This window comes from Oryza glaberrima, chromosome 4 (assembly GCF_000147395.1).
Source record: "Oryza glaberrima chromosome 4, OglaRS2, whole genome shotgun sequence".
Classification (NCBI taxonomy): domain Eukaryota; kingdom Viridiplantae; phylum Streptophyta; class Magnoliopsida; order Poales; family Poaceae; genus Oryza; species Oryza glaberrima.
Window position 1 is genome coordinate 1,021,415 of NC_068329.1, and position 141,593 is coordinate 1,163,007.

At 44.4% G+C, this 141,593-nt stretch overlaps 12 protein-coding genes, 3 non-coding genes and 3 pseudogenes across 18 annotated transcripts; 9 read left to right on the forward strand and 9 right to left on the reverse strand.

Moving 5' to 3' along the window:
- Nucleotides 1-7,432: 7,432 nt before the first annotated feature.
- LOC127770126 (uncharacterized) lies at nucleotides 7,433-8,524 on the reverse strand. Its single transcript, XM_052295800.1, has one exon. It carries the CDS (start codon nucleotides 8,522-8,524, stop codon nucleotides 7,433-7,435), a length of 1,092 nt encoding a protein of 363 aa, XP_052151760.1.
- A 5,586-nt stretch (nucleotides 8,525-14,110) lies between these two features.
- On the forward strand, nucleotides 14,111-16,568 carry LOC127771555 (very-long-chain 3-oxoacyl-CoA reductase 1-like). Its single transcript, XM_052297480.1, has 2 exons — nucleotides 14,111-14,772; nucleotides 15,369-16,568. Exons 1-2 carry the CDS (start codon nucleotides 14,138-14,140, stop codon nucleotides 15,691-15,693), a joined length of 960 nt encoding a protein of 319 aa, XP_052153440.1. The 5' UTR covers nucleotides 14,111-14,137; the 3' UTR covers nucleotides 15,694-16,568.
- An 8,582-nt stretch (nucleotides 16,569-25,150) lies between these two features.
- Nucleotides 25,151-27,070, forward strand: LOC127771376 (3-ketoacyl-CoA synthase 6-like). Its single transcript, XM_052297277.1, has one exon. It carries the CDS (start codon nucleotides 25,258-25,260, stop codon nucleotides 26,719-26,721), a length of 1,464 nt encoding a protein of 487 aa, XP_052153237.1. The 5' UTR covers nucleotides 25,151-25,257; the 3' UTR covers nucleotides 26,722-27,070.
- A 5,874-nt stretch (nucleotides 27,071-32,944) lies between these two features.
- On the reverse strand, nucleotides 32,945-36,473 carry LOC127769991 (WEB family protein At1g75720-like). The gene is made up of 2 exons (XM_052295655.1): nucleotides 35,829-36,473; nucleotides 32,945-33,946 (listed from the first exon to the last, which is right to left on the reverse strand). Exons 1-2 carry the CDS (start codon nucleotides 36,000-36,002, stop codon nucleotides 33,236-33,238), a joined length of 885 nt encoding a protein of 294 aa, XP_052151615.1. The 5' UTR covers nucleotides 36,003-36,473; the 3' UTR covers nucleotides 32,945-33,235.
- A 3,631-nt stretch (nucleotides 36,474-40,104) lies between these two features.
- LOC127771437 (uncharacterized) lies at nucleotides 40,105-44,462 on the forward strand. 3 transcript variants are annotated; one of them, XM_052297351.1, is made up of 6 exons: nucleotides 40,145-40,442; nucleotides 40,973-41,495; nucleotides 41,577-41,802; nucleotides 42,412-42,767; nucleotides 43,057-43,696; nucleotides 44,111-44,462. In XM_052297351.1, the coding sequence occupies exons 3-6, from the start codon at nucleotides 41,700-41,702 to the stop codon at nucleotides 44,128-44,130; spliced, it is 1,119 nt and encodes a 372-aa protein (XP_052153311.1). In that variant the 5' UTR covers nucleotides 40,145-40,442; nucleotides 40,973-41,495; nucleotides 41,577-41,699; the 3' UTR covers nucleotides 44,131-44,462. The 3 variants fall into 3 exon arrangements, with proteins under 3 accessions (XP_052153313.1, XP_052153311.1, XP_052153312.1); XM_052297352.1 differs by lacking the exon at nucleotides 41,577-41,802 and having other exon boundaries at nucleotides 40,146-40,442; XM_052297353.1 differs by lacking the exons at nucleotides 40,973-41,495; nucleotides 41,577-41,802 and having other exon boundaries at nucleotides 40,105-40,442.
- Nucleotides 44,463-46,787: 2,325 nt separating this feature from the next.
- On the reverse strand, nucleotides 46,788-47,512 carry LOC127770127 (uncharacterized; annotated as a pseudogene).
- A 2,002-nt stretch (nucleotides 47,513-49,514) lies between these two features.
- LOC127772173 (nuclear matrix constituent protein 1b-like) lies at nucleotides 49,515-53,748 on the reverse strand. Of its 2 annotated transcripts, XR_008017303.1 has the most exons (6): nucleotides 53,475-53,748; nucleotides 53,286-53,388; nucleotides 52,481-52,554; nucleotides 51,643-52,347; nucleotides 49,982-50,155; nucleotides 49,515-49,904 (listed from the first exon to the last, which is right to left on the reverse strand). XR_008017303.1 is itself a non-coding variant. In XM_052298166.1 (5 exons), the coding sequence occupies exons 1-5, from the start codon at nucleotides 53,724-53,726 to the stop codon at nucleotides 50,036-50,038; spliced, it is 1,254 nt and encodes a 417-aa protein (XP_052154126.1). In that variant the 5' UTR covers nucleotides 53,727-53,747; the 3' UTR covers nucleotides 49,515-50,035. The 2 variants fall into 2 exon arrangements, 1 of the variants encoding a protein (XP_052154126.1); XM_052298166.1 differs by having other exon boundaries at nucleotides 49,515-50,155; nucleotides 53,475-53,747.
- On the reverse strand, nucleotides 50,789-50,896 carry LOC127772374 (small nucleolar RNA snoR103). The gene has a single exon (XR_008017365.1). It is a non-coding gene; the product is annotated as a small nucleolar RNA snoR103 (small nucleolar RNA).
- On the reverse strand, nucleotides 51,064-51,170 carry LOC127772372 (small nucleolar RNA snoR103). Its single transcript, XR_008017363.1, has one exon. It is a non-coding gene; the product is annotated as a small nucleolar RNA snoR103 (small nucleolar RNA).
- On the reverse strand, nucleotides 51,282-51,388 carry LOC127772373 (small nucleolar RNA snoR103). The gene has a single exon (XR_008017364.1). It is a non-coding gene; the product is annotated as a small nucleolar RNA snoR103 (small nucleolar RNA).
- A 1,542-nt stretch (nucleotides 53,749-55,290) lies between the features above and the next one.
- Nucleotides 55,291-60,158, reverse strand: LOC127770089 (ARF guanine-nucleotide exchange factor GNL2). The gene is made up of 3 exons (XM_052295763.1): nucleotides 59,074-60,158; nucleotides 58,115-59,003; nucleotides 55,291-57,918 (listed from the first exon to the last, which is right to left on the reverse strand). Exons 1-3 carry the CDS (start codon nucleotides 60,156-60,158, stop codon nucleotides 55,663-55,665), a joined length of 4,230 nt encoding a protein of 1,409 aa, XP_052151723.1. The 3' UTR covers nucleotides 55,291-55,662.
- A 2,711-nt stretch (nucleotides 60,159-62,869) lies between these two features.
- LOC127770129 (potassium channel KAT4-like) lies at nucleotides 62,870-65,611 on the forward strand (annotated as a pseudogene).
- A 1,580-nt stretch (nucleotides 65,612-67,191) lies between these two features.
- On the forward strand, nucleotides 67,192-74,592 carry LOC127769577 (tRNA-dihydrouridine(47) synthase [NAD(P)(+)]-like). The gene is made up of 10 exons (XM_052295173.1): nucleotides 67,192-67,459; nucleotides 68,113-68,229; nucleotides 68,304-68,534; nucleotides 71,766-72,021; nucleotides 72,117-72,373; nucleotides 72,545-72,817; nucleotides 73,184-73,465; nucleotides 73,612-73,732; nucleotides 73,917-74,086; nucleotides 74,179-74,592. The coding sequence occupies exons 1-10, from the start codon at nucleotides 67,208-67,210 to the stop codon at nucleotides 74,275-74,277; spliced, it is 2,058 nt and encodes a 685-aa protein (XP_052151133.1). The 5' UTR covers nucleotides 67,192-67,207; the 3' UTR covers nucleotides 74,278-74,592.
- On the forward strand, nucleotides 68,547-71,757 carry LOC127769582 (uncharacterized; annotated as a pseudogene).
- A 702-nt stretch (nucleotides 74,593-75,294) lies between the features above and the next one.
- LOC127769579 (amidase 1-like) lies at nucleotides 75,295-78,542 on the forward strand. Its single transcript, XM_052295175.1, has 8 exons — nucleotides 75,295-75,447; nucleotides 75,533-75,685; nucleotides 75,757-76,007; nucleotides 76,457-76,639; nucleotides 76,737-76,884; nucleotides 77,361-77,532; nucleotides 77,988-78,128; nucleotides 78,240-78,542. Exons 1-8 carry the CDS (start codon nucleotides 75,338-75,340, stop codon nucleotides 78,384-78,386), a joined length of 1,305 nt encoding a protein of 434 aa, XP_052151135.1. The 5' UTR covers nucleotides 75,295-75,337; the 3' UTR covers nucleotides 78,387-78,542.
- A 2,397-nt stretch (nucleotides 78,543-80,939) lies between these two features.
- Nucleotides 80,940-84,123, forward strand: LOC127769578 (amidase 1). The gene is made up of 8 exons (XM_052295174.1): nucleotides 80,940-81,105; nucleotides 81,180-81,332; nucleotides 81,917-82,167; nucleotides 82,398-82,580; nucleotides 82,687-82,834; nucleotides 83,122-83,293; nucleotides 83,416-83,550; nucleotides 83,655-84,123. Exons 1-8 carry the CDS (start codon nucleotides 80,990-80,992, stop codon nucleotides 83,799-83,801), a joined length of 1,305 nt encoding a protein of 434 aa, XP_052151134.1. The 5' UTR covers nucleotides 80,940-80,989; the 3' UTR covers nucleotides 83,802-84,123.
- Nucleotides 84,124-86,242: 2,119 nt separating this feature from the next.
- On the forward strand, nucleotides 86,243-90,539 carry LOC127769576 (elongation factor 2-like). Its single transcript, XM_052295172.1, has 3 exons — nucleotides 86,243-86,314; nucleotides 86,855-86,981; nucleotides 87,839-90,539. The coding sequence occupies exons 2-3, from the start codon at nucleotides 86,891-86,893 to the stop codon at nucleotides 90,277-90,279; spliced, it is 2,532 nt and encodes an 843-aa protein (XP_052151132.1). The 5' UTR covers nucleotides 86,243-86,314; nucleotides 86,855-86,890; the 3' UTR covers nucleotides 90,280-90,539.
- A 1,640-nt stretch (nucleotides 90,540-92,179) lies between these two features.
- Nucleotides 92,180-94,182, reverse strand: LOC127769583 (peptidyl-prolyl cis-trans isomerase Pin1-like). Its single transcript, XM_052295176.1, has 2 exons — nucleotides 93,853-94,182; nucleotides 92,180-92,498 (listed from the first exon to the last, which is right to left on the reverse strand). Exons 1-2 carry the CDS (start codon nucleotides 94,097-94,099, stop codon nucleotides 92,374-92,376), a joined length of 372 nt encoding a protein of 123 aa, XP_052151136.1. The 5' UTR covers nucleotides 94,100-94,182; the 3' UTR covers nucleotides 92,180-92,373.
- Nucleotides 94,183-141,593: the final 47,411 nt, after the last annotated feature.

Genomic DNA, 141,593 nt, shown 5'->3' on the forward strand with positions numbered 1-141,593 from the left:
GTTTTCAAATTTAAATCAAAAGTTTTCAAATTTGAGTTAAAAGTTTTTAAATTTAAATTGTAAGTTTTAAATTAGAGTTGAAAGTTTTAAATTTTCAGTAGAAAGTTCATTCGAATTTCAATTTTTTTCATACACTGTGTATATAAATGATATGAAGCTAATCACATGAAAGATAGAAAAGAGATAGAGAAAAAACAAGTCAGACGTGATTGCTTGTGACTGACCCGTTCCTGTGGGCTGCCGTGGGCTTAGCCCCATGCGCTGATAAAAAGCATCTCGTGCATACACGGATAAGGATGTGGGCCGCGCGTGAGGCTTGAGTTAGAAACGCGCGTGACTTACAGTGATGGCGTGTGCGCGCCGATTAGCAATTTCGGCTTGCCCCTTTGACCCACCCACCTATAATTTTCTTATACAAAATTACCTACATGTTATTTGCAATTTTGTAAAATATTCGTCTATAGTTGCAGCAAATTACAGTTAGTAAGCTTTTGTCTAGGGATTAATCCTTTTACACCGGGAGGGGAAACGGGACACGACGCTGGTGAGCCCGTGAGGATCGCTAATTAGCGCTACCGTACCGTAAATCGTTCTCCCTCCATCCCAAAATATTTAACACCGTTGACTTTTTTAAAAAAATGTTTAACCATTCGTCTTATTAAAAAAATTTAAGTAATTATTAATTCTTTTTCTATCATTTGATTTATTGTTAAATATACTTTTATGTATACATATAGTTTTACATATTTTAAAAAAAAATTTAAATAAGACGAACGGTCAAACTTGTTTAAAAAAGTCAACGGCGTCAAACATTTAGGGAAGGAGGGAGTACTTATTTATATTTACCATATACTAATATTAGTTTTTCTATTTTATTTTAATGGGACACGTAATTTTTTCTATTAAGGTTAAGATAACTCCCCTAGGATCACTATAAAAAATAGTTTTCGCTAACGGCTAAAATGGGTTTTTGTCGGCAGCTAGAGGTGCCGCTGACAACTAAAGGCCGGCGAAAATAATGTGTTTTCACTTGCCGCCAACGAAAATCGAGTTTCGCAAGCGACTATGCTAAGACAATTTGCTACCGGCAAGATAAAGTGGATCACCGATAAAACAATTTTGGGATAAAAAAATTCAAAATTGGTGCCACCGGCCACGACAGCCGCAAGCACTGCCAGCTGCCGTCACAACATCTCACCGTGGCCGCCGCCTGCTGAAGCCCACGCCGCGGTCGCCAGGCAGTAGAGGGGAGGGGGTTGGAGTAGCACGGCTGTCATCGTCGTCATGGCAGCCGCCACCGGATCCACTACCTTCACCGTTGTGGAGGACCGCCTGAGCACCGCCGCTACCGCCGGATCCGTGTCCACCCTCCCACCACCGTTGTTGCCCTCCTCGCTGGCCTCCCCCATCATCGCGGTGGCGGACCCGGCCTCCCCCATCGTCGTGGCGGTGGATCCATCCACCCCCGTCGTCGCGGCCGACGGATCCAGCCCCAAGCTCACGGCGGCCAGCGGCGAAGAGGAGGAGGTCACGCCCTGCCACCGCAGAGAAGACCGTGCAACAACTGGTGGGAGGCTAGGGGAGAGGGAGAGGAGGCGTAGGGCAGAGAGGAGGAGAGCTGTCGCCACTCGCCGGCTGACCGTCACCGCGCCAGCCCTGGAGCGCCGCTGCTCGCTGAGAGGGGGAGGAGAGGGAGAAGGGAGGAGGCGGAGAGGAGAGGGAGTTGCTGCCAGTGGAGGAGGCGGAGAGGATAGAGAGGATCAGAGGAGGAGGAGGCCGCCGGTGTATCTGGAGGAAGGGGAGGAGGATGAGAGTAGAGGAGATAGAGTTGGCGGAGATAAAGATGGAGTTCACGGCCGTGTCTGTCATTTTAATATAGTGAAAGAATTTTTGTAGTCGGTGGTCCTTAACAGCCTATTTTCACTTAAGAGGTCCGATTGTAATTTTCGCTGACGGCTGGTAACCGAAATCCCTCTCAATTACTTTTACAAGCGTATTTTCATGAAATCCGCCAGTAAAATTAAAAGGGTACCACTATGAAAAATGGTTTTTCAAGAGGTGGATTAACTGCTGCACTCAACGAAAAAGAGGTGTGGTCACCACAATTAACTACGTAGGTGAGGTCCTAGAATTAACTACTACCACAATATAATGCCTGATCGAGAAGGTTTTAAATATATAGATAGATATATATAACTATATAAGCGAACGAGATATCCCAGAATTAATTTCTGACCTCGACAAAACGCAATTGGTCCAACATTCTGTGTGATCCAGCTTCTTGCAACTGATGATCCGCCGGATCTTTTAGCCGAACTAATCTCCCTAATTAACTCAATTACTACTAGACACTGATTTGATCGTTCACACGTACTGTTAGTTATCTTCTTGTAAACTACTCCTTCAGGTCAAAAATAATTATCGTTTTTGATAAGATAGATATATCAAACTTTAAATTTTTTTTACTATGAGTAACCTGTAAATCTATATTTTATTTTATTTTATTTTAATATGAAGACCATATGTATAGGTTATCTTAAAATGTACTTCGATTTTATTGCTACTTATAATATACATATATATAGGATATAGGGTGTGTTTAGTTCACGCCAAAATTGAAAGTTTGATTGAAATTGGAACGGTGTGACGGAAAAGTTGAAAGTTTATGTGTGTAGAAAAATTTTGATGTGATAGAAAAGTTTGAAGTTTAAAGAAAAGGTTAGAAACTAAACCAGGCTATATTATAATAGAAAATAATGGTCAACTTTTTTTTAAGACTATGTCATTGTCCAGAATTATAATTATTTAATTTGCAACATGGAGGGATTAGTAGGCATATGATTGATAGGCCCAACATATATGCAACACCATAAAAAAATTTGTAGTGAGACTGGAGACCAATTAAATTTAATTTATTGTCACAGAGGAAAAATATCAAGACATTAACCAAGACCTTTCGAGACTCGGGGACATGACACCCTAAGTATGGTAGGTCCTTTTATATTACACGGGAGACGCATATACGTGTGCACTACATAGATCAGTGATTTTATATCCTCTGTACAGATGTGCAAGGCAAATATTTGTCATACTATTGCAATTAGCAACTAATTATGGTTTAACTTAATTGTATAAACGTAATCAACGTGTACAAGAGCTTTGACGCTAAATTTGAGACGAGGAAATAATTAGGGAGCAGCAGAATTTCGAAAATAAATTAATTGACGCAGATACCTTAAAAGGAACGCACAGGACATTGAGCATGTCAAGAAAATGACAGATGAAACAAATGGATTCCTTTGTTGTTATAAAATTAATGACGGTACAACATTGTCTTAAGCATTTATGACGAAAAGTCATCTTCTTGTTAAATGTGATTAGAGACGCATAGGTAGGTGACCAATACATTTTGGTCATAAGATTGCCAGAAAATCCATACCATGCATGAGAAATATTTACTAAACAGTTAGAAAAAAAAGTTTTGTGATGGAATAGTAGATCTCTCCCTGTGAAATGAACAATTATATACAGCTCCAACGCGCGTTATAGATATAAATGAAATGGTTTATATATTATAATAATTTTATAGCATTTATATATCCTAAAATATAACCGGCTCTAATATGAAAAATTATTTGAGGGCATATACAAATCAATTAGACATTAGAAATTCGATAATTTGATTTTCAAAAGTATTCCAAGAAATGTCGATGGACAAAGCTTTTGCATAGTTTTTTGCGAACGCGCAAAAGGATTGCACGTTAATATATTAGCAGGAAAAGAGTTTTTGTTACACAAAGCAATCAGCCAGACTGGCTTATGCCTAAAGGGGGGGACTTGAAGCTAGGACCTACTACGACGGTTAAAAACGCAACTCCAAACAGCGGGAGGGGGCAGAGCCATGCTACACTCCCAAGAAATCCCCAAAAAAAAGTAACACCGGCTAAAGACCATAGCTGGCCCTCTGAGCGGATGGACTCCAGAACCACTGCGACCGAAGCGAGCGCAGAGTCGAAAACCCTAGAGTTTCGTTCCTTCCACAGCTGCCAGGAGACTAGGAGTACCAAGGAGTCGAAGCCGCTGCGGAGGTGCTAAGGTAAACATACCCTAGAGGATGACCACCAATCCTGGAGCCAGCTGCCACGAGGGGGAGAGAGGGCAGCCCAGCCAGGAGGGGACAACACACGGAGCCGGACCTGCCGAGCGAACACGCAATCGATGAGGATGTGGTTCGCTGTCTCAAGCTCCTGAGCACAAAAGGGGCAAGCAGAGTGGCTATCGATACCACGCTTTGGAGAAGATCGGCAGTCCAGCAGCGCTGCTGAAATGCAAACCAAAGGAAGAACTTGCATTTAGCAGGGCCCTTCGCGTGCCAGAGTAAGTCGGCACAGGCAAAAGAGTGCTGGCCAAGGAAGAACGCCTGATACGCCGATCGCGCTGAGTAGCACTGGTCACCCGTCCAACGCCAGACGAGGTGATCCTCAACACCCGGCGAGAGCTGGGTAGGAAGCACCACGTCCCAGACTAACAGGAACTGAGAGATGACCGGGACAGTGAGGGCGCCACGTATGTCACCAACCCAGGAGTTGTTCGCTAACCCAGCAGCAACTGTGCGCGATCCCCGGAAGTGTGGAGGCACGGCGTGGAGGAGGTCAGGAGCTATAGAAGATATCGAGCGACCATCGATCCACCGATCAGTCCAGAAGAGCGTGGACTGACCATCTCCCAGGATAGAGAAGTTGGAAGCTGCGAACATGTCGGAGACGCTCCACTCAACAGGGGCCTTCAGATCAGACCAGTAGGGGTGTCCCGAGCGCTGAAGCCAGAGCCAGCGAACTCTCAAGGCAAAGCCAGCCACCCTGAGATCCGGAATGCCCAGTCCACCGAGATCCCTAGGACGACAAACCCTCGTCCAGGACACCCGGCACTGTCCCCCATTGGCTAAGTCCGTACCCATCCACAAGAAGGCGCGACGCTTCTTGTCAATGGCTTTGATAACCCAGCTTGGCAAGCCGATCGCCATAGAAACATGGACCGGAATGGAAGAGAGAACCGACTGGACTAGAACCGAGCGACCCGACAGAGTGGTTAGACGGCCCTTCCAAGGGGGGAGCCGATGGGAGACTTTATCCACAAGCGATTGCAGGGCTGCTTTTGGCAGCTTGCGAACTGACAGTGGAATGCCGAGGTAGGTGCAGGGAAACTCCGAGATCGAGCAAGGAAAAGAGGACTGAACCAGCTCCAGGTCAAGAACCGAGCAGCGGATCAGAGTAATCGAGCACTTGGTGAAGTTGGTCCGAAGCCCGGAAGTGGCACCGAAGACAGAGAGGATGCCTTGGAGGAACTCAAGGTCTTGCCGAATGGGGGAAAGGAAGAGAACTAGATCATCGGCGTAGAGGGATGCACGATGTCGAATAGCACGATCATTGAGGGGAAGAAAACCACCCGAGTCAGAGGCTTTGCGGAGCATCGCATTGAGCACATCCATGACTAGAATGAAAAGCATGGGGGAAAGAGGATCTCCTTGGCGAAGACCTCTCCGATGGGGGAACCGTGGACCTGGCACCCCATTAACCAGCACCCGGGAAGAGGAGGCACTGAGAATGAGGGAGATCCAATCATGCCAACGTTGACTGAAGCCAAGCTGGGCTAGCACCTCAAGCAAGAAAGGCCAGCTGACCGTGTCAAAGGCCTTCGCGATATCCACCTTGAGAAGAAGTCGGGGAACGCGTTTGGCGTGGAGCGCCCTTGCCGCAAGCTGGACATAGCGGAAGTTGTCATGGAGAGAGCGGCCCTTGATGAAAGCGCTCTAGTTAGGCGCCACAAGCTCGTCCAGGCGAGGGGAGAGACGAGAGGCCAAGATCTTGGAGAATAGCTTCCCAAAGCTGTGAATAAGGCTAATCGGCCTGAAATCCTTAACGTCAACAGCTTCGTCCTTCTTCGGCAAGAGGGAGATTAGGGCATCGTTGAGGGAAGCGAAACCTTGGCCGTTGGTCAGGAACAAGGAGTTAAGGCCCGTAAAACCGTTAGGACCGGGCGCCTTATCAGAGGGCAAGGACTTGATCACCGCCCAGACGTCATCCTCTGTGAAGGGACAGTCCAGCCCCTCAAGCTGCGCAGGGTGTAGGCCAAGAGAGTGGAGGTCTAGGGCGAGTTCACGCTCGACGCTCGCCCCCAAGATGGCGCAAAAGTGAGAGGAGGCAAGCTCTTGCAGCGCATCGTGGGAGACGGCAAGCTGGTCACCATCACGAAGGCGCGTGATGAAGTTCTTCCGCCTATGAGCTCTGGCGTGCAGGTGGAAGAACTTGGTATTGGCATCACCCTCCTTAAGCCAGACCAAACGCGAACGCTGACGCGCAATAGTACGCTCAAGCGAGGCAAGACCAAGACACTTCAACTTTAAATCTCGCCGCAGCCAGGTCTCCAAGGGGGAAAGAGACCGACTCTCCTGCGCAACATCAAGCCGGAAGACAAGTTCCTTCGCCATCTGAAGCTACAGACGAACACCGGCAATGTGACGGTCACTCCAGCTCTGTAAGCGCTTGGCCGTGGCAGAGAAGCACCAGGCAAGAGCGGCAAGAGGGGGTAGGTTGGCAGAGGGATGCCAGGCGTCCTGCACGAGTTGAAGAAAGCAGTCGAACTTGGGCCAAAAGGCCTCAAAACGAAAACGATGCGCTTTCGGGGAGGTGACGCAAGAAGAGCACAGTGATCAGAGGCGATAGAAGAGGCCGCTTGGAGGAGGCAAGAGGGGAAAAGCTCCTCCCAATCCGCAGAGAAGACGACGCGGTCGAGCTTAACAAGCGTGGGCGACTCGCGCTCATTGCTCCAAGTGAAGCAACGTCCGTGAAGCGGCAGCTCCCGGAGTTCCAACTCGTCGACGAGCCGACGAAAATGACCCATCATACGACGATTGAGATTAAGGTTGTTTTTATCCCGAGCTTCGAGAATGAGGTTGAAATCGCCTACGACAGCCCACGGCCCCATGCGAGAGGAGCGCAGCGAACGAAGCTCATCTAAAAAACGAAGCTTGTCAGGCTCCTCCTGTGGCCCATAGACGATGGAGAGCCACCAGGGGGCGACATCAGAAAAGTGTCGAACCAACGCGGTAAGAGAGAAATCCGCAAGGTGAACATCTGAGACAGACCAGACGGTCGTCCGCCAGGCAAGCAACACCCCCCCTACTCCGACCGACCGCAGGCAAGAAAGAATAATCAAAGACGAGGCCTAGCATTTCTAGAATAGTACGAGAGGGGATTACATCCATAATAGTCTCCTGAAGACAGAGAAGAGAGACATGCTCATCACGGACTACATCACGCACAGCATCCCGGCGGGCGCGTGAGTTCAGACCTCGCACGTTCCACACCAAAACGTTCTCGTTGCATGATCCCATTGAGGGGGACCACACCGAGAGCAGAAGAGAAGAAACCGATCAGCCACACACGACCAACGCCTCCGCAGCCTTGGCCGGGGGCAAGGAGCTGGAGAAGAGCGAGGAGAGCGCGATGATGTGCTCCTGGGAAAGTGGCTTGGAGAAGAGGGCGTTGTAAGCCACGACCGCCTCGGCCGTGACCGGGCCCCTCTCCGGAACTAGGCTGAGCTTCCGCATCAGGTTGCGCTGGGCGCGCGACACTGCGTGGATCAGCCCCTCAAGCGCCTCAAGTGCCATCTTAGCAGCGATACGCTCACTGTGCTTCGGCACAACCTCCACCGCCTTAGCGGCGAGAGGCGGCAGCGGCAAAGGCGGCGGGAGGAGCGCAGGAGGGAGAGGCCTGGAGCAGCTGGTGAGGAAGGCGCGAAGAGCGGCGTTGTCTGCCACAGAAGATGGAAGCGAGTGCGTCAACGGGCGGCCATCGAGGTCAAGGACAACCATCGGCACATCGTAGAGGACGCCGTCGGGCACATCAACCACCAAAGTTGGAGCCTGCTGAGGAAGCGGCGACTCAGGCCTCAGCCACTCCCCACCGGTAGGCGGTGTGCAGGCAGTCCTCGGCAGAGAAGTGCCTGCACCGGAGGCGGACGGCGGCACAGGCGATACCCTGGGCGGCGAAGGCACAGCCGGACCAAACTCCGCGGCCAGGGCGTCGAGCTTGTCGAAGAAGAGACCAGTCGGCTCAGCGTAGGAGGCCGCGATCCCATCGGCCAACAACGGCGAACGTCGCGAGCACAACGGCGAGGCAGGGAACGCCGGGCCGCCACCCGAAGGGCCAGACAGCAAGGAAGATGCGGTCGGCGGGTGGCAGGCAGCAACCGGCGAAGTGGCGCAGACCGGAGAGACGACGGCGGCCAGTGAACCCGCAGCCGGTGAGTTGGAGGCAACCACGACAGCCGGCGAGCCGAAGGCGGCCACGGCGGCAGCCGGCGAAGAAGAGGCGGCCACGATGTCAACCGGCGAAGCAGCTGGCGAGCTGGAGGCAGCCACTGCAGTTGGCGAGCTGGAGACGGCCATGGCAGCAACTGGCGAGTCCGGGGCGACCACAGCAGGAGCCGTCGAGCCAGCAGCGGCCACGGCGGCGGCCGGCATGCCAGCGGCTGCCGGAGAGCACGCGGTGGCCACATCGGCAGCTGGCGAGCCCGCGTCGACCGTAGTGTTTAGTTGTGATTTGAATTGTAATTAAAACAATCTTAAATTTTTAATGTTCGGGAATAATTTTAGGTAGATTTTCTACTTATCTAGAAATCATGAAAAAAATATAAAATAGAGTTCGGCAACTTAAATGACGAAGAAGACCTATAAATTTTTTTTAAAAAAATCAAAATTCCAAATCAGCTATCAATAATTAGAATCAGCACCGGCGCACGGCTGATCGCCCGATCAGCAATTTGATTAACTACCTAGGTTAGCTACCCATGAGTAATTTCCTCACGTGTCCTGACCACTTAATTATATACTCCATACGAAAACGCTAAGCTTCCACGTACACACAGTGGCAAATGTCGATCCTAAATGGACAACTTAATCATATACTACCACCATATTTTAATATATGACGCTGTTAACTTTTTTACAACGTTTGATCATTCGTCTTATTTAAAAAATTAATGTAATTATCATTTATTTTATTGTGACTTGATTCATCACCAAATGTTCTTTAAGCATGACATAAATATTTTCATACTTGCACAAAAATTTTGAATAAAACGAATGGTCAAACGTTGTGTAAAAAATCAACGGCGTCATACATTAAAATATTAAAATATGGATGGAGTAATAATTAATAGCTAGGCGTAGATATGATATCCCAGAATTAATTTCTGACCACGACAATATATTGCAGGTGGTCCAACTTCGTGTGGCTCGCTTGCAGCTGAGGGGATCGATCAGCCCGATCTATGAGCCAAACTATCTAGATACTCCTAATTGGAGAGCTATCTACTTGTAAATTATACTATGCATCATTGATATATATAGGCCCAATGCTCCAATACACAACACAATAAAAAATCTAGTAAAGAGACTGGTGGTTATTGAAATTTAATTACTCCAACCGTTTTAAAGTATATGGTTTAGTTTTGTCCTAAATCAAACATTTCTGTTGTCGCGAACCATTAAAAAATATAAGAATTTCTAAAAGTTTGTAGTCAAAGATATACCTATTTAACTTAGGGCAAACCTACAACGATAAAACTAATTTGAACGGATAGAGTATATTTACAATGACAGAGGGAAAAAAGAAAAAAAAATAACCAACATCCTCCAAGACTAGAGTGTGCTTATATCTGCCGCATGCACAAAAAAAAAGAATCCAAAAAAAATAAAAACCCTCAAAAATTAAAACTCAAAACCCTAGCTAGGTGTCGTATGCCAGCGGCTTTGTCGCCATCGCCCTCACCTCCTCCACCTAGCTCCTCCCAACGGCCGTCGCCATCGGATCCACATGGGGGAGGGCGAGCTCACTGCCGCCATTGCCACTCCCAAGCCTGCCGCCACCGCTCTCGCCGGCTACCGTCATCGCCCCGAGCTCGCCACCGCTACTCCGCCCCTCCCCCGTGGCCGGCCACTCTCAAACCCGCCGACGGCGCTCTCGCCCATGGCTGGCAATCCCGAGCTTGCCGCCGACGCTCCCAACCAGTGCTAAGGAGAATGAGGGAGAGAGATGTGGGAGGAGTGGATAAGAATGGAGGAGAAGATAAGGAGAGAGAGAGGGGGAGGAGTGGATAAGAATGAGGGAGTGGGTAAACTTTTTAAGGTGAAGACCTATTAAGAGGTTGTTTTAAAGAGTCGTATGAGAAAATGCTGGGCGATTTTTGCAAGCGCGACTAGGTACGGTCCGCCTGCAACCTATAGGGTCCCTTGTATAGAAAAGAGTAAAGTCCATCACCGGTCCCTAAACTTGTACCGTTGTGTCATCCCGGTCCTTAAACTCGCAAATCGACCGTTCAGGTCCTCAAACTTGTTCGACTGTGTTATCCCGGTCCCTAAACTTGCAGATCACTCGTTTAGGTCCTCCAACTTGTTCAGTTATGTCACCCCGGTCCCTAAATAGGACGGTCTAAAAACTTTATATCAAAAAATAATTCATAACTTTTTCATGTGAACTCTAATGAAGACAAACTTTATATCAAAATTATAGCCCTCAACGCGACCTATAACTTTGTAGTTGAAAAGTGTTTGAATTAAAACTGTTTAGGGTCCCAAAATATTGTTGCATGTTTATCGATTTTGAAATTACATTTTGGGACAAAAAATGACTTAAAATTAAAAAAAATTCAACTATAAAGTTGTAGATCACGTCGAGGGCTACAAGTTTGATATAAATTTTGTCTTCATTACAGTTCAGATGAAAAAGTTATGAATTACTTTTAAATATAAAGTCTTTAGACCGTCCTATTTGACCCAGATGATATTCAAATCCAAGTTTAGGGACCGGGGAGACACAACTGAACAAGTTGGAGGACCTAAACAAGTGATCTTCAAGTTCAGGGACCGGGATAACACAGTCGAACAAGTTTGAGGACCTGAACGGTTGATTTGTGAGTTTAGGGACCGGGATGACACAGCGGTACAAGTTTAGGGATCGGTGATGGACTTTACTCTATAGAAAAAATCAATTCTACGGTAGTGGATATCATGGTAATATTTTATTCCTCAACCATATTCTTAGATTAATTAAGCATAAGTAGCCTTTGGTGTAAATCGTCACTGGGAAGCCAGATAAAGTGCAATAAGCCAAAAAGGTATGAGATATATATAATGCATACATGTTTTTCGTCACTAGTACAAAACCGAGCATCCCAATCGGCCCATCTGCGAGGGAGGCGAGCGGCCTGTTACAGAGGCACTCATCTTTGTCGGGCACAAAAAACCCCATTACAGAAGCACCGAGGGAGGTAGTATATTAGTCCTCTATCACTATGACCCTCATCGGTGACGGGGATTGTTTGCGGCTTGTTCAAAATATATATATGGTTAGACTTGTCTTAAAACCTATATAGTTCAAAATATTATAACTTTGCTATGTTTTTATAAGCTAATATAGTTTTGGATGTCAAAACCATCCAAAGCGCCTTTAAATTATGGTAGTATTACCCTTGATTAGAGGTTTAATTTTAACCTTTTTGCATTTTATTTGTAAGGAAGGATTTTAAAGAGTTGAGAGATTTATAAAATGTTTATGGTTGATGAATTGATTTCTAGACTAGTCGGATATGATAGTTGTGGATGGTAAAATGAAATTTACTATTTCGAAAATGGTCTTTCAAATCCCAGTTATCATGAATATTATGTATATGCAGGTGGATTTTCAACAAAACATTAGTAAGATCAGGAATATGTCCTCGTTTTTGTTTCTTCGAGTACTCCCCCCATCCAGAGAAAAACCAATCATGAGTGTCCAGGTTCATTTTTTTTTTAACGGAAGGAGTATGTGTTAAGAAACATTTTCGTGGGGGTGTTAGTGTGATGTTGCATGTGTAGTGGTGTGTATACGTGTACTTGTGCGCCTGCCATGTAATAGAAAAAGAAAAAAGAAAATGGACTTGCGGTGCCATCAATTGCTGGTCGGGTCGGGCAAACCAAAATCCTGTGCCTTTTTGGTGGAGTGTAAGTGACTCATAGTAGAGTTTCTGTTGGTCCGGCCACTTGGCCACTGAAATTCATTACTAGCCAGCAAAGTAGTTCACAAGCTGAAGTGAAAGCTTCTTTTTTGTTATTTTAATTTGTGAAGAAATAGAAGTGGAACTGAAACAGCGTATGCATTCCCGTTAATTTCTATATACAAACTCTTATTAATGGTTCGTGTGTAGGGGTGATAATAGTTCTAACTTTTTGGCATACAAAATTTAAAAGCTGGGTAAAAAAAGATTGAGCTAAAATTTATTATATTTTTGTGCTAAAAATATTTAAGAGTTGAGGTGGATTTTGAAAGGGCCCATGGGGCCTGACTCTTTACATCTGTATTCGTACTTACTCCGGATCCCCCGTTCCAGCAAGATAAGCATGGTTTGAGAAGGAAAGCCCATAACGCTCCTTATTTTTATTTGAATGAGAATAGGAGGATGGTTAGGGCAGTATGGAGATAAATTTAAGAGCCTCGAATCGCATGAATAAAAAAAACGAAGGAATATGAAAAACATAGGATTCTAACGGGAATGGAAGTGTAAAACAGAGGATTGCAAAACACAGTAAAAATACGGGAATGACCATTTGATTGGACTGTAAGAAAAACACAGGAATCGAATAAGAGAGATAGACTCAAAGGAAATTTTCCAAGAGCTTTGAACTTTTGCTAAGTTTCTCTAAAATCTCTATAGAATTGTCCATTCCATAAGAATTTGAAAAGATTCGATATGATTCAATCATTTGATTCAAAGACATTTAGAGGAATTTTTCCTACAAAATTAAAACCCTCCGAAATTCATATGTTTTTCCTCCAAATCAAATGAGCCCTTAGGTGAAAAGTATTTTGAGATAAAATTTTACCATAAGAACGCAACTATTATGGACGGAGGTGGTACTCCCTGCGGTTGCATAACTCTTGATGTTTTGGACAATGACCCGTTCTTCAAAACATATTTTTAACTACGGTTTTCTATTATAATGTAAAATAAATAAATAAGTATTTAATTTTATTATAGTACCTTTTAATACTAACCTATATATGTTATTGTAGTGCCTTAAAACTAAATATTTAGAGTTATTGGTAGTCAAAGTTTAAAAAATTTTATCACAACCCTTATTCAAAACGTCAAAAATTATAAAACTGGAGGAAATACTCCTTTCCAAGTTGGTTGGCCGTTACTCGTTACAAGCTATACTGCCATCACGCACTTAAATGCATGCCAAAACATAATTATTATCAGGTTCATGCATTCATGCACTTTTAATTATTGCATTGAGCTGGATCGAGTTAGTTGATGTGCTATATCACTACCAATTACTTGTACTGTACTAGCTAGGAGTACTGTATAACATAATGGTATAGGATTGAGGTCCAGTGGTATACTCGGTTCATTTTTTTTAATGTATAATATTGTTGATCTTGATGTAATGTTTAATCATGGTCTTACTAATATATATATATATATATATATATATATATATATATATATTGTTTTATCATCAAAAAACTATCTTAACTTGTACTTTCACAAATTTATATTAAATAAGATAAATTAATGGTTAACTGTTATATGCAAAAAAAATTAACTGTCTTATACATTAAAAACCGAAGATAGTAATAATTAATATTACTTTCTCATGTAATGCATGGTGCTGATTACATATATGTGTTTCAGATCATGTGGTGAGCAGGCATATTTATTGTCCTTTTTGTCATAATCTGTTAATCTGTGGAAGTCGAATTTGTAGTCACATCTTTACGAAGTGATATATTCCAATTTTTTCAATATTAATTTATGTTATTAATTTTAGAAATATATGTATAACTACTAAATTAGTTAATATGTAATAAACGAGTGCACGTCTGCTCGGGAGATTAACCCGCGTCTACCTAAAATGCGGGCACCTAATAAAGAATTTAGCCAAAATTAAGTCAATCGGGGAACGTTAAACCTAGCCAAATAAGGCTAATTAATTAACATGCGGAGTACTATATCTATATATATATAAACATGTAGCAACATGAATGTACATTAGCCCAGGCGCCCAGCAGCAAGCTGTACCTAGCAAGCGACAATGGCTACGGGGGCGGCGCCGCTCTGGTTCACCTCGCTGGCCGGCCTCGGCGCCGCCTACCTCACCGTCGTCTTCCTCCGCCTCCTCCCTTACCTCGCCCTCTACCTCCGCCGGCCCAAGGACCTCCGCCGCTGCTACGGCGAGTGGGCCGTGGTCACCGGCCCGACGACGGGGCTCGGGCGATCCATGGCCATGGAGCTCGCCCGCCGCGGCTTCAACCTCGTCCTGCTCGACCTCGATCGGGACAACCTCCGCGAGGTGTCGGAGGCGATTCGCGAGGCCCACGCCGGCGCGGTGGCCACCAGGACGGTGGTGTTCGACCTGTCGACCGTCGGCACCGGCGCCGGCGAGGAAGGGATGCGGCGGCTGAGGGAGGCGGTGGACGGGGTGGAGGTCGGGATGCTGGTGAACAACGCCGCCGTGGCGAGGCCCGGGGCGCTCTACTTCCACGAGGCCGACGTGGAGCGGCTGGTGGCGATGATACGGGTGAACGCCATGGCGCTGACGGCGGTGACCGCCGCCGTGCTGCCGGCGATGGCGAGGCGCGGCCGGGGAGCCATCGTCAACGTCGGCTCCGGCTCCACCGTCGCCGTCCCGTCTTTTCCACTGTACACTGTCTACAGCTCCTCCAAACGGTACAAATGCCATACGCTACGCAATGCGAGCTGAGCGTTTAATTTTTCCGAACTAAATTTCTGAAATTTCAGGAATCTCGGAACACAAAACCAGCCCGAAAACTATTCTCCAGAAAATTTCATTTTTTAAAAATATCTAGCAAAAGTTGTTCAAATTTAGTCACAGATTATCATTCTTTTTCTCGGGCCGAAATAGTCTGAAGTTTCTTTGAAGCCCAAAAAATAAAATGTGCAAATCGATATATATAGAACCATGTGGTATGCATGCATCCAACCAAATATATACATTTATGTAGCTTCAGTCAACCGACCAAATAGCAAAAGCAATATAGAAAAAGTGTTTCCATCACTGGAGAGGGCATCCCCCATCCCCTCTATTTTTTATAGGCTACCTAAATAGTTATAATTTATAAGTAATTTTTATAAAAATTGAAAGATAAATATATTACTTCATAAACAGCAAGTTCAAATTTAATTAACATAGGAAAATGAGTTGATTAACTCACTACTGCAAAATCTTGCCCTGAATTTTTCTAGAAAATGGGTAAAACTTGCCCTGAATGGATTAATGATGGAGATGGTACTGAGTGGTGCAGGTACGTGGAGCAGCTGTCGAAGAGCCTGTACGTGGAGTACAAGGGGAAGGGGATCGACGTGCAGCTGCAGGTGCCCTTCTACGTCCACACAAACATGCTCTCCGCTGCCATCAAGGACAGGATGCTGCTGCCGGCGTTCGTGGCGACGGCCGGCGACTACACGCGGGCGGCGGCGCGGTGGGTGGGGCACGGCCACATCGCCGTCCCCGACGCCGGCCAGCAGCTGCAGTGGTTCCTCGCCGCCTTCGTGCCGGACTTCGCCCACGACTGGTATCGCCTCCGCAAGCACCTGCAGCACCGGGCCATCCTCTGGAACCTCATTTAATTTCATCCATATTTGGGCCCTGTTTGGATACAGGGAACTTTAGTCTGTCACATTAAATATTTAGGCACTAATCTTGAGTATTAAATATACACTAATTACAAGACTAATTACACAGATGGAGGCTAATTTGCAAAATGGATCTATTAACCCTAATTAGTCCATAATTTAACAATGTAGTGCTACACTAAATAAGTGCTAATCATAGATTAATTAGGCGTAATAGATTCGTCTCGCCAAGTAGCCTCTATCTCTATCTGTGTAATTAGTTTTGTAAGTAGTTTGTGTTTAATCCTTCAAATTGATGTTTAAATATCTAATGTGACAGTGATGAGCTAAAGTTTAATCACTAGATCCAAACAAGCCCTTAACTGGCAGAAAAAATTTTTTACCTCAAATCTCTTGAACAATCCACCAGTCAATCAAGCAATATATATGCATTTTTATTTTCTTTTTGCATATATAGTTGTTGCATATATGTTAATGGTTTAGTGTGGCGATGAAGTTTGTGAGTGTGTTACTCCACCAACCAAGGTTTAAATAATGATCCCTGATGTATATATAAAATATGGTTCTGTACATGCGTCCTTTTAATTATTGATATGTACTTCTTTCGTTTCACAATGTAAGTCATTCTAGTATTTTCCATATTTATATTAATATTAATGAATCTAGATAAATATATATATATATGTCTAGATTCATTAACATTAATATGAATGTGGAAAATAATAGAATGACTTATATTGTGAAACGGGGAGTACGTGTTATCCTTCCAAGTTATCCTTCCAATACTACTTGTCCTTGCTCATCATGCATGTATGAATGCATCAAGAATTTTGGAGGTTCTCAAAATGGGTCTCATGCATGCGTGATAACTGATAAGTATATATGCATGGTCCTAACGTTGGACGTGAGGATATGTAAGTGTCCCAAGTGTATTCAATTAATTAGATGTGCATCACCATTGTTGAATTTTCTGGACAGAATGTATCGTGCTACGTACTATAGAGCTCAAATTAAATGTCCACCACGAGTTAAACATTAATGTGATGGATTTTCGAAAGAAAATAAATATGTATGAATGTGATATCCCTACAGTGGAATTTTCCCCTACAAATTGCAATATGGAAAAAAAAAGAGAGAAATATTATGATCTACAGAGATTTCATATAATTTAAGATGGACTGGGATTATTGAGTTGACTACTGGGTGTCCGTGCGTTGCAACGGATGGAAAAGCTATACATCAATTTGAATTTCAAATTACACCGATTAAAATGATGTCAAATAATCATTGAGTAAGTTTGTTCTAACGAAATTTAGAGTAGCACAAACACTAATTATGTCATAACTTTACAGTCTTCATATATTAGTAACAAAGAACAGCGAAAACAGTTGAATAAAACGCTCGTAAGGAGGCGTAAGGAGGCGCAACCACGTATATAAATATTTCAAATGATTGTTCTCATTATTGTGGTTTAAAATTAATTGTATGGGTCGTGAAACTGAGACAGCGTTTAGTTCTTTGGTCAAAAATTTTTTAAAGTACACAGATACACATTTAAATATTAAACGTAGACTAATAACAAAATAAATTACAGATTCCGCCTGTAAACTGCGAGACGAATATATTAAGCCTAATTAATCCATCATTAGTAAATATTTGCTGTAGCATTATATTGTCAAATCATGGCGCAATTAGGCTCAAAAGATTCGTCTCGCAATTTACATGCAAACTGTACAATTGATTTTTTTTCGTCCATATTTAATGCTCCATATATGTGTCCAAACATTTGATATGATATTTTTAGTCAAAAATTTTTGGGATCTAAACACACCCTGGATAGGCAAAACCATCCATAGACATTACAAATAATATAATTTTCCAAACTCTTTTCAGTGGATTGTAATTTTGGTACTGACGAAGTTGATTACAAATCTTTGTATATTCCACAAAACTAATATATGCCTCGTATGAAATGGGTGACAAACTATATTAGTTCTTCCTGTTGCAGTCATGAAAACACCAAATTGTATCCCTGACCACAAGCCCGCATGCAGAGCAATATCTTCTGACTACAACCAACATTTGCAGCCTCCAAATATTGATGATCAGCTAAACACAACTAAAAACCAACAAAGAAGCTGGCAAAATCTCTCAACAATGGCCTGCATTTTTAAAATGAAGTAAAAACACACACTTCCGGTGGCGGGGAGGCACGGGGGCGACAGATCTGGCTCTGGTGACGGTCCAACCCTAGCCCCCTACACCTCCACGACAATGAGGACAAGGTCAACAACGGCATCGAGCAACGAAGGGTGGCGGCGGCTTCTAGGGTTAGGGTTTCATGATTTTTGTTTTTTATTTTTTTTTTGGATTTTTATTTTTGCGTGTGGGCTACGTAAGCACCGCACGCGAAAATCAAGCTTTCGCGTGCCGAGTAAGCAAATAAAAAGGTGATAAATGAGTAAGGGGTAGCGACTTGCGTGGCTTTTCAAAACTATAAAATTATTAGAATCACGGGAATGATAATTTTAAATAAAACCATGTGTAAAAAATAGATAACTTTAAATTGATGCTAGCCGCGTAATTGCGCGGGCCACCCAACTAAATCTCCATTAATTTGTTGTTCAAGAAATTTGAGGCAGAGGGGCTGATGCGAGAACTCATGAACATTCCAAATAGTACAGATGGCCATAAGGCCCGAGGCCCGACAGCGCAGCCCACGGCATAGCCATTTGGCCCGGCCCAAGCATGGCACGGCACGACGGGTGTCAGACCCGTGCCAACCCGACCCGATAGTTGGGCCGTGCCTTAGCACGGTGGACCGGCACGACACGGCACGGTCAAAGAAAAATAGTTAAGGGATCTCAAATAGACTTAATGTAGCCAAATAAGATGCAGCCCAAAGAGAAGAGGGACACAAAATAGACTTATTCCAACTATATAAGACACAACCCAAAGATATGAGAGAGGTAAAATAGATTTATTTTATGGAAAAGCATGATGGGTTATCGTGCCTTCGAGCCGGTTCAACACAACCTGAGTCTTATTGGGCCATATCTGATCCGCGTGTGTAGCCCGTGGACAGGCATGGCTCGACCCGACTCACCTCGGCCCAGGCCTGGATGTGCCTAGGCCATGCCGGGCCGGGTGGCCTATTTGGCCATCTATACCCAATAAGTGTCAATGTTTGCAGACGACGTGGTCCGGCCTGTTCATTTCCCCTGTCGTGGCCGATCCGTGGGCCACCAAAGAGTTCCTTGCAATCTTCGCCAAGGCATCTGGATTGAAAGTGAACTCTTGAATAGTAGTTATCTTTTGAATAATAGTAGTTTATATAACCCATTTTTTATTATTTTTCCTGACCAAGTTAAAATGCGGTTGCCATTAATTTTGTAACCACTTCATACAGCTTATCGCATCGTCGGCTAGCTATCAGTGTACCACGCATCATCCTACCTAATTCAGAAAATTATAATAAAGGAATTTAAAGGAGGTGAATTAATACACGAATAAAAATTGAAAATATACATTATTTTTAAACTTTTCTAGTTATAAATATGTTTTTGGAAGAATAGTGAAAATATACGCATGTGTCGTGGCATGCGAACGCGCTACCATGGTTGTTTGACGTGGCCGGCCGTGCGCCACCGTCGGTCCCGCGGTTTACCCTCGCGCCACCTAGTGCAGCCGACTAATGTAACTACGTTTTTTTTTTCAAAAACAACGAATTATCATTAATCTAGCTTCTATACCCACGAAGGATATACACAGCCAAAAGGATATAAGAGCATTTAGACTCATACCTCAACAAGGAGGATAACACTCCACCAAAAAAGAAAAGACACTTGCTTCTCTGCTTCCTGACATACTCTCATAAGACGGTCAGACTTGGCGAGTGGAAGTCGTCTAGTCATCGCCGCTCCTAGTGTGTCATCGTTGCCAACCTCTGTTGGTACCATCTTCATCCGCTTCAGGTAAGCTAACGTCACACGTCCCCAGATAGCCCACTTTTATTCGTCGTTGTTCGGCGTTTAGTCAAAACTAGCAAACTCGACACGAGCCGACGGGGTCGGCTTCCACTTCGCTAAATTCATAGGCTTCTGCCGCGCGCCCATAGGGCCACCGTCGTCATCGGGGGATGTTCGTCCGCCTTCCAGACTCCCAGCCCACCGCTGCCCTAGGTCCGCCACTGTCGTCAGGACCGACCCCCGCCTGCTCTTCGCTGAGAGCTCTGCGCCAGTTCTTAGGCCACCGCCATGGTCGACCTTCATCTTGCTCCTCGCCGAGAACCTTGCACCGATGCTCAGGCCGCTGTTGGGGTCGACCCCCGCCTACTCCTCGCCGAGAGCCTTGCGCTAATGCTTAGGCCACCACCCCTAGGGTTGCCACCGCCACTACCTATGGACCACCTGTCATGGACTAGCCATAGAAACTTAGGCCACCGTCGTCCGAAATGACTTCGTCGTTGACGCCTCGCTCCTACCTTCCGTCCTCGCGACTACCTCATGCCATCACCAACTTGCATGACCATGTGCCGGCCTGGCCATATCCGCGGTGCTGCCCAGCCAGCCAAGGTCACGAGAGTGCCTTCAAGAGCAACTGGCGAAAGATGAGCGCCTTCAGGAGCAAGCCATCGAAGGCGACAGTTAATGAGGCGCATAGGATGGGGACGGTGAAAGGGCCGCCGGGAAGGAAGTTGCCTGGGATCACCCTGGCGTGTGAGGCTTTCGCCCATCCTCGCAGCCACTTGTATTTTCAACTTAGTTTTTTAGTGTCGCTTTTCTTTGCGGTTTTCGCCTTTAGCCAGGCGATGCCCTTTTTTTAAAGCCATTCGGTGTCCATTGTTCCTTTTAATATGTATAAATTGAAATCTGCTTCGCCCATGTTTGTTCTTTTCGAAAGGAGAACTTTTTCTCAAGGCATATGTTGGTTGAATGTTTCCTTTCACAGGTTGTACTTCGAAAAGTGTACGTTCGACCCCCTCTGAAAGAGTGGCGAAGCGCGAACTTAAAAATCGCAGCGAACAAGGGCTGGCCCAAAATGAGATACCCACGTGCGCCTGTTCATCGCGAGATGATCATAAATGGACATATCTACCCGGTGTTGAAAGTAGCGAAGTGGATGCAAAAATATCCCAGGTAAACCCTTGAGGACTTCAACCACAACTATTGCCAACGCCACAAATATATATCTTTGTTCTGGCGAAATTTCACTATGTACGAACGTCAGGCCGCTATCGCCCAGCGTTGATAAAACATAGTTTTGTGTTTCGCCACTTTATGTTTTTTTATGTGGACAGCGATAGCGAAACTAGTTCGCCCGACCTAAGGAGTAGGTATGACTTTTCTAGTCAGTTTGTGGGGTTATCCGTTATTGTAACTTTCCAAATTCCGAAGCGCATGTTTCGCCAGGGGAAGCTGGTCCTTCTGGCAAAGCAGAGTTGGAGCATGAATGCCCTATGGCAGGTGATGTAATTTATTTGTAATTTTTCAAATTTATGAATAAAGCATGTTTGGATCAATCCCTCCGCGGGTGCTAGTTGCAAATCCGACACCAAAGACTGATTCCCAACCGGCACAAAAATGGTGTTCTTATATGTTTACTTATCAGAACATATATTAATTCTCTCAATCTGCATGCAGTACCGAATTTGTCATATCATTAGCATGGACATGTTACCAAGTTAATTATAATTAACGACCAACTTTGTGGTGGTTTTATTATTTCGCCGTAGTACAGGTTCTAGTAGTGATTTGGATGGGAAGTAGCTAGACAGGCATTTTCCACATCACTCTTAGAGGGTCGGTGGGGAGCCCGTACGCGGAAATGCTTAACATCAGCTGTTGAGAAAGAAAAATATTAGACACCTCTCGATTCAAGGGAGCATGGTCGCTGGTGCATGGCAAGGGAAGTTAGTCGGGTGAACTCGTAAGTCAAGGAGCTGTGTATGCAAGCCTGTTTTAAAATTAAAATGTTTTTTTCTCTTAAACTATGTATCTAATTTTTAAACTAATTATGTCGTTGAATTCGTTATACTTAAATCTTTATAACAAGATATCACATAACTATATTCTGACAACTTTTTTTGACTTTTTAAATGTTGCACACAATGCTAATGTAACGTTCCAACAAGTATTTATTGATGTTTTACTAATGGATTTACAATGTTCCACGTTATATTTCTATGTCTCATATGTTTCAGCAAATATTTTGACAATGTGCATGTATTAAGTTTTTATCAATGGATCTTTTGTAATGTTGCAGGTTATGTTTCACTAGTTCATTTTCAAATATTGCATGCGGTTCTTTTCTTTTTATGTTTTAGTAGTAAATGAGTTGATGTTTCACGTATAATAAAAAGATGTTTCACTTGCGAGAAGTGAATATTTCAATTGAAATTCTATTAACTATGTTGCACGTTTTAAGTTTTTTTTATAGTAGATCTTTTATGTTGTACGTGGTGTTTCAAGAAATATTTTCTAATATTTCACTAGTTAATTTATAAATGTTGTACGGCATTTTAGATTTTTAGCAAGTATTTTATAATGTTTCAGTTGTTCCAACTTAATGTTTCATGCAAGATAAAAAATATTTCAATTAGGAATGTAATTATTTCTTATCAAAATATAATCACGTGAGATCTTGTTATACAGATTTAATTACAACAAATACAATGGTTCAATTTATATCTAAGTTCAATAGTTTATTGTATTAGTTAGTAGAAGTAGTTTTTTCAAGTATTTATATATAGATTTGAAATGAGTGTGAGACATGGACACTTTGGTACGAAGTGGAGATGAACTTTTATGGTATTAATGATGTATTGGGTTTATTTTTAGGTACAAATACAATTCCATTTATTAAAAGAATACCCATCTTTCAAGACGATGATAATAAGTTGTGGTGATAGGTGAATTTATATATATAATCGGAACAAAGTGTCTTATGTTTTTATTTCAATATGATTGGCATTTATGGTACAAATATTTTTAGTGGTTATATAAAGTAATCTATGGTCTTAATATGGTGAGATAGGACTTTTTTAGTATTTTTAACAAACAATAATAAATAAATTACCCGCGTATCTGCGCGGGCTTCATTCCTAGTTATAATTAACGACCAACTTTGTGGTGGTTTTATTATTGCGTCGTATATTGCAGGTTCTAGTAGTGTATTTTGTAGGACCGAACAGCAATAACTAAGCCAACCCAGGGGGTGAATAGTTGTAGTACCCAAAAACCAAAATTTTTAGCAGAATTAAAAGTTACCCTCGAATCCGATGTTGATCGGTCTGATAGGAGTTGATCCGCCGGTCTAATCGAGCCAATACCGTCGGTCTGACCGGTGTAGATCGTCCGGTCCAATCGTCCCGAAGCCGCCTCTACTTCCTGTTGTCAACACCGATCTGACCGCCATGTTGCCGCCGGTCTGACTGCTGGTGTCTCGCCGGTTAGACCGCCGAACACGAGCAAACACAAATCGAAGAACTCTTAAAGTAGATAACAGCTTTATTAGTTATCTTTGTGTTTACAAAGTGCAACAATAACACTTCTCACGAAAATCTCGACTAAACTCGAAACCCTAACTAAACTCACAACTCAATGCTCTCTAAAGCAATACCAGGAGGCCTCACCCTCCCTCTCTATTTATACACAAGGTAGGCAGCCTAAAGCCACGAACCAAACTTGTATAAGAAGTCCTAATCCCTCTAGGTAACCTTCCCGTACAAGAAACCAACTTTACAAACTCCCATCGTACTAAATTTGGACTCCTTCCAAATTCGACTCCACATCCCATACGCACATAATATCTCCATCGTATGCCGTATTGAATATTCACCAACCACGTGCATTGATCTTTAGCCTAAGTATCCCACATGATATCTGACCGTCCGAACGTTACCTTTCTCCAAGTTGACTCCCGATCCATCATCGGCAATATTTTCCCGAGGCATCAAGACACCTACATATGAATCAAACAAAGAAATCATATTCTGATACCAAGCTATTTCCAACTTGACTCATTATTAGCAAACAATATTATTACATGCGCATAGTATCCATCTAGAAACCATAAAGACATATTAATCACGTATATCCAATCAAACAACCCGAAACCGAAACTGACACAGAGTCGGACAAAACAACAGTACCTGTATATCACCTGCAAAACTAATCATCTCTCCAAAATCACTTCGCCAATAATCTCTAAATATGAAAACTAATAATCCTACATGCCAATTATTTATCACAGAATAAGAATAAAAACACTTTGATTTTACATATTTGGATGGCATCAAGGGAAGTAGCTAGACATGGCATTTTCCACGTCACTCTTTGAGGGTCGGTGGGGAGGGACTGAGGGAGCACGTACGGTACGATACCATGTATATATTAATTGATACAGTTGCACGTAGCTAAGATGCCAACCCCCAATTAACCAAACATGTACCTTCAGTTTAATTAATTATGGTCATTGCCCACAGGCTCCCGATAATCAGCTCGGATAGGAATTAATGCCGTAGGTTATATATAATATAGTTTTTTTTTCTATTTTTTGCGAGGGTAGTATTAATTTGTATGCTACTAAAACAAGAAGAAAAGCACGTGTTGTGCGTACTGTTTATATAGTACTAAACGAGGAATCTTGTGGCGGGCGACAGTAGTTGCTCTCTGCATTTCTGCACAGGATTTAGAATCCCCACCCACCCAACCCACCTGGATAGAGATAATAATCACTCGTTGACAGCCATAGCCAACTCCCAACAAATAAATTAACTAACAAACATATACTGTGGGCTTTGTTTACATCAAAAAATTTTGGCTAAAAACATCACGTCAAATGTTTGGATACATACACGAGACATTAAATATAGAAAAAAATCAATTACACAGTTTGCATGTAGATTGCGAGACGAATCTTTTGAGCCTAATTACGCCATGATTTGACGATGTGATGCTACAGTAAAAATTTACTAATGATGAATTAATTAGGCTTAATAAATTCGTCTCGCAGTTTACAGTCTGAATCTGTAATTTATTTATTGTGTTATTAGTCTACGTTTAATACTTTAAATGTGTGTCCATATACTTTAAAAATTTTACACCCAAATAACTAAACACACCCTATATCTCGTTCAATTTATGCCACATTACAGGATGCCGTTGGATTAATTTCCCTACAAATATCCCTCACTCCCTCCACACCGCCGGCCATGAGACATGCAGGCAGTCAATCATATAAAGATCGAGAACTCACGGCTAGGTAAGGTAGGCGCCGCGCACCTACCAACCAACCACCCACCCATCCACCGGGATTAGAGTCATAGAGATAGATAATTAATAATCACTCGTTAATTGACAGCCATAGCCTGCAACTCCCAACAAATAAATACTGGAGTATTATGCCGACAGAGCCCGCCGTAATCCCGTTGGATTAGTTTCCCTATAAATATCCCTCCACTCCACACCGGCCACGACATGCACGTACGTACTCACGGCTAGCTAGCTAGCTAGGTAAGGTAGGCAGCTGCTGTTGTGGTTGTACTCCTACGTGGCTATGGTTGAGAAAGCATGGACATCATCAGTGAGCTTCAGCTATGGCGCGCTCGTCGGCTTGCTTCCATTTCATTTTGACGTCCTAATTACAAATAGGAGTAGTACAATGATGGTAGTGATGACGGCGATGATCCTGGTGGTGGTGGGCGTGCTGCTGCTGCTGCTGTGGCGTGCTCGTCGGCGTCGTGGCGGCGTGTACCTTGTGGACTACGGCTGCTTCCTAGGCGAGCCACGGCACAGGGTCCCGTTCGCCACGGCCCTGGAGCACGGACGCCTGATGACCAACCTGCTTGACGAGGAGAGCACCAACTTCATGGTCCGCCTGCATCAAAAGTCCGGCATCGGCGAGGAGACCAGCGTGCCGGACTCGTTCCGGTACATTCCCCCGGAGAGTGGCATCGAGGCCTCCCGTGAGGAGGCCGAGCTGGTCATCTTCTCCGCCGTCGACAAGGCATTCGCCGCCGCCGCCGCCACGGGCCTCGTCCCCGCCGACGACATCGGCACGCTCATCGTCGCCTGCAGCTTCACCACGCCGACGCCGGCGCTGGCCGACGTCGTGGTGAGGAGGTACGGGCTCCGCGCCGACGTGCGGAGCGTGAACCTGTCCGGGATGGGGTGCAGCGGGGCGCTCATCGCCATCGGCCTCGCCGAGAACCTCCTCCGGGTGGCGCCGCCGGGGAGCCGCGTCCTGATCGTCGCCACCGAGATCCTGTCGTCGATGCTGTACACGGGGAGGAAGCGCGAGATGCTGGTGCCCAACGTCCTCTTCCGCATGGGCGCCGCCGCCATCATCATGTCCAACTCGCCGGAGAAGGCCCGGTACCGGCTCGGCCCCATCGTGCGCACGCTCACCGCCGCGCGCGACGGCGACTACCGGTGCGCGTTCCAGGAGGAGGACGACGAGGGGATCACCGGCATCAACCTCTCCAAGGACCTACCTGTCGTCGCCGCCAACGCGCTCAAGGGCCACCTCGTCGCCTTCGGCCTCGCCGTCCTCCCAACCTCCGAGCTCCTCCGCGTCGCCATCTCCTTCATCAACCACAAAATCATCAACAAATTCTTCACCACCACCAAGGACAGCAACAACAACTACTACCGGCCTGGATTTCACAGGTTGTTCCAGCACTTCTGCATCCACCCGGGAGGGCGGAGGGTGCTCGACGAGGTGCAGCGGGGGCTGGGGCTCACCGACGACGACATGGAGGCGTCGCACATGACGCTGCACCGATTCGGGAACATGGCGAGCAGCTCGCTGCTGTACGAGCTTGCCTACATCGAGGCCAAGGGGAGGATGAAGAAGGGTGATCGGGTGTGCATGATCTCCTTCAGCCCAGGTATCGACTGCAGCAGCGTCGTGTGGGAGTGCATCAAGCCAACAGACCACCACCTCCACCATGGACCCTGGGCGGCCTGCATCGACCGCTACCCTGTGCAGCTTCCCAAAATTGTCAAAAGGCCTGCATAATACGCGCTGTTATACTTCCTCTTCCACCATTAATATCGCATGCATGTATATGCATCTCATCGAGTGCCGCATGTGCTCGCGTTCCTTGCATGCAACACGTTTAATTAGTTATATATTACCATTATATATATATCCATGTACTCCATCCGTCCCATATATAATAACTTCATCCGTGGCTCCTCCCATATAAATAGGTACGTTCCAAAATAAGTTTTTGTTTTTGGTTCAATATATTTGTGTGGATGTATACTTAAAATCAATGTACCTTGGTCAATGGCGGAGGAGGAACGACAGTTGAAGTATGGGGGTAGTTGTGGTCTAACATGATGAAGTATGACAGGTGACAAGATGGGATTCTGGATCATTATCTTTTTTTTTTAATTCAATGTAGCATTGCATAATTGTGATTATCCTCCAAATCTTATCTTCAGCCGACGAGAACTATCCTCATCATACGCTGTTGTCTGAGCGTCAATCAGGATTGCTATAGCTAGAGGAGGAGAGGAGGAGGCGCAGTGGGAGAGGAGGACCGGCGGTGGCGGAGATGACGAGGCGTTAAGGCGGCAGCGACTATGGTGACGAGGAGGACACACGGCAACTGAGCTATAAGTGAGAAGGAGGTGGCGGCAGAGAGAATGAGGGTGAGGGAGAGAGTTAACCCGCGAGATCTATTATATACTAAAAGTCCATTAAACTTCCTACAAACGCTCTCAAGCCGCCACGTGAGACTCCTACAAACGCTCCTAAGCCGCCATGTGGCGTTCTAATAAACTGGTGGACCCAATATTTCTATAATAATAAATCGCTAGACCTACTATTTTCAACTATTATATTTAGCTTTAGGAAAAAAAAATCCTACAACCCACCTCTTCTCCCATAGGCCCACCTCTCCTCAGTACGTGCGTATGTATAGTATGAATACATACATACTCTAAATAGTCGTCGTCACGGGGCGGTGGCGGCAGCACCACACAGCGCGGGGCGGAGGGCAAGGACGAGCACAGACACGACGAGGCTGAGCATGCCGAGCTAGGACAGAACGCCGGTGGTGCGATGGTCCAGAGGCGGCCGGCGAAGGAATCAGCCGTGCCGGTGAAGTTGGTGAGGGCAGCTGCTGCGTCAGGTACGTGATCATGCTCGTGTTGAAGCCGGCCGTGGCGAACCTGTACTGTCGCACACATCGTTCGCTGCATTGGCAGAGTAGTGTGTATATTTTATTATACTTAAAGTTTTATATATGTAAATCATAGATATAGATTTATCCGGATTAACATGTCCAACATCCGTGGCGAGGGAAGACTAATAATTTGGTTAGTTAATTTGACTGTGCACAATATGATAGGTCATCTGTCACGCCCCGAACTAGTCCCGAGCGGAACTAGCCCGTGACGCTCCAAATTAACCTGTTAATTGATACCAGTCCCAGGAAACAGTGCTGGTATAACAGGAAGACAGAATATCACAGCAACAGAGGTCTCTTTATTATAGAGTAGGGGTACAGTCATGTTGGGCTGCGGACAGATCCCGAGCTCACAACTGCATTACAAAAGGAACGCGGAAGCCAAGACTTGGACCACACATCACAGGCGCGACTTGGGAACTAGGCCGAAACCCTAAAACTCATCGTAGCCGGCTTGCTCCTGAAGGAACTCCTCGTCAGCGGGATCCGCTTCATCTTCTTCAGCAACTGGGGGGGGGAAATAATTTATAAGGAGCAAGGGTGAGTACGAGAGTACTCAGCAAGCCATGGGAAATAAGTGTTTAATGCAGGCTTCAAAGAAGGGCTGTTGTTTTTGCAATTGATTTTATTTGAACTCTTTCCTGAAACAACTAAGTGAGTGCTTCTCAAACGACACGGATGAGAAAGTGCGTCTCGTCCGGTCGGAGTTTGTGCAATGTATCAGTCTTTTGAATTGATCAAGATTGGCACCCGGCCAATAGCTTTCAAACGGCCACCCGGGCCTGGCTGGTCCCATCAGCCGCAGATTTTTCAAACATCAAACCCATTTCACAACAGCAAAATTTCACAAGGCAGTAGTCAAACAAAACTACGCTAGGAATCACCTCACATCCGCCCATGACCGTGGGCACGGCTGTTCGGACAGTTTAATAACCTCTGCAGAGGGGGTACACTTTACCCACACGACATTACTAACCCGGATCATCCAGCCCGTGCAGAACGGCCACGACTAGAGACCTTAAGGCTTTCATGACAAGGCATTTCGAAAGCCGACACAGGTTCACCATATGCCAACGAGAGGGGTCCCAGACCAACACCAGATTAGGTCCCAGACCATACTGTGCCAGGAAGCCCAGGGGTCCTCCCCGACACCACCCCGGCGAATCCACATGTCTCTTGGCATTAAGGCTCCCCCGATTAGCTAATTACTCAGCCAGGGGTGTCCCATTCCACCCATGTGGTCGTACTTGTCTTATGTTCGGATGAAATTCCAAGGAAACGGTCCTTAAATGCAAGAGCGGGAAAACCGTACTCCCGGTACGTTCCTCGGTCCGCGGTTTTGGAAATTCATTTAGTTCGCAAGCACCGACCCAGGTGTCGGGTTTTCCAAGTCTTTTGTAAAAATCCAAGTTTTACCCAAGAACTTACTCAGATTTTAAGTTTGAAGGCGACCGTCGATACTCGCACAGAGTGCACGAATATCGAGGCGCAACTAGGTGGTTACAAGGGAACATGGTATAACAATTAACAGTGGAAGGATCAGATGCAACAAGTTGGGTAGGCCCACCGGTCTGCCTTGCAGACGGGGCAAACAGATCAAGTGCAATCCTATCAATGCATAATATTTTGCAAGCAAATTAATTAAGTTCAAATATAGGCTCAAGATGTTCAAAGGTGGCTTGCCTTGCTCGAGATCTGGAGCTTGATCCTCGAAATCCTCGCACTGCGGATCTTCGGGCTCCGACACTACACGCGAAACGGGGCAACTCAACAAACGGCAAAAATATAGCCCTATTATTGACCTCTAAGCGTGCCATTAGATAGATCTCGAGATTTGAGGAATTTTGGAAGTTGAACGGAGTCAAACGGACTTACGGTTGGGAAGATATTGAATTTCTAAGATTATTGGATTTTTGGTCTAAAGGAAAAGGATTTATTTAAACCCTTTTTGAAAAAGAAAAGAAAAGAAAAAGAAAGAGGGAGGGAAATTAGACTTCCCTCGGGCGGCTAGGGCGCGGCCCGAGAGAAAGGGGCGGCTCGGCCGAGCTTAATGGGCCGGCCGGCCCAAGAAGGCGGCCCATGGCGCGCGCGAGCGGGGAGGGGAGAGAAAGAGCCGGTGGGCCGGGTCCATTCCGCGTGGTCCCGAGTGGGACCCGCTTGTCGGCGGCTCGGCTCACCGTGAGCGAGGTGCACGCGGGCGTGCTAGGGTTTGGGGAGGGGGGCGCGGCGCATGCGCGCGGTTCGCGGAGGACGCGGTGCGACGGGCCCACGCGCAGCCTCACAGCTCGCGGTGGACCGCGCGCACGGGGAGAGAAACGGAGGGGGCGGCTGGCCGGGTCAGCCGATCCGGTCGTGGCCGAGGTGGCGCCGACGTGGCGCCTACGTGGCTGCCACGCGGGCCGGCGGGAGGTAGACGACGACGTCGGCCGAAACGGACGACGGGCGGCGGCGGCGAGCGGCGGAGCGAACCACGGCGATACAGGCGAAAGCGAGCACACCGGGAGGTTGCACGGGACGAGAGGAGACGAGCCAACGGCTCGGATTCGCCGGGGGATGCTCGACGGCGGCGGATTGCGGCGGCGGCAACCGGCGGCAGGAGAAGGGGGAAACGGCGATGAGGTCACGAGGGGTCGATTCCCGGCGGTGAGAGCATCTACGCGGCTACGGGAATCCGTTGCTAGCGACGGATTGGGCGGAGCTATGCCGAGCGGGGCCGGCGACGAGCGGCGCTTCCGAGCTCGGGCGGCGACGGCGGCGAGCACACGGCGGGCGGCGGCAACGGTCGGGGCGGCGCCAGCTAGCTACGGGGAGGCTACTCGTGCTACTACCCGAGTCTAAGGGGAGGAGATGGAACGAGGAGGGAGAACGGAGGGCGACACTACCGTGCGGGGAAGGGCGCGGTGACGAGAGGCCGACGGCACGGGAGCGATCTCTCCGGCCTCGGGCCGGGGAAGAGGAAGAAGAGGGCGCGCCCGGAGTCCCCTTCCGCGTCCTTGCTCGTGCCGGCTCCTCCGGCACACGCGTCGGCGGCGGTCGACGAGAGGGACGGCAATGGCGAGGGCGAAAACGGGGAAGATTGGTTTTGGGGAGGGCTCGGGTTTATAGGGCGGCAATGACGGTTTGGAAACCGACCTTGGGCGGTCAAGGCGCGAGCTGGCGCTCGGCGCTCGCAGCCAAAACGGCGACAGAGGGGGGGGAGGATGACGCCGGCGATGGGGGGGAAAAGGGAGAAAGGAAGAGGGAAAGGAGGCTTGCCTCCTTGCCATTTCGGGAAAAGGAGGAGGGAGAGAGGGCGACGCGGCAGAGAGGGCGGAGGGCTCTGCCTCCGGCCCTTGGAGGCTAGCTCGCGGAGTGGCGGGGCCGGGTTGTGACGACGGCGATGACGGCGGACCGGCTTGGAGCGGAGCGGCGACACGGGCGGCAGGCGCGGGCAGGCGCGGGCAGAGCCTGACGGCGGCGGCGACCAGGCGGTCGGCCACCACGGCGCGCGCGCGCGGGGAGCCGCGGCTATTTGGGCGGCGTCGGCGGGAACGGCAGCGGGAGCAGGAGGGAGGGCTCGGCGCGGCTCGCGCGCTCGCGCGAGCAGCGCTCGGGCAGAGCGGGGGAGAGGGAGAGAGAGAGAGAGAGCGAGCCGGGGAGGGAGGGGGAGATGGGCCGAGGGGGATTCGGCCCATCGAACCCTAGGGAGGCAAAATAGACTTTTGCGGAGGGATTTGATTTGGGAAGGATTTGGATTCGGGATTGAACTCGACGATGGATCGGGGACTTGAGACCTGAGATGGCACGGGCACTAGACAACAAGCAAAGAAACGGATTTCGCAAATAGGATTTTTAAGAGCTAGTTTTCCCGCTAGGCGCCAAGACGGAACGGGCGCTACATCATCTAAATATCCAATGGTTAGAAATGATGGACTGCTGAATTAAGTAAAAATTGAGGGTCATATATTTTTTTCTCATAAGTTCTACTATTTTTTTCTAATTTGTATCCCTATACTGTACACATATTCGTAATTTACTATGAGGAATTATCCATAGCTGTGACCAATCGATGTCTGCCATCAAATAATAAAGTTATTATATATTTTTCTACAGAAATCAGTAAAACCATTAATTATATATGGTTGTATATGTAATGTCTTTTATAACTTAGGCCATGTTTGGTTCATGAGACTAATCCATTAGTCCTTCCCTTTTAGTCCCTAAGAATCCAAAAAAGGTGATTAAAAAGTACTAAAAGTGCATATTGGGACTAAAATCCATTAGTCCCTCTTAGAGGTATTTATACGGACTAAAGTGGCAGCCTCTTTCTTCTCTCTCCCTCGGTCCACGTGCCTTTAAATCTCTTTTAGTCCCTAGCTCCAAACACCATGGGACTAAACTTTTTAGTCCAGGTACTAAATGATCCAAACAAGGCCTTAAGTTTTTTCCTTTTTCCATTTGGAACTTCAAGAGTCATATGTCCTAGGTACCATTTAGGTACCATAAGTTACCAGCCCCAATCTTCAATAGATAATTTTATAAATAACAATTAAATTCATTTTGTAATGCTAATGAAGAAAATTCATGAAAAACAATCACAATTTTGAAATATTACAGATATTATTTCGCTGGTATACCATTACTAAGTTTCTCAAATTCATCCTACGTACAGTACATGCCCGCGCGAATGCGCGGGCTACCTTCCTAGTTGAGAGAATAAGGGTGAAGTAGGTGGCACATACGAACTTAAAAACTGAGCTAGAGGCTGCCCGCTAGTTTGGCTTGGTTCCATCCCAATAAGTGTCAGATTTTTAAGAAACCGATACTTTATCCCTTGTATAAATTCTGGTTTATTAGAATAATGAGCACTTATATTATTAGTGTTGGTTTTTTGATAAATCGATACTTATAAGGGTAATAGGTACCGGTTTTTAATTTTAAATCTGTGTGAGGGGTTTGGGCGAGCAAGAAAAACCTCGTATATACCGGTTTTAGATGAACCGGTACATTAGCGGTTTTGTAGTAGTGAAGGGAAAAACACATCATTCATAATGTGTGCCATATGTATCATGAACATAAAACCATTGCTTTTGCGAGTGCAGCGATAAATCGAAAAACTTATTTCATCTCATTATCTAAGAACAGACCTGAATAACTACTCCAGTCTTCATACATACATGTGTAATTACCCCTCGCTGATCAGGTAAAGAGTGTGTGTATATAACTGTATATATACGCATGTATACATATGGGGTACGTACGAACGTACAAATACCGTATACACCAAGATCAAACGGCTGCAATGAGCTCTCGCACACAAATATATACGCGTATGCATGTCTTGAAGGGATGAGATCAAAAGGCGGTGCGCGAGTTGAGCGCCGAGTCGTCATGGCAGCTTCTGCTGCTCTTCTTCTTCCTCATGAAGAGCGCGCCAACCAGCGGGATCAGCGGCTTCTTCTTCTTCTTCCTCGCCTCCTGCTCCGCCGCCGCCGCCGCCTTCACCGCCTCGTGCCCGGCCGACATCTGCCTCTGGAACCTCACCTCGCGGTACAGCGGCGGCGCGGCGGCGGCGGGACGATGGTGAACCACGTCCGGCAACGGCGGTGGCGCTGGCGCGTGGTACGCCGCTGATGCCGCCGTCGGCGGGTCGGCGAACGTCACGTACCTCCTCTTCTGGAACTCGCCGGGGGACGGCGAGTGTTGGCGCGGCTGCGGCTTGTCGTCGTCGATCTCGACGAACTTGAGGTCCTCCACCTGCAGGTCGATCACCTTGGCGGCCGCCTCGCCGCCGTCGGCGTCGTCGTTGTCGCGTGACTTGAGCTTGTTGAGCTCGCTCATGGCGTTGCTGAGCTCCTCCTGCAGGGAGAGGATGCAGCCGACCATCTTCTGCTTCTCCGACCGCTCATTCTCCAGCTCCTGCTTCGCCTCCTCTAGCTCCGCCGTCGCCATCGCCGGCGCGTGGCGTGTCGCCGCCGCCGCAGCTGCCACCGCGCCGGCGACTTGTTTGACTTGACTAACTGTTGGCCATCTTGCCGGCGGTGTTGTGGTTGTGGCAGCACGATTCTGTTGGACCAAGATATATAATAATAGTACATATGGGAAATGAAAATTAAAGGTTTTGGATATATAGTAACTCCAAGGATCTACAAAGAAAAACAAAGTAAAGCAACAATGTTTTTCTCACTTCATTACACCTTCATTTTTTTTCTTCTACCATTTGGGTTCATGTGATTTTCATCCCTCCAGGGGATATCCTTTGTTATTTGCATGTCACTCAAATAGTTATGAAAAAATTTGAAAAAAATTGAGAAGATGTATTAACATGTGATATATCACTCCACAAACATTCAAATTCAACTTCTACATCTCGCAACAAAAAAAACAAATTAAACTACAACTAGTTAACGTATATTCACAGTCAAATTTGTTTTTATCGTTACAAGATGTAGAAGTTGAATTTGAACTGGTATGTTTGTAGAGCGATATATCATATATTAATACATCTTCTCAATTTTTTTCAATTTTTTGCATAACCATTTGAGTGACATGCATACAACGAGGGGATATCCCCTCGAGGGATGAAAATAGTTTCCCGTTTATGTATGTTCATTAAATTTTTGAGAAATTTTACAGTCATTGGAAAAGTACCTTAAACTATTTAAATTTTACAATAAAAATTTTGATAGCCCAAATTACCTAGTGTATAGAGGTTTTATGTTTTATACTAGAAAATGTGTTACCTCCCGATACATTCTTAAGGATGATAAAATTATCGTAATTTTTACACGGTAAATGATATAATTACATATAAGTTAAAGCCTAGTGCATACATTATGTCCAAAGAGATCATCAGGGGGGCCTAATGGAAGTATTGTATTGATGCCATTATTATCAAATGAAGGCTCTAAGCAGCTCTACTACACCTTTTATAGGTTCCTTAATTCAGGTGGAAAGAACATATCAAAGTCCTAGCTAGCTAGTGCAAACACTTTCCAATTTGATTCCATGTGTTCACCAATGTAACTATCTTATTTACAAGCTAGTTGTGTACTTTATGTGGTAAAAAGAGAGATTTTTTTCAAAGATCATCTAGAGTCTTGGATGGAGATAAAGTATTGATAATTAATTATTTGCTTGCTTTGATTTTGTAGTGCTTGGGTTGGTAGTACATATCACCACCAATAGCTAGGAGAGTTTGCATGCATGTTTACAAAGAAGACAGGTGGACATGGCAAAGAAAGCTTCTAGTATCTGCTAGTTTAATTGCCACATCTTTTTAACTTGGTTCAGAAGAAAGGAATAGCTAGCTAGCTAGCATGACTTCTCATTTGACAGCAACATCCATCAACTGAGGAACGGGTAAAGACATGAATGTGATTATTTAAATAAATTAAGTGCCCTACAAAACTATAAAGCAAATTGCCATTAGATTAGTACCTAAACACATTGGCAAGCAACAAACAACTAGAAGAGTCGGGTTTTGTATTTCCTTCCTCTCCAGGCATAGGCCAGTCTAACTGATTGAGTTGTATAATAAAAACTCTATTTATCTTTTAATATATTGACGTGCAATACTTTTCCGCGTTTGCAAAAAAGCAACAAATAGCTATCTAGCTTATATCATCTTGTCAAGAAATGCAATAATAAATAATTAACTAGCTCTGATGCTCGTGAAAATCAATTATAATTTGGAACGCAAGCTAGCTTATGAGCAATAGATTTGGGATCGAGCAAGACAGAGCACAAATCCTCAGATCCTTTGCAATTATGATGGAGCGGCACAAATCCTCGCTCAGTTTGTCCGTATGGATTATTTTTAATCAACGCAAGAGATAACCAATTAATCTGAATTTAAAGGCAGAGGAGTCGTTTGACTTATTAAAAAGACAGTCATCATCTGCATATATGTGTTTCAGATTGATTTATGAAAATGCAACATATATACCTGCTGCAGCTGGTCGGATGTGGCGAGTAGCCGCCGCCCGGCTCCGGCGTGGAGCTCGCCGGCGAGCACCTTCTCGCCGAAGAGGACGACGGCCTCCTTCACCGACCGGAACGGCGCCCTCGTGTCGATCTCCGCCCGCCCCACCACCGTCACGCCATCGCCGCCGCCGGCCATTGCTGACTTGCAGTGTTGATCTCCCCTTGATCGAGCTAGCTAGCTATGATCAGATAAATGATTCGATGGCTAACTTGAACAGAAATTTTAATCGGGCTAGCTGGCTAGCTAATAACTCGATGAATCTCTGCATGCATTCTTGAGAAAATAAGCATGGATGGATGGATTGATGGACACATCTAATGAATCAAAAGTAAGACACACATATGTATACAGATACCCATGGATCTATATATGGATGGATATGAGATGCTATATATGATGATGTGATGGATCACAAGTGGAGTATTGGTCGAGAAGCAAGTGAGATTAAGCAAGCAAGCAGCTAAGCAGTTATAACTACTGGAGACAAGACAAAACACCAGCAAGCTAAGCTAGCTACAAGATCGACGACGATCCGAACGATACCAATCAAGTGGAAATGTAGTTGGAGACGACGACGATCTGGAGATTATGTTGTTAGCTTTTCAATACATATATACTACTACTACTGTACTAGATATAATGCGTGTGTTGGGTTCGTTGCTTCGCGTCCACTTCACTGTAATATTCCTCCATCTTCTAGCTAGCTAGCTTTCGAAGTTTTAATTCTTTTTTTTTTTGGGTCACTGCTTGCAGTGTTTGCAGGTGAACGGTCCTGATCGACCCCGTCGACGAGACTAGCTAGTAGCAGTATATTCGACACTAGTTGTGTACAGATGCATGCATCCATATGCAGCTTCTTCAGACATAGACGACGAGATGTGTGTATAATTTCAAATATATAGGCGACGTATTATGGACGTGATAAGAGAGAGGGACGGGTTACCAACACACACTAGTATAGGCATAGCTTCATCTTACATGATAGCTAGCCAGCAGGAAGGTATTTGTATAATTTTGTATGGAAATTTTATAAGGCATGCGTGACTGTTTCATCCGGGCCGGTAATTTTAATTTTCAGCAGCGGTGCTCACATACACTTGACTCATGGAGCCCATTAGATCACCAATAATCCTCCCTGTTGGTGTCCATAAATACTCTATCGGCCTAGCTAGCCGCTATTCATCAAGTGTCTGGGATTTGCCCAAAATCTACCTCACCTATGCATCAGAGGGGGAAAGAACAAGATAAAAAAAAACGAACAACAGATCATGGTAGCCGGATCTGGCAAAGTCGAGGTTAGTGGTGGTGTAGAAGTCACCCGCTCCCCGCTGTGGAGTAACCTGCACTCACCATCGTGGAGAAGTCCGTCCGCACACCGCCCACGCGTGGATCTGGCCATCCCAAGCTCTAGCCAAATCCGGTGGCCACTACGCCGGGCCAGGGAGTGAAGAGGTAGCCACCACCACCGTCATGCCGCGTAGGGGAGAGGAAGTTGTGGTCATTGCCATTGTGCACAGGGGATAGCCGCCGCATGCAACACAGGGGAGATAAAGAGAATAAGAGATGGCAGTTGCTGCGCAGCGCCGAGGAGAGGAAGGGAGATGGGAGATGGAGCGAAAGAGAGGAAAAGGATGGAGGGGGGAGAGGATAAAGACGTCGATACTTGTTTTCTATCCTCCCACTCCACGCACGCTCCGCATCAGCTCAGCTCAGCTTGGCTAGCTCCCACTAAAAGAGCTGGGGTTTTTTCAAAACCGGCACTTTTATCTCAAATATAGGGGTCGTTTTAAAAAAAACACTTTTATTATTAGTATCTTTTTTTAATAAACCAAAGCTATAAGATGTTATAGATGCCAGTTTTAGTTTTAAACCCTCTTTGAGGAGTTAGGAGGACGGAAAAAGCCTCATATGTGTTGGTTTTAGATGAACCGGCACATATGAGGGTGTTCGTATTAAAGATTTTGTAATAGTGCTTACACGAAGGTTAGAGGGTGTGCATGAAGCATGGTGGTGGTGATCGGTGGCCACGGTGGAGCCACTTCTTCAGCCACTGGAAACAGGGGCGGATCTAGCGTGGGTGCTGGGGGACTCGAGTCCCCCCTATCTTACTGGATCACCATTGATAGAAGGGAAGATGAAAGGGGAATAATTGGAGAAAATGAAGAGTAGGGGGTACTGAAGAAGGAAGGAGATGAGTCCCCACTTAAATCTTGTTATGGATCCGCCCCTGAATAGAAAGGAAGTTGGTAGGAAGGAAGTTGGTGTATCTGGCAATGTAAGGGGGAGTTTGGATGGGGCTAAAAAATTTTAGTCCATGTCACATCGGATGTTTGCACACTAATTAGAAGTATTAAACGTAGACTAATGACAAAACCCATTTCATAACCCCTAGACTAATTCGCGAGACGAATCTATTGAGCCTAATTAATCCACGATTATCCTATGTGATGCTACAGTAAACATTCTCTAATTATGGATTAATTAGGTTTAAAAAATTTGTCTCGTGGATTAGCTCTCATTTATGCAATTAGTTTTGTAAGTGGTCTATGTTTAATACCCTAAATTAGTGTCCAAACGTCTAATGTGACAAGAACTAAAGTTTAGTCTCTAAATCCAAACACAGTGCCTATGGCGTGGAAAAAGGGCAGCGACAATGCCCATGGCGTGGAAAAAGAGGAGGTTTAGTTTTCACTTTATACTTGAAGCAACAAACTGAAATAGATTTGATTTTGTTTTCAGTTTATAATAGAATTCTTGAAATATTTTGGAATTTTTAAATGATATTTAATTCTTTTATTTTATCACAACGGTAATTTGGGGTTCAGATTAAAATATAAGGGCATGTTTGGATTGAAGCCAATTCTTGCCTTACCAATTATTTGGTAGTTTTGAGTAGCACTTGTTAGCTATTTGGATTGAGGCCAAATCTTACCAATTCAATAGGGTTAGAAACAACAAAACCCTACAAAAATATTGGTAGTGCCAAAACTTCCCAAGATTTGGCATTACCAAAATTTTGGTAGGGCTTCAAACCAAAACAACCCTAAATATTTTTAGCCAAAGTATAAAATTTATTTGGCTAATGTTATATAATTTGAATATATTTCATACAATATTCAATGTTGGAATTAAGTACCCAAAATTAATATATTCGGTTGTTCAGTTAACAAGTAGGCCCCCAATTTTTTTGGATGTTGCCTCTTTCGTAGGTACTCACATGCAAAGTTAATTTAGTAGGATAATTGTGCGCAATAGTAATGGTTTTTTTCATATGATGTATTAATGGAAGGAGCACATAATATTTTGTTCAAGATGATAAATCATGCATAAGAAATGGTCAAGATCTCCTACTTCCGAAGTTAAGATTGTGTACTCCCTCCGTTTCACAATGCAAGTCATTCTAGTATTTTCCACATTCATAGCAAGTCATTCTAGCATTTTCCACATTCATATTGATGTTAATGAATCTAGATATATAACATCAATATGAATGTAGAAAATACTAGAATGACTTACATTGTGAAACGAAGGAAGTACCTAAAGACCTCAGATCAAATGAAGATCATTATTCCAAAACACGTCTGGGGCAAGTTATCCGGCCCACGGTGCGGTGCCAGAACGCTGCTGCCTCGCCTGACTATTGTTGTGCCGAAGTAACCCATCTCAGAGTAAGGGCGTGTTTGGATGGTGCCCTGACCTGAGCGCTCTCACTCAGGCAGGTGCATCCAACCACAGGCCACCAAATTCGGACGCCTGAGAATCGTGCCTGACTCAGGCGTGATTCTCAGGGTGTGAAGCAAACAGACCCTAAGCAACCAAAACAACCCACATGATGCAACCTCAGGCTTGTCTCAGGTTAGGCCAGCTTCTCTCAGGATATGTAGCGACCAAACAGGCCCTAAAGCCGGCATTGAGGCAGTCTCGAAATCCCTTCATCTCCCTTCCCGAGACCATCTTCATTTCCAATCTGGTTCGCTCAAAGGTTTTGGTGTAAAAGAGAGTAAGGCGCTACAGTTAGGAGCTGTTTGGTTGGGCCGTTTTTGGCCCGTATCAGATCCCACCGTGAATAGATTGCATTACACATGTTTGTTTCAAATGGATCGTAATCGGATAGCCCGCAAACGAATTCCGGCCCAATACAAAGCTGATTACACTCCTAGGCGGGCGGAAAACGATACCGATACGGAGTGTAACCTAACTCTCCTCACGCGCCTCGTCCAGATCGAGCGCCGCCGCAGCTTCTCCTCCACATCGCGCGCGTCGCCATCGCCGCCCCCTCTCCTTGCGCGCGTCGCCGGCGCCTCCTCCTCACCCTGTGCGCGTCGCCGGCGCAGCCCCCTCGCCCCGCGCGCATCCCCGCGCCTCCCCATCGTCCCGCGTGTCGCCGGCGCCGTCCCCTCACCCCCCGCGCATCGCCGACGCCGCCGTCTTGCGCTCCTCCACCACCGCCGTCTTCCGATGTGGATCTTGACCGGAAGAACGCCGGGAACAAGGGCGAGGCTGTGAAGCAGGGGGCTGGTGCCATCAACCACATCAGACTTCCGTCGTTGCTGCCGTCTATCGATCACCTCGCCGGTGAGAACCCTCCCCCTACTGAAACCACCTCTCTTTATAAATTGTGAATGCTGATGAGTGATGATCCTGTGATAATCTTTTCATTAACAAATCATGAAGTAGCTTATACTAGTGAATCTCATGTATTAATCCTGCCTCATACATGTTTTCTTCATAAGTTCACATGGTTATGTAGAATATATTTTCCCAGATTGCAGGAAAGTTGAATATTAGTGAATATTTTTTTTGAGTGTAGGGAAGTTTGACCAACTCATTTTTACTATCTAGATTTTGAGAATTTTGATTTCTTTTACTGCCAGGTGATATATCATTTTCCACAATGTAAGATTGGAAAAAAAGTTTTGTGTAAAACAACAGATACATGTAAATATCCCTGAATGGATGCTTGATATTGTGTTCTAGCGAATCACTTAGGTTTAGCAATAAAAAAAATATGTACTGTGTTTATTTTAGTGGTAGCTTGATGTATTATGCGTGCTAGCAGGATATATTCTGGACATGGTTAATGCTTTTGTTTTATATATTTGTAGAGTGCTATGGCTCGCCTTCCCTTAAGTACCAAAATGCGGAGAAGAAATTTAGGGCTTAGAAATATGATGATTGCTGTCATACTTATGTATTATCATGTTGTTGTACTGTTTTTAATTTCATATAAGAGAAAATGTTGGAAAATAGAGAGGAGGATCAGAACTAGAGAACTTAGGAGTGAAAGACTATTCTAGCTTATTCGTGAGAGTGATATTGCTTGTATAAGCGAGCTCCGAATGGACAGGAGGACATTTCACATTCTATGTGACATGCTTAGAGACGTCGGAGGTATTGAGGATACAAGAAATATGCCGTTGGAGGAATCAGTAGCTTCATTCTTATATATACTATCTCACCATTTAAAGAATAGAACAATAGGAAAGTTTTTTTTACCGAAGTGGAGAGACTGTGAGTAGGCATTTCAATTTATGCCTACTAGCTGTTCTGAGGCTTCATCAACTTCTACTTAAGAAGCCAGAACCTATACCTGAGGACACCACCGACGATAGATGGAAATATTTCAAGGTAACCCATTCTAAAAAATAAATCACATCTCAGCACTATTAATTGTACCATATTTTATTGATGTGGTGTTCTGGATTGTAGAATTGCCTAGGTGCATTGGATGGTACACACATAAAAGTAACTGTCCCAACTAGGATAAAAGGAAGATATAGGTCAAGAAAAGGAGACATTGTTACAAATGTATTAGGTGTTTGTGCACCCGATATGCAGTTCATTTACTTACTACCTGGTTGGGAGGGTTCTGCACATGATGGTCGTGTCCTTCGTGATGCAATTCACAGGCCGGACGGGCTTCGTGTCCCTCAAGGCGAGTCTTTTTCCAATCAATTTATTTTGAAGTTTGACACTCCACAGCTTGAATTGTACTGATATTTCTTTTTTAAAATTTTAAAGGTTGCTATTACATTGTGGATGCTGGTTATACAAACGCAGATGGTTTTTTAGCCCCTTACCGAGGCCAAAGATATCATTTAGGCCGTTTCATAGCACGTAACCCACCACGTAGTGCAGAGGAGTACTTTAACATGAGGCATGCAAGTGCTAGAAATATTGTAGAGAGGTCTTTTGGAAGACTAAAGGGTCGTTGGGCGATTTTGAGGTCCCCATCATATTTTCCTATCAAAACTCAATGTCGAATTATAATGGCATGTGCTTTATTGCACAACTTAATTTTGCAAAAGATGTCTAGTGATCCATTTGAGGATGAGGACGAGGATGAGGATGAGGACGAGATACCATTGGATATACTTGAGGGAGAACTCGCCGAACCTGAGTTTATCTCAGCTATTTCGACATTTGATGATTGGACAAATTTTCGCAAATTTCTAATTGTTTGCAAATCAGAACTAAAAAAAATGTTGGTACAATTATGGATGCTTACTTATGTTAGTTTTCTGTTGAATTTCTAATGTTGCAGTTATGGAGCATCTTGGAAGCTCAAGCATTGTGCGTGGGAGAGGCAAGAACAAGAGGATTTGGACGTACTTTGAGGATGAGGAGCTGATCAAGGCATTGTTTGAGATTGCTTTGGATCCAAGCTGGAAATCAGAAGGGGGTTTCAAAAATGGATACTGCCAAGTTCTAGAGAACGTGCTTGCTAAGAAGTTGCCAAGTTCTGGCCTTACTGCTGTTCCGCACATAGAGTCGAGAGTAAGACACTTTAGGACCAAGTTTGGCGCAATTGAAGTGATGCTAACCAAAAGTGGCTTTTCTTGGAATGACAATAGAAAGATGATACAATGTGAGAAACAACAATACGATGATCATTGCAGGGTAAGTCATCAAACTAACTATGGAGTAGAAAATTTATTTATTGATTCATGAGTGCATTGAATTGAAATATGTGAAACTACTGTAAGATATTTTATGAAATTTTGTTCCAAATAAGCGGCTATGTAAAATTCCTCTGAAATGTTTGCAAAGACAACATTATGGTTTTCTAGTAGTATGCTTTCTCATACATATGTTCTCTTGTGTTTTTCATGCAATTGTAGCTGCATAGGTCTCTCTTTTGCTTGCTGAACCATGACCTTAATTTTGTGTCATTCTTTGTATTTTATAGAACAACAATGAGGCAAAGGGTCTATATGGTGTAGCATTCCCTCACTATGATACACTAGCTGCAATTTATGGTAAAGACATTGCTACTGGAGAAGGTGCAGAGGGTCTTGGTGAGGCTGTTGCTAATATGGAGAAAGAAATTGTTCAAGATATTCAAGATGAAGAAGATGAGGAGGATGAAGAGAGAGTGTCTAGAGAAACGCCTCGGCGGAGCATCGATTCAGCTGCAGCTCGACGGAGCATCGATTCAGCCACACCTCGACGGAGCATTGATTCAACTGCTTCAAGCTCTAAGAAGAGGAAGAAAGACAGCAACAAACTGAAAAATACCTTGTCAAGTGACCCTTTTATGGATGTCTTTGCCAATGTTCAAGGTGATCTGAGGGATGTTACAAAGCATGTGGGAGCAATGGTGGCATCTATGCAACGTGAAGCTGAGATCCAAGAGAAGGCAATGGCTGAGGAGAACCCACTACAAAAAATTCAGAACGAAGCTATTCTTGAGTGTCAAAAGCTTGGATTGACTGGTACTGAAGTTGTCAATGCTGCAGCTGCTTTTGTAAAAGTGCCGGCTCAAATGAGTATGCTTCTCGCTCTTCCAGAGTCTCTCAGGAGGGAGTACGTACTGAAAATACTTGCTGGTAATTCACTTGATCAATCTTGTAGTGTTGCAACTGCAACAGGAAACATATCACTTTATTTTGTGATCATTAATTGTAAGCATATTGCTCTTTACCACTTAGCATTTCATATATGCATTCATATTATTTGCCTTGCACTAGTATAATGCATCAATGGACCCAGCTGTCCATCTCAATGCCATAGTAATATTATATTCACTTCTAACTGGAGTATGTGCTTGGTCTCTTGCTTACTTGCTTACACCTAACTGGGAGTTTTTGTACTCCTAAAGTTAAAAAATGCTACCTTTTTTCTGAATATCATATATGGCTTGTCTGTGCAAGAATATTCTTAATTTGGTATGATGCTGAGCACTATATATTTTCTTTCACCTAATGTTTCTTTCACTAATTTCTGATTTTTTTTGTTATCAGATGAGGCGAAGAAAAATTGATGTACTGATGTGCTGGCTGTCAAGCATGATCTACAAGATGTTCATTATCTGTTTTTGAATTATTAGAATTCCATATAAGCATAGGCCTTAAGGATTGGAGACTACCTACGTCCTAAGGATGTTTAGTTTCAGTACTTCAGCTTTATTTGCTTGAACCATGACAATCTACATATTCTGTTATCAAAGTACTGTCCTGTTTTTCAGACAGAAGAATTGCCCCTAGCTTATTGTTTACTAATCTGGTAGTTTCATCCATATATTTCCTCAGTACTTTATTTAGACAGATCATGATGTATCCTCTTGTTGTTTGGTTCATTGAACTTCTGAAGTTATCACTCCTAGCATGGGTCAACTTTTCATCCACTCCTTTGTTATTAAATTTTGGAAGTATATCACTGATTAAATTCTGCAAAATGTCTTTTTGTCTTGAGTTCTCTATGTCAAAATTTGTATCCAAACATGAGGTGACAGTGTTTGGAATATTATGCACTATCTGTTTTGAAATTATTTTTAGGTTGAACTTATTTAGGAAATTATTTTTAGGTTGAACTTTTATTTATAAGCATACTTGTATACCAGCTTCATTTAATCAGTTATTTGATCAATGGTTGTCTGGAAGCAAGCAGTTCTTTGATTAGGAACAGCGATCCAAGCAAATGATCTTCCCAAAGGCTTCTGTTTCAAATTTCGAATTGTGTCCTGGATCAGCCTCCCGTTCCTTGGCTGCAATCCGCAACCAAACGCAGTAATGTAAATAAATGACGTTACCGCCCGCAACCAAACGCAGTAATGTAAATAAAACTAATCGTGTAATCGGATAAAATGGTATCCATTACGGCCGGAGGCAAACGCAGTAATGTAAATAAAACTAATCGTGTAATCGGATAAAATGGTATCCATTACGGCCGGAGGCAATACCATTAGCGTTTACGTTACCACATCCGAACCAAACACCACCTTAGAGTTATCGTTTCAAAAAAAGTTCATACACATACAACTAGCGAACTAGTATATCTATATATTAGAATGTGTTCAATCTGAATCTCGCAGAGAGGAGACACAGAGTTTCCAAACTGTGGCATGATCCAACTGATGACCTGAATAATTAGCAGATTCACAAAAGGCCTCTGTGGGATAGATGGCCATAACCTTAGCGCCGAGACTAGCATTTGCAAGTGTTGTTTATGCTATCTCGGCGAGCAAAGCATTCAGGCTTTCACGGGGCAAAAGAAACACATACCACACAATGCAGCCACAGAACTGGATCAACACAATAACAAGGCTAAATTTCACCTCAACAGAAAGATAGCTTCCAGTGGCCTAAATTCTAACACGAGTTCAAAACAAAATTGGATCATCTTTTTCCCTTCTTCGTTTCAAGTCATTTGATCGAGAAATTATTAGCAAGCAAAACTAAGATTAATTGTATCTCCCAGCAGCTGGGTTTCAGAAAAGAGGTCCACAAATGATAAACAAGGTGCACGTATAGACGAGGGGGTACAATGAGAATTTATGACATCCTTCCATTGGAGTTACCGCCACGTGTTCCTGTCCTCAGTGATGCGCATTTGCCGCCTCCTTTTTGTGAGGTTTTGTTGCCTGGAGAACAAACATGTACACAATATAAGAAAAGATGACTGACAAAATAAATCTTGATAGCATACAGAGTGGCAACTAATATAGCATCATTGATAATTCTATTAACTGAACCACAGTGGTAGAAACCATATTCCAGGACTAAGATAGCAACTATCAGTGGTAGAAACCATATTGGAGGAGGACTAAGATAGCAACTATACAACAGAATAAAGCAATGGCTAACACAATCAGGTGTCTAGGCAATGATTTCCATGTTGCCAAGGTTGAGTGCCAAAAGCATTTCATACTCTAAAGTCAGGACCAGGTTTGCTAGTTACAGAATAGCATAGGAGAAAACAAAGTATGTGATGTTATCAGCAAAGGCTAGTTCAATCTAACACACTGTAACAGGAGCTACTCAACGGAAGTAGAATATGAAGATTTTTCTCTTGAACACCAATAGGCCTGGCACGTTCATCACGAGGAGATAGAAGCAAATGTTAACCACATACAGAAACACCAAAACAAAATTAAGCAATCAACCTGTTATTAGTTGTTAACTCATTCAACTTAGTCCCATAACAATTTACCGCAACAGTCAGACAACACCACACAAACTAGAGATGACACCTCACACGGGACCAGAACTGCCTCTCGAGTATCGACTAAGGCCCTAACCAAACAAAGGATAACCTAACAGGATATAAAGATTACATGACAAATTTAACTCTTGAGCACCAATAAACCTGGCACGTTCATCATGAGATTATCGAAGCAAATGCTAACAACATACGAGAACACCACAACAAATTAAGCAGTCTCCCTGATAGGTGTTAAACTAGTAATTTAACTCAGCCGGCCCCCAGATGGTTACATAACAAATTACCACAACATTCAAATAATGCCATGCAAACTACAGACAACGCTTCATGCAAGACCAAAACTGCCTCTCAAATGTCCCAATCCAAAGCCCTTAACCACAAGGGATTGAAAAGGTGGAATAAAATTGCCAACTCACAACGAAACTAGGACAAATATGTATTCTTGAGCCTCACAGTGGAATTTTCAGTTTATGTACTCTAGAACAACTGACAATCGCTCATTCCTAATCAGTAATAGTACATTACAGACAATAGTAAACATGGAAACAAAATAAATTGATCATGGCTAATCGATACTACTACATTACAGACAATATAAATAATAAACTGATAGATCCAACAAGCAGGAGACATATCAAAAACTAACCATAGCAACATTCTCGAGTGAGGCTGGACGCATGAGAGAACCAGGGTGATATTGATTCCAGCCCCACATCGCTCCATCTAATCCAATAATATCTAACCTCAGACCGTTCCATCCAATCCAATCTAAACCCAACACAAGCATCTAAGCAATCACCCGGCCATCATCGTCATCACCACAAGAAGCAAACCGCTCGCATGGGGAGGTCGGGGAGAGAGAGAGAGGTTACCTTCAGGATGGAGAGCTTGACGGCGCCGTAGACGACGCCGACGCCGAGCGCGGACGCCCTAGCCACCTGCATCATCATCAAACTCAAGTCAGATCCGATCTGGAAACAGCCACAGCAAACACCGCCACCGCCCCAGCAGGCGGCCGCGGGACGGGAGGAAAGGGCGTGATGCGCTTACGAGGGCGAGGGTGCTGACGCCGGAGTAGGGCCCCGGGGTGAACGGCATGGCGGCGGCGGCGAGGGTTTGGGGGATTGCGACTTGGCTTGCGAGAGCGAAGAGGAGAGAGAAATCGCGTCGCGTGGAGGAGACGAAAGGAGGAGGAAATAGCCGAATTAATAAGAGGAGGCAGTGGGCTGGGCTCCTGTCGTGTTGGGCCTGGTCTCGATCTAGCTGGGCCGCGAGTCGTGGGCCAGGTGAGGTGGGTCCCACGCGTCAGTGAGCGTTGTCTCCAGGAGTCCGGGTCCTCTACTTCAGGCCTGTTTGGTACAGCTCCAACTCCTAAATATAACTCCTGAAGTTGAGTCTAGAGTGGAGTTATGGAGCTGCCTAAACCCAGCTCCACAACTCTAGTACATTTTATGAGAGAGCTCTACCCAACTCCACTCCCAGTTTTGGTGGAGCTGAAACTGTTTAGCTGAGCTCCAGTTTCAGGAGGGGTGGAGTTGGAGCTGGAGCTGTGCTAAACATGCCTTTCTTCAGCCTTTGCCGCAAGAAACGAAACGGGAAAAGACTGGACTTTCTTTAAACCGGCCGGAGATATGCACATTGTATTCTGTAAAGTGCTATAGATTGGAAGTAAAAACTCACGCCGGATTAAAGATAGGTATTAAAATTAAAATAGAGCATATAGTTTCTATCCATGAAAATACAAACGATTATGGCCGTGTTTAGTTAATGTGTCAAAAAAATTTTAAGTATACGGTATACATTTAAAGTATTAAACGTAGATTAATAACAAAACAAATTACAGATTCCGCATATAAACTGCGAGACGAATTTATTAAGCCTAATTAATCTGTCATTAGCAAATGTCTACTTAGCACTACATTGTCAAAGTGTGGCGTAATTAGGCTCAAAAGATTCGTCTCGCAATTTACATGCAAACTGTCTAATTGGGTTTTTTTTCGTCCACATTTAATGCTCCATACATGTGTCCAAATATTTGATATAACGGAATTTTTGGAAGTTTGAAGAGAACTAAACACTGACTATGATATGATTCGGAGCGAATAATTTTCAGATAGACCTATGCATTAGTGAGCCTTCAGGAGTCAGAGACCTATACTTTTGCCTGCTGCAACAAAAAGAAAGACACTAGAGATTAATTAACTGGCCGAAGAGCTGACAATTCTACTTACAAATGTTGAGGTTAAAATTTAGATGGTTTTAAACTTTAAAGGAAGAAATGCAACATCACGTAGAGAAAGAGACTCGCAAAAACAACCTAAAATGCGCCTTGTGAAACACCAACATGGTATCAGCGCCCCAAATGTAGTGCAAGAATAAGCTTAAGTTTTTACTAATTGATCCCAGTGGCAGGTAGAACTAGATAGAATCCAAAGATTTGGCCCTTGAGCACCACACAGCTAAACCTGATGCGTCGTTAATCATGAGGCGACCAGAAGCAAATGTTAACCACCTAAAAAGCACCACAACAAATTGAGCAGTCTCCCTGTTAGGTGTTCACCATTCATTCAACTAGAGAATGCCCCGCGCGTTGCTGTGGGACTTGGTTAACATCAATTTGTTAGATAGAACGTACAATCTCAAGAATAAACAGAAGAAACAAATAGCTTTCTTAGAGAAATTCTTTTTAGTAGTCCTATCTAAAATTTGTAGATAATTTAGATAGCACATGTTAACTGAAGGGGCGTTTAGCCATAAAGCTCTTTTATACGGATTGATGGGCTGGATACATGTAGATGTGTGTGAAGATGGGCCAATGTGTTCATGTGGGCTACATTTGGCACTGAGGATGCGAAGAGACTCACCCGGTGACTAATGGGTTGGGCTCTATGCTGCATTTCATCCAATGCCTGAGAAACGATCTAATGCATTCATCCAACGGTTTACAATTTGATGATGATGTGGAAGCACGAGGTTTGAGCTTTTGGCCTTAATTTTATAGAAAGAAGGGATACCAGATGATTGCATAACAGAATTAACACCACATAATCTAGATGATACCAAGCACACTACAGATGACCATTCATGGCAAAACATAACTATATCATGTCTAAATCCTGAATTTTTGCCCACAGATTATTTATTTATTGTTCATTTTTCCAAGGTAGATCAAACAACCGGAGCCATAATTCGCACCAATAAAACTTTTCATAGAATCCATCTCAAATCAGGCAGAATAAATTATGGATGTTGTTAACAATGTATACGAGATACGTACATTACATATATATACACACAACAAAATACATAGCCACCTCCTGGCATTCAGAGTTCATACATCGAACAATGTAAAAAAAATGACGCAGAATTCATTCAGATCAAGCCAATCTGACACTACGGGGCATCCACAAATTTCTCACCACCAGGGTGTGAGCCTAAATAATACACATCGCATTGCACAAAGGAAAAAAAATGAAGAAAAAAATGGTTCTAACAGAGCCTACATTTCTTTTTGTTCAAGAGCTGCGTCAACAAGTATGCTACAAACACACCAATGACCTATTGGGAGCATAGGGAGCAATGCAGATGAAGTTCCTGGGAAATAAGGTTAGCCTCATCAACTGTCAGTGCCACAATCCCTATCAACAACTGCACAAGTCAGGATATCAGACCTACTGTGGCTGGCTCCTGGTGACCTGGTCATGGGGGGAACTGGCTGCTTCTGGCTATGGAGGAGTCGGGGTCTTCACCTTTGGAACCCGGAATATTGGGGAGAAGAGCAATGGCTGGACCACTGGAGATGCAGAGGATTTCGCCTGCTGCCTTGCGGAACATCGTTGCAGACCCTGCATGGTGGACATATTGTCAGCACGTATAAAACTTCCGTATGGAATTCATGAAGAAAAAAACAATCGTACAATTAGCACCTCAACTGGACACAAATCAGGATTCAGGAGTCAGGACAGTAAAGACCAATGCATAGGTATTTAACAAAGCAGATCATATTCAAGAATAAAGTGTTCTGTGATAATCGCAAGATAAGGGTTTATAACATATCTTACTTTTAAAACACACAAAAAGTTGCATAACTTTACCGACAATAGTTTGAAATTGGAAAGAATACATTGTTTAAAGCCAACACAAAGGCTCTGACATGACTGAATCTAACATTGATACATAAAAAGGGCAAAGGTGCAAATGGCTAGAAACAAGATATGTGCGGCTCATTCCCATCGTAGCCTTTTGAAGACACAAATTAATTACTCAAACATTCCCACTATCTTCCCATGAATCATGCATGCATCTAAGAACAATTACAAAACCAATTCTGCAGAAGTTAACTTGACTGACAAAAAGGACACTTTGAACATACAAGCACCAGGACATAAGAGGAATGGAAGAATTTAACACAAAAGGATACCAGATATCACAGAGCCCAACAGTCTGACCAAGTAACCTAATATAGTCTCCCCAAAAAAGACTATGCGACAGTTCTTTTGTGAGGATTCTGGACTTGAAGAACACTCACTTACTTCCCATCAACTTTAGTATTTGCCCATATTTACAGCAAGATGCAACTAATGCAGCCCACCAAGAATTAGGGCATTGGAATTAGTGTTGTAAAATAAGTAAAGCACCACGGATAAAGATGCTATCATCCATCATTGTGTTATTTTGGCCTATGCATACAACAGTGATGAAGAACTGGTAGTCAAAAGACATGTTCTTCCATGTGTTACATAGTACCCCAAGTGCATGTGTGATGGTCCTTTATGAGCATCTACAACTAGCATAATGCCCACCTAAATTCCATCAACTTTACTCTTTGTCCATATTTACAGCAGGAGGCAACTCATGCAGCCTACCAAGAATTAGGACACTGTAATTAATGAGCAAAAAGTGTTGCGCTACCAAAAGAAAACTGGAAGCAGGAAAAAAATATTTTGCCAGGTTCTTAATAGTGTATAGAGCAAATGAGCGATGGTCCTTTATGAGCACCAGTGACTCACATAATACTCATCTAAATTCCATCTACCTTACTTTCTGTCCATATTTACAACAAGGTGCAACTCATGCAACTTGCCAAGAATTAGGACACTACAACACATGACAACAATGTACTACTGTCATAACAAAGGTACAAATATTAGTCCATAAAGTAGTTAATTTGGACATAAACAACGATAGATCAAACAACTTTGCTTTAAAGCACAACATTATACATCAAATATGGAATTGTTAACAGTAAGTAGAGTTAATAAACAAAAATATACACATAAAGTAAATAAGGTACACCAAGAGCTGACCATGTATTTGAAATAAGAATACTTACACTGGATGATGGCAAGGCACGCTTCCGCTTTTCGCCAACCTCAGACTTATCACCTTCTATTTTTTGCCTACGAGAATTATTTCTTGACTGGACTTGCTTCTGTTTTGAACTTGATGCATGCTGTCTGGAAATCTTCACTTTTCTCCCAGGTGGTGTGGCTTGCAAATTTGTTGATTTGTCCCTTGAAGGAGGGTCTTGGGACCTACATTTTCTGTTCCTCTGGTTGGTATCCTTTTTGTTGATCTGACTGGTCATAGGCTGACCATGTTTGAGTTGTTCAATTTCCAAGTCTTTCTCCTTCACCAAGGAAAGCATTTCTTGTAGCTTATCCTCAAGAATTGATATGTTCATTTTGGCATCAACAGCTTCTGCTTGTAATCTGCCGATCTCGTTGCCCTTATTTTGATCTTGCAGCTGTTCTAAATTCTTCTGAAGCTTTTGTGCAGCTTCAGTAGCTTGTGCTGCCTCTATTTTTTTCTTCTTAAGGAGATCAGTATAATCATTCTCCATTGTCCTCAACTGGTTCCACACAAAATCCTTTTCTGCACGTAATGCAGAAACTTCCTTTTCCTTTTCAGAGCTCAAAGTCTTGTAGGCGTGCTTTAGTTTCTTTAACTCTGCTCTTAAATCTCTTGGACTGTGAATGTGGTGATCAACAGTGTTTTTAGCAAGTTCTGCATGCCTTTCCACTTCCTTCAGTTTTTCCTAGTAGTAATAGAAACAAGAAGAGTCACAAAACAAAGATTAGGAAAATTAGTGGTATGCACAAGCTGAACTCATGCTCGTTAGTTACAGCAGCTACAAAAGGGCCACATGCAGCTCTTGTTTTTGTATGTACCTTCAGTTCATAGTTTTCTGCAGCCAAAGCAGCTATAGAAATTCTGAAGTCCTCCAAATCATTCTCCGTGAGTTCTGATTCAGAAACAGAAAGAAATTACATCAGTAATCAGTAACAACATAAATTCACAAAAACTTCCTTTTCCTGAACAATATTTCCACTTAATATACATATATACAATGTCTTCAAGACAGATAGCAGATCCATTTTCAGTAAAATGTCCTTCTAGATGGAATACAAAACACAATTTGATACTCCCATCCTCTACCTTTAGCCAGAAAAGAAAGAAGAAAGCAAGATTAAGTTGTACTCAACTTCCAGCAACATTATCTATCAGTCTGACCAATGCAATTGCACATAAAAAAGGCACATTTTTTCCACTGGAAGCACCTCAAACCACAAAGAAAAGGACAGACTGATAGATAATTCATCACACACCAGCACCAAGTTTCCTGATGAAACTAGTAAAAAGAAGAGAACACCAAAATATTACCTGTGCGACAAATACTTAATCTAGACCGTGTAATTGAACAAGACTGCATGACGCTTAGGTTGTGAACTAGCCTAAGGATGATACATTTTGCATCCACTGGAAGCAGCAATTAAGAAAGAACATGACAGTATGACGACATATCGGAAGGAGTCAGAGAACCCAATATCTAATCAACGAAGCGGGAACAGTGCAAGCCGATGCCCAAGATGCCCAATCTTGTCCACTTCAAGCAGAAAAGGGGGGAGATTTTGCTCCAAAATCCCCCGAAAGGAAGCGATTAAGGAGACGAAGGCGGAGCGGTTCCTTTCTTACCAGCTATCTTCTGGTAGGAGCGGGCCTCCCGGTCCTTGTCCCCGAGAAGGATCTCCATGTTGGCCGCCTCATACCTCTTCCTGATGGCGTCCGCCTTCCTCGCCTGGGATCCCACCAAAACCCTAACCGGCATCAGCGGAGGAGAAACCCTAGAAGGGAAGACGGCGCGGCGCGGGGCCGATGGACTACCTGCTGCAGGGAGGACTGGAGGCGGCCGACGCGGGAGACCATGAAGTCGTGCTGGATCTTGACGAAGGCCGCGAGGTGGTCGCGCTCCGCGACGAGCTCCTCCACCTGCGCCTGCGTCTTGCGCAGCATCGCCACGATCCCGTCGTAGATCCGCAGCCACTCCGCCTGGGCGCCCTTGCCGCTGTCCCCCGCCGGCGCGGCCACCCTCGCGCCGCGCCCACGGCCGCCGCCGCCACCGCCGCCGCCGGCCATGGATGGATTTTGAAATTTGGAAAGGGGAGGAGAAAGAGGAGGAGAGACAGGAGGAGGAGAGGATTGGGAGGAAACGACCGTTACGCGGAGTATAAAGAGAGGCGCATCTGGGGGATTCGGAAAAAAAAAAATCTTCTACTATATTTTTACTCCTAAACAAAAATGACATTTTATAAAAATTCAAATTATCTTTTCTTTTAATAATTTGAATTGACATAATTGCAATCAACTGTAACTTGGGTTGAAAAAAAATTACTCCTACTTAGGATGCCCCTAAATATTTTTTTCTTTTGCTAGTTGAGGCTCAGAAATCAGCTCTCAAAGTGTGCCTTTAAATCCCGAGATATTTAACCATTTGCCACATTTAGATGTGGCAATTAAATCCCACCCCTAGTCCCTAGATTTATCCAAGGGCTCTAGATCACATCCCCAACTATGGTTTTCTACGCGGAAGGGAAAGCCCGGACGCTTTTCTTCCAATTTTCTCCACCCTGCTTCACCATCCTGGTCTCTACCCAGACTTTGTCACCCTGGTGTCACCATCAGTATCCGTTTCATTGTCCTCTGAGCCCCGGTGTCACCATCGGTATCCATTTCGTTATCCTCTGAGCCTGCTAGTTCTTCAAACGCCTGCTCCCCTTATCCTTATGTGTCTGTTGCACTGTCTTCTGAGCCTGTTAGTTCCTCAACCACCTACTCCCCTTATGTTGTCACCTCCCTCTATCGTGTCGCCTCTTTCTTAAGTGTGCCATCGTCTCTATCGCTAGTTGTAGCAGGAATGTCTCCATCAACCAAATCTATTACTAGCGAGGAAGGTATAAAACCATCCACTTTTCATGTCTCACTTAACTTACAATTGTTGACTTGATAGTTTGCGTGTAATGACAATTTGTAACTAACTAAATTTAGTATGGTTAATTTGATCAATTATCTTGGTTAACCAGACTAACAAATAAACTATATAGCTCAAAGTGCAATATAGCCCAACCCACCAACCTAATCTGTACCTTCCATACAATTACAACCGCTAATCACCTAAATATTAATATATCCTAAAAACTAACATGAAAGATACCCCAACAATCCACTAATAGCCCCATCTCCCTTCCGTAGCCGCCACTCCACTCGGTTACTGCTCTCATAGATGCATATGGTCTTGCTCCCTACCAAGCGCTCTCACATCAAAAGACCAGCAATAACCACATAATGTTATAAAGTTATAATCGAGAACCGAATCGAACTAATCGAAAGGATAGCTCAGTATTGATTATTTTGCATTATTTCATTCTTGACCTAAATTTATAAAAGACCAAATACCGAACCAAATTGTTTGGTCTCAGTAAATGCCAGTGCTGCCCACAAATGGCAAATTAATATCACAAGGTTCAGCGCATATATAACTGAGCAAATGACAACATGTCATGCCTCACACATTTTACCCATCTATTGGCTAATTAGAGAGATCATTCACACTTGAAACACAGATATTAAGATTTTAAGATCCCTTGATTTGAGATTTGATTTGAGAAAAAAAAAACACTGCCTTTACCCCAACTGTCCCAAACTCTCAAGGAGACATTCTCCTTTTTTTTCCATTATCATTTCAATTAAATGATTATGAAAAACTCAACAAAATCAATAAAATATATTAATATGTAATAGGTCACCTCTACAATTTGCTGTAAAAATAACTACGAATATACCTTAACCAGTTATAGCAAAAACTGAAAGTCTCATTAGTCTTGATTCCTAATTTTAGTCCAAAACTAAGCCATAGTCTTTCATAGATGGTCATAGAGGTAATCTGTATGTTCCTAGTTAGAAAAAAAAAAAGACTGAACAATACTGTATTCGTTTTTTAATATATGACATTGGTTATCGGAGTAACTGCTAACTTAACACTAGTAATTAACTGTAGTGAGTGGTGAGTAATCAATCAATCAGGGAAGAGCTCCTCCATGACAGCGGGAGCGATCCACTGGATCTGGATGTGGGTGATCTCCCACAGCTCGTCTCCTTCCATGGCCACCAGCACCCCCTTCTCCTTCATCTCCACGATCATCCGCTTCAGCATCCTGGGCACCAGGTCCTGCATCACGCCGGCGCCGCCGCCCGCCGCCAGGTCCGACTTGATGCACGTGTCCAGCCGCCGGAGCACCCCCAGCCAGAACGTCCTGAACCCCGCCCCCTGCGCCAGCGTCCCCAGGAACAGCACGAACACGTCGGCGAGCAGCTCCGTCGCCGCCGCCAGCGTCCCCTCCATGCTCCGAGTCTCCCTCTCCGCCCCCTCCCGCCGCGAGTACTCCAGCGTCTTCTCGTGCAGGTCGTCCACCATGGCGAAGATGACCAGGTTGAAGCACGCCAGCGACCCCGTCGGGCCCAGCTCGAGCTCGCCGGCGGCGGCCAGGGCGAACGCTCGCCCCAGCTCCGCCACCGCCTGGTTCCGTATCTCCTCTCGCCGGACTAGGCTCGTCTTGCGCAGCGCCTCGGCCAGCTTGATGAACATGCTCGTCGCCAGGTTGCCCATCCGCGACGCGTCCTCCATCATCATCATCGCCGCCGCCGACGACGACGAGCTTGAGCTTGAGCTGCTCCAGGCGTTGCCCGGGTCGGAGTAGCCGGACTTGTGCCATAAAATGAGCCAGTTGACGGAGTCGGCCATGAGCTGGAGGATCCTGGTGCTGATGTCGAGCGGGCTGATCTTGAGCGCCGCGAACCCGAAGGCGGCCTCGATGCACGCCGCGTAGTTGAACCGCGTCACCACCTGCGCGCCGTCGTTCATCAGCTTGATCATGGCGGCCACCGACTGGTCGAACGTCTCCGGGTGCCGCCCCGTGACGGACAGCAGGTGAAGCACCGTCTTCCACCCGATCGGCGTCTGCACGTTGCTGGCGTACTCCATCAGCAGCTTCACGATGCACTCCGAGATGCCCTCGCAGCAGGTGTCCAGGATCTCCTTGTCCAGCTTCCACATCAGGTTGATCGACTTGAACACCAGCTCCTCCGCCATCCGGTCCCCGCCGCCGCCGGAGAGCAGCCTCACGGCGACCCTGAACAGCGCCACGATCGCCTTCTCGGCGAACGGGCACGGCGAGAAGAGTGGCAGCTGGGACACGGCGGCGAAGCAGTCGTGCAGCTGCGGCCAGAACGTGGTGAAACGGTGCACGTTCGCCGACGAGACGACCGCGATGAGGTCCCAGCAGAAGCCCACCGTCTCCTCCTCCTCCACCGGCGTGCTGAACTTTTGCCCCTTGCCGCCGGCGGCGAAGATGAGCGCCCGACCCAGGTTCTGCACCGACTCGTCCGGCAGCTTCCCGCTCTCCGTGAAGATGCTCCCGATCCGGCATTGCTGGATGATCTTGAGGTTGTTCTCGAACTCGCTCCCCACCGACAGCAGCGACTCGCCGCCGGCGTCCAGCGACAGGAACTGCGAGAACCGCCTGATCATGCCGGACACGTGCCTGCTCGTCCCGGCGCCACGGTGCGACGACGGGAAGATGACGCCGGACTCCGACTTGGCCCGGTGCCCCAGCCGCTCCGTGCTCACGGCGGCGGCGCCGCCGCCGTCCTGGTCGACCAGCGACGGCGGCAGCAGCTTGAGGCGCTTGAGCTTGAGCAGGCAGTCGACGACGTTCTTCCACGCGCCGCGCACGGACTCGCCGAAGCGGTTGGTGATGGTGAAGAGCGCGAGCGTGGCCATCCGGGGCTTGAGCTCGTTGCTGAAGGTGAAGAGCGTCTCCTCGGTGGTGGCGTAGGGGTTGAGCAGCGTGGTGAACTTGCAGAGGCAGCAGAGGAGCTCGTCGAGGACGTCCTCGAGGCCGTAGCGCGCGATCCGGGCGACGGAGATGAGGCCCTCGACGCACTGGTTGAGGATGTCCTCGTCGTCGGTGTAGTCGAAGATGGCGGCGAGGGTGGCGACGGCGGGGCCGGAGACGGTGACGAACACCTCGCGGGTGAGCTTGTGCTTGAAGTCGCAGGGGGTGAAGGGGTCGATGGCGCGGGAGCGCTTGACGAGGTCGGCCCATCTGGTGGGCGTCATCTCGGCGGCGGCGGAGGCCTGGCTGAAGACGGTGATGGCGTTGCCGGAGATGGAGTGGAAGAGCTCGGAGAGGTACTCCCTGGGGAGGTCCTTGCCGGCGTTGATGGCGCGGTTGTTGCGGATGAAGTCGTCCTCCGACATCTTCTTCTTCACCTGTGTGTAAGGATGCAAGTAGGCCGACCCGTGATTTCACTTATAAGTAAGTCAAATAAATGATATACCCATTTAGATATGCAAGTAGGTCGATCCATAAACTTTTTTTAGGTTAAATTGATGGGTAACCTGCTGGTCAAATCGTACTAATTTTGTCTATAAATGGGTTTGCGGACAAGCCCACTTGCACCCCTACCTGTGGGTTGTGGAGGTCGGTGTTGAGCATGATGAGGGAGTAGCAGAGGATGAAGGCGGCGTCCTTGGTGGCGAACACCTCCGCCGTCTGCTGCTCGTAGAACCTCTCCGAGAACGCCTCCAGGATCCGCTGTATCTTCTGCGACTCGCCGGGGAGGCGGAACGTCTCCAGGTAGGTGCGCAGCGCCGTGTCCAGGATCACGCCGGTGAAGTCGAACGTCTCCGTGAACTCCTTGAGCACCCTCAGGCTCTGCTCCTCCGGGTCGCCCAGGAGCTCGCCGATCTTGTTCTTGTCCAGCCCCGGCGAGTAGCGGAGGAAGAAGGCCATGCTCCGAGGCTCCGGCGGGGTGGGCACCAGCTGGCTCAGCCGGAGGTACTCCATCCCCTTCTTCTCGTCGCGGTTGTAGTGGTTCGCCGCGATCGCCACCTTCTTCTTCCTCAGCTTCCGCTTGCGGACGAAGTCCACCCACGTCTCGTTGTTGCCGGAGCCGGCGGCGGCGGTGGCGTCCCAGCGCTCCACCCAGAAGAGGCGGTAGTCGGAGATGTCGACGGCGTAGGCGGCGTGGTCGGGGGCCTTGTCGACCTCGACGTTGTCGGCGATGGTCGTGAGCATGTTGACGAGGCCCTCGAACGCCTGGAGCTGCACCGTCGTCATGGGGCTCGACGCCGGGAACGCCGCCTTGCACAGCAGCTTCCCCACCTCCTCGTACACGTTCCGCAGCATCGGGTCGCAGTCGTAGTTCACGTACATCTCGATCACGAACGTCGGCTGCCGGCAGAAGCTGATCAGCCCCTCGATCGCCACCTCCTGCAGCTGCGCCCCGCCTCCGCCGCCGCACAGCCGGAGCAGCACGTACAAGAAGAACGCCTCAAGCTGCAGCTTCAGGAACCTGGACGAACACCTTGCCTTCATAAACTGATTGAATCAATGGCGATCGAGCTCGTTAATTACGTACGAACCGGCGCAAGAAGTGGTAGAGGTTGAGAGCCGTGCTGCAGATCATGGAGAGGACGAGAGGGCTGGTCTCGGTAGCGTAGTGGATGAGGTGGTAGAAGAGGTCGTCCTGGATGAGGCGGAGAAGCTTGGGGTGCTTGCCGATGGCCTCGCCGCCGAGCTCGATGGCGGAGTTGATGAGGACGAGGGAGAAGAGCTGCACGTCCTCCTCGGTGATGAACGCGCCGTGGCCGTCCCCGGTGGCCACCATGTCGGGGGCGTTGAGCAGCAGCGTGCAGAGGAAGTTGAAGATGTCGGCCATGCAGCGCGCGCCGAAGCCGGCCACGGACAGGTCGTCGGCGTCGGCGGCGTCGGCGGCCGGGATGTCGGGCAGGCGGGCGAAGACGGCCTGGAGGATCTCGTGCATGCAGTGCCTCGCCGTGCGCTGGAGGAGCTCGCTACCGCGGCCGCTGGCGGCGTGCTGCACCACCTGGAAGCAGGTGTTGACGGCGTTGCAGACGGAGTGGTCGGACAGGAGCGGCGCGGCGCGGGCGCGGAGCAGCGCGGCGAGCACCTGCAGCACGCGGAGGAGGACGGCCTCCTCGGCGCCCGGGTCGGCGATGCGCTCCACGCGGCAGCTGCTCACCGCCGTCAGCACCGCCTGGATCGCGTCGCGGGCGCCCGGGGAGCACTCGTCGAACACGTCGATCCTCAGGATCTTCAGCACCGACGACAGCGCCACGCCGGTGGCCGCCGGCGGCGACTCCTCGCTCTGGACCACGTCGAGGAACGGCTTCAGGTACATGGCCGGGTCGGAGCAGCGCCAGGCGCCGTGCCGGGGCTGGAAGAGGAGCCCCCGCAGGTTCTTCAGCGACTGGATGAGCCCGGCGAACGTCGCCTCCTCCGCGGCGGCGACCGACGGCGGGAGGTAGGAGTAGGGGTCCGGGCGGCGGCGGATGACGGCGAGGAGCGCGGCCACCTCGGTGTTGAGCATGCAGGAGATGCCGAGGTCCTTGAGCCTGGGGTCACGGCGGGGGCCCCGTGGCACGGTGTACGCCGGCGGGCCATCGTCGTCGTCGTCGGAGACCGCCGCCGCCGCCGTCCTCGCCATGGAGTATACGTTAATTTGATCGGTCAAAAGGTGGTAACGCGCGCGTATATGGTGGAATGAATGTGAACCAGGAGTGGAGCGAGTTAACGTCTCCTATTTTTAGGGCCCTGCCGTTTTTGTTTGCAGATATGGCTCCGGTTCATTTGCCAATATTAGTTTGTTCCTATTCGACTATTCCTAGTAGTATCTTTCTTAGAGTAATGTCAGCTCAGGCTAGGATAGGGATTTTCATCAATGGAGGGAACATTTTCTCGTTGTTTGTATATCATCTAAATAGTTATAAAAAATTTTGAACAAAATTAACAACATAGATTAATACAAAATATATCACTCCACAAACATGAAAAACCAAATTCAACTTCTATAATTTGCAACAAAAATAACAAATTAAACTGAAAATAGTTATGGCACATTCACAACTATATTTGTTATTTTTGTTACAACTTGTAGAAGTTTAATTTAAACTTGCATGTTTGTGGAGTGATATATTTCATATTAATCTATGTTGCCAATTTTTTTCATATTTTTTATGACTATTTAGGTGACATGCACGAAACGAGAAGATATCCCCTCGAGGGATGAATTCACTTTCCCGCTCAGGCTATTAGTGCCAGAAAGAAAAGTTAGAATCGACCTTCGTTTCAGATTATAAGAACTTCTAACATTGACCACGTTTATATATATGTTAATAAATCTAAAAATATATGTGTATCAAGATTCATTAACATATACTCCCTCCGTTTCTAAATATTTGACACCGTTGACTTTTTTAAATGTTCGTCTTATTTAAAAAATTTAAGTAATTATTAATTCTTTTCATATCATTTGATTCATTATTAAATATACTACTACTACTCAAGTTTTTGAATAATATTCACAAACGCTCTTGAATAAGACGAACGGTCAAATATGTTTAAAAAAATCTATGGCGTCAAATATTTAGGGACGGATAGAGTATATGAATATGGACAACAATTCATCCATTCGTTATTTAAGAGGAGAGGAAATTAAAATTTTGAGAAATCTGCATGAGTCACTACCGGATGATTAATTATTTTTTTAGAAATAGATTAATTTAATTTGTAAAACGCAGACACTCACAACGCACACGCACTCACCCCTATGAACGCATGCACGCAAACCCTACCCCTACCCCTATGAGCATCTTCGAAGACTGGGCCAGCAAATCTTCCTTGAGAGATTGACGAAGGCCTACCACTGAAGCACAACACTGTTAAATCCTGAAAAAATCACTCCCATGGGAGTCGAACCCAGGACCTCAGGTGCTACTGAGGCTCTTGTAACCACTAGTGTGCACACCGCTTGATTGATTGATAATCTCTTTCGGCTACCTCCATAGGAACGACACAATTAAGAGGTTTGACGTTGAGTCATAAATTTTTTTTCATCACCCAAATTTAGGTAGTGTTTGAGATAATTAAGATGAAGATGAAATTAGCGTATGCAAAACGAGAATATAATTAGCGTACGATTAATTTGAGTTTTTGATTATTATAGACTTGGAAAATATATTTGTTATAAAAAGTTTTTTTTAAAAAAAACAACATGTGTAACAAAAACCGTGATAAAATCATCTCCCTAATAAGAAGTACAGTAATAATAGGGACATAATAACAATAAAAAAGGTTGTCTCCCAAAAACGGCTAATCCCTAGTTTCGAAATTTCCAAACCCCTAGCGCTGGGGGCGGCGGCGATGGCGGCGGAGCCGCGTGGGTCGCTTCGCCGGCGGCGGGGGAGTGCGGCAAGGGCGGCCAGCCCGAGTGGCTATCGCATCTACGACCGCATCGTGGCGATGAAGCTACATACCCCAGGCTCACACTCACCACCGCCGCTGAGAGCAAGTTCAATAGTATAGCCCACTACTAGCTCCAATTTATCTATAGCCGATCTAATAGCTAATTCATATAATAGTTGCTTACTATACTATTAACATATGGTCCCACCTATCATACACACATTGTGTCTTGGAGTCCGTGCTGCAGCTGGCTGCAAATCAGTAACCCGCTACTCTTCTCTATCATCTTTTATCTCATTAAAATATGTTTATAGCTGGCTAATAGCTCACTATTGTACCTGCTCTGAGCGCGACAACCTTGCGGCCTTCGTCAAGGTCCAAGCACGAGTTCTGGCTCTCTCCCCACCACCAGCAGCAGGCAATCCTATCGATTACTACTACTTGATTTGGGGAAAATAAAATAAAATCAAATCGGACAGTGCTGTGATGAAATCCGATTCGATCCGATCGTGTTAGGAATCCGAAACGCTCTCGCATTGGGAGTCCATCGCGGACTGCGCGACACGATTCGATCCACTGCCTACATATACGATGTGCGTGGTTCCAATTACCCCCTTTATTTGCTCAGATCGATTGATTGACACACACATAGCACATAGCTGCAGCTTGTCTCTACAATCATGTCGCCGCTTGTGCGTCTCGCCAAGATGGCCTCTCTCGATGTTGTCCTGCGTTCAGATTGCGTCGTGCTATAGCTAGCTAGCTTGCATGTATGGAACTGCATGTTCTTGTTTTCTACTATCTGATGATCAAATGCAGCAAATCTTGTTCCCCTTTTGTAATTCGAGCACACCATTATATGTAATTCAGCCCTGAATTTGTGTGCTGCAGGTTGATCAGTCCACATCAAAACTAGACCAACTTGAGAAGAACACCAGCAAATAAGGTGGAAGCATGACAAGACAAGGCAGCACATCGGTGGCAGTACTGCCGGTGACGATGAGCCCCGCCATGGCAGCTAGAAGCGAGCTTCTCCGGTCGGCATTTGGCGAAGCGTCTCCTTCGCTTGGACGGTTCATTGTTAACCCTCACAGATACAGCTACAGGTGGTGGCACATGTTCCTGATCATGCTGGTGTTGTACTCGGCATGGGCATCGCCGTTTGAGCTGTCCATGGAGAAGGCAGCCTCCATTGCTCTTGTTGTCATTAGGCCCAGTGGTCGATGTCTTCTTCGCCATCGACATTGCCATATCCTTCTTCGTCACGTACCGTGACACCTCCACTTGCCTCCTCATAACTGACCGCAGGAAGATCACAACTAGGTGATGATCCCTCACTCTATGCTACTCACGCGTGCCTCTCCATGGATTTTCTTTTTGTTTCTGTCAGAGTTCTGATTTGTTAATATGCATGGACTGAACTATTAGGTACCTAAAATGGCCATGTTTCACTCTGGATGTGGCCTCGACGATTCCTTTACAAATAATCTACCAGCTTGTCACTGGCAAAAGACAAGGACTATGGGGGCTCCTCAATCTTCTCCGTCACTGGCGACTACGGTGTGCCAGCAAGCTCTTTGCAAGGTACATACCAACGCATATAGTAGAGTTGATAACATGGTTCATCAATTGCTTAATTGCTTATATGGACAATAACAGAACAGTATGTTGTATGCATATGTGTTTCAGTTGTTGATATGGAATTCTGAATCTTGCAGGGTGGAGAAGGACGTCAGATTCAGCTATTTGTGGACTAGGCTTATCAAGCTCCTCTGTGTAAGACTATACTGTTCGACATTGTCACAGACACATGACATCTTGGCAATTGTTCATTCCTACCTAGTATGCTTGTGCTCACCTTCTGCATATGGATGCAGGTGACACTGTTTGCGTTGCACTTTGCCGCTTGCATCTACCTATGGATGGTATTCAACTACAAGATCAAGGAGCTTACATGGATAGGCAACCAGATCCATAGCTTTGAGGACCGGAGCATGTGGTTTTGCTACACCTGTGCAGTGTACTGGTCCATCACCACGCTTGCCACGGTCGGCTATGGCGACCTGCATGCCACCAACATCGGCGAGATGCTGTTCAGCATAGCCTTCATGCTCTTCAACATGGGCCTCACATCCTACATCATCGGCAACATCACCAACCTCGTTGTTCGTGAAATCTCCAACACCTTCAAGATGGTAAGCTACCTGCATACCTTGCACATGTTCTTTTTCTTCAGCAACTTAAGCTCACTTTAGTGATCGATCGTGGCTTGTTCAGAGGGACATGGTGCAGCGGGTGTCGGAGTTCGGGAGCATGAACCGGCTGCCAGAGGTGATGAGGGAGCAAATGTTGGCCAACGGGCAGCTCAGGTTCAGGACAGAGGAGCAGCTGCAGCATGAGGTGCTTTAAGAGTTGCCCAAGGCTGTGCGGTCGGGAGTCATGAAGCACCTATTCAAGAGTGCTGTCGAGAGTTGCTACCTGTTCCAGGGAGTCTTCGTCAACCTCATTCTGTAGCTGGTAATGCCATTCACTGCTAAATGGAGTAGCAAATGCTTTGAATAACTCTGCATGTACCAATGGACTGACTGATTAACGAAATAAATTCAGGTCACGGAGATGAAAGCAGAATTCTTTTCCCCAAGGCAAATGTTATCCTGGAGAATGAAACCTCGACGGACTGTTATATCATCATCTCCGGCAAAGTGGTAAGAACATCCCCCATATGTTGTTCATTCTCTTTAGTGTTCATGATCTGATAGGGAAGTCATTTGACTAATTGTATCTCTCTTTCATTTTTCCCCTGTATCAGGAGGCATTGACAACCCTTGCAGATGGGACAGAGAAGGTACTTTATATAAACTCACTTATTGTTCTCAAGATACTGAAGTTCTAAAGCTTGAAATATCTCTGACGAAATTGTATGCCCTTTTAGCATGTGAAGAGAATAGGACCTCGGGGCATGGTAGGGGAAATCGGAGTGATGTTCAGCATTCCACAGCCATTCACCATCCGGAGCAGGAGGCTCACCTAGGTTGTCTGCATAAGCCACATCCATCTGCTCCAGGCTGTCCGGCCTAACACCGCAGATGGGTGCATCGTGTTCTCCAATTTTATTCTGGTATCCGATTTTGTGGAAGTATGTAATGTAAATCATGTTGCAATATGTTCTTTTTTTTCATACACTCACTTAACTCTGGAACATACCTTTTTTTTCCAGTACCTTGAGTCTCTGAAGGTGCAAACAAAGGAAGTGGCTTTTGTCAGCGGTCATCTTTAGAATGGAAACTCCACGGTTTTGGGAAGGGCAACCGAGGTTGCTGTAGATGAATCAAAAGAGGCCGCTCACAAAATGTTACCGTGCAAAGAACCCAAACGGGTGGTTATTCATGAGCAACTTCCCAACGAGACTGGCACAACACTGCATCCTTCGCCGGGGAAGCTCGTCTTACTCCCAGATTCGATGCAAGAACTGATGAAACTTTCAGGTATGTGAACGATGATGTGTGTGCATAAATATTATTGTTACCAGATGTTTAGACGGAGCAACATATTGACGATATGTTTTCATTGTGGAAACCCCATTGTGCAGAAAAGAAATTTGGAAAGGCCGCGAGAGGGATCCTCACTGTGGAAGGCGCCGAGGTGGAGGACATTGATGTGATAAGAGATGGCGACCACCTGTTCTTTAGTTTGTAGGATATGCCATATGCTGTGGCAGATTGTAAATGTATATGATATGAGCATTTATGTCCTTTCCTCTCTTCATTCTTCTTGCACTTTGTAAAGATTTTTTTTAAAAAAATTGAGAGACTCAAAGAAAATTTTCCTTGAGGGAACACGCTCAATATGTTTCGCAGAAGAATGAAGTGAGTTTCACATAATCAAGACATGATTCTGACTGATTTTTATGGATCCTGCAAACAATCTTCAGTAGGATAGGGACTAGTACTAAATTAGTATAAAAGTACCTTTAAGAGCTCCCGAACGCATGAATTTTACAGGATTTCCAGATTTGAGTTCGTCCATTTCCTCTGAAATTCCTGGAAAATTCCTTCATTTCAAAGGAGGTCAAAAAAATAATGGAGCTAATGAACGTGTAGAAACTAGTTAGATTAATATACTATGTCAAGGGCATAGTAATAAAAAAATGCCAAACATTTGCTTTTCTGCTTTCTACTACCAACCAAACATTTCCTGTAGCAAAAAAAAATCCAAATGTCATAATACATTTTCTGAACATATGAATTTTATAGGATTTTTATAAAAAAAACATCTCATTTTCTTTGCATTTCCAAAGGAGGCATAAACACATAATGAGCCCAATGGATGTGAAGAACCTAAAATATACAAATTTAGATCAACACCCTTGTCCAGATTTATAATAACGGAATTGCTAAACTTCAGTCGACAGAAAACCTACCTCCAAATCTTGCAATTTTTGGTTCACTGGATGTGCTTCGCGATTCGTGCTCCAGCTGTTTCTTCTCCAACTCCGATGAACTCCTCTTCTTCTCCGGCACCCGCGACAACCCAAATTCCGGCGAAGGACCGACAAATTAGGGTCCCGGGGTGGGATGAGGTGGGAAGGGTGGGAGGGGGAGGGGGAAGAAAGGGGAGTTTGCCGGGCTTAGAGGGATGGCCGGGGGAGGCGGCAGCCCGGCGGTGGGCGGCGGATCGGGTGTGTGGCGAGGCGGCGGCGACGGTGGCGCCAGAGCCGCGGGGTTGGAGGACGGTGGTGGGCCGGCGTTGGTGGTGGGGGCATCTCGCCGCTGACGGCTCGAGGAGGAAGGAGGGGGGGAGGAGGGAGGGAGAGGGGGAGGAGGCTGGCCGGAGGGGGCCTCGCCGGCGCCGTTGACGCCCTCCGGCCAGTCGGCGAGGCGGGCGGCGGCGGGGGATCGCGCGAGGGATGGGAGGAGCAGTGGCGGCGCGATCTGGACGGAGAAGGAGGAGAGGAGTTAGAGTTAAGGGGTTTGCACGAATCTTGAAGCATATCTAATGGTCTAAAATTTGAAAGATAGGAGGTGAAATTTTCTGTCAACAGATATATAGACAATCCCTTATAATAGTGTCTAATCCATTTCTAGCTTGCTATATTTTGCAATTGAGTGAATACATGAGTATATTTTGCTATACAGATAGTTGTCAGATGTTTGTGAAAAAACAAAGAGGGTCCAAATGCCAAATGTTTTAATCAATTTTACCATTCTAGAAGGGCTTTAGAGGAAAAAAGTCCGATCCCTTAAAACCCTCCCTTGCTGCTATGCCTCATTGCCTCCTCACCGCGCCGCAACCATGGCCGCCACCGCCGCCGCCGCCGCCGCGGCGCCTCCCGCCGACCCGCCGGACTCCTCCCCGGCCGCTTCCTCCCCTCCGCGGCCCAGCCCGGAGGAGCTGGTCGCCCGTGCAGTGGCCCCCGTCAAGCCCGCCTTCCTCCGCCCGCCCCCTGTCCGCGACGCCCCCAAGGATGAGGGCAAGGCCAACGGCGGCGGCGCGGTGGTCGCGGAGAAGAAGTCCAAGCGCCAGCTCAAGCGCGAGCGCAAGCAGGTATAGCCGTCGTTCGCGGTGGACGCGAAGGTGGTTTTTGCTTTTAATGCTCCGGGAGTGCTTGTTGGAATGCTCATGTGCATTTTTTCCCCTGCATTTGGATGTCATTTCTGCTGTGTGCTGTATCTGTTCCATACAATCTTACTAAGCGAATTTGAGACATGCATATTTTGAGATCTTATAGTTTGTAGTAGCTATGGGAAATGACTGTTGATTCAGAATCAAGAACTACATACTGAAGATACATGTAATACTTAAAAAATCCAGAAGCCCCATAAGGAATCAGGGATTTATGTTCTATTTAATTTGCCATTTATGTTCTATTTAGGGCTCTGTGCTCACCATGCCTCTTCTCATGCTTGATCATAGTGTAAATTAGTGCTGTTTGATATTCCAATGGTTTTTTCTGGTATCTGTGTTACTCCAGTACTAGTAAAGACTACATATTGAGTTTTGCATCATCTTTCTTTCACGAAATTGTCCAGAGCTGTCCCTGTTTCATACTTCCAGTTCCATGCAATTTGCTCGAACTTTGGTTATAAATGTATGAAATTGCAATTTGCTTGAACTTTGATTGTAAATGTACATGTGCATGATGCTTTGTAATCCACTCAATGTGCCGATGCTCAACAAAATTTTGTTATACTGTGCAGGAACAGAAATCTTCATCACATCTTTGTATCGAAGTAGGGAAAAGTGGAAATGTGAGCTCTTGCAAATATGGTGATTCTTGCCGTTTCAGCCATGACATAGATGCCTATTTGGCTCAGGTACTGTTTTATTGTGTTGTTTTCCCTGAACTTTCTTAGGCATGGCTTATATCTTTGTTATTTTCTGTGCACAGAAACCAGCTGACCTTGAGGGCACGTGCCCATTTACCAATCTGGACCAGTTGTGTCCATATGGACTAACTTGTCGATTTTTGGGTACACATAAGGACATCCATGCAGCTTCTGGAAATCTTTCAGAGAAACATGAGATAAATGCTTTAAACAAAGACATTCAAAAGCTCTTATGGAAGAACAAATATAAGTTCCCCAAGGCCAGTGCACAGATCAAGCTTCTTGGTCTTAAGGTATATAACTCCCAAATTCTGGTTGCGTATCTATCTGATATACCATTTTCTCGTTTCTGTTAATTTGCTCCAATATTCGATCTGTCGTGCATAACTCAATTTTGTTGGATTATGGATTTACTTTCATGGAGTTAAATTTGAAGGTTAATTGGATCCATGCCACTGCAATTTTGACAAATTAAAAAAATGCCACTACTATTCATCATATCGGCTCCATGCCACTGAAAAATTCTAAAATTGGAACCATGCCACTCCCGTCGCTTTTCCCGTCCTCCTCCCTCATGCCGTCCTCATCCCGTCGTCGCCACCACACCACGTCGGCCTCGCCTTCTCCCTGCCGGCGAGGGCCGCCGCCGCCGCTGCTCCTCCCCGTCCTCTCCCCGCACGGACCGTGCCGCCGCTGCTACTCCCGCTCCGGAGAGCAACCAGCCGGAGGAGAGCTCCAGATCTGGCGCCGCCGGCACCGCCGACGAGGTCTGCCGCGGCTGCTCCTCCCCGTCCTCGTCACGCGCACCGTGCCGCCGCTGCTACTCCCGCTCTGGAGAGCAACCAGCCGGCGAGCAGCGTCGCGGGGATCCCCGTCTCCTCCTCTAGATCCGACGCCGCGGGCACCACCGACGAGGGCCGCCGCCGCCGCCGCCGCCGCTCCTCCCCATGCTCTTGTCATCGTCGCCGCCGCGGCCATCTCTGGTGAGCACCTCGGGATCCCTGTCTCCTCCAAATCCGGCGCCGCCGGCATCGCCGACGAGGGCCGCTGCCGCTGCTCCTCCCCTATGCTCTTGTTGTTGTCGCCCGCGGCTCCTCGGCCTCGCCACCAAGCTCACCAACGATTCCTCCTGCTCCGATCTCCTCCGTTGTTCCCCGTCCTCGGGAACGGCAGCGCTGCGTACCTCCTCCGCGGCACGCCGCCGCCGCCGCCGACGATGACGCCCCGGTGCCCCGTCCACATCAAGAGCTGTTCGTCACCGGCGCAGCGTGTTCAGGGAGTTCCGCGACGCGGCACCATCTCCCGAAACGCTCGACGCCGACGCCACCGACGACGACTACCTCGGGGAGCTTGACTTCGAAGACGAGGATGGATTCGACGCCGACTCTTTCCTTGCCGCAGACGTCCTGTCCAGCGCCACCATACATCCATACATAAGAAGCCTCATGGTGCTCAAGTTTCGTGTTCCGGCAAGGCCGGCTCAACACCGGCCAAGCAATGAAGCGGCATGGTGATGAGAGTGATTGGTGGATGTGCCCTGCTCAATTGCCGTGAGAGAGGATGAGGAGGGGAAGGGAAACGCCGTGAGAGAGGAGACGGAAAAAGGGACGGGAGTGGCATGGTTTCAATTTTAGAAATTTCCAGTGGCATGTAGCCAATATGATGAATAGTAGTGGCATTTTTTTAATTTATCAAAGTTGCAGTGGCATGGATCCAATTAACCCTTTAAAGAAACACGGTTACCAAATACATATGGTAGCCCTTAGTTCTATAGCCGTGAAGAAATTATGGTTGTAGGTAATTGTGATGCATCTCCAATCACAATGTATCTCTAACTAGGGAAACTTGATGCTTGAACTGGCATGGGTGCTCCTTTGCAGCAAATTAGTGCATTGCACACTTGCACTGCAAACATTCTGATGCATCAATGCCTGAAATTTATTCTTTCCACATACAATTATTGCTGAAATTTGTAAAACTGAGTTACTATGTTATTTTTCAGAACAAATTATATGGTAGCAAATAATAACAATTACTATCATGTCCAACGAATGGTGTGGAAAAATGGAACACCTTAAGTATTATGCTTTGCATTTCTAAACTTGCTCTTTGTAATTGTTGATTTGTCATGGAGGAAATATATTGTGGTTGCTTCTTGTTTGAACTGGTGCCAACTGCAATTCAGCGAGGACTCTGAGTTGTTTGTATGCTACTCCTGAGTACTGTTTTATGTATCTGCCAAAAAACATTTTCGCTAGTGTCTTAATAAGTGTATATTTGGTGGTGGCAAAAACGGTAGAAGATGTGTTGTGTTGGGAAGCCAATGGAGCCTGTTTAATAGTTAATGAAAAGCCTGGTTGTACTTATAAATGCATATAACAGAATTGATCATGTACTACCCCTATCTATGTTTTCCAGGCAGATTTTTGAATAATCATGTCCATCAATAGGGCTTATTTTGTATCCCAATGCAAAAGTGTGTTGTTTCCTCTGTATCCCTAATAAATATTTATCTTTACCTTGTATTCTATAATTCATTTGATGTAGCACTTGGATAGTGATAGAATAATTAGGGGGCAACCTAGTCATTGTAATGCCTTCTTGGTTTGTGTTCAACATGAAAATTGTTAGAATTTCAATGGTTACTCTCATTGAGAAGAGGATGGCACTCGAGATTCAATGGTTACTCTCATTGAGAAGAGGATGGCACTCGAGATGGGACAATTTTCTGGTTTTCTTCATTCACAAAACATAAAAGCCATGTCCAGCCATGTCCTCCCAAAGAGGATTGGATACATATTTATAGCTGCTTGTAGCAGCCATGCTAGTCTAAGAGGGTGCTGTCCTAGAGCATCCCAACAAACTGTCCTAGAGCATCTCAACAAACTGTCCTAGAGCATCTCAACAAACTGCTGTCCTAACTGCTGTCCTAGAGCATCCAAACTGAAAGTAGAGATGCTGTCCTAGAAAGCTAAAAAGCAGGAAAAGGCACCACAAGACCAAGACCAACCAGCCAAGACTTATTCCTACAAAAATATTCCATGCTAAGTTGTATAGATGGAGTATGCTACAGCTGTTTGTTAGGTTATTGTGTTGCAGTATGTGCCCTCTGAGCTTCAGTTGGCTGATTTCTTCACAAATGAGCAGAGCAGAGCTCTGCACAATTTCTTCCTTCCACCATTCTGTTCCTTTTTATGCTCCTTCTGTGTTTTCTATATTTGGCCTGGAGCCCTCATGTTGAATACAAGTGCTATTCATAGCCCTTTTCAATAGTTAGTATTTAGTATTCAGCAAATACGGATAAGATCCTGGAAATAATTGATTTCGTGTGATGGCAACTGCTCACTTGGTAGGTCATAGCTCTCTTGGTTTAGATATTTCATATCATACAAGGGCAGTTCATATTGCACTTGAATTATTAGGATGTATGTCGATGTATCTGCTGAGACACGAGGTGCAGTTTAGAATGTTCCATTTGCTAATATTGAATTTTTGGGGTCTATTTGATATACTTTGTAATACAGGAAGTCATTAAGAGCAAACCGGATGCTGCAAATGATGATAAGAAGGTTAATCATGATAATCTAGACGGGAATGATGATGAAAATAAAGAACCTCTTTGCAATCCTCCTGTAAATGCGGAATGTGATTCTACTTTGTGTGAAGAATTGGATAGATCAGAGGGAGAACCTTTGATTGATAACTCAATTCCATGTGTTGAACCAAGGCCAACAAAGAAGTCAAAGGTTGAAAGTGATGAAATTGACAAACATGGAGCGGGTTTGTTCTTGAACTTTAAGATTGCCATTTTCAATGCATCTGTTACTCTTATTTTGAATTGATGTGTTGACCTTTTTTGGAACATTATGGTTTAGGTACTCTCAACACTAACACAGAATCTGAAGATCCTAATTTGAGTAATGGATTGGAACCCTCAAATAACGCAAGTTCTTGTAGAACTGACCTAATCACAACACCTCATTTACGTGAAAAGAAGATAATAGATTTTCGGGAGAAGTTGTACCTTGCTCCCTTGACTACTGTCGGGAATCTGCCTTTTCGGAGACTCTGCAAAACCTTGGGAGCTGATATTACTTGTGGAGAAATGGCCATGTGCACAAATCTTTTACAGGTTAAAAAACTAAATAAATTACCTCTGGCCCTGTTTCATTGCATGTTTTTCCTGTTTCTGATTGCATGTTTCTTACTCCTATTGCAAAAAGTTGAACCAAAGCAAAGTTAAGTTAATATATCTGTTTGACATTCTTCATGAGACACTTTATTATTGATATATTTCATGTAGGGACAAGCTTCAGAGTGGGCTTTGCTGCGACGGCATTCATCAGAGGATTTGTTTGGGGTGCAAATTTGTGGAGCCTATCCAGATACAGTAGCACGAACCGTTGAACTTGTGGATAACGAATGTTCAGTTGATTTCATAGACATAAATATGGGGTGCCCAATTGATATTGTTGTCAACAAAGGTGCTGGATCATCATTGCTAACAAAACCTATGAGGATCAAAAGTATTGTACAAGCAGCATCCACTGTTACTGAAAAACCTTTAACTGTTAAGGTAATGGTGCAGTAGCTCAGTTATACTCTGTTAGGAGCTAATTAGCACTTGAGGACAAAAGTTCTGGTGATTTCATCCAGATGTCGATCTGCCAATGCATTGTCACATTTATGGTCAACAGGGTTGAACTAGAATCAGAGCTTTGAAAAACCAAATATTTTACATGTGTAGCGTACTTTTTGGAAGGAAAACTATCTATGGGTGGACTTAGCCTGCTTGAACATTTTATGTCTCATGATCGGTAATCAATGCAAAGTTTAATTAGAGAGAAGGTACATGGGGAGGGGGCTGCTAAGACATGTATGACATATTAAAATGGAAATAAACACTGCTTTGCTCATATTGATCTCTGTTGCTTGATTCCAGGTAAGAACTGCTTTCTTTGAGGGAAGGAACCGTGCTGATTCTATAGTTTCCGACATCTATGACTGGGGTGCGTCAGCCATAACAGTACATGGTCGATCCCGGCAACAGCGCTACAGCAAACTTGCTGATTGGGATTATATTTACCAGTGTGCCCAGAAAGCCCCTGACCAGTTGCATGTCGTTGGAAATGGTGATGTATTCTCTTTTACTGACTGGAACAAACATGTTTCAGGCTGCTCTAAAATATCGACATGCATGATTGCTCGAGGTGCACTCATAAAGGTTAGTTTGGTGCTGCAGTATATGTACTTTAACATCTATCATGAGAAAAATGCTATAATTGCTAGCTGTAATGTCAGGCTTTTGTTCCCTCAAGTTCATGTCTGCTAATTTTGTGCTAATGCATGGTTTTATTTTTCACCTGACAGCCTTGGATATTTACTGAGGTTAAAGAACAAAGGCACTGGGATATTACATCTGGCGAGAGATTCAATATTCTTAAAGATTTTGTGAGTTTTGGTCTGGAACACTGGGGTTCCGATTCCAAAGGTAGGTTCTCTCTATTGCCAGATATTGGCTCAGATTATGAGTTTTGTGAGGCCTGGAATGCGATAATATCTGCTCATCATCGAGTTACAGTTTTTTTTTCTTGCTGCACTGAAATGCTCGGCATGAAATCAAATTGATTTCGAAAGGGTTGTCTTGATCATCAAATTATCATGTGTATTTTCAGGTGTTGAAACAACACGCTATTTTTTACTAGAATGGCTAAGCTACACCTGCCGCTACATACCGGTTGGCCTGTTGGATGTGATCCCGCAACGTTTGAACTGGAGGCCCCCAAGCTACTGTGGCCGTGATGATCTTGAAACCCTAATGATCTCTGATTCAGCAGCTGACTGGGTAAGCTGTCCTCGTTCTGAGTGTTGGATGGTTTCTATCTTTTACTAGCTATCACAAGCTGATAATATATATCTTGTCTAATGTACGTACAGATCAGGATCTCAGAGATGTTGCTTGGCAAAGTTCCAGAAGGGTTTACGTTTACACCCAAGCACAAATCCAATGCTTATGATCGAGCTGAAAACGGCTAACACCATTCATCTCTCTTCAAAGCTTGTGCCCAGCCTTGGAGCTCCATGCTGCCTGATAATGTTTACTTGAACCGGCGGTGTAGGGGAGCAGCATGATTTTGCTTCACCCAAACGACACAATTCATGTTTATTTAAACATAGAGAGCTGCTACTAGTAATATGTGATGAGGGAGTTACCGTGACAAGGGATTATGACTCCCTTGGACCGCCAAAAGAAAAAATCCGCTTCATTTCTGAAGGAATTTTTATTTCGGTGAAAATTCTGTTCCCTCTATCCCCAATGAGGACTTTCGTATGCACGCGAAGTTTTCTAAATAGTTTCTGCTGTTATGTTGGGCTGGTTTGGTTTGAGGCCTAAATTAGACTTACCAATATTTAGTAATTTTAATAGTGTTTAGTGTCCATTTGGTTTGAAGCCAAATTTTGGCATGTCTAAGAAAATAGGTCATTTCAATAGTGAACTTAGGCTATTTTGGTTTCAATCCAAACACAACTTTGCCTTATCAAAATTAGTCATGCCAAAAATTACTAAAATTTGGCACTGACAAAATTTGGTAAGGCCTATTTAGGCTACAAACCAAACCAACTCGTTATATTGCCTCAGTGTTGCGCCATCGTGCTGATCTTGTCGAAACTAGGCTTTTTTATTTTTTTGAACCTTTTTGATTTTAAAAATAAATATTTTCAAAAATTATTTCTAAAATCTGAACTGTCAGCCTGCTTGGCGTGACAACAATACTGACACGCCACCTGTAGCGGCCGTGTACATTTTTAGAGTACATTTGATTCCAAGCATTGCACTTCCTATCTTTAACCAGATTTGTTACTCAAAAAAAAAAACTTGTTCCGATCGTAAATATATATTTTAATGTTAAGGAATATAATTCAGTCATACAGTACCTATATTCTGCTGTTTTGCTAATTGGGCCTCCATTTGCCGCCGCCGTGCAGCCCAGGCCCAGCCGCTCTGCCGCCTTAATAAATTAAGCAGAGGAGGAGGAGTGGAGGACCAAGTGATCGAAGCGGTAGCCGCCGAGTGAGAGTGACGCGTCGCGACGCCATGGCAGAAGACTTCGGCGCCTTCATGGAGAGGTTCGTGCTGCCGCCGCCGCCGCCGCCGTCGTCGCAGCAACTCCCCCTGCACGGCCTCACCTTCGCCATCAAGGACATGTACTGTACTACTCATGCTCGCTCAAATGAAGAACGGCGGCGACGACGACGACTCACTGTTTGATTTGGTTTGGTTAATTCGCAGCTTCGACATCGCCGGCCGCGTCACCGGGTTCGGCAACCCGGACTGGGCGAGGACCCACGCGCCCGCCGCCGCCACCTCCCCCGTCGTCCTCGCCGCGCTCGCCGCCGGCGCCACCAGCCTCGGCACCACCATCATGGACGAGATGGCATACAGGTAGGTCAGGGGTATATATATAAGAAATCCAAGAATTAATCCGATTGAATTTCTTGGCCGCAACAACGCAGCATCTATGGCGAGAACGCGCACTACGGCACGCCGGCCAACCCGTGCGCCCCCGGCAGAGTCCCCGGCGGATCCTCCAGTGGCTCCGCCGTCGCCGTCGCCGCCAACCTCGTCGACTTCTCCCTCGGCACCGACACCGGCGGCAGCGTCAGGGTGCCCGCTGCCTACTGCGGCATCTTCGGCCTCCGCACCTCCCATGGCCTCGTTTCCGCTCAAAACGTCATCCCCATGGCACAAATGTTTGATACTGTTGGTAATTATTATTACTATTCACTTCCGTTTCCCTCTTACCATTAATTGATTAATGTCTTCTACTGCATCTATATACTTGTATAATTTGTTGGTCAAATTTACACACTTGATTTTACTGCATAATTATGCTGGTCAAATTATAGCACAATCACAGGGAGGAGCAAACAAGCAACTGTTAATGACAACTATTCAGAGTGGTGCTGATTGATGAGTTTTTCTGATTTCTTCATGCAATTGTTGCTTATGCAATTGGCCTAGTTCCTATATATCATCGTTATAGATTGAATCTATGTGTTTTCTTCTTTTTTTTCAAATTGGATATCATTACGAGGGAAAATAACCTCGAGTATTTTTATTTATCGTTTTTAGACTAAGTGGTTTTGAGCCTGTTGGTAGAGACTGGAGATGTGAATCATTTCCATTATCTGAAAAACCCTATTGTTTATGCAGGTTGGTTTGCCAGAGATCTATCTACGTTGTCTCGTGTAACCAAAGTGTTGTTGCCACTTCCTGATGACACTGTCAAGCACCCAACTCATGTCACAATTCCCATGGACTGTTTCCAAATCTTAGGGTCTCCTGATGACCATACATATCAAATCGTCAATGCTTCAGTAGCCAAGAAATTTGGTAGTGAGTAATACCAAATCGTCTATTGACTCATGTTGTAGCTTACAATTATAAAATTCTTGCTTTCTACCATACATCTTGTCTGATGGGGATTTCACAGGTCACGCAATAGACAATGCCAACCTTGGAGACTTCGTCTCTGACAATGTTCCAAGCATAGGGAAGTTCATTGCTGACTTCTCTGAAAGCGAACTACCTTCCGTGCCAGCTCTGTCTGTCATTTCACATGTCATGTTCAGCCTTCTGAGGTCTCACTTACAACTTATTCAATCAAGATATCTTTATCTATACTACTATAAAAGACAAAATGTTTTACAAATAAGCTCCTGATATTTTTATGTAATAGTCTAATGTTTGTTTGAATAAAGTGAGTAACTTATATTCAAATAAGCATAAGCAACGCAAAGTATGGACATTTTACCAATGGCAAAGCATGAGCATTTTGCTAGTGTAGTAACATTTCTCTAAGGTAACCAGTAATGCTGCTGGTAATACTCTGTATTTATTTAAGGTTATACCATGCCAAACAGTTTTAATTGGAATTCTACTGTTACTCTGGTGCACCAACCATCTTGTTCATAATTCAGGCAGATAAATCTGATAATTGTTAGCGGCATATCCGTTGTCTAGTGATAAGATTTGTACTAGTTCACTAGCCAGAGTTGCAATATAGGACGGGGAGTCAGGGAGATCAAATAAAACACTAAAACTGTGTGCATTTCAGGTCTCAGTTCAAAGCAAACCATGCAGAGTGGGTTAACTCTGTAAAACCTAACCTAGGCCCTGGATTACGAGAGAACATACATGGGGCCGTTGCATCAGGGGATGATGAACCCCTGGAGGAATTTCTAGCCGTAAGGGCCGAATTCAAGTCTGCACTTGCTGCTCTTCTCAAGGTAACTGAACTGAAAGAATGACTTCCTCCTGCATTCTTCTGCAGGCAATATTTATTTATTTTTAATTTTGTGTGTGTTTGCTAGTACTCCATTCATTCCAAATTGATCTACATATTTCATAGGTACACTAAGACCAAGAAAAGCTAATAACTCTCTCATACTATATTTACTCTAGCAACAAACTCTATGCATGCACCATCCCCACTATTTCCTAGCCAATAGCAAATCAGGATATTGCATGTGGGTTATAAATACTTGTATGCATGGATGCATGCATCAATGTCCATTTACTCCAATGCACAAATAATGAATAGACTTGATGAATGAACACAAATATGTAGATCATTTAGGAATAACCTCAAAAAATACTATATGTAGATTAATTTGGAATGGAGGGAGTATCAGATTAGGTGTTCCTAGATCAGTTCTTATCCCTTTACCCTGTTTGTTCATAGGATCATGGAATCCTTGCGATTCCTACGGTTCCTGGCCCTCCACCAATGGTGGGCATTCAGGCGCAGGCTGCTCCTCTGGATAATTACCAAGCAAGAGCATTTTCCCTTCTCGACATCGCTGTAGTATCCGGGTTTTGCCAGGTACTTGATCTATCAATTTCTGATTAGTTCCACCTTTGAGTAGTGTTTTTATGTTTTTAATTTTAGAAAATGTGAGTAGTGTTCTTGATGTGTTGTGCGTATGTGCTGCAGGTGAGTATTCCACTGGGCAAGCGCAATGGTCTTCCTGTGTCAGTTTCGCTGGTGGCACGACATGGCGCAGACCATTTCCTCCTCAATGTGGCTGAGGAGCTGTACCAGACGCTCATAGACGAAGCCGCTAAAGCTTGGGCCTCCTGAATCCTGCCCGATTTCATCTGTATGTACCTACTAATACAAAGTCTAAACACGTATTATATTGCATACATGGAATAATGGAAATGGGGTGATACAATCCACCCAATGTAAACTTGCATACGCATATACACATGTACTAGTTTATACCTCACTTTGCTACGAGATACATGGTTGAATGTATGTTATACATTATTGAAATGATAAATGTATATGTTTAAATGATGTAAAAATGATGTGGAGATGATGAATAAAATCTTGCATGCCCAACTATTGCATGTCCTAAACCCTTGAAATAAGATGTGAGTTTCTTTAAGCAATCTCTGATGCACGTTCCTGCTTATGAAAAAACATTTTAAGATGTGATTTTGTAATGGCAATAGGTGAAGGCCAGTTCTTTTTCTGTTATATTGATCGGAATGCATATTCTGTGCTATCACCGACAGAATGGATGTGTAAACCTACAATTCTACAAACCTATTCTTGATTATTGTTCGGAGCAATAAACCTCATCATGGAAATTTTTTGGAATCGCGGAGATTGTGGCTTTTGGGACTATCAAGCCTTTTCTTGTCTTGTGCCATTAACAGTGAAAATGTTACTCTCTCTATATTTTCAAGTAACTATTAGCGCCTATTATTGTTATTTCAACTTTAACTTTAATATGTTTAGAATATGAACGGAAGTCATACATACTTATGGCTAATAATTTATAGTTCTCTTTTTATTATAAAGGTTGTTAAAGTGTGAAAATGGATTGTGCTCTATACGTTTTACCAATAACAACGTTTTTTATTTTCTTAAAAAGGAGAGAATAGTAATTATTTAACATTCGAGTTGGGCCACATGGATGTTGTCATCTTTTGTAAAGATAATCCCTTATATGCCACTGAAAATTGGCCTGATCCCTTATATGCCACTGAAAATTGGCTCTTCCCTTATATGCCATTGGTCCAAATTTGCACACCCTCTCATGCCACTACCATCAGTTGACTGTGTATTGACCGTTAACTTTCAAGTAACAAAGACATATTTGTCCTCTCTGAGTTGTTAGGCATGCCCTATACTCAGAAAGGTAAATGCGTCATTTTTCTTTGAGAATTAACGGTCAACACACGGTCAACTGACAGGAGTGTCATGAGAGGGTGTGCAAATTTGGATCAATGTCATATAAGGGAAGAGCCAATTTTCAATGGCATATAAGGGATCAGACTAATTTTCAGTGGCATATAAGGGATTCTCTCTTTTTTATATTTTGAAATTATATTTCAGTTCATTTAAATTCATCTACAAAAAAATTTATAAACGTAAGAGCTTTGGCGTGAATCAGAATAATATGCCAGAGTCTAAGCCCACACAAAGACGGACATAGCCGTAAAAAAGGAGTGCGCTATTTAGGAGCAAACATATCCATGAAAAGAAAAGAAACAGGAATGCTAGGGGACGGGATACCGTCCCCCCAACGGGATAACCAGCTAGCATCATCAGCGACTGGCAAGAGACTGTGAGAAGAAGCATCGATGGAAGCCGGCGGCAGGCTCGACCCCGTTCTTCTCTCCGCCATCCACGCGGACCATGCCCCCTCCGTCGGGCCCGTCTTCCTCGCCGGCTCCTCGACGAGGTCCACTTCTACGGCCTCCACGACCAACTCCCTCGCCACCCTCTCCCCTCCACTCCTCCTCGGCTTCTCCGCCTCTCTCGCCTCCATGCTCTCCTTGCCCTCCGAGCCCTTTCCCACCACCAGCCGGCAGTCCCTAGAGAGAGGAGGGGCGGCGGTGGTGGTAGCCGGATTCGGGGGAGGAAGGGACGCTGGTGGTAGGAGCCGGATCTGGGAGAGAGAGCAGCGGCGGTGGCCGGAGCCGGGGGAGGGAGCAACGGCGGTGGTCGGAGCTAGGAATGGAGGGCCGCTGGGGCGGCAGTGGTCATCGGCGTCGTCGTCGGGTATGTATCGTGTGATACTGATAGGTATTACCTGATACCTCGCAACTATCACCTTCTATGTGCTAAGAATCACATTATACTTGATAGGTATCATCTGATACCTTGCAAGTATCACCTTCTATGTGGCAAAAGAATCACATGATACCTGATAGGTATCACCTGATATCTGACAAGTATCACCTGAAACGTAGTAGAATCGTCTGATACCTGATTAGTATCACCTGATACTAGACCTGATACCTAACCGATATTATCCCGTTCGAAAATAGGATTCCGTTATATAGCAGCTCTCAAAAGAAAAGGCCAAAACGTGACGTATATGCCATGTGTGGTGCTTGCATTGTATTACATTTAAGAAATAAATAAATAAAATAATCCAGTGGGATTTATATACGATTGATCTGTTTTTTATCTTCTTTTATAATAGAGATAAAATTTACTTGGTTTAAATAGTCGAGGATACAATATATCTGGTTTTACTACGAGAGAGTGACAAAAGTCAGGTTGGAGCCTAGATAGAATTTACTTTCCTCAATCACTAGCCCCACCGCGATGGACAGCGTCCAGCCCAGCCCAGCCCAGCCCAGCCCAGCTTCGATGCTAACAAGACGAGTAGATTAGCCGAGGTGACGCGGCAGAGAGAGACAGAGCTCGAGCTCGAGCTCGACATGGCGATGGCGGGAGGAGGAGGAGACTACGGCGCCTTCATGGAGAGGTTCGTGCTGCCGCCGCCGCCATCGCAGCAACTCCCTCTCCACGGCCTCACCTTCGCCATCAAGGACATGTACGGATTGCTCGCTCTCGCTTGCCCCAAACGGAGCACGGCGCGCGGCGACTCACTGTCTTGTTAATTCGCAGCTTCGACATCGCCGGCCGCGTCACCGGGTTCGGCAACCCGGACTGGGCGAGGACCCACGCGCCCGCCGCCGCCACCTCCCCCGTCGTCCTCGCCGCGCTCGCCGCCGGCGCCACCAGCCTCGGCACCACCATCATGGACGAGATGGCATACAGGTAGTTACCCACTGCAACCCCCATGCTCTTTTTCAGAAGGTTATCCTTTGTTAGATTATTGAATACTCGTTCTTGAACACCAGCCACAGAAAGAAAAAAAAAGACTCTGATTTTTAGAGGCACTTTAAACTTTCCAAATCTTCTTGGAAGGATAAGCTAAGTCTTGCATTTTTAATGCCCTGTAGAAGGATTTGACAGTTTCCAGATTAATTTATCTTTCAGATTATTCAGTACAATCGACTCAACTTTCTGTTGAAAATTTATCTCCATGCTTTTAATTAAGTTGTCACCCATAACAATTCTCGTGAACTTTGTTTCTAAAAAAAAAAAGAATTATCCTGAACTTAAAGCCAATCCCACCCCTCTTTTGTCACTTTGGCAACTGTAACATGTTTGGTGAAGGTACTGTTATAAACGAAAGGATATTGCTCAGCTATTGGTTTCCTACCAAGCCAACTATCCCCCCAAAATAAATTTGTTTTCCCCATTTCCAATACTTATGTAACAAAATTTGTAAAAGGTTGGTTGTCACAAAATTTGTGGGTCTTAACTCTTATGAGCTAGGATTGGTTTGTTGTTGGCAGCATCAATGGGGAGAACACGCACTACGGCACGCCGACCAACCCTTGCGCGCCTGGGAGAGTCCCCGGAGGATCCTCCAGTGGGTCAGCCGTCGCCGTCGCCGCCAACCTCGTCGACTTCTCCCTCGGCACCGACACCGGCGGCAGCGTCAGGGTGCCTGCTGCCTACTGCGGCATCTTCGGCCTCCGCCCTTCCCATGGGTTGGTTTCTGCAGAGAATGTCATCCCCATGGCGCAAATGTTTGATACTGTTGGTAATTATTCACTTATTATCTCCTCCATTTCCCTTTTAGTATTAATTACTACTGGATATGTATTATTTCTGTTCAAATTAAACTCTTAATGTTAGTGCATAATGTTGGTCAAATTACTGCAGCACAGTTACAATCAGGTGAAAACAAAGACCTGTTAATCAGTATTAACTACTACCGAGAGTGGTGCTGATTGATGAGTTTCTGATTTATTCGTGCAATTGGTCATGCAGGGTGGTTTGCCAGAGATTTATCTACGTTGTCTCGTGTAACCAAAGTGCTGTTGCCACTGCCTGATGACACTGTCAAGCAACCTACTCAAGTCACAGTTCCTATGGACTGTTTCCAGATCTTAGGCTCTCTCGACGACCGCACCTATCAAATCATCAATGCTTCGGTAGCAAAGAGATTTGATAGTGAGTAGTACTATCTACGCACTCATGTTGTTCTAGCTTAGAGCTCTAGAATTCTTGCTTTCTACCATACACCTTGTCTGATGGGGTTCTTCCTTTGTTTTCACAGGTCAGATAATAGACAATAGGAACCTTGGAGATTTCATCTCTGACAATGTTCCAAGCATAGGAAAGTTCATCGCTGACTTCTCTGAAAGCGAACTCCCTTCTGTGCCAGCTCTATCCGTCATTTCACATGTCATGCGAGGCCTTCAAAGGTTTCACTTACAGCTTATTCAGGATATCTAGTAATATTGCTTTAAGGTTTGAAGTAATACTGCTAGCTACTGACTACTGTACACCATACCATATAGTTTAATTGGTATTATAATATTCTTTTAGTACACCAATCATCTTATTCATAATGGTGGTAGAAAAATCCAATAATTGTCAGCGGCATCTAGTGATACGATTTGTACTCGCTCACTAGCCAGAGTTGCATATGTAGGACAAGGTCTGGGAGATAAAACTGTAAATTAATCCATTAAAACTATGTGTACTTCAGGTCCCAGTTCAAAGCAAACCATGCAGAGTGGGTCAACACTGTAAAACCAAACCTAGGCCCTGGATTACGGGAGCGAATACTGGAGGCCATTGCATCTGGGGATAATGAACCCCTGGAGGATTTCCAAGCTATAAGGGCTGAATTCAAGTCTGCACTTGCTGCTCTTCTGAAGGTAACTGAAAGAATGATTTCCTCCTGCATTCTTCTGCAGCCAATGATTTTCTGGTGATTTATGTCAATTATCAGATAAGTTGTTTCCAGCTCTCTCTTAGCCATTTGCTTGTTTATTCATAGGATCATGGAATCCTTGCAATCCCTACAGTTCCTGGCCCTCCACCCAAGGTGGGCATGGAAGCTGCTCCGCTGGAAAATTTCCGAGCAAGGGCATTTTCACTTCTCTCCATAGCTGGATTATCCGGGTTTTGCCAGGTAGAACTAGCTAGCAAGTTAATCTATCTTTTCTTATTAATTCTACCTTGACAATGGTTGGGGTGACTAGCGTTTTTTTGATGTGTTCTGCCTATGTGCTGCAGGTGAGTATTCCGCTGGGCACACGCAATGGTCTTCCTGTGTCAGTTTCGCTCGTGGCGCGACATGGTGCAGACCATTTCCTCCTCAATGTGGCTGAGGAGCTGTATCAGACACTCATAGACGAAGCCACCAAAGCTTGGTCCTCCTGAATCCTGCCTGATTTCATCCGTATATGCCTAATACACAGTCAAAACACATATTTCATATGGAAATGGTGTGATACAGATTCTACATTAGACTTCCATGTAATGAACATTTGCATATGCATGGATGTTTGCACTGCACAGACAAAAAGTTCTTTGGAATAAAACCTGTTGTTTACCAATGAGGTTGATTGTTTTATTTTTGCTGTTCTTTCTCAAATGTTTCCATGTCCTTTGGAATAATTTCTACGATTGCTTGTTTTTTGTTTGTACTTTGTAACCCTTCCCGGAGGCAAACTCTTATAATTTTATACTGTTATTTCAATTATTGATTGCTCAAAAATTGTATGCTTGTAATGAATTAATGAATTAAACCTATCTAGATCATGCTTTGAGATGAGATGTGAATTTTATAAGCAATCTTCGGCTTCACATTCATATGTATGAAAAAAAAGACATTTTAACATGATTCAGATGATTTTTTAATGGAATAGATGAAGACCAATTCTTTTTTTTTCTGTGATATATAAATCTGAATGCATGTCCTTTGTTGTGGATCTGTAAGCCTCTGACAAGATTCTACAAATTTGATAAACTCGTCATGGAAATTTTTTTGTATCTTCAAAAAGCGCCACTAGTTTACTACCTCACTGGTTCAAAAAAAAAAAAAAGAAATCATGAACCAGCAGAGATACAGATTGTGGGATGGGATCAGTCCAAATCAGAGACTAATTCATGAGCACCCTATAAGCAACTTTTTTTTTTTTGGAAATTCCAATGCATACGACCCAGCTGTCCGACTCACATACGACCGAATTTAATCAATGGTTGTAAACGGCTACAGTGTATACAAATATGCTCTCCTTAATTTATCTATGGTTACATGTCTCTACTTGTACATGAGTTGTACAACTCAATCACTAATAAATTCTTTTGTTAAATGATTAGACTATGAACAAAAGTTTCATGGCTGATATGCAACACTTTGATAAATACGACATCCTTTTAAGTATTCGTATTTCTCTACAAATAAACAAAAGATCAAAATCGATACTCCCATTCTTTTAGAGCAGGTACAATAACACACTATAAAGATGAGAGATAAGAGCACCGGGCTATAGATTTGTAGCCAACTATAGCACAGACTCTAAGACGCATATGTGTATGATAGATGGACCATATATTAATTGTGTAGTATATGTTTATATATAACTATTGTATGAATTAATTTAGAGTCAACAGTTGGCTATACTATTAAACTTGCTCTTATGTCGCTATATTTTGGAAGCGAGGGAGAGAGTAATAATATTTTATATTTAGCATAGCAGCAACAACATTTATTATTGCGTGTTGAGATGTTGTATAATAACACTGAGTGAGCCGTTAGCCTGAGCTCCAGGCGAATTCACTTACCACCATAATCTTCTTCTACCTGGATCTGGAGAGAACGATAGGATTTCAACAGTCACACGCGTGCCCCCGCCGCCGCTGCCGCCATCGTCACCCTTGCTGGATTCACCGAGGAAGAGGCTGACTCGTCGGATCCCTCTTCATCGATCCTGCTGCTTCGCTTGCCGTTCGCGTGAAGCACGGGAAGGAAGCAGGCACTGCAGCCATTCCAGATCTGATACCGTGCACGACAGTGAATGCTGAATCTTTCATGGTTTGTTTGATTGAATCAATTGGTAACCAGCTGAAAGAAATTGTTGCAGGTTTTGCTAGATGCGTGGATCTAGGGATTCTTTTTCTTTTTCCTTGTGTTTTCCCCTTCTGTTTTCCCTTCATGATGTATGCAAGTGATTTGTTTATCAAAAGCTGGGTACTACATTGATTTATTTGGAGGAACGATACAATTTTGCCTCTTTTATCCCTTCTTCTAATTAGTACTACTTGACTTAGCGGTTCTCATCCAGATCCTAATCATGTTTCTTCCTCTCAGGCAAAGGTACACAACTAAACAAGTGGCTGCCTGTCCTGACCAGGCCATCTTCATCAGCTTGACAGCTTCTTCTATGCCTGCTAGGCATGCAATTTTCTCAGGCACCGTTCTCAGGGTATCAACCAAAGGAATAAGTTTATCGGAGGTCCCTCAACTTAACAGCGAGATTTTTTGAAGTCTCTTAACCACAAAACCAGAAATATATACCTCTAAACTCACACAAACCGTGCACTCAAGATCCTATGATCGGTGGCGCGTGAACCTTATGTGCACGGTTTGTGTGAGTTTAGGGGTACACATTTCTGGTTTTGTGGTTAAGAGATCTCAAAAAATCTCGCTGTTAAGTTGAGGGACCACCGGTGAACTTATTCCATCAACCAAATGGGCCCGGAATCTGCGATTTAATTTGGGCCGTAACGGGATTTGAGGCCCATTAGAGATGGGGGAAGCCCATTAGGCCCAAAGCGCGAGCACCATAAAAACCCTAGCCGCCCTCCTCCCCTTCCTCGCAGCCGCCTCCACTCCTCTCTTGTCTCCTAGCCCTAGCCCTAGGGCGCGCGTTCGCTCGCCGCCTCGGCAGGTAAGCGTCGATCGATCCCCTCGCCGGCCCTCTCTCTCTCTCTCTCTCTCTCTCTTCTTGTTGAGGCAGGTTTGCTTTGTATGCTCAACGCTAATCCGGTCACTGATCAGTCACCCACATGCGAAGAACACCTCTTTTTTTTTTATACATTTATTTATCATCCGATCTAGCAGGATATACATGGTTTTCTTCAAATCTTTTCAGTACTGAGTGCTCTAGTTTTGTGGCGTCTAGCCTCTTGATTCGCTCTCTCGTAGATCGGATGGTCCTTTTCTGTATTTTGACTGCACATGATTAGGTTGTGAGTTTTGAGGATAGCAGTAAAAAATGAATTGATGTGTTGTTGATAATAGCCACAACTAATCTTTGGTATCATCCTAAACTCGATTTGGTTGGTTTGGCATCTGGATTCTGTGAATTTTCCTTACGCTTATTAACTGTTCCTGACATAGTTGCGGGGAGTTTTTTAGCTTAAGATTGCATGGGTTTCATTTTTTTCGTTGGCTTCTAACGAGGAGGCCCCTTTGCTTTTGTGAACAGGAATTTGCATCGCTAGCGTGATCATAAGCTGCCAAGATGGTGAAGTTCACGGTTGAAGAGCTGCGCAGGATTATGGACAAGAAGAATAACATTCGTAACATGTCTGTTATTGCTCATGTCGACCATGGTATGTGCTACAAGATTCGATCTATTGAGACTAACGAGGTTTTACAGTACTACTTCTTAATTCTAGCAGTTTGTGTTGTATTTCGCTTTTCCTATTGTATCTTGTTTGCATTTGTCCTCTAATGATGTATATTTTCATCCGTCCATCCATAATTCCACCTGATTGAGACATGTATTGATTTCTGTTACCTTCTATATATATGACTGATGCTTACTTTTATATAATACCAATTACTTGTTCATTTGAACATGCCTATAATTGTATTAGTCAATTATTTACTTGTTCATTTGAACATGTGTAATTGTACTAGATTTGACATGAAATCTCTAAATTTTACACTGCTTTACTTGTGTGATGCCTCTATGAATGTCCTATTAAAACAAATTTGTTTGAGGTTATCTATGCTTACTAAGCCTTAGGATTTTTTTTGGCCAAATCTCTAGTTTCTGTTCTTGTATTGCAAATAGTCAATTATCTTTCAAGTTGTGATGCTATTTGTGTTTTGTTGTATATAGGCTAATATGTTCAATGCTCATGCTCTACGCGTCATTCATTTCTTATGCCGAGTATTTGTTTAATTCTAATGTTTTTTGCTTTAATGGCATGCCTAATATGTGAAATTTTGTTGATTCTAACAAGGTTTTACTGCTTGGAGTGGTCTGATTCATAATTGTAACATGACTAACTTTGGACTATTTCTAAATTTCTAAATATTATGCTGCTGAAGTGTGAATTCATATGTTATATACTCCTTTAATTGGCTATGCAAGCATTTCAACTTTTCTGTAAATTTGCTGCTGACTATTCCATTTTCTGTTAGAAATACACTATGCTAATATGTTATGTGTTCCTTGCAGGCAAGTCCACGCTTACAGATTCCCTTGTGGCAGCTGCTGGGATTATTGCCCAGGAAGTTGCTGGTGATGTTCGCATGACTGATACCCGTGCAGATGAAGCTGAGCGTGGTATTACAATCAAGTCCACTGGCATCTCTCTTTTCTACGAGATGAGTGATGAATCACTCAAATTATACAAGGGCGAGAGAGATGGAAATGAGTACCTGATCAACCTTATTGATTCACCTGGGCACGTTGATTTTTCTTCGGAGGTCACTGCTGCTCTTCGTATTACTGATGGTGCTTTGGTGGTTGTTGACTGTATTGAGGGTGTCTGTGTGCAAACTGAAACTGTGCTCCGCCAAGCCCTTGGTGAGAGGATTAGGCCTGTCCTTACTGTGAACAAGATGGACAGGTGCTTCCTTGAGCTTCAAGTCGAAGGTGAGGAGGCGTATCAGACATTTTCCCGTGTCATTGAGAATGCCAATGTCATTATGGCAACATATGAAGATACACTCCTTGGTGATGTCCAAGTCTACCCTGAGAAGGGAACTGTTGCTTTCTCTGCTGGTTTGCATGGCTGGGCTTTCACACTCTCAAGCTTTGCTAAGATGTATGCTTCCAAGTTTGGAGTTGATGAATCTAAGATGATGGAGAGGCTTTGGGGTGAGAACTTCTTTGACCCGGCCACAAAGAAGTGGACCAACAAGAGCACTGGCTCAGCTACCTGCAAAAGAGGTTTCGTTCAGTTCTGTTATGAGCCAATCAAGCAAATCATCAACACTTGCATGAATGACCAGAAGGACAAGTTGTGGCCTATGCTGCAGAAGCTTGGTGTGGTCATGAAGGCTGATGAGAAGGATCTTATGGGCAAGGCTCTCATGAAGCGTGTTATGCAAACTTGGCTGCCAGCCAGTAATGCACTTCTTGAGATGATGATATACCACCTTCCATCTCCTTCGAAGGCCCAGAAGTACCGTGTGGAGAATCTGTATGAGGGTCCTCTTGATGATGTCTATGCAACCGCTATCAGGAACTGTGATCCGGAAGGTCCTCTCATGCTGTATGTTTCCAAGATGATTCCAGCATCAGACAAAGGTAGATTCTTTGCCTTTGGCCGTGTCTTCTCTGGGAGGGTTGCAACTGGCATGAAGGTGCGTATCATGGGTCCCAACTATGTCCCTGGCCAGAAGAAGGATCTGTATGTGAAGAGTGTCCAGCGTACTGTTATCTGGATGGGAAAGAAACAAGAGTCTGTTGAGGATGTTCCTTGTGGTAACACTGTCGCTATGGTCGGTCTGGATCAGTTCATCACAAAGAATGCCACCCTAACAAATGAGAAGGAAGCTGATGCCTGCCCAATCAGAGCAATGAAGTTCTCAGTGTCCCCAGTTGTGCGTGTTGCTGTTCAGTGCAAGGTTGCATCTGATCTTCCCAAGCTTGTTGAAGGTTTAAAGCGTCTGGCAAAGTCTGATCCTATGGTCCTCTGTACCATTGAGGAGTCCGGTGAGCATATCATTGCTGGAGCTGGAGAGCTTCACCTTGAAATCTGCTTGAAGGATCTACAGGAAGACTTCATGGGTGGTGCTGAGATTATTGTTTCCCCTCCTGTTGTCTCCTTCCGTGAGACTGTTCTTGAGAAGTCCTGCCGCACAGTTATGAGCAAATCCCCGAACAAGCACAACCGTCTTTACATGGAAGCTCGCCCCTTGGAGGAGGGACTGGCCGAGGCCATCGACGATGGACGTATTGGCCCACGTGATGATCCCAAGGTGCGGTCCAAGATCCTGTCTGAGGAGTTTGGGTGGGACAAGGACCTCGCCAAGAAGATTTGGTGCTTTGGACCTGAGACCACTGGCCCCAACATGGTGGTCGACATGTGTAAGGGAGTTCAGTATCTTAATGAAATCAAGGACTCTGTTGTGGCTGGGTTCCAGTGGGCATCAAAAGAAGGTGCATTGGCTGAGGAGAACATGCGCGGCATCTGCTTCGAGGTATGTGATGTGGTTCTCCACGCTGATGCTATTCACAGGGGCGGTGGCCAGGTCATTCCGACAGCGAGGAGGGTCATCTATGCTTCTCAGCTCACTGCGAAGCCAAGGCTGCTGGAGCCAGTCTACCTGGTGGAGATCCAGGCACCTGAGAATGCCCTTGGTGGTATCTATGGTGTTCTGAACCAGAAGAGAGGCCATGTGTTCGAGGAGATGCAGAGGCCCGGTACCCCGCTGTACAACATCAAGGCTTACCTCCCCGTCATCGAGTCGTTTGGGTTCTCGAGCCAGCTCCGCGCCGCGACATCGGGCCAGGCCTTCCCTCAGTGTGTCTTTGATCACTGGGACATGATGACTTCTGATCCTCTGGAGGTGAGCTCGCAGGCGAACCAGCTGGTGCTGGACATCCGCAAGAGGAAGGGTCTCAAGGAGCAGATGACCCCTCTCTCGGATTTCGAGGACAAGCTCTAAGAAAAAACCCTTTTGGTCTCGCATATGTTTTTGCCATTAATTTACCTGTTCTAATAGCTCTTCTACTATTGTTAAAGAGTTACAAGACAAGTCAGAAATATGATGTGTTTGTTACACATCTAGTATCGGTGTTGGTAGTGTTGTGCTGTGGAACTATATATTTTGCTGTGTCGGGTGGTATGCAACAGATATGGAACTTTGATAATGTATCTGTTGATAGTTTTTACGGTCTTCTGAATCAGTTTCAGTTTGATATATCATATCCATATAGTACCTTTCACTTTCGTTTCTGCCGAAATCAAATCTAAACCCTCCACATAGATATTATTGTACGTGCCTGGAGTCGTGGACTAACTAGCTGCTTTGCTGTAACCTAACAACTCTTTCTTTGCATTAATCATTCTGTGCAACTTTATTCTTTCTTTCTTCAATATTGTTTCACTCGGATAAAAACTTTTGGAACATGTAAAAAGAAGCTACAATGGTTACATAATAAGAAAAGTCATCATGCAAGTAAGAAAAATATTTAAATTCACAAGACCATGTCTGTCTTCAAATTCACATCAATTTTAGTTATGAATTAACACTTACTGGTGCATAATTAATACACATTGAGAGAAAGTTTAATGGTTTAGTCTGTTTCTAGCTAAAACAATACAAAAAAAAATATTAATACATATTTTTTCAGCTAAAGCAATACAAAATTATTAATACATACTTTTTCAGTAAAACTACATACCCCTTCATAAAAGAATAGAGGATATATTATTAAATAAAACGCTCTCGGTGTTATTGATATTCAGACTCTTTTTTCTCGTTATTGTGTAAGATACTTTTACATTTATAAGAAACGTGATTATTACAAGAAAGCAGAATTATCTCCTCTTTTTCACATTGTTTAATTTTTTAATATAAAAAGAGTGATAGTTTTTCTGAAACAAACAGAACGAGTTTTTTAATATAAAAAGAGTGATAGTTTAAAATATTTTGTCGAATGATAGTTTTTACAGGCAGCCCTTATACTATTTATTCCCTCCGTCCCAAAATATAACAATTTAGAATTGGATGGGACACATCTAGTCTAATGAATATGGATAAAAGGCTGTCGAGATTCGTTGGACTAGAATATGTCACATACAGTTCTAGATTGCTATATTTTGGAACGAAGGTAGTATCATATAAACAACTAATATTTTTCATTGTTCTTGTCATTTTCGTAAATATCTACTCGTTTATTGTACGGACTGCCTGGTTTCGTCTTCCTCTGATCTTGGTCATGCTATCAATTTTTTGTGGCTTTTTTTTTTTTTTTTTTGCGTGTATGGTGGACGGCTAACTAGTTTTGGGAGATGAATGCATGATAGCAAAATTTGGCCTGTAAGATGCACTGCAACATACTCTGTCAAAAAAGCTTACCGCATTCCTTATCCTAGGTTATGTTCTATCCTTACCTAGGTTAGCTTTTTGGACAGAGAGAATAAGCTACAAGTTTTATAAGATGCATCGGAAATTTCTAGAATCTGTTGAAGAGATGAGCTATGAGATGAACATAACTCCAAGGATTTGGGGTTAAGGTTTCAACAGTTGGAATGTTGGTCTAGCTTAATAGAAAGCAAAGAAATGGCAGATTGACATAATTGTAAAGTTTGTTTTGGAGCAAAATTAGTTGAACATAATTCCACGAAAATTCATTTCACCATGGAACCAAGAAAATTCTCCAGATTTTAAATCTTACTTCAGAGGTAATAATTATTATTATCCGAAAACATAGCCTACAAGAGCCTGCCCGTATGTAAGTTTGGTTTTCTTCAGATCTTCAGATCGTTAAAATCATATTTTCTACACCCATGTGTCCATTCATATATTGATAGGGTTTCCAAATATTGAAAACAAATGAACAATCGCTAGAAAACGGAGCAATAGGAGATTAAAATGTTCATCACGGAAACATGCCATACCATGTGCTCAAATGTCGAAACAAAAGCGGGTCGCGGAACATATCATATTCGTTACAGGGTTCATTTTGATTTGAAGTTTTAGGCTACCAGAAAATAACATTTGGAAGCCAACCAGCTGACGATCGATATCAGCATCTTAAGCAGTGCGCAGGATGATGTGAACACCACTGTCAGTGTCCACAGTGTCACTCATCTCACCAACCTTGAGAGCAAATGTCGCATCTTCGAAGGGTTTCTGCATCTGCCTCCTCCCAAAAGTGCCTGCAAGGAGGGTTACGCCACGGTTAGAAAAGACCTATATTACTGGCAAAGATAGAACCCATACCAGAAAATCATTATGCATTATCTGTAAAGATAACAGTGCCCAAGAAGCACATAAAACATAAGTGGCCGTAATGCAACACAAAGATTGCAAAGTTATTCCCTTAAAGCTATACTTAAAGATGCGCACACACAGAGAAGAATATGGGTGCTTAGGTAAATTCTCTTAAAGAATTCTCGATTAAATATTTCTACTTGAAACAGACATGTGACACTCCCTACTCGGCATGCCGATGCTAAGGAATAATGAAGACAATGCCATAGGCTGATGGAAGACGTGTAATGTGGCTACAAACAAGTCTTAACAGAATAAACTTGCACAATAAAAGATGGATATCACAACATAATGGAATGACTGCAGAAGTGCTTGTTACACTGATATAACGCGTGCAACCAAACAATTGGGAAACACAAAAGGAAGAGAAAAAAAAATGGTGCAGTAATTAACTACAAAAAACATTTTATCAGAGGAGCTGACCATCAATGATCGAATGAAGGGAATCAACAGTAACACCCATTTGGGAATTAATACTCTAGTTTTCAGCATAAGCTATTCATCTGACTTGTATGCTCTTACAGCTGAACCAGCTCATTTCATTTGGCTTAATTTAGCCTGGTTAATTATTCTTGAAAGGCTATAGTTCTACCTGCAAAGTTAGCCCCAGTAGTGCACAAATTCGTTGACAAAATAGCAAATCTTGTATCGCGCAGACACTACGTCCACTAGTAGGTTGCAGACACTAACAACACAGATCCAGTGGGAGGCTGGTGATCTTTCATGATAAACAGACCAGCAAACTATGCCATCAGACCAAGCAAATTATTGGATGTCCTACTCATGTCATGACATCTGTGAATGTTATACACGAGTTAAAATTAGAATTTCATTAAATGCCTCATTTCACACTGTGACAAAAATGAGTAGATGATAGATGTGAACAAGCTAACTGATCCTTGTACAAACAGTTAGGCAACAATCCATAGATGATAGATGTGACCTACCTCCTCCTAGGAGCTCCAGGAACTCCCGAGCATATAGCTCTATCGATCGATAATTCTTGTTTGAGTAGTTACTGTTACTATTACAAACTTACACATAACTCCTGTATGGATTAAGGGTTGCAATTATAGCGCAAAAGTTGATTGAAGTGGCAAGATGAAAGAATCGCGTCTCACTCACAGAAGAAAGGTTGAAAGATCTCCTTGATTTGGCTACACCAACTAAGTCCGCAAGAAACGAATGGATGGGCCAAGAAGTGGATCTGAGAGAGAGAGATCAGATCGGGGGACGCACCCAGGTCGCCGCCACGGCGCGCGGAGGAGCAGTCGGAGTGGCGGGCGGCGAGGTCGGCGAAGTTGGCGCGGCCGGAGAGGATCTGGTCGCGGAGGTCGGCGAGGCGCGCGGCGGCGTCGGCGCGCGTGGTGGCGGAGATGACGCGGCCGTCGGGATCCTTCCAGGAGGCCTTGCGGCGGGAGCCCTCGTGCTTGATCAGGATGTGCGACGCCCTCACCGTCTCCGTCTCCGTCGCCGACGACGCCATCTCGATCTCCTCCTCTACTCCTCCTCCGCCTCACCAATACGCTTTCTGCGAATACGCTTTTCGAGTCCGTTTGTGCAAACCACATGGAGTAGTGATGAATGAATGAAATAAGGGTTTTAGAGTTGCTATAGGGTGTGTGTTTGCAAGAGCAAGTTACCAACACTCCCCTCTCGTTTTCCGCGTGCATGTTTTTCAAACCGTTAAACGGTATTTTTTTTGAAAAAAGTTTATATACAAAAATTATTTTAAAAAAAATCATATTAATCCATTTTTAAAAGAAAATTAGCTAATACTTAATTAATCACGTGCTAATGGACCGCTCCGTTTTCTATGCATGGGAGATAGGTTCCCAACACCACCTCCGAACACACCATAGTCCTAGTATGAACTTGACTTGAATTCCGGATGTTTTATTTTCCAAAATGATAACTTTAAAAGTTCCTCACTTGATATAAATTCCTAACACAGCCAAAATTATTCATATTGATTAAACCATATATATTTTGGTTGCTTGTAATTCCATTTAACTTTGTCAAATCGTTGTGACTTGTGTATATACTTTTCATGCTCTATAATCAAGATCATACACCCACATATTATGCACGTGCTAAACTTCTACACTGGAAGCTAGCATATATCCATTTCATCCATTCCATCTTTATTTCCACTATCCAAATAAATTCTCCATGCTTATATATGCTTTCTTCTCCTAAAAGAAAATCCATTTTGAAAAAAAGAAAAAAAAAGAGAAAATAAATATGGAGGGAAAGGCATGGTTATAAAAATAATGAAGTTATGCTCTCTCAATATTGAGCATGATATTAAAAAAAAGTAGCCATGCCCTCTACGTAATTATGAAAGGAGGATTTTTGAGAAGAAAGTAAGCACAAAAGAGAAGTATTTTCTTTATTTTTCACATTTCATTTCCACCATATACCACACACACACATTTCACGATCTTGATCTTGAGTATGTTTAGTCATCTATTTTAGTCCAAGTTTTTGACTTAGTAATAAATGTGAATACAAGTATGTCATGTTTGATTCCTACTAAGCTCCACATATTAACTTAAGAGTAGGAATAAAAAGGCAATTTGGTGAAGAATTCATATGCTTGGAGTGATCAAGTGAATCATTTGAGGAACTTGGATTTCTTTTGAAAAATCATTTGAAATCCTCCGGAATGAAAGTTGAATAAAGATTGGGTGATTAGTGCTCTATTTGCTGTTCTGTCTCTCAAGCGCTCAAGGCAAGGAAATGAAGTGTCTCATGGGAATCAGGGGTAAGGGTAAGCCACCGTGCCAAATTTATTTAATTTGAGAGAGAGTACACATACCTTGCACATTTGAGATATACAGTATAGTAGCAACTCCTGATCAACAACCAAGTTTTATTTTTGAGGTGTCTGGATAGTTAATTTCTAGTGGTTGCTTCGTATCCATCATGGTGAAAGTGAAGCATTGGTTATCCCAATAGTATGCTAATGTCTCTAAGCTGGCTAAACAATTATACTAATATATGTAGTTGAACTATTATATAAGTTCAAATAGTCAAATTTATAACACTTAAGGAATAGGGTAATCAATTCACACCACCCAATGACACTAGAAAATAAATGCACATTTGAAATTAAGAGAGAATTTTAAATATAGGATCAACATGATCAAAGGATTGTGTTTAGGATCTATGTGACTTACCTTGCAATAATCGGCCTTCAATTAGTCTTCAAGAACACTTCCAACATGCTTACGAACCTCCGAAACGACGGATACAACAAGCTAACACGCAAAACGAGGAAAAATACTAACAAACTCTAAATAATCAGCACATAAAAAGTAAACAAACATGTAGATCATGATTTTAGATGAACTATAAGACTTGAACGGCCTTATTCTGACATCATATGAATTAATTATAAATTTTACAATTTTTAATCCAATTAAAGCCTATTAAAGAAAATACAAATCCAAATTAATTAAACAATTTACAAATAATTTATAACTGAGATAAAAGATTGAAAACATCATCCGGAAATTTATCGGATCAAACATGGTAGATGACATATAAAGAAGAGTGAATTGCACATTGGACTACCTTTTATTACCATAGTTATATATTGGACTAGGGACAAAGTAATATTTTCACTTTGGATAGACAATTTTACACAAGTTTCAGATTGGGCCGGTGTTTCCTCCATCTCCCCTCTCTTCTCTTCTTCATTCAGCTGAAGCTACTGTATGTGAGCTTGAGCACTACCATGTCCTCCCTTTATTGATACTAAAACTAGCATGTTAGGTAAGGTGATACGATTAGTTTAATTTAGTCATTAGCATACTGAAGTCTTCATCTTCCCCATGTGTGGTTGGGATTGAGCTCCCTGGTGAAAGCAACCTGCATACTTGACCCCAATTACTTTGCCTATTCTAGTCCCTGACGAAGTGTTGTAGTACTGCTCCCACACTCGAGCTCAGGCACCAGCAATGACTTCAGCACTATCACCATGCACTTCATCTCAGCTTGAGCACCTGTACCGGTGCTGAACCTGTGATGATTTGCTACTCTTCCCTCCAGATTGGATAGGGTGATTGGAGTTTGGGAAACTGTCGTACTTCTACCTCCTCCTGATCGGTGATAGCATAACGAGAACAGGTTGGGAGAGAGATAATAAGGCTGCCTGACTTGGAGAAGATGAGGGGTGGTGCAGAGTGAAACAAATGACAAGGTTATGTGGTGCAAAGTGAAAAACATGGCTAAGACCCTGTCCAAGCTGCAACAAGGGTAAAAATACATGACCCAAACTGCAATTTACTCAAAAGATGAAACAATATGTCATATAAAAGAGATGGCTCAGATTGACTCCATCGGATTGGTCAACTAGGCTTAGCTAAGGTGGCAACGGGGCACGGACACACACGAGGCATGCCACGTCATTGCCGGCGGCGAGCAGCACGGGAATCGAGGGTCCCCGGCGAACAATGGCAAGGCGGTGCAAAAGGAGGGCACCGGGAGGAAGAGCACGACGAGGGGAGCTCGCCGAGGGGCCGCGAGACAATGGACGACGACGTAATACGAGCGGCGGCGAGGTAGAGGTGGTGACGGTGTCAGGTCATTGTCGGCGGCGGCGTTCCAGAAAGGTGCAGCAGCAACGGAGAGGTGGCCAGGCTTCTTCTCCTCCTTGTGAATCCAACAGCGGTGGCCGACAGCGAAGGTGGCGATGGACGATGGCGGGCGGCGCGGCTGGAGGCAACGCGGCGCTCGAAGGAAGGTGGTGACGGTGCTACGGGCGGCGGCAGACGCGAGAAGAGGAGGACGGGAGGGGGAGGGGGGGGGGGTCCTATTTATAGGCTCGGCAGGACGGGATCGAGCCCACATCGTAGGGAAAAGCTCCGGGAAAGCCTAGAGTTTTTAGGAAAGACAAGCCTAGAGTCACTGTTACACGACGGCTGAAAGGCTTCAACGCACCTACGCGACAGGGGTGACAAGCCCGGCATGGGCGCAGCAAGAGGTTGTAATCACGGCCGGGTGGTCTCCGGGCTTCCGGCCTTTAATACGTCGATACGACGTAGAGGTTATGGTGGTGACGCGGGTTGACATGGTTGTGGGTGTTGACGGCTGTTAAGTACCAAATTAACGCTGTCAATACCTGCATAAGACCATAAATATAAAACATCCAGCATAGTAGTGGAGTTTATTTTTAACAATTTTTCCATGAGTGTGGGTGCATATTCGTATGCAGGTGACAAACTACCTAAGTTGAGAAGAAATATACATGAAGTAGGAGGAGAATCAAACTCGTATTCGAACTTATGGAGTTTTGGACCCCAAAACCCAATTAAACACCTCGAAATGGGCCAGACATCCATACAATTAGAATGAGGGGCCCAAAATGAGTGTCCAGGCCGAAAACCGGGGCCAACGGAACCGGTCAGGGTTCGTCCGAACCCTGACAGAGGCCGCTGGCCTAGGCCCAAGTTGAGTTCGGTAGCAACTTCCTTCCTGATGACGGTTGTGACCGTTTCCGGCGCTCCAACCGTCATCCAAATGGACACATGGAAAGGAGAGGATGAAGATGCCTGTTTACACCCAAATTTGGCACCTAGGATTAAAATAGGAAAAATTGCCAAGATTTGGAAGTCTACCGGTTTCCTCCGAGTGGGCCGGTTTGACCGCCGTGTGTTGGGCGGTCAGACCGCCGGTTAAGGGCCGGTCAGACTGGTGGTGTGTGGCCGGTCTGGCTGGCAGGGTTCGAGTCCGATTGTGTTTCGTCGGGTTTCAAGGTTTCCTTGCTCGGGAAGGCATGTTTCGGGTTTCCTTTGGTTTCTATCCCGAGTTGGACATGGAGGAGGGCCTGTAGAAGGCAAGACCAACCCCTATATAACGGACATGGCCGGTTCCATTGTAACTAACCAATCTACAATCAATCAATCGAATCGTTTTTCATATTGCTTTTAGTTTTCTCTTAGTTTGTCCATCTTTATCGGTTTGCGCTGTAAACCGTCCGCCGCCGCTGCGAGAGTGCGACATCTCTTTGTAGGTTTGTCCTGAAAACCTTCCGTTTTGCCCACGAGACGGGTAGTTATCTAGAATCGGCTCCGCTAGCCGGTTTAGTTATCAAAACCCATCTAGGTTTAGCTTTTTGCTAGATCGAGGTGGTTAGCGACTCTAGGATCACCGCAAGGCATAAGGTGCTGCGATCGTGGTTGTCAACTTGTCACAAAAGTTTCCAACAATGCCCTTAGGATTCCATGGAGGATCTCCACACTCCCAAGGCACCTCCACCTATAAATACCCCCTCACCTCAGTCATTCAACACATTATTCTTATTTCTTTTACTCTGTTAATTAATCTGCTTTAATCGAAATATCATTCTGAGTAATTAAGATTTATTCAGTGAGATTTATCTCTAGTTCCTAATTAGCGTGCGGGATCATTGATCACCATAATCCAGTAAAATATAGTGGTTGCTTTAGTGTTTAGCTAGCGCTAAAGTAGTTATTAACTGCGTAGACGTGGTGTCTGGGTAGTTAATTTCCGGTGGTTGCTTCGTATCCCACAGTAGGTTTGTGGTGGGTGTAGAGGTTGTGATAGCCCTCAATTACACTGAAATCCTCCCTGTTCGGGTATGCAGTAGAGCCATATCTGGGAGCAGCGGGCTGGCCAGAGCCCGAAGTATCGCATTAGGATTAAATTGAGCTTTCCGTAGACACTGTCTCTCACTAGTAAATCCTCTCTACGCTTTGCCTATATTTGCTTTGAGTCCTTGGATGAACCTGGTGAAGAGCTGACAAACATGTTCCCTGTGGAAATCGATACCTTGGAATACTCCCGGGTGAATGCTACATCGGTATCTTCCATGTGCTTGCGGATTCTACCTGTGACATTAAGAAATACCAATAGTGGCAGCAATCGGCCATGGGTGGTGTGGCGGGGCACACGGCACGATGTAGGGCTAGGTGTGGCGTGGTTGGAGCGAGGCAGCGGAGAATGGTGTACACGGTCGGATGGGACACATGGGCGTCATGGCGCGGTGTGGTGTTGGGTGTTCGTCCGGGTTGGCATGGGTCGAACACCTGGCACCCAATGAACAGTACTCAGCATAGAACTTTAGGTTTTGTGGTTTTGGTTGATTTTAAAAATCGAGAAAGAGGAATAGCTTAATTTGTACATTCATCAAGGCATTTGTCTATAATGTTAGGTATTTCAAAAATGTGAAATTTGTCCAAAACTAATACAGAGCAATGTTATGACTATAATGGGTAGTATAAATAGACTTTATAGTTTCCTAAATTAACGGTTTTGGTATTTTCTTGCTCCCCTAATATTTTGGTTTATGACAATTATTTTACTTGGCACAGAACATTTGCAACAAAGAGTGAGAACAATGTCTGCATGATGCAATTTATTCAAAAGTTTCTGAACGTACACAATTTCAGGATCTGATTTATTTATGGAAATTTCAGAGTGCTACAAGTTTACGTATTTTATTTTCTCTGAAAGTTGGTGTTCAGAACGGTATTTAACGACCGCTAACATTCTTGCCATTTCGCAAATTTGAGTTCTGAGCTGGCAACCAATTATAGTAATCCATTACACCCTGCTCTCGCAATGATACGGGAGAAATTTGCGGTGGCCCAAACACTGGCACATCTGCATGCAACCAACCAATTTTCAACCGCAAACCTCCCATGGCCATACGTCATCACTACACACTATTTAATGCATTGACATCCCACTTTCATAGTTGTAAGCATTTCATCAACCAATAGTAGCCACACCTCCTTGCATCGAATCATCCCTTAGAAAACTGTTAGGATATATAATAGAGAATGGGCAAGGTCATCGCACTAATCCTTGTTGTTATTGCAGTGGAATGCACCAACAAGATGGCTACTGGAGCCGCACCCGGTGATAACTTCGCTTAAAATCTTGAAGACTTCAAAGCTGCGTTGTATGGGCCAGCAGAGGAATGCAGCGCCAATGTAGACAGGTGTATAAGTGTGACAAAATCCCACATCCCGAAGGCCCTCAAGGAAGTAGAAGATGCTGCCCCACCAGAAAAGAAGTTAGAAACCCAAGAGGCCACATTTGAGCAAGCTAAGATTGCAGTCTCTACTCTCGACAAGGCAAAGGCTACAGGTATTGGAAACAAAGTTGCTTCGGTTTCCTTTGCCTACAGGATGGCTTCTGATGCGGTTCTTGTAGCCGCACCGGCTGACAAGTTTACAGTAATGCAAAAGAACTTCAAAGTAGCCACTTATCCAGTTGCTTGAGCACATAATCGACACCTCATCGGGTATGTCCATCAATAAAATTAGCACCTGCTACCACGGCTATCACGAGATGCATTACACAGCATCATGATATCCTTCATGTAATAATCTTATTTTTTTCATTATCTAGTATCATTGCTTGTGCTATTGCATGGGCTACGTACATGAAAATCATCATGATATATATGGTATGTAACTCAGACATGGAATGTCTTCGAAAGTAAAATGTCTATGCAATCTAAACAGCACAAAGAGCCATAGTCTATTTAGAAGTCTGTATATTGCTCGTCCATGATGAAAGTATGTAACACTTCATCCAAACAATAGACAGGTATGCTTATGGCAAGGATCAATATTTCATGCACATCGCATGTCATTGTAGAACACTTGAAAAGATGTCTGATCATCGTCTAGAAAATCCACCAATTCTTCATCCTCTCCATAGGCTTTCGTCTCTACAGATTTACCTACTGAAAATGGGAAAAGTGTTTTTAAGCCCTCAAGGAGTGTTATTACCCCAAAATTGAGGCTGGACAATCGAAAGTTTTCCGCACGAAATTCCTTCAATAGATCCATCAAATCCTCTTTCATGATATTCCAAAACTTTAAATAGAACTCTGCTGGAAAAACCTCCAGTCTAGGGGCCTTATTTTGTTCCATCCCAAGCGCGGCTACCCGAACATCCTCTTCAGAATAAAGTGCCGTAAGGAATTCATTTTCGAACATCATAAGCTAGGAAAAATCCGAGAAAATTCCAGAGAGTGTAATTAACCATGGAGAATTCAATCAAAATTAATACAGCCATGAATTACTTAGGAAATTTAATTTCCCACTTTAACTTCGCTTGTAAATTAATGAACATTTAATATAAATTCTAGGAATAATTTATTAATTAATTTATAAATCATTGAAAAGAAAATTAGGGTACAAGGATGGGCTGGATGAGTTGGCCACGGTGATGGCCATGGCAGCACATGGGAGCTCCAAAAAAAGCATGATACTGGTGTAGAAAACGAGCTAAAAGTGAGAGGGAAAGCCTCATGGACGTGTGGCGATCGAAGCTGATCGCGCGAGGGCAATGCGGGAGATGGCCGGCGGTGGCGGATCAGCCGGGCCAGCCGTGGCGATGACCTATGGAATTGGAGAAGAGAATGAACTCGAGAGCTCTATATTCCTTCCTAAGGAAGGAGAACACCTTCTGCTGCTTAAGAAGGTAGGGATGAGGAGATCGACGGTGGCAGTGGTGCGGGAGATGGGCTAGATCCGCCCAATACAGAGACAGGAAAATGAGAATATGGGCTGGATTGCAAGGATACGACCAAGGAGAAATATAGTAGTCTATTTGAATTTCAGGGATGATTTTTGAATAGAATCTTGGTTAGGATATTTCTGAATAGGAAATGGTGAGATTGGGGATTTTTAGAACATTTGCATGATGACTCCAGGCTAACTTAAAATAAACATCAGCTCTTCTAATGGTTTTGGGAATTTTCTTTGAGATATCTCAAATTTGGTTTGGAGAGGGAGATAAATGAATTTTCTTTGAGATATCTCGACGTATTTATTCACCGTACGTCGATTCAAATATTCTCGAATCTATTCCTACCGCGACAATTGGGTTTGTATATCACACGTCGTCGCTAAAAATCCTTACTTCACTACCACCGTTCGTACGTGCGAACACTCTCAAAATAATCCTATGACGAGCGATAAATCCGTTTGTCGGGCGATAAGCCTACATTTCTATTTGGCAACACGATGCATCCGTCCAAGCAAATCCAATTCCAGGATTAACCCTCGCCCATTTAGATACCCAATTCCGATCGCAATCAATACCCAAATCATACAACCCATCGTACAGTTCCCATATACAATTCATTGTACAGCCAACTATAAGTGTACAGAGCCAAATAAATATTATACAGTCCATTTATACAGTGCCCAATATTCAGTCCGGTTACAAATAAACTGCCAATTTACAAGTCCAAATGCACATGTTGTTTTCCCCATACAAACCCCCTCTCAAATTCCTAAACTACAAATCCCAGAATAAGACAAAAGTTCCTATTACAGTGGACTCCCTTTTAGCCCAAGCCCACTGCCAGCCCACTCCCTCTCTCCTGTTCAGCATAAGTCTGTTTTACCTCCCTCAGCTGCACCTACTTGTGCCAATCCAGAGCAGTGATTTGCACCAACTTTTACAGCTATCAAATGCCCTGGACCCCTCCCCAACAGCCCCCTTGCACCCATGCATGCTACAGCCATGCTCCCAATCGACAAGACCCAACCCAACCCCAACATGCATGTAATCACAGTGAGGAGCTCACTGAAAGGGAGAGCTAGTGCTCTCACCTTGCCCTCTACATTTCAGCCGGATGTCGTCCTCATCCTCTCCTACACCACCACCCAGGATTCGTGCACAAAGATGGTAGCGGCCATCAACTCGCGGACCCCTCCTCCAGCAGCCTCCCCTGCACCCTGCTCCCCATCCACCACAATTAAGACTCCTAAAAACCGGCAATGCATCAGAGAGGAATTCACGCCAATTGCAAGAAGCAGGTTCACACCGAAAAGAGGGAATCACAGGAACAGCAGGAGGCTTACCTTGCAAGTCTTCCTCCTCCAGTGGCGATGTCGACATTCAGAACTGCTCCCCGCCTACCCTCACATTGTGTGTTCGCTTGTTGCCGATGATCGAAGACGTGGTGTGCGAGGACGATTCGCGAGCCGATCATCGAGCACGCACGGTGTGCCGCTACTCGGCTGCCGCAATGTGAGCATCTCCTCCTTCCCATTGTCGTCCCTTTGTGTTGTCGATCGCTTCTCTCTGTTTTTCCATTCGCTTGACAAACTGTCCCAGCGCGGTGCCACCATCGTGCGCACCGTCGCCACCTCCTTGGCGTGGCCGACACCTAGCCAGTCCGTGCACCATCCCCTCTCCCACGCGCCCGGCCGACGTCTTGGCCTCGCCCAGGACGCCGCACCGTCACCCGCGCCATATGTGCAGAATCGCCGTCTCTCCTCCACCCCGAACCGCCATGGCCACCACCACCCTCGCACCAACAAACTGAACACGGTCATCGCGCCCTCCATCCCCAACCCTACCGGCACCCCGACCTCACTCCTCTCCCTCGCGCCATCGCGCTAAACCGCTCGCGGCCTAGCCACCGCGCTTGGCTGATACTCTCCCCGCCGCCAGCCCCTTCTTCCTCCTTGCCGCCAACCCTCCCATCCCACGCTGCCAGCCTCCCCCATCCTCCCCCGCCAGGCCGCCTCCCCATCTCCATTCAGCCGTCGGCCGCCTCTTCCAACCGGCACCGCCCTTCCTCCTCTCCTCTACTCGGTAGCACCGCCGCTCCAGGCTGCCGACCCCCACCCCCATGCCACCCCAGCGCTAGCTCCAGAACAGCAAGCAGCCATGCCAGGCCACCGCCCCGCCCTCGTCGCGCTCGGCCGCCACCCGGCCGTGCGCCGCCGCCCTAGCCGCCTCCACCCCCTCTCTGAGACGCACACAAGAAGCAGAGGAAGAGAAGAGAAAGGAGGACGAGATAAGCACTTACATGTAGGACCCACTGGTGGAGCCCACCTTCTAGACCCTTCCTCCCTGAGTTGGCTCTCCCATGGAAGTCTATATCATATCCCTGTACTTAGTGTCCAAGCCCGAGAAGTCGATCCCGTATAAAAGTCCATGCAACATCCTAATACTTCCTTGACAAGCCGGAGAGATGGAAAAAGTAAACCGAAGGTCCCTCAACTTGTTATCGGGATAAAAAACGTCCAAGAACCACAAAACCAGATATGTGGGGTCCTTTAACTATACAAAACTGGTCACTCGAGGTCCTTCGGTGGTTTTGACCCCGGTTTTGGTCTACGTGGTGGCTGAGTCAGCGTAGGACCCACGTGGGCCCCACATGTCAAGTATCCACGTCAGCCTCCTCTTCCTCTTTCCCCTCTTCTCTCCCTTCCTCATCTCTCTCTCTCACTTCTCTGTCGAGACGAGCGGTGACCGGCGGGGTGGACGGCGTGACAGCGGCGAAGAGATGGGCGGCTGTCGGCGAGCAGGATGGCGCGACGGGCGGCGCCCGGTGGAGAGGAGGGGCGGCGCGCGTTGGTCACGAGAAGGACCTATGGAGAGATCGCCATCGTCGTCAATGTACCTGAGCTGGACGACGAGCCATGGCGCCGTCAGCAGCTGGCACGCCGGCGTCTGTCCGCAGGTCGACGCGGTAGTCCAGCGACCAGCTCCCGGTGTCATAGTCTTGCAGCTTCCATATCTCGAGCAGCGAGCCGCCGGCGTCGTCGCTGCGGTGGCGGACGTCGCGCACCATGCACAGGCGGCCGTCGAGCTCCCGCGAACGTTTTCCTGACTGGCATGGCCGGCCACTTCCTCACCGCTCTCCGACCTTATACAGTTATACATGGCCGGCCACTTCCTCGCCGGCGAAGCGGAGGCGCGGAGCATGTTGGTCGTCGGCGTCGGCATGGTGATCGTCGGCGTCGGCGTGCCCCGCTTCTCCCGGTGGTCATCGGCGTCGCCATGGTGGTCGTCGGCGTCGGCGTGCCCCGCGCGCGCTCCTCCCGACGGGATCTTCTCCTCCTCGAGTCCTTGTCGGCGTCGTCGTCCCCCTTCTTTCAGACAATGAGAAGCCAACGGGGAGTGCAGCTCGCCCAATGCTCAGCAGATGAGCAACTAAACACAAATCCATGCCTAACCAGAAAATCATAGAACATATCTAAATCTCAGGTGGAAAAAGTTCTCACTTAACTCAAAACGCCCCAGCAAACGTGCTCACCCTGAGACTGCATCACAGCCACTATACAGCCAGCAAGCCACCATATCAGATTGAGAAGAAAGAACGAACAGACAAACAACAGAAAAACAAGCCCCTTCTCTACTTCATCCACCGACCGCTTCTGGGCAGGGCGTTGACCTCCATCAACGGCAGCCCCGGCAAGTTGGTCCAACTCTTCAAAGCGAGGGAACAGTCGGGGCGGCTGCTAGCGTAACCTGCACGGTGAGGAAGCGGGCCCCGGGAGCCGCCGTCGCCGGACGCACCATCCTCTGGCCCTGGCCGCGGGCCGCCGTGGGCGCCCTAGCGCCGGCATCCCCATGCCCTGCGAGTGCGAGAGCGAGAGGAAGGAAGGAAGGAGAGAAACAGAAAGAGAAAGGGGAAAGAGAGGGTGACGTGGACACTTGACATGTGGGGTCCACGTGGGTCCCACGCTGACTCAGCCGCCACATAGACCAAAACCGGGGTTAAAACCACCGAAGGATCTGAAGTGATCGGTTTTGTATAGTTAAGGGACCCCGCATATCTGGTTTTGCGATTTGAGGATGTTTTTTATCTGGAGGATAAGTTGAGGGACCTTCGGTGTACCTTTTCCCCGAGAGATTGATTCACCGAAAAAAGTCTATATAGTACCCTTCAGAGCCCACTATTAGCCTTCATATCCAACCCAGAGCCTCTCGTGAAGTCCAAATTACCTCCCTTCCCGAGAGTACCCCCTCTTCGATCCATAAGTCCTTCCAAACTTCGAAAATCCATATCTTTCCAACCGTAACCCGAATTGAGTCCATTCAACTTCCATAATCTCTCTAAAATCGAGATCTATTTAATGGCACCATTAGTTGTATTGAATATTACTTTATTCTATTTCTTTTAGGAATGTGCGTGGTTTCTTTGGCCGTTTATCGAGTGTAATTATCCGGGTTATTCTTCGATCGTGTGTATTCTAATTATCTAACTGATGGGGATCTCTAGAAGACCTTAGAACTGATAGCAAGTCAAGTCACTACGCTCCCTTCCTTAAACATATTGATCTTAGATTTATAAATGTTTTGTTTACACATAAATTACATGCTATTTATAAAGTGCGTACCTATGCTTGATTATGCCTACCCTTGATATTGATTACCTTTATGCATATTGTATGCCTTTGAATACCTGAGTCATTTATTTATATACGGTCAATTATTGACAATGCTTAGCAATGCTATTATAGACATACGTACACTCCATATTTATGCTAGATGATTATGGATGTGAGATCACTCGATGTGAGTGATTGATAATTTGCGGGTGGAGACATGAGCGCCACGCGCCACACACAAACCATTTGCGAAAACCAAAACTTAATAAACAAAACTATTTCGACTGGGGCGGCATGAGTAGAATATGGGTGGTTTTGGAAACGGTTAGTCGCCGACCTGGTCAGTTAAAGACCGAGTCAGGAAGCTATGCGGGAAACGAACCGAGTACGACCGCACTTCTTACGTATGGGCAGACCCGATGGATTAGGAAGCTCTCGTGGGGCGGCACCTCAGTCATGGTAAGTTCTATATGGATACGATGTTGAGGATTGTAGTGTTGGAAAGTGAGTAAAAGCCATGGTAAACCTTAAATTGATATATATATATATATATATATATTATATAGCAAATCTATTCTACACCCGTCCCTTAGAATAACTATTCTACACCCCCCTCTCTCCCATGGGCAAACCCACCTCCCCCATCCTTCCTAAGGCCTAAAACCCCTATCCCACTGTTAACGACCAAATTTGGTAATATCAGCATCGGAAAGGAACATTAGATCGAAGCGGAATCAAAGATGAAGATTGTCGTGGAAACAGAGTAAGAATCGGCTGGAGTCTGGATGGGCTACGATTGGGATCGGCTAAGTCTGAGTTAGACTGGGTCAGGTGATACAGCCGATTCCGACAATACGACTTGGTATACGACATCGGGTTGAGTTGATATGCTTCAAGGTGATTGCCACGCATGGATAGAGTCCTGGGAAGGCAATTGTGTTTATTAATTAGGATATTTTATATAATTTTTTTAGAGATATGTTTGGGTAAAAGTCTGGCGTAAAGACTTATGGTATCTTAGAGTTTGTTAGAGATAAGAGTCGTGTCCGATATGGACATAGTTTGTAATTTTCGGGTATAAATAGACCCTGAAGCCCATGTAATCAATTAACACACGTTCAATACAATCTCGGCGCATCGCCACCCTTTTTGCTTTAGTTTTGTTTCGATGAGTTCTTGCTTTCGGGTTAAGCTGCATCAGTTTCGGTCTTCAACAAGAGGTAAAACTTGTTATGGCGGCTTGCGTTCTAGGGATTAGTGCTTCCATCTTTATGATACTCTGATCTTGTTTATGTAATTCGTCGAGTTATCATATATCTTACATAATCTCTGGCAATATCGCTATCTAATCTACAATCTGCTAACATCTGTCGGTAGAGGGTAGCCGATTAGGTTAGATATCGTTGTTGACGTAGATTATATAAGGTATCCACCACTCTATGAAACTTTCAACGGCTTGATTGTCTAGAGATTGTCCTTCTTTTCATACTTATAGCTGCATCAGTCGAGTTTGATCTTATGAGTCGTGATTAGAATCTCAATCTCTAGCCTGCTTCTTGGTTGCCAATTAGGGTAGTATCGGGGTTTCAGCCGATCTTATCTGATTTAACTATATTTACTCTATATGCTTTATTGATATGTTAAATCTGCCCTTTATGCCGAGATCTTATTGCATTTAAGTATATTAGGCTTTTGTTTGATATATTCTGCTATCTTTAATATCTTAACATAGAGTGGTATCGAAGTATTAGCCGATACATGCTAAATCTATCTGATCGGCTATGCTATGAACATATATAGTCTTGTTGTTAGTATATATTTCAATCTAAGTGATTTATACTGTCTTGGCATGGCGACCGATCTATCCCAATTAATTGATTTAAGTATATATCGACATAAGGATCATATATTGTTAATATCTACAGCCGATCGGGTAGGTTTAGTTCTTTATTATCCATTTATAACTGCCGATCGATACATACATGACATCGGCTCAAAGATAAATGATATGTCATCGGCACTTAGCCGATCGACTATCGTTTATAGATTTAACCGCGGTTTCTTTGTCTTTGTTTCTTGTTGATTGCAGGATCAAATCAACTGGCACGCTTGCATACCTGAAGGCGAGTTTTGGACCTGCACTGGAGTTAAGCAGATCTCCCAGGCCTCGTGTTTTCATCAACACCCACCCCAGTCAAAGGGTGGTCAAAGCGTCCTCCCACAGGTCAAACCCGCCCATTGACTCCGTCCCCTGCCCACCACTTTGTTGTTCACGTTTCACAGGAATTCCGCAGTAACATCACGGCCATCGTGCAGTAACAGGACAACTTTCTCGCAGTAACAACATCGAAAAATACTCATAATGGATCTAGTTTTGTTAAGCACTTTTTTACGAACATTATGGTGCAAACGGATAAGAAAAATACTATATAACGTGAGAGAGATTGCTCTCTAAAGATTGGTATTTACTTTTTTTTCTTGTCTCGCTAGAATGGTGTAGTAACGCGACGATCAATGTGCACTAACACGACTACTTTCCATAGTAACAACGTTATTAAAGCATTTTTCTCTTGGTCATCGTGTAGTAACAAGACTATTGTCTCATTGTAATGTCGTTTTAAAGCATTATGGTGAAAACGGTTCTAAAAAATAATATCCGATGTGAGAGATATTATTGTTTAAAGATTAGAATTCTAAAAGTTTACTTTGTACTAAGCTTGCTATTATGTATTTTTGTATGGACAAAGAGATGTACTTTTAGCACTTGTGTTAACTTGTGACCATGCACATGCGCTTGTTTAGCACTTGTATTTTGCACAAGATTGAGATTTAAAAATTTAGCTGTGCACAAGCAGTGGTACTGTAGTAGTACCGTTACTACCATATATTCTCTGTTACTGTAATTTTCATCATGATGTTACTGCAAAAAGTGCAGTAACGACCTATAAATAAATTTCGTAGTAATGACCTATAAATTTTGCAGTAACGTATCTGTTGCTGCACTTCTGCGATAATGTTACTACCGAACAATAGTAACAAGGTATGGTTCCTACAGTAACATAACCGGTTTGTGTTCACAAAATTTGAACAGATATATAGATAAAGCAAATAAGCAAATAATGATATATATATATATATATATATATATATATAATTGACACGTTCAGTTAATTTTTCACTCATAATAATTTTTTTACTGTGACGACGTAGTTGATATAACACCCGCTCCTTCAATTCTTCCTACATTTCTGGATCTGGGGATGACGGGTGTAGACTGTAGGGCACGATGAGGGTGGTGGCGGCGACTCGTGGGTGGAGGCAGCACCCCGGCGGCAGTGCACAGCCGGATCTGGCTCGTTTCGTGCGGCTCGGCGGTTGTTCACTCCCTCAATGGCGACATGCCAGGAGGAAGACGATGTCGCCATTGATCTCCCAGCCGGCTAGCATGGAGGAGGCGGTGACGGGTCACGGATGCCCTCATCCCCGGCGGCACTGGTCAATCGGGCTGGGCGACGAGACAGGGAGAGGGCTACGCGTTCTTCCTTCCCTGGCACCGGTGGAAATATTCCCCCAAGCGCATCACCTCGACGGTGGACCTAGGGGCGGAGGCGGCCCCAGGAGGCCGTTCCCGGTGACGAGCGGCGGCGTCAAGAGGACAGTTTTGCCTCGATCTGCATCCTGGATCCACGCGCCCGTCGGTGCGAACTAGGTTCAAGGATGTTAGGGCCATGTATTCCGGCGTCGGGAAGCGCCGCAGCGGGTGCTGGCGTCGATTGTGAGTTGGCGGCTCCGCATGCGGCTTTGTTTTTTGGGTAGTGACCGTCCGGCGGGGACATCGACAATCGATCTGCCCTGCCTCCGACCGCCATTGGATGATGCACCCTAGAAGCTTGGGAGGGACCATGTCGTTCAGGAGGATGAAGGGCAACGGCGCCCCCCTTATCCTTTCCGCACACCTCGTGCTGCCTGACACATCCTCCACGCCGTCGGCGGTGCTCCCGTTGCCGGCCCCGGATTGACTTCTTGTGGTCCTCTTCGTTGGTTGCTGTTTCTTTCTCCATGGATGCCGGCGGTTGAGGCTGCTCCGTCTCTGCATTCTTTGTGCTTGTCAAGATGGTGGGGAAGCAGATCTTTGGGCCTCACGTTGGGGAGCAGAAAAATTGGATTTGATCTGGGCGGGCAGGGATGAGGATGCATCGAGCTCGTCGCTAGCTGCTTACCGGTGCTAGTTTGCAAATAGTTGATCCGGAGAAGAAAAGTGGAGGACGTCTCCTCCAGGATCCAGGACCACCATGGCCTCTGCAGCTCTCTTGCTCTGCCCACCGGATCCTGTAATCCTGTTTTGACGACTAGCCATAACTAACAGTGCATTTCAGATAGTGATATCTAGATCAATCCTGCCGTGCCATGCGTTATTTTTCTCATGTTATTTTTATGGTGGTTTGTGTGTTCTTGTTGTGTTGCTGGCAGACTGGCAGCGACATGTGTTCTTTGTTGTGTATATGTTACCTTGTTTTGTCCTCCTGAGTGTGAGAATGGTGTCGATTTGGATTGCCGTTCTAGTCCATGCCGTCAACAAAGACAAGCGGCCCTACAGCTTGTTCCATATGTACTATTTCTTATATTTTTGGCAATGTCATATGATTCGATATAATATATTTTGTAGAAAGGTTACTGTTTGTTTATTATTCAGAGTAAAAATTTAACCCTGAACATTGTCAGTAATTTATTTACTGACATGATCCTGTCAGTAAATAAATTTCTACCTTCACTACCAGATTGCCAGGTCATACTATCAATTCGTATATATAGATCATGTTGGCATATATAGATCATCGAGGGACTGGGATTAGGTGACATCGGGTAACCATATCACAAGGTGACATAGGGTGAATCTAGGCCCTACAAAATAAATCCAACAGCTTAGATTCTTTCACGTCATTATGAGTAAAAATTTAACTCGCACAGTTACTCAGGAGTAAAAATTTTACTGGGAGTAAAATTTCAGGAGTAAAAGTTTTACTGGGAGTAAAATTTTTACACGTGATGACGTGGACGAATCTCAGCCATTAGATTTGTTTTGGAGGGCCCAGAATAAATCACCCTGTCACCTTGTGACATACCTAACCTATGTCACCCAATCTGATTCCACGTATTAGTGTATCAGGATCACTACATGCACCTGATTCATCCCAGCGGAGTTAAAAAATTATTATGCCATGTCTTTTTTTTATGTCAATAAAAATCTTACTATGCCCAATGGGAACGATAAAGTGAAAATGACTCATAGTAATTTTTTTACTCGATAAGTTTAGGGGAGACCCTAACCATGTCGAAATAATCGGTACAATACTTGACAAACCTGTTGGATGTTGGATGGAGACTCTGATAAAGTGGACATAGAACATGGAGTAATTTTTTCACTTAACAAATCTACTAAAGACACAAATAAAGTAGAAACTACAGGAAATGAGAGATGGGAAGTTACGGTGGGTGGTAATTTTTACTCAGGTCTGATTGGGAATAAGAGTAATATTTTAACTCATGGATAATATTTTTTTGACGACCGTGTTTTTTTACATTCTCTAACCAGAAAGTAATTATTTTACTGGATACACACGAACGGAACGGAGTACCTGATCTCATAAGCACGTGTGCATGCGAAAGAGCATGGAGAAACGGCAGAAAATCCGGAAACAGAAAGGAAGAGGAAAGAGAAACGGAAAAATAGGAGGACATCAGAGATCGCTCGCTGTGAGTAGCGCTGCGGTGTTTCCTAGCGCGCTACCCGTGTGTGTTGCGCTGGGTACCGTGACTGTATACATACACATACATACATATATATATATATATATATAGGATAAGACTATTATATACCCTCCGTGTCCACTCCTCCCCGTCCCTCCCTCTCCCCTTGTTTCTTTTTCCACTCCTCCCCATCCCTCCCGATCCCCCCTCTCCCTTTTTTTTTCTTTTTCCACTCCTCCCCGTCCCTCCCGATCCCCCCCTCTCCCCTTTTTTTTTCTTTTTACACACACACACACATATATATATATACATATATATATATATATATATAGAGGATAAGACTATTATATACCCTCCGTGTCCACTCCTCCCCGTCCCTCCCGATCCCCCCTCTCGATCCCCTCCCTCTCCCCTTTTTTCTTTTTCCACTCCCGATCCCCCCTCTCGATCCCCTCCCTCTCCCCTTGTTTCTTTTTCCACTCCTCCCCGTCCCTCCCGATCCCCCTCTCCCCTTTTTTTTTTCTTTTTCCATTCCTCCCCGTCCCTCCCGATCCCCCCTCTCCCCTTTTTTTTTTCTTTTTCCACTCCTTTTTCCACTCCTCCCCGTCCCTCCCGATTCCCCCCTCTCCCCTTTTCCCGATCCCCCCCTCTCCCCTTTTTTTTTCTTTTTACACACACACACACACACACATATATATATATATATATATATAGAGGATAAGACTATTATATACCCTCCGTGTCCACTCCTCCCCGTCCCTCCCGATCCCCCCTCTCGATCCCCTCCCTCTCCCCTTTTTTCTTTTTCCACTCCCGATCCCCCCTCTCGATCCCCTCCCTCTCCCCTTGTTTCTTTTTCCACTCCTCCCCGTCCCTCCCGATCCCCCCCTCTCCCCTTTTTTTTTTCTTTTTCCATTCCTCCCCGTCCCTCCCGATCCCCCCCTCTCCCCTTTTTTTTTTCTTTTCCACTCCTTTTTCCACTCCTCCCCGTCCCTCCCGATTCCCCCCTCTCCCCTTTTCCCGATCCCCCCCTCTCCCCTTTTTTTTTCTTTTTACACACACACACACACACACACACACACATATATATATATATATATATATATATATATATATATATATATATATAGATATATATAGATATATATATATATATATATATAGAGGATAAGACTATGTATATACCCTCCGTGTCCCTCCTCCCCGTCCCTCCCGATCCCCCCTCTCGATCCCCTCCCATCTCCCCTTTTTTTCTTTTCCACTCCGATCCCCCCTCTCGATCCCCTCCCTCTCCCCTTGTTTCTTTTTCCACTCCTCCCCCCGTCCCTCCCGATCCCCCCCTCTCCCCTTTTTTTCTTTTTCCATTCCTTCCCCCGTCCCTCCCGATCCCCCCTCTCCCCTTTTTTTTTCTTTTTCCACTCCTTTTTCACTCCTCCCCGTCCTCCCGATCCCCCCCTCTCCCCTTTTTTTTTTTCTTTTTCCCTCCTCCCCGTCCCTCCCGATCCCCCCATCTCTCCCCATTTTTTTTTTCTTTTTCCACTCCTCCCCGTCCCTCCCGATCCCCCCCTCTCGATCCCCTCCCTCTCCCCTTTTTTTCTTTTTCTTTTTTTTTTCTCCCTGAAACATTTTTTTCCCTATTTTCTAGAGAATAAAAATAAATTGCCAAATTCAAGACTTGAACCCATGACCTCATAGTTCAAAGCACATTCGTCTAACCAATTCATCTAATGATGCTATTTGTTTCAAGAATTTTGTGAGAAAGTAATATGATTATCAATTCCTATATCTTTCACTATTGAAACTCATAGCATGTTACTATGCTCCAGTAGTAACATTGTTGTAAAAGTACAGTAACACGTGACGTTACTGTATAACATATAGGACGTTACTGCACTTCTGGCAGTAATGTCATAGTAAAATTGTAGTAGACCAGGAATCGAAACAAAAATATATGGGTTAAAGCCTCACATGCTAACCATATACTTGTTACTGCATAAAAGTAGAAGTGTTACTACGTAATAAGTACATATTACCACTTTCAAGTAGCTATGTTACTGTTGACAGAAAACACGTGGCCTGGGAGATCTGCTTAACTCCAGTGCAGGTCCAAAGCTCGCCTTCGAATGTATTAGCGTGCTAGTTGATTTGATCCTATAATCAACAAGAAACAGAAGCAAAGAAACCACGGTTAAATCTATAAATGATAGCCGATTGGCTGGATGCTGATGACATATCATTTATTTTTGGGCCGATGTCATCTGTGTATCGATCGGCAGTCATGAATAAGTAAAAAAGAACTAAATCTACTCGATCGGTTGTAGATATTAACGATATATACTCCTTATATCGATATATACTTAAATAAAGTGATTGGGATAGATCGGTCACCATGCCGAGACAGTATAAATCACTTAGATCGAAATATATATCAATAACAGAACTATATGTGTTGATAGCATAGCCAATCAGATAGATCTAGCATGTATCGGCTAATACTCCGATACTACTCTATATCAGGATATTAAAGCAGGTAAAATATATCAAACAAAAGCCTAACATACTTAGATGCAGCAATATCTTGATATAAAGGGCGGATTTATCATGTCAAAGAAGCATATAGAACAAATATAGTTAAATCAGATACGATCGGCTGAAACTCCGATGCTATTCTAATCGGCAACTAGAAGGCAGGCTAGAGATCGATATTCTAAACACAACTTAATAGATCAAACTCAAGTGATGCAGCATTAAGTATGAAGAGAAGAACGATATCTAGATAATCCAGCCGCTAGAAGTTTCATAGAATGGTAGATATCTTATATAATCTATATCAACATCAAGATCTAACCTAATCGGCTACCTTCTACATACAGATATTGGCCGATAATAGATTAGGTGGCGATATTGCTAGAGATTATGTAAGATACATGATAACTTGACGAATTACATAAACACGATTAGAGTGTCATGAAGATGGAAGCACTAATCCTAAGAACGCAATCTGTCATAACGAATTTTACCTCTTGTTGAAGATTGAAATCGATGTAGCTCAACCCGAAAGCAAGAACTCGTCGAAACAAAACTAAAGCAAAAAGGGTGGCAATGCGCTGAGATTGTATTGACGTGTGTATTAATAGTTACATAAGGCTTGGGGTCTATTTATACCCGAGAATTACAAGATATGCCCATACCGGACACAACTATTATCTCTAACAAACTCTAAGATACCATAAGTCTTTATGGCAGACTTTTGCCCACAATTATCTATAAGGAATTTACACAAGATATCCTAATTAATAGATACAATTGCCTTCCTAGGACTCTATCCGTGTGTGGCAATCATCTTGAAGTACTTTAACTTGAACCCGATGTCGCGTACAAGTCATATCGTCGGGATCGGCTACATCGGCTTACCTAGTCCGACTCAGACCCAGCTGATCTTATCATAGCCGATCTGGACTTCAGCCGATTCCTGCTCTGTTTTCAAACTCGATCTCCGCTTCCGACTTTGCTTCGATCTAATCTTCTCTTGGCCCAATCGGCAATCTCGACCCCACTGATTTCATCACTGGTGAAACCAACCGGATCCCCTTTAGGCTATCCAACCCTAACCTGGGTCATTGGAAGAACACCTTTAAATCCTGGCCATCTCTCGAAAAACCCACACCTGACAAGAGTTGGTCCACTTGGTATCAACGTGTATCGGCTAGTAAGAAAGTTCATTGGGATGAGATTGGAATCGGCCAAGCACTCGCCCTCACCATAGCCAATTCTGCTAAGGACCGAACCTCTAATGGCTGCCGCCACCTACTTTTGGTCAAACACCATCAATGCTTTCTTATTCAACCAGGGGCCGATGACTCCAACCTTAATCGGCATCACCATGATTACCGGATTAGATGTGACTTCATCGGCTAACCCCATGAGCATGAATACTAAGAACCAATTCGACTTCAAGACCAAGAGCATAGGTGGTTGGTCCAGCTATGTGGCAGCATATATGGGCCAAGGATCCGTTACCCCTCGAGAGCACGTAGCCTTTTTGCTCATGTGGCTGGAAAAGTTCCTTTTCTGTGGATCTAGTTGTGGCCCTACAACCAACTGGCAGTTCGTAGCCGAAGCCTTAGAGTCAAAGAAAGAATTCCCTTTGGGCAAAATCCTTCTCGGCTATCTGTACTAGATGTTGAACAATGCATCGGCTAGAATAGCCGTCGGCTCGGTAGTTGGAGCAGGTGGACCCTGGTGACTACTGCAAACTTGGTTAAACCTGATAGATATGAAGGTTGTCAATCGGCCTTCTGTAACAGAAGCTAAGTTCCCACTGTCAGAGCCGATTGTGGGAGACGACGGAGAAGAGCGCACTCATCGCAGGTGCATGTCGTATGGGGAATATGCATCCACACCAACCGATGCTGGAGCAAAGCTATCGGCCGAGCTGCTTAAGGACTGGTTCTGCAGCTTCTACGAGGGTTTTAAGAAAGATGCTTGGATCTGGTTTCCTTATGAAGACTTAGCAGACCTCGAGCTTTCATCAGATTTTAGATTCGAAGATATTAACCACGAGAAATTCCAAAAATCCAGAGAAGTTCTTATAGCCGCAATCAGCCCATGCATCCTTCCTGTCGGCATTCATCAAGGGAAAAACATCCAAGTCTCCTACGAGTTTTATCACCCAATGAGCTCGGCTAGACAACTTGGATTAGGCCAACTCCCGATCGGCTTATTTTTTGCCGACAAGATTCAGTGCCAAGGACAAATCACATATGCTCTAATGATGGATCGGCTACTTAATCTATCGGGACCTCCTGTAGGCAGCATTGAAAATATTGAGTTGGCTGGATTCAGAAGCAAAAACTTTGACAGATGGTGGGGTGAATGGAAGCTACATCTGTTTCATCAATCGGCTACGATGTATATGACAGATCTATTCCCCGACGTCATACCCCAGGTAAACATTGTCACTATCAAATTGCATAGTCAATTAGTCGATTTATTACTTGACCAATCTTTTGCTCGTGCTTTGCTGACAACAGAGTCCTCCCCTCCTCATCAAAGTAATAGTGGCAAGATTGAGTATGCTTCGGGTTTAATTCCGAATGGAGGTGAGCTATCTCCCCCTGTTATCGGCTACCATGCCCCAAGACCTCAACTCTCCTTCACGGCCTAACTAGAGAACTAGCTGACACAGGCCAAAAAAGGAAAACCAGATCCTCAACTGTGAGTACCTCGATCTTGGCTCCAAAGAAAAAGGCCAAGTTCAAGAAAACCAAACCGACTGACAAGCCGGCCGATGATCTGCCCGCCTTGGATCCATCTATTGAACAAGCCTTAGATGAAGAGATAATTGAAGACAAAGTTGATCAGGCCGCAGCCGAAGTAAGTGATACTGAAAGAACACCATCGGCTTTGCCTAAGCAAACCCTTCCAACTCCTTCTGCTCCGGTCCACTTTTCAAGAGTAAGCAACTTTTTTTAATTCCTCTCATAATTACTTGTCTTATAGCCGATCACTCCCAAATTTTATAATTGCAGAAAAAGAAGACTGCGGTGAAGAAGAAATCGGCTGCAACAACATCTAAACCAGCTCCACCGGTAAGACAGTTTTAACTTCCACTAATTAATTTTTCAGCCGATTCTGTCTGACCCTTGTTTCCTTTCAGCCTTCCCCTCCTCTTTCTCCTTCTGAACATCAATCGTCAAGTGACCAGACCCCTTCAGCTGTGGGGAGTCATCATGTCGAGGAAGAAGAACAACCAGCTGCTCCTGCTATCCCAGTAAGTTTCTTTTGTCGTAACAAGCATTCAGATCGGCTATAATCGTTTAACCTCTAACTGCTTCTAAATTGTCACTGCAGGTATTAGTCGATCTTTTCTCTTTTGACATCAGAGACTATCGTGATGAAGGAGAAGAAGATACCACAAGCAAAGCCTTGGCTCCTTTATCTGATGATGTGAAGAAAACTCTAGGAAGCATTTTGGATCGGCTAGAAGCATCATCGCTAGACAGCTTGGTGGTTGACTGTGGCTCAATCAGGGTTTGGCTACATGAGATTCAGGCTTTAATCCCAGATGAGTTAGCCGATATCCTTACTCCAGCCGTTTACCTTGAGCAACACCAATTCAAACTGGAGAAAGCCAAGTTAAGACTAGCCGAACGGCGAGAATGTAAGGACATTGAGGCCACTATCCAAGCCAACCGACAACTTGTGCATGAAGAGAAGTCCAAGCTTGATCAATTATCTGAAGGCCCAATCAAGTCTAACATTGATCGGCTTGAGACTTGCAAGATTGAACTCTTAGCACAACTTGAAGAATGTAACGCTGAGCTGGATATGGAGCACAAAAAGCTAGCCGATCTCCCAAAGTCTATTGAAGAACAGAAAGCAAGACTCAAATCAACTATCAAACATGTTGCTGATCTGACCAAGTCTCTGAAAGATATCCCTGGAACCGATGCTCAGGATGCCCAAGCCATAGAAGAAGTAGAGCAGATTAGGCAGAAGGCTATATCGGCCATCCAGCGATACTTATCTCAATAATCTTTATGTAATAAGACTTAGAACTTTTGTAATCGGCTGAGACACTCTGATATTTTATTGTCTTAACAATCCTTTGTGCCGATTAATATGACTTTGAAATTTGCTCAAAAATTTTGCACTGTATTTACTGCATTTTGATATATATATGCCCCCCTAGTTTTACAATGTCAAGAGCATTGATAAAATTACAAAGCAACTAAGGGCGATATAACCATATCGGCCATTGTACATCGGCAAACCACAACCGATTACACCATGAAAAACAACTAAGGGCGATATAACAATATCGGCCATCTCAAGGCGATGTAAGCACTTCGGCTATCATGCATCGCCAATACGAGCCGATCATGCATTAACCCAAACACTTGGATAATATTTCTTCAAATATTTGCCATTGAGCGCTCGCCCATAAACTTCATCATCAAGCCCTTGCAACATATATGCTCCCTTAGACACAACCTTATGAATTTGGAACGGTCCTTCCCAATTCGGCGACCAGTTGCCGAATTTACTATCACGAGTACCAATCGGCAAAATCAACTTCCATACAAGTTCTCCTTCCAAAAAATCCTTAGGTACCACTTTCTTATTATAATGTCGAGCAATACGTTCCTTATCCTTAGTAACCTTCGCAAGGGCTCGCAATCGTGACTGAACCAAATCCTCCCTCCCATCAGCCATAAGATTGTAATACTCATCGGCTGTTAAATCGTTTTGCAACTCCGTTCGTCGAGAGCCGATTCTAACTTCCCATGGTAAAACAGCCTCATGTCCATAAACAAGTTTGTAAGGAGGAACTTGAATCGATCCATGACAGGCCATCCGATAAGACCACAATGCTTCGGCCAACCGAGTATGCCATTGCCGAGGATAATCAGAAATTTTCCGCTTAATCAACTTGATCAAACTTTTATTAGATGCCTCGGCTTGCCCATTAGCTTGTGCATAATAAGGTGAGGAATTTTCAACAACTTGATACCCACGCTATCGGCAAACTGAACAAACTCATCGGACACGAAGATCGAACCTTGATCCGTAGTAGTAGTTTGAGGAAGACCAAATCGGTAGATTATATGCTCCTGAACAAATTGAATAGCATCCCCAGAATCAACTTTCTTCAAAGGAATCGCCTCTACCCACTTGGTGAAATAATCAGTTGCCACCAATATAAATTTATGCCCTTTACTCGATGGTGTGTTTATCATACCGATCATATCAATTCCCCAACCTCTGAACGGCCATGGTTTAATAATAGGATTCATAGCCGACGCCGGTGCTCACTGAATTGCTCCGAACCTCTGACAATCCTGACACCCCTTATAATATCTGAAACAATCTTCTAGCATTGTCGGCCAAAAGTACCTTGCACGCCGAAGCAACCACTTCATCTTGTGAGCCGATTGATGAGTACCACATATCCCTTCGTGAACCTCGCCGATTGCAACCTTAGCCTGATTGGCACTCAAGCACTTAAGTAATACCCCATCAATCATCCGATAATAAAGCTCATCATCCAACAGTGTATACTTTAATGCCTTATATCTTAACTTCCTAGAAGCCGATTGAGATGGATTACTCAAATACTGATGCACATCATACCTCCAATCATCGGCTGACATTGCTGCAATTTCAACTTTAACATCTTTGATCATCGGCTTATACCCCGATGCCCCTTGGGCTAAATCATTAGCTTCAAGATTTTGTTCTCGAGATACATGATTCAAAGTAACCAGCCGAAACTCTTTCATTAGTTCCAGGCACTTCTCATTATAAACCATCAACTTATCGTTCTTGCATTCATATTCTCCTGCCAATTGGCTGATTACTAGCAAAGAATCCCCTATGATTTCAATGGTATCGGCTTCGACTTCCTTGAGTAATTGCAACCCCTTGAACACTGCTTCATACTCAGCTTGATTATTGGTCGCATATGGTTTAATAGTATAAGCAAACTCGAAACATGCCCCCCTAGGGGAAATTATAACTAAGCCGATGCCACAACCATGAGTACATACCAACCCATCAAAGAATAAAGTCCACGGCACTATTTCAATCAAGCCGATTGAATCATCACGATGCTCCACAATAAAATCGGCTATAGCTTGTCCCTTAATTGCTTTCGGTGACTCGTACCGAAGATCAAACTCAGTCAAGGAAAATATCCACCTTCCAACTCTTCCCTTTAATATTGGAGCCGATAGCATGTACCTGACTACATCGGCTTTGCATATAACAGTGCACTCGTTAGATAATAGATAATGCCTCAACCTTGTACACGAAAAATACAGACACAAGCATAACTTCTCCACAGGAGAATACCGAGTGTCAGCATCCAAGAGCCGTTGACTGAGATAAAATACAACTCGCTCCTTCCCTTCCAACTCTTGAATCAAAATCGAGTGGATTGACTTCTCACCAGCCGATAAATATAACCTAAACGGTATTCCTTTTTGTGGAGGAATCAAAACAGGAGGAGAGCTGAGATACTCCTTAATATTATCCAAAGCCTTTTGCTGCTCTGCCCCCCAAGTAAATTGCTGATCGGCTTTCAACCTCAATAAGGGTGTAAAACGTTCCAACCTTCCAGACAAATTTAAAATAAATCTTCTACAAAATTTATCTTGCCGATCATCTCTTGTAGCTCTGTCTTATTTTCCGAAGGCCGAATCTTCTTGATAGCATTAACGCTCCTTTGGGTCACCTCGATCCCTCTTTCATGAACAAGAAATCCCAAAAACTGGCCAGCCGACACACCAAAAGCACATTTTGTCGGATTCATCTTCAAGCCATATTTTCTAGTTCTCTCGAAAACTTTCCTTAAATCGGCTATGTGGTCCGCCACTTCTTTAGATTTGACAACCACATCGTCAATATAAACCTCAACCAACCAGCCGATTAAATCATGATAGATATAATTCATGGCCCTTTGATATGTTGCTCCAGCACTCTTCAAACCGAAAGTCATGACGACCCATTCAATTAAGCCGATTGCCCCAGGGCATCTAAAAGCTGTCTTATGGATATCCTCTTCTGATTATATCCTGCATTCCCATCCATAAAACTCAAAATCTTGTTCCCTGACGCAGCATCAACCAATTGATCGGCCACTGGCATTGGATATTCGTCCTTTGGTGTAGCTTTATTTAAGTCTCGAAAATCAATGCACACTCTGACCTTGCCATTCTTTTTAATGACTGGAACTATGCTAGAAACCCATTCAGCATATCGGCAGGGACGAATAAAACCAGCATCATACAATCGTTTGATCTCAGCTTTAACAGGTTCAAGCATATCGGCTTTACATCTCCTCGGAGGTTGCTAGCGTGGTCTAACCCCTGGCTTGATAGGTAGCCGATGTTCTACAATCGATCGGCTGAGTCCGGGCATCTCATAATATTCCCAAGCGAAGCAATCTATAAACTCTTTTAAGCTAGATCATCTACTGTATCCTTGGCGTAGACATTTGAACCCTCCACGACGCCCTCAAAGTAATAGCTTGGGTTCTCCATCTTCGATTGGCTGTATATCAGAATCAGACACTTTTAGAAAATCTCCATCCTAGATTTTTCCAGATAAACAATCAAGGCCATCCATCTCCCAAAGGGCTAAATCGGCACTGGCAACATTAACTGACCTGTCGGCTGGCACGATCTCTATCTTGTCGCCTTGCCATTGAATCAAGCATTGATGCATAGTCGAAGGGATGCAACAATTGGCGTGAATCCAATCCCTTCCAAGCAACAAGCTGTACAAACCCTTCCCATCGATGACAAAAAACGTGGTAGGAATAGTCTTGCTGCCGACTGTCAGCTCCACATTTAGAACACCTTTGGTCTCCTATGGATTACCACCAAATCTTTGAGCACCATATTTGTCTTGATGAGATCTTCGACGTTTCTACCCAGCTTTCTAAATGTAGCATTAGGCATCAAATTTACCGCGGCCCCACCATCGACCATCATCTTAGACATCGGCTTCCTATTGACGTAGCCATTTATATACAATGGTTTAAAATGCCGATTCTCTGTCCCTTCGGGTTTCTCGAACACTGCCTGTTCTAGTGACAGAACCAACTTAGCCGATTCCTCTTCTACTTCATCAACATCGGCCTGATCGATCCCGAATTCAGCTGGCAATGTAAAGACCATGTTAATTGGTGCCGCTATAACACTCTTCCCTTTTGCCATCCTCTTCACCTCATCGGCTGCAGCATCATCGGCTACAGGAACCTGATTCTTGACACGCCACTCCTGTCTCGGCTTCGGTTTCCTCAGCCGATGGTTGATTTCCTCTTCAACCTCTTGAAAACGCTCCCTGCTCCTCAATCTCTGGACCCTCCTTTCCTGATTCTTCGTGAAAATACCAGAAGGACACCATTGATTCTTCCTGATTGCTTCATCCTCTTGGCCACGATCTTGATTCATCGGACCCAATCTTTGATGAACAGGGAGTCTTGCTTGTCTTAGCCGATTACCCCAATTATATGATCGGCTCGAGCCCTCGATGATATCACTGCATCCAGGGCAGTTTTCGATAGATGGTAACCTCATCCCTTCATTCCAGCAGAATCTGAAGAACTCGCAACCCCAATGAGGATCAAAACCATCGTCGTATTCTTCATAATGCCTCTCCTACTGCTTATCATACCTCCTTTAATACTTGTTGATAATCTTAGCCGAATTTACTTGAAAACCCTTTGCACGGGCCCTATCGGCTACTTGACCAGCTGTATGCACCAAAGGATTACCATTGACCTTCATCGGCTTGAATCATCAAACCTAATCTTTGCCCCTTCAATGGCAACCTGGCAAACATGATTAACTTTCTTAGAGCTTTTCCTGACTTCCGCCGACCTATGCTCATGCAAGGTTACCTTCTGTATCAGATGCGATAAGCTATCAAAGTCTTCGGATGAGAACTTCTCCCTGATTGGAGGAATCATACCCTGGAAGGCCAAATCGGCTAACTGAGCATCAGTCAAACTTAAGCTAAAGCATTTGTTCCTTATCTCCCTGAACCTCTGAATATACTCGTGCACGGGTTCATCATGTCGCTGCTTAATCGCTGTCAAGTCGGACGACTTCATCTCATGAACCCCACTGTAGAAATAGCTATGGAATTGCTTCTCCAAATCAGCCCAGCTATTGATCGACCCATACGGCAAAGAAGAAAACCAAGTAAAAGCTGATCCAGACAGAGATAACCGAAATAACCTAACTCTCAGAGCATCTACAGCCGATGCTTCACCACACTGAGCAAGGAATCGGCTGATGTGCTCATAAGTCGACACGCCTTCTTGCCCCGAAAACTTGGAGAAATCTAGAATCACATCGGCAATCACATTGGCTCACGGTTGTTGCTGAGCTGCTCCTTGTGGCTGTTGTTGCATGGGCTTGAACTGACCATACTGAGATGCGAACTGGGGTTGAACCGATCCCCCTGGCTGACATTGGGCTTGCGGGGAATGAGGCTGATATTGATAGCTCAAGTTACCCCCTTGGTAATTATGAAGATTCGGCTGGATGTTGTGCACCAAATGCTCAGGAACCATCTGAGGCATCACTGTGCCGTCCGGCTGTGCATGGTGAACCAAATGTTCTGGGACGACCTGATTTACAAATTGCTGCACAGGTTGACCACTAGGTGCTGCGAACTCGGCCGATGCATTTATTGACCCCAGGTGCTGAATCGGCTGAACGATATGCTGTCTCAACGGAGTCTGTTGGATCAGGTGCTGAAGCTGCTGGCATCTGCTGGATCGGTTGCAGAGGCTGCTGCCTTGGTGGTGTTTGCTGAGCTGGTTGTACAACCTGTTGTTGGATTGGTTGTACAACTGGCTGGATTGGTGGTGTCTGCTGAATCGGCTGCTGCTGCACTGGATCAACAATAGGTGGAGGTGGCAGAAACATGGCAGCAACTTGATCTTGGGTCGGCCGATTCGCAATCTGCCCAGTAGGCTGTGGATGCTCCCTCATAAACAACCGAGGGTTCATCGGTTGGCCTGGCGCCATAGCTGATGTAGCAGGTAGGGGAGTTGATGCTGGCGCCGTTGGCTGAATTGTGGGTGCAACGGAGGGAACCGCCTGAGCAGATGGCTGAACATCGGTGATCAAAGATCGATAATTCGGGAAGACACCTCCTTGCAAGTAAACTGGGCCTGCAGCTTGATGCTCAGCTATCGAACCATCGGCTATTGTCTTCATCATGTTTGACAATGTATTGACTAATACCCCGGACTGATTGATCAAAGCATGATGTACAGCGTAATCAACCCAATCTTGGAAGTTATTGAAAAAATCTTGTGCTAGCTCACTATTCTGATTAAGATTTCCTCCTTGCGGCCCTTGAGCACCATCACCTTGAGCTCCATGCACTCCATCACCTTGCACTCCATGGACTCCTTTAGGGTTGTCGCCTTGATTTCCTAGAGAGCCATCAGTAGCACCTTTGTTGCTCGGCTGAGCCGAGCCTTCTGGAGCTTGTTTCACTTCTCCATCTTAAGAAGAACCAGTCCTAGGACTATCAGCAACCACTTTTATTTTATACTTCTGAACAAGTGTCCCCTTGCGGGTTTGCATGAATGAGTTCAGGAACTGATCCCGTGCCTGCTGCAGCGTTGCTTCAAACTCCTGCTTCTGCTCAGGCGTGAATTTCTCTGGATCGATCAGCATGACGTTGTCATCAATGATGTCAGTCAATCCCAGCTTCGTCGCCTTGCCTTTAACGGAACCTGGGCTTGATGGTGGTGGTGGCTGTTTCTCAGCCATGAGGAAGAACTGACGTTTGACTTCTTACAGGTCCCATTGGGCGTGCCAAAAGCGTGTTGACAGAAAACACGTGGCCTGGGAGATCTGCTTAACTCCAGTGCAGGTCCAAAGCTCGCCTTCGGATGTATTAGCGTGCCAGTTGATTTGATCCTATAATCAACAAGAAATAGAAGCAAAGAAACCGTGGTTACATCTATAAATGCTAGCCGATCGGCTGGATGCCGATGACATATCATTTATCTTTGGGCCGATGTCATCTGTGTATCGATCGGCAGTCATGAATAAGTAAAAAAGAACTAAATCTACTCGATCAGCTGTAGATATTAACGATATATACTCCTTATATCGATATATACTTAAATAAAGTGATTGGGATAGATCGGTCACCATGCCGAGACAGTATAAATCACTTAAATCGAAATATATATCAATAAAAGGACTATATGTGTTGATAGCATAGCCGATCAGATAGATCTAGCATGTATCGGCTAATACTCCGATACTACTCTATATCAGGATATTAAAGCAGGTAAAATATATCAAACAAAAGCCTAACATACTTAGATGCAGCAATATCTTGATATAAAGGGCGGATTTATCATGTCAATGAAGCATATAGAACAAATATAGTTAAATCAGTTACGATCGGCTGAAACTCCGATGCTATTCTAATCGGCAACTAGAAGGCAGGCTAGAGATCGATATTCTAAACACGACTTAATAGATCAAACTCAAGTGATGCAGCATTAAGTATGAAGAGAAGAACGATATCTAGATAATCCAGCCGCTAGAAGTTTCATAGAATGGTAGATATCTTATATAATCTAGATCAACATCAAGATCTAACCTAATCGGCTACCTTCTGCATACAGATATTGGCCGATAATAGATTAGGTGGCGATATTGCTAGAGATTATGTAAGATACATGATAACTTGACGAATTACATAAACACGATTAGAGTGTCATGAAGATGGAAGCACTAATCCTAAGAACGCAATCTGTCATAACGAATTTTACCTCTTGTTGAAGATTGAAATCGATGTAGCTCAACCCGAAAGCAAGAACTCGTCGAAACAAAACTAAAGCAAAAAGGGTGGCAATGCGCTGAGATTGTATTGACGTGTGTATTAATAGTTACATAAGGCTTGGGGTCTATTTATACCCGAGAATTACAAGATATGCCCATACCTGACACAACTATTATCTCTAACAAACTCTAAGATACCATAAGTCTTTATGGTAGACTTTTGCCCACAATTATCTATAAGGAATTTACACAAGATATCCTAATTAATAGATACAATTGCCTTCCTAGGACTCTATCCGTGTGTGGCAATCATCTTGAAGTACTTTAACTTGAACCCGATGTCGCGTACAAGTCATATCGTCGGGATCGGCTACATCGGCTTACCTAGTCCGATTCAGACCCAGCCGATCTTATCATAGCCGATCTGGACTTCAGCCGATTCCTGCTCTGTTTTCAAACTCGATCTCCGCTTCCGACTTTGCTTCGATCTAATCTTCTCTCCCGACGCTGATGTTACCAAATTTGGTTATTAACAGTTACTGCACGATAATTGTAGTTTTACTATGTCATTTTTACAAGATGGCTTTGAGCGAGGTCTGATTGATGTAGAAGTGTTTTGAACAATTTTATACATTTGGTAAAACCATGTTACTGCATGTATATACGCATGTTACTGCAAATTACATACTATGTTACTGCATATGGAGTGTTAAAGTTCAAAATGCCAATATTTGAAAAGCAATACCTCACAAGTTATGTATTATTTTTTTTTTCAAAACTGTTTTCACAATGATGCTATAGTGTTACTGCATGTGGAGGTTTAAACTTCAAAACACATCTACGTACTCCCCTCCTCAAGAAACCGTTCTTCCTCCCTCTTTTCAAGAAAACCGATCTCCTCCCTCCAATATAGTGTTACCGCATGTATATGACGTTACTGCACTTTTGACAGTAATATTGTGGTGAATTACAGTAATTCAGGAATTGAAACAAAAATATATAGGTTAAAAGTCTTAGATGCTAACCATATACTTGTTACTGTACAAAAGTAAAAGTGTTACTGCACGGAAGGTACATGTTACCACGTGTTTATGCAGTAACACTACCCAAAAAATACAGTAAAACGCAGTGTAGTAACATCGTGATGTGATTGTAGTAACGTACAACAGACAAGTAGTAACAAGTAATAGTATAGTATTACCACTTGTGGAGAGACAAATTGCAAAAAAGTCAAGATTTGAAGAACAATATCTCCATGGTGATGTAAGGTTTTTTAAAACCGTTTGCACCATGATGCTAGAAAAAAAGAGCTTATCAAAAGTAGATCCGTCATGACTATATTTCAACTATATTTTATCGCTGTTACTGCACGTAAGACACAATGTTACTATACAGTGGTCGTCGTGTTACTGCACCGTCTTGGGACGAGAGCTGTGAAGAGATGGGTGGTGGGGGGAGTTAGTAGGCGCGTTTGACCGGTGGGAGGGGCCTTTGACCAAGGTGGGAGGTGGGTTTGGGGCCTTGGTAAGGAGGGGGAAGTGGGTGTGACCCTTGGGAGGGAGGGGGGGGGGGGGTATAAATTAGCTATTCTATACCCGGGTGTAGAATAGTTTTTCTATATATATATATATATATATATATATATATATATATATATATATATATATATATATATATATAGTAAATATCCTTAATCCCTAAAGCACCAGGACTCCCCTCACCATTCGACAGTAGGTAAGTTGGAGTGCCGGGGTGCAATGGGGGTTCATAGTCCTTGGAGCGGGTGCCAAAATGCGAGAGCGATTGAAAAGCCGAGCCATGGCAAGTCTCATGTGTTGGAACTAAGCTCATGTGTTGGGCAAGTCGCGGAGTGTGGGATTAAAAGCGTACATCCACAGCAGTGTGAGTAAACCAATCTATTCGAATAACCGTGCTCGCGGTTAATGAGCGCCGAGACCTGAACTACCCTTGACTAGACTCATAGATTTTAATATTGCTTAGTGTAGAAATGGAGAGACATGAGAACCTTTCCCAATGCATGGGAAGGTTAGTATGATAGAGTTGGTATAAGATGAATGTGAGGGTAAACCGAACCAAGCGAGGCTTGGAGAGGTGGATGAACCCTACATAATTACAACTTCAACATTAACATTGTTTTTCAGTTAAAACCGCTAGGCCATAGGTTTGTGAAATGAGTTGTGAAAACTAGCTTTATGCAAATGAACCAAGCCATCCTTGAACCCCTGTGTGCATTAGATTCATTTTGTAATGGTGGCTTGCTGAGTACGTATATACTCACTCTTGCTTAATTAAATCTTTCAGAAAGGAGTTGGCGTCGATTAGATTTATGCCATGCTGCTATCAAGAACGTGTTGAAGATGATGGATTAGGGACCATAGGTTCACCAGTCGTTGCTTGTGGAGTTCGATGGACCGCCGCTACTTCGCTTCCGCTGTTGTATCTATTGCTTTGGTATTTTGTATTGTAAGTGACCATGCTTGGTCTATTTCGGGACCCAATGAGGTTACCCTTGTATTATTATTGTAGAAACACCTGTAAACGATGTCAGTTGTGATATTATACTGTGCTATGTGTGTACCACCTACTGATCCAGAGAGTGGTACTGTATGACACATGGGATTACTGGTGTATAAAACCAAGGGTCCCCACAATGGTGCACGTGGTTGGACACGATACAGGGGCGTCATGGCACGGTGTGATGCTGGGTGTTCGTCCGGGTTGGCACGGGTCGAACACCTGGCACCCAATGAACAGTACTTGGCTGAGAACTTTAGGTTTAGTGGTGTTAGTTGATTTTAAAAATCGAGAAAGAGGAATAGTTTAATTTGTACATTCACCAAGGCATTTGTCTATAATGTTAGGTATTTCAAAAATGTGAAATTTGTCCAAAACTAATACAGGCCAATGTTATGACTATAATGGGTAGTATACATAGATTTTATAGTTTTGTAAATTAACGGTTTTAATATTTGCTTGCTCTCCTAATATTTTTGGTTTATGACAATTATTTTATTTGGCACAGAACATTTGCAACAAAGAGTGAGAACAACGTCTGCATGATGCAATTTATTCAAAAGCTTTTGAATGTACACAATTTCAGGATCCGATTTATTTACGGAAATTTCAGAGTGCAACAAGTTTACTCATTTTATTTTCTCTGAAAGTTGGTGTTCGGAACGGTATTTAACGACCGCTAACATTCTTACCATTTCACAAATTTGAGTTCTGAGCTGGCAACCAATTATAGTAATCCATTACACCCTGCTCTCGCAATGATAAGGGAGAAATTTGCGGTGGCCCAAACACTGGCACATCTGCATGCAACCAACCAATTTTCAACCGCAAACCTCCCATGGCCATACGTCATCACTACACACTATTTAATGCATTGACATCCCACTTCCATAGTTGTAAGCATTTCATCAACCAATAGTAGCCACACCTCCTTGCATCGAATCATCCCTCAGAAAACTGTTAGGATATATAATAGAGAATGGGCAAGGTCATCGCACTAATCCTTGTTGTTATTGCAGTGGAATGCACCAACAAGATGGCTACTGGAGCCGCACCCAGTGATAACTTCGCAGCAAATCTTGAAGATTTCAAAGCTGCGTTGTATGGGCCAGCAGAGGAATGCAGCGCCAATGTAGACAGGTGTATAAGTGTGACAAAATCCCACATCCTGAAGGCCCTCAAGGAAGTAGAAGATGCTGCCCCACCAGAAAAGAAGTTAGAAACCCAAGAGGCCACATTTGAGCAAGCTAAGATTGCTGTCTCTACTCTCGACAAGGCAAAGGCTACAGGTATCGGAAACAAAGTTGCTTCGGTTTCCTTTGCCTACAGGATGGCTTCTGATGCGGTTCTTGTAGCCGCACCGGCTGACAAGTTTACAGTAATGCAAAACAACTTCAAAGTAGCCACTTATCCAGTTGCTTGAGCACAGAATCGACACCTCGTCGGGTATGTCCATCAATAAAATTAGCACCTGCTACCACGGCTATCACGAGATGCACTACACAGCATCATGATATATCCTTCATGTAATAATGTTATTTTTTCATTATCTAGTATCATTGCTTGTGCTATTGCATGGGCTACGTACATGAAAATCATCATGATATATATGGTATGTAACTCAGACATGGAATGCCTTCGAAAGTAAAATGTCTATGCAATCTAAACAGCACAAAGAGCCATAGTCTATTTAGAAGTCTGTATATTGCTCGTCCGTGTTGAAAGTATGTAACACTTCATCCAAACGATAGACAGGTATGCTTATGGCAAGGATCAATATTTCATGCACATCGCATGTCATTGTAGAACACTTGAAAACATGTCTGATCATCGTCTAGAAAATCCACCAATTCTTCATCCACTCCGTAGGCTTTCGTCTCTACAGATTTACCTACTGAAAATGGGAAAAGTGTTTTTAAGCCCTCAAGGAGTGTTATTACCCCAAAATTGAGGCTGGACAATCGAAAGTTTTCCGCACGAAATTCCTTCAATAGATCCATCAAATCCTCTTTCATGATATTCCAAAACTTTAAATAGAACTCTGCTGGAAAAACCTCCAGTCCAGGAGCCTTATTTTGTTCCATCCCAAGCGCGGCTACCCGAACATCCTCTTCAGAATAAAGTGCCATAAGGAATTCATTTTCGAACATCATAAGCTAGGAAAAATCCGAGAAAATTCCAGAGAGTGTAATTAACCATGGAGAATTCAATCAAAATTAAATACAGCCATGAATTACTTAGGAAATTTAATTTCCAACTTTAACTTCGCTTGTAAATTAATGAACATTTAATATAAATTCTAGGAATAATTTATTAAATAATTTATAAATCCTTGAAAAGAAAATTAGGGTACAAGGATGGGCTGGATGTGTTGGCCACGGTGATGGCCATGGCAGCACATGGGAGCTCCAAAAAAAGCATGATACTGGTGTAGAAAAAGAGCTAAAAGTGAGAGGGAAAGCCTCACGGACATGTGGCGATCGAAGCTGATCGTGTGAGGGGAATGCGGGAGATGGCCGGCAGTGGCGGATCAGTCGGGCCCGCCGTGGCGATGACCTACGGAATTGGAGAAGAGAATGAACTCGAGAGCTCTCTATTCCTTCCTAAGGAAGGAGAACACCTTCTGCTGCTTAAGAATGTAGGGATGAGGAGATCGACGGTGGCAGTGGTGCGGGAGATGGGCTAGATCCGCCCAATACAGAGACAGGAAAATGAGAATCTGGGCTGGATTGCAAGGATACGACCAAGGAGAAATATAGTAGTCTATTTGAATTTCAGGGATGATTTTTGAATAGAATCTTGGTTAGGATATTTCTGAATAGGAAATGGTGAGATTGGGGATTTTTAGAACATTTGCATGATGACTCCGGACTAACTTAAAATAAACATCAGCTCTTGTAATGGTTTTGGGAATTTTCTTTGAGATATCTCGAATTTGGTTTGGAGAGGGAGATAAATGAATTTTCTTTGAGATATCTCGACGTATTTATTCACCGTACATCGATTCAAATATCCTCGAATCTTTTTTTTTTGAGAAACACTGTACAAACACAGGCGCTCACAACGTGCGCACACTCACCACTATGAACGCACACACGCATACCCTACCACTATGAGCACCTCCGGAAGACTAGGCCGGCATGTCTTGAGATTGACGAAGTCACCACAGGCGCCTCGCTGTCGACGGGTACGTCGCCTATCACTGAAAGAATAATTAGCCGTAAATGCGAGCACCCGTGTCAAATCTAGGATTTGAACCCGGGTGGGCTGGTTCCACCACAAGAAACCTAACCAGTTGAGCTATGCTCACTTCGCAAATATCCTCGAATCTATTCCTACCGCGACAATTGGATTTGTATATCACACGTCGTCGCTAAAAATCCTTACTTCACTACCACCGTTCGTACGTGCGAACACTCTCAAAATAATCCTATGACGAGCGATAAATCCGTTTGTCGGGCGATAAGCCTACATTTCTATTTGGCAACACGATGCATCCGTCCAAGCAAATCCAATTCCAGGATTAACCCTCGCCCATTTAGATACCCAATTCCGATCGTAATCAATACCCAAATCATACAACCCATCGTACAGTTCCCATATACAATTCATTGTGCAGCCAACCATAAGTGTACAGAGCCAAATAAATATTATACAATCCATTAATACAGTGCCCAATATTCAGTCCGGTTACAAATACACTGCCAATTTACAAGTCCAAATGCACATGTGCCATAGGGTCAATTGGTTAGGATATTTTATTATGAACCATGAGATCATGTGTTCTGGTCTTGAATTCCCTAATTTAGTTTTATTTTTTTCTAAAAGAGAGAGAAGAATCGGAGGAAAAAAAGAGAAGGGAGGGAGAAATCGACAGAAGAGAAGAAAAAGAAAAGAAGGGAGGGAGAGATCGGGAGGAGGAGGGGGCGCGCCCTAGGAGGCGGTGGGGTCGCCAAGAAGGAGCGATGCGGGGGAGAGAGGGGCGCGCGTGGGGGAGGGAAGGAGGGCTGGGTTGGATAGGAGGGGGGCTGTAGAATAGTTATACTAAGGGGGAGGTGTAGAATAGAGCTGTCATATATATATATATATATATATATATATATATATATATACACACACACACAAATATATATATATATATACACATATATATATTTACACTAGCAAATATGCCCGTGCGTTGCACCGGGTAAATATCAAACAAATATTGATGGGTAAGATTGTTTGTGTACTTATAACACATGTGCGCAAAAATATTGAATTTGTACATATCTCGCAAATATCTTCAAATTTTATACATATGAGTTGTGCAAATCGTGTGAATTCCATATTGTCGTATTGCTCTAGAGCATTACTGATGAGGCATCTATGGTGATAAATTTGGAGGCTGTAGCTCAACGAATTTGCATTTGCTATGTATCTCAGTGTTGATATGTCACTACTACAACCATCCCGGGATTCAAGCCTGTTGACCCTGCCAATGTGGCGGCGGTGCTGGGTGCCGAGATGAGCGCCACGGGGCTATTCTTCCTGTCCAAGGTCATCCCCAGCTGTGTGGCTGCTGTGGTGCTCAGGCCGTTGAGGTGAATATGAGGCACCACCCAATGATGACGGGGAGAAGATTAATAAGGCCACAACACTCAAGGACGTGGTGGGCGGTGTCGAGGAGGTGCTCCCGGCAAACAAGCTGGCCACCAGGGAGGACGTCGATAAGGTGGCGGTCGCCGCTGCGCAAAACGACAGGAGGCATGCTAGTGGTGGTAGGGAGCTAACACGATCCATTCAATCCCGATCTGAGTCGATCAGGGATCCAATCCCGCACCGTGCAGATGTGTTTTTCTTTTCTGCGGGGAAGGCGATCACCGATGGTAGGGACAAAGTGCGTGCGAGAACGCATTCTACAAAGTCCAAGTCAAGACGGAGCAGGCCAGGAGTCCAGGTTTATTCACAAAGACCCATTCTACAGCCAGGAGTCCATGTCCTTCCACGCCTTTTCCTACTCTGCTTTTTTTCTTTCATTGAAACCTTTCGCTATATATTTCTAGTCGTTCCTAGTATCCACGCACATAAAACTGTATTGATTTCTCTAGCAAGGCAAAAGGCAAAATCTTTATATTTACCTTAAAAAGTAGAAAAACAGAACACATTTCTTTTAATTCTAATTTACAGCAGCGCTGTATTTAGTCATGTCCTATTAGAGAAAAAAATTGAATTTAACGGAAAGAAGGTTGGAAAAAAAAAGAGAACAGGGACCAAACAACAGAAGATTTCGTTTGATTGCCTATTCCTTTGCATTGAGAACAGCAGATACTGCTCATTTTTGAAAACTTTTAGGTGGGTCCCACGGGCATACATTGAACTGAGAGTATACTACTCTGATGTGACCATGGCTACTACGGATACAACCATTGCTCCCATCATGGATGAACAAGATGATAACAAGATCAAGTGCTCCACGTGCTGGAATCCGATTCGGCCACCTGCTACATTGCTGACTTCAAACGGCCGCCGAATCTGCATACGACCTCCGTTTTCGGCCCGTGAGTACTTGATGGAAAGCCCACAGAGTTCTCTTTCCAATGGATCCAACCTTATCGCCAAATTCTATCCAAGTCATCCGTGGATGAACAAACAAGATGCTGTGTCACCTGTCATGGGCCTTTGGGCATGTAACTTCGTTTGGGACTCCGGCCCAAGTGGGGCCTATGTGGGGTGCGCCCCAACCAGGTGGAGCACGACCCTAGAGTCCACTTGGTCGTCCTCACACCTTTATAAATAGTTAGGTACCCCTTTAGAGTTTCTTGGGTTTTGTTTAGATTAAAGTTTAGCTTTGCTACTTTGCCGGGTAATCCCGTGATCGGTTAGATCGCCGGTTTGCTCGTTACGGAACCCCAAACTTATCATTTGTACTCAATTCCTATTTGCAATTCAGATTGCTTTTATCTTGTTCTTGCTTGTTTCTTCGATTTGCTTGCAGGAATAATGTTGATCTGCACCGGCAAGATCAACAACCCACGGAGAGGTGTACCGATCGCTAAGGCACAACACAACAACGTCTCGTACGGTTGTAGTCAGGTCGTCAACGTTTCTCCCAAATCATAGTTATCATCAACTCATCGAAAGATCGGGCCAACAACAGTCTTGAGTGTCTCGAGCGGAGCTCAGGGTTCATCATACTCCTACTTTGCTTTTCTGCTGCACGCGTTGACCCTTTTTGCTGCATGCGTCGAAGCTGAGACAACGGCGCACACACGCGCCTTAATTCCGCACCCCGACCTTATCCTTTCCCACGTTCCTCTCGGTTTCTCTCCTCCCCTCGCTCGTCTTCTCGGTTTCCTTCTATCCTTCTCGTGCTCCTCTCAACCGGCGACGCTCTCCCTCTCCAGCACTCCACCTCCCTCTCCCCCATCACGTCTCTTCTCAACAACGAGAGTGAGCGCCGCCCTTCCCGTTTCTTCTCCCACCCACCACGGATCCGGCGGCGGCAGCTTCTCCCTTGGATCCGGTGGCGGCGGTGGTGGCGGTGACGACGTTAGTGGCACCCACTAGCGGATCCGGCCGAGGGGATCTGCCTGACGCTGCCGATGTCCCCTCGGCCCGATCCGCCGTTGTTGTTGGTTGTGTATTTGTTGTTTGTATATGTGATGATGATGTCATTGCTACGATTGATTTTGGGGTTTTTATGTGATGATGGTGTTGTTGCTCCCGCTCGCCCCTCCATCTCCTCTCATTATCTCTTTGATGATTTTGTGATGATTTCGATTTGGGTTTGGATTGAGATTGAGATTTTGTTTTTGGGTTGGATTGGGATGATGTGAGATATCCGTTTCACTTGCGCGAGCGCCATGGCACGGACGGTGATGGACGAAATCGGATTGTCACGACCGGAAAAATCCAAATATTTATATTAGTTATATATATATATAGATATATTAAAAATTTCATACTCTTTTGAATTGAGTATATACTCAATTTGAACCATGGAGCCCAGGCACCATGGAGCACCAAACAAATTTAATATATATATATATATATATATATATATATATAGGGATACGCTCAACCGCGTCTGGGGTGCGCAATAACTAAACTACTCCCCTCACAGCACCCCCACCCAACCCCCCCACCCCGCCAAGGGGCTCTCCCACCCTCTCCCGCACCTTTTTCTCTCCCTCACCTTTAGTAAAAAAATTACTCGCAGTTAATATCTTTTTAGTAAATAAATTACTAACTAATATATTGATTTTTACATTGTCATCCCGCACCTTTTGGCCTGTCCATCCCAACTACAACCAGCATATTTCCCTTGCACACGTAGTAAATAAATTACTTTGTTAATATCATTTTATTAGTAAATAAATTACTCGGAATTAATCCAATTCATTTCTTCTATTAGTAAATGGATTACTCCCAGGTTGTTTTCTGCCCTTCTCAATTAGTTCCTTCTCTCAGTAAATGAATTACTGTCGGGTTGTTCTCATTCATTCTCTTAGTAAATAAATTACTTAAGATAATACTACACTTAATTGGTTATCATACCTTGTCGCATTAAATAAATTACTTAAAAATAACGTATTGATATCGTCACAAGATTTCTCTTAGTAAATAAATTACTATTACACCAATCTCAACATAACATATTGATATTGCCAAAAAATTCTCTTGTAACCAAGTTACTATTACGCCGATAGTTCTCAACATATGTCTCTTAGTAACTAAATTACTACATGCACGAATCCAACAAGCAAGAAGACGCTAGTGCCACATATCGATGTTGAGCCGACAAAGCACTATAGATTCCTTAGGTCTCCCCATCGACAGATATCCATCACCCACGAGCATCTAGAGAGGCATCCTACAGCCACCTGAATATAGACAAAAACGATTACATCATCTAAGAGAAGTCTTTAATTTACACTCATAAATGACTCTAAATGAGATATGATTCGCTGAAGAAGAAATAAAATGCTTCATAAAAAATTGAGCAGCAGGAAGAGAGAATATGTGCCAAATGCAGCTTCAATCTGAAGAACATAAATCGAGTAGAATAAAATTTAGAACTGATGAGTCTAGAGTGCTTTATTTACAGGAATACACTCCATTAGACTGATCATAGATGTCAGATGTTCAGATGCATGTTAAATTAAGAGCCAAAATTCTAATTGACACATTATCAGTTTGCCAAGATAAATCCAGATAAAGTGTACAAAGTGTACGACATGAAACATTTAGAGCGTCCATGTCAAATGAACCAAGGATCCTATATCTTCATAGATCACCCGGATATCATTGAGGTCAAGAGAAAGTTCAATTTGGCAGTCAGTAAAGATCTGTTTCCGTGAAACATATTATTATGCATAAAAATGATACTAATCAAATAGACTCGTCCTAGATTTTTCATGATACCAATGCCCAATTGAACTAAAATGATATGTAAATTATTCATGGATGAAAACTCCCTTGGTGTCCTTGATCCGCACCTGCGGAACTAGTGAAGGACATGCCATATGCACAGGAGCAATTAGAACAACAATCTCAATCCTCTGAATATGAAAAATAAAGCATACTTAGGCATAAAAAAAATTTCGGTGTGTGCCCAGTAGCAAAACACCTGCATGAAGAATAGGGATTTGTGCCAGTAGACTGAACAATGAAGGTCTCAATATACATCGCTGTTAGTATAATCCTCATCTGCATTGATGCTGCATCCGGATTCTCACTCTGCCCCTGTGAAAAAAAGACATATCTTTGTCTTTAGTCATGTCTAGTTATAAACACTAAACTAAAACCTGGGAAAATTGCAACCATAAAGCATAGAAGATTGAATCGAGAAGAAAAACCTCCATGAATCTGAACAGCGTGGGGAAAAAAGGCTTGATCACCGATCATGCAAACATGAAAAAACAAAAACGAAAAAAAGAAAGGGAATAGATCAGATTGGCATGGCAGCACCAAAGACACTATCTCTGATGGTGTCGCCCCTGAAGGAATGCAGACGGCGCCGGCCCTCCTCCTCCTTTGCATGCAGCAACAACTTATGAAAATCCAATCCAAATGCTGCTGCTACATCTCCTCAGTGTCCTCCACGGACGGTGGACGAGGGCAGCAGGCATGGGCGATGGTGGCGATCTGGCGGCCGCAAGCGGACGAAGGCAGAACGGCGGCCGCCGACGAGGACGAAGGACGTTGGCTCCTCCGTATAGCTCGCCAACGCGGAGCAGATGGGCAAGGGCTGGTCGGGAGGGCGTGGGGAGGAGCTCGAGGCGGCAGCGGCGGCGGAAAGGAAGCCGGTGAAGGCCATGGACGGAAAAAAGGCAGGCGCCCGTCATCGTGGAGCTTGTCTCCAGATCCAGGCGGCGCGGTGGCCTCTCCCCGGCGCTGCCTTTTCTCGAATCGCCGCTGGCAACCTCCTCGTTCCAGATCCCAAAAAATTGAATGAAATTAACAACAAAAAATGGAGTGTATATATGTTAATAAATTTATATATATATATATATATATATATATATATATATATATATATATATATATATATATATATATATATGCGCACGCGCGCGCACGCGCCTACATTCATTAACATCTATATGAACTAGCAATGATGCCCGTGCGTTGCAATGGGTAAAGGTAATTTTAATCATGTATACTGGTGGGAAAAAAATAAAGGAATCATAATCATAATAATAATATTAATGAAATAAAATTGCAGTGACCTTTGGTCAAAAAGATAAAAATATATAATTAATTTTCCATTAATTGCATTAGCTAAAAATAATATAATATGAAGTAGGAAAGTTATTCTCAAATTTTAGCAATTTTCAGAAAGCTTAAATAGAGCAAACTAATTATATAAATGAAAACAAATTTAATCACCTAAATAAAACAATTAGACCTATAATTGAAAATCTGTTGCCAGTTCAGTTAAAGATGAGCCTGCGGGTGTGTGTGGTATATATCTCTCACTCGTATGTCGTGGTCTTTTTTTTAACATAGAAAAAATGCTCGTGCGTTGCGACGGGTAATTAAAATTATAACAAATATAAAAATATTATATGATTAAGGTTTAGTTTTACATGATATGAGCTCTTTAAGAAAAATATATTTATAATGAAATAAAAAAGTTCAGCTGAAGTGACCTAAAGTGAACTTGTTACATACGGAGCGCGTACACATGGTCCATGAGGCGGCCCAATAGTGTGGGCGGCCTGGGAATAGAATCGGGGAGGAACAATTTAAACGACCTAAAGTGAACTTATTCCATGTGGGCGGCCTGGGAATGGCGTTCGGCCTGACGCGGGAGAAGCCAGAGCCGTCCGATCTGATAGACGGTCATCCCGACCTATATAAAAGTTCAACAGCCCAAACCCTAACCCTAAAATCATTTCCCCTCCTCCCCTCTCTCTCAAAACAATGTGGCGGCGGCCCGACATACCGACATCCCTGCGACGGCGGTGGCGGTTCAGCAGCGATGGCACCACCCTCCCCTTCCGGCGTCGGCGTTTTTTTAGTGTTCTTGAATCTGATCTTGTATTCTTGTAGTAGTGTTTTCTTTAGAATTTAGGTCCAAATTTGATGCGGTCTCTCATTTTTTTTTCTTTCTTTTCTTTTTTTTATTTTTTGCCATCGGAGAGGGATTAAAGCGGGATCGATTGCACGTGCGATGGAATTTCTATAACCCATAAGCCATACAAATATTTTTAATTAGGTATATATAGATATTGAATCGGACTTTCCTTTTTTTCATTTTTTTCGCCCTTTTTTCGTTACTACGGATGTCAGAAACGTCTTTAATTTTTTTACCGCATCATATATAATCAGATTCGATTTTTTTCACCGAATTCTTTTTCACGCTTTTTTCAACGGATGGACGACTGAAACACTTTTTAATTCTTAAGTAGTAGATATAGAGATACAGATACAGATACAGATACAGATAGAGAATACAGATAGAGATACAGAAAGAGAAACGGAAAACTTTCGGACAGAAAAAAATTTTATGATTGTTTTTTACCGCGTCGATGGAATCGGATTCGATTTTTTTTTACCACGCCATGTCACATATAATAGGATTCGATTTTCTTTGGAATCGGACATATACTTTTTTTTTTTTTGCCCTTTTCTTTACCGCGTCGACAGAGTCGGATTCGTTTAAAATTTTTTTCCTTTTTTCGCCTTTTTTACCGTGTAGACCGAGTCAGATTAGTTTCTTTTTTTTTCTTTATTTCGCCCCTTCTTTTTGGATCGGACTTTTTTTTTCTTTTTTTTCCGGTTTTTCCCTTCTTTCGTCCTTTTTATCGGACTTTGGTTTTTTTTCACACGGTTTATTTCGTCCGCGGATTTTTTTTGTTTTGTCCGTTTTTTTATTGGACTTAGTTTTTTTCGCCCGATTTTTTTCGCATGGTTTTTTTCTCCCACGGTTTTTTTACGGACGATGGAAGCACCTCAATTTTTTTAAGTAGTAGAGATATGGACAATGATAGAAAGTCTTATAACCTGAAACGGAGATACTAGTATATATAATATTTCACAGGTGAAGTTAAATGCATGTAGTTTGTACGAGCAAATGTGCATTTGCAATATAGAAATCGTCGGGGCTACTTTTTTGAGCTGCACAACGATGACACATGCTTTGAGCTCCAGTCATATCGCCGCAATGGTTGTCAACGGTGGTCTCTTAGCGTTGCTAATTAGGAATACTTATTGACATAGAAGAAAAAGAAAAAAGAGAGACAAAACATCGTTGTTATGCATGACAACGGCTTAACAATGACTTTTAATCACTATAATATGGAAATATGGTTGTATGAAGGTAAAAGAATGGAAAGAATATTAACAAAAAGAATATTTTTGAGTTAATGATTAGAGCCAATATCGTCTCAACTATTATACAGACACGGACTCCAAATAATCTTGTATTGTTTAAGAGACCATACTCGTCTTTACCATTGAACATTGAACATGCCATAAGTGTTTATTTTTTATTCGTGTGGCTTCTTGGCCGGGTTTTCCTAATTAATACATGGATCATACAAAATCACGCCCATTAATTACGTTTAGAAAATCAAGCCCGTTAATTCTTTCCATGTATATGGATTTAGTTGTTTCTTTTTTTCTATGTATATATATATGATCCGACAGGTTTCTAAATTTTAGAATTTAGATTAGATGCATACATGCTGCAGCCCATGCCGGTACGCACACTGCCGGTCGAGGTTAGTCGTTGCCACCGCTTCCGGTC

Coding starts and splice junctions, on each gene's coding strand:
- LOC127769578 (XM_052295174.1), top strand. CDS start 80,990: ATGGCGATGGCGGGAGGAGGAGGAGACTACGGCGCCTTCATGGAGAGG. Junction 82,581..82,686: donor GGTAGCAAAGAGATTTGATA/GTGAGTAGTACT, acceptor TTGTTTTCACAG/GTCAGATAATAGACAATAGG. Junction 83,294..83,415: donor CACTTGCTGCTCTTCTGAAG/GTAACTGAAAGA, acceptor GTTTATTCATAG/GATCATGGAATCCTTGCAAT.
- LOC127770126 (XM_052295800.1), bottom strand. CDS start 8,524: ATGCCGGCCGCCGCCGTGGCCGCTGCTGGCTCGACGGCTCCTGCTGTG.
- LOC127772173 (XM_052298166.1), bottom strand. CDS start 53,726: ATGGCCGGCGGCGGCGGTGGCGGCGGCGGCCGTGGGCGCGGCGCGAGG. Junction 53,389..53,474: donor TCCAGTCCTCCCTGCAGCAG/GTAGTCCATCGG, acceptor GTGGGATCCCAG/GCGAGGAAGGCGGACGCCAT. Junction 52,555..53,285: donor CTCCTACCAGAAGATAGCTG/GTAAGAAAGGAA, acceptor TTTCTGAATCAG/AACTCACGGAGAATGATTTG.
- LOC127769991 (XM_052295655.1), bottom strand. CDS start 36,002: ATGGCCGGCGGCGGCGATGGCGTGACGGTGGTGGGGCGGGCGGAGATC. Junction 33,947..35,828: donor CATCCGACCAGCTGCAGCAG/GTATATATGTTG, acceptor TTGGTCCAACAG/AATCGTGCTGCCACAACCAC.
- LOC127771376 (XM_052297277.1), top strand. CDS start 25,258: ATGGTTGAGAAAGCATGGACATCATCAGTGAGCTTCAGCTATGGCGCG.
- LOC127769577 (XM_052295173.1), top strand. CDS start 67,208: ATGGCCGCCACCGCCGCCGCCGCCGCCGCGGCGCCTCCCGCCGACCCG. Junction 67,460..68,112: donor TCAAGCGCGAGCGCAAGCAG/GTATAGCCGTCG, acceptor TATACTGTGCAG/GAACAGAAATCTTCATCACA. Junction 72,022..72,116: donor AATTGACAAACATGGAGCGG/GTTTGTTCTTGA, acceptor ATTATGGTTTAG/GTACTCTCAACACTAACACA.
- LOC127769579 (XM_052295175.1), top strand. CDS start 75,338: ATGGCAGAAGACTTCGGCGCCTTCATGGAGAGGTTCGTGCTGCCGCCG. Junction 75,686..75,756: donor ATGGACGAGATGGCATACAG/GTAGGTCAGGGG, acceptor GCAACAACGCAG/CATCTATGGCGAGAACGCGC. Junction 78,129..78,239: donor TAGTATCCGGGTTTTGCCAG/GTACTTGATCTA, acceptor TATGTGCTGCAG/GTGAGTATTCCACTGGGCAA.
- LOC127769576 (XM_052295172.1), top strand. CDS start 86,891: ATGGTGAAGTTCACGGTTGAAGAGCTGCGCAGGATTATGGACAAGAAG. Junction 86,982..87,838: donor TATTGCTCATGTCGACCATG/GTATGTGCTACA, acceptor TGTTCCTTGCAG/GCAAGTCCACGCTTACAGAT.
- LOC127771437 (XM_052297351.1), top strand. CDS start 41,700: ATGCAGTTCATTTACTTACTACCTGGTTGGGAGGGTTCTGCACATGAT. Junction 41,803..42,411: donor CGGGCTTCGTGTCCCTCAAG/GCGAGTCTTTTT, acceptor CTAATGTTGCAG/TTATGGAGCATCTTGGAAGC. Junction 43,697..44,110: donor CGTACTGAAAATACTTGCTG/GTAATTCACTTG, acceptor TTTTGTTATCAG/ATGAGGCGAAGAAAAATTGA.
- LOC127770089 (XM_052295763.1), bottom strand. CDS start 60,158: ATGGCGAGGACGGCGGCGGCGGCGGTCTCCGACGACGACGACGATGGC. Junction 59,004..59,073: donor CTCTACCACTTCTTGCGCCG/GTTCGTACGTAA, acceptor GTGTTCGTCCAG/GTTCCTGAAGCTGCAGCTTG. Junction 57,919..58,114: donor CCGACCTCCACAACCCACAG/GTAGGGGTGCAA, acceptor CCTTACACACAG/GTGAAGAAGAAGATGTCGGA.
- LOC127771555 (XM_052297480.1), top strand. CDS start 14,138: ATGGCTACGGGGGCGGCGCCGCTCTGGTTCACCTCGCTGGCCGGCCTC. Junction 14,773..15,368: donor GTCTACAGCTCCTCCAAACG/GTACAAATGCCA, acceptor TGAGTGGTGCAG/GTACGTGGAGCAGCTGTCGA.
- LOC127769583 (XM_052295176.1), bottom strand. CDS start 94,099: ATGGCGTCGTCGGCGACGGAGACGGAGACGGTGAGGGCGTCGCACATC. Junction 92,499..93,852: donor GCGCCGTGGCGGCGACCTGG/GTGCGTCCCCCG, acceptor CCCTCCTTGCAG/GCACTTTTGGGAGGAGGCAG.